Below are 120,203 nucleotides of genomic sequence, written 5' to 3' on the forward strand. Positions count from 1 at the left end.
ATAAACTTTAGGCCACTTACACGATAGGCTACGGCGAAAGCTCTGCGAGGAGCTGCTGCAGAACCGTGAATCAGCATGAATTATGGTGATCAATAGTTCTGCGGAGAAGGAGCTCTTAACTGGAAGGAGGGACCTATACGATAATACTGCCCCCAGCTGTTCCCTTCGCCTTTAGAAGGAGAAGACCTAAAAGCCTGACAGACTGAGCCTGCAGCCGTCCTTCAGAAGCATTCATTCTAGGTAAGAAAAGCTTCATTAATTGAGATAAATATTGAGAAGACTTCTTACTTTGTCAATTTCTTATGTACCAGAGTTTCCGACGACTTCGGCAACCCCTGGTAACTGCAGTTTTTTGGGTGTTTCATTGAAATGCATTTTCCATAAATACACGCAATTTATTAATATTTTCCCACTGTTCCTAGTGTATACATGGAGAGTGGTGTCTGCGCTGAACCTCTGCCACCGCTGATGGACTCAAATTCAACCGGCAGTGCACTGTTCACCAAGACTCCCCACGCTGCTAGAGGAGCTGTTGGCGTCTTCACTTACGACCTCATCAAAAAATCTACAAAAAACACCCCTGGGAAAATTGCTGTCATGTTCTCCGTGCCCTACGACTATAACCTGTACTTTATCTGGTATGCAGTGGGAATCTTTGTTGAGAGCCAAGCGTGTAATCAGGATCTTTATCGACTGATGTACTATGACTCAAACGACAACTTTGTCAGAGGTAAAGCAAGTGGTCCCAGTCTCACTCATACGGATGGTCATGTCACCATCAAGGCAACAATGTCAGACTCATACCAGCCTGTCATGAAGGTGGTAGTGAAAGACAACTGAAATAAGAGAATTGGGAAATGTAAAATGTAGATTACCCTGCAGCACATTCTGCTTTTATAGCTAATTCTGTGCCAGTGGCTAATAGATAGTTCATGTATAGTCATTTTGCTTAATTTTGTTCTGAGCAAAAATAATTAGGAATACATGCTTAAGATGTTTTCATTGCTTTACAATATTACTCCACTGTTTTGTGTAATATGTAGAAACTGTAGTAGAGCTGTTGAGTTTCCTTCAAAAGAAAAGATGATGGATTAGTTACATGTGAGAGTAACAAGTAAATATGTCATGCCAAACAGTTTAGTAAAGCTTTCAAAAGTATTTAAATGTTGTGGACAGTCCGTTTTCTTTTAAAGATACAACATACAACATTTGGAAAGAGAATAAATCAGGAGACTTACTATATATTAATTAAAAAATATATAATAGGTGTAAAAACTAGGAAAAGCTATACATAAAAAGGTTCACAAGAGCATTGAAAGGTAAGTACAAAAATAAGAAGAAACATGTTTAAGTAGGTGAGTTAACCTCTTAACAGACACTAAGAGAATCAGAAAAAAATAAAAAGACACACATTATGTACTTAAAGGTCCCATGGCATGACAATTTCACTTTATGAGTTTTTTTAACAATATGAGTTCTCCCAGCCTGCCTATGGTCCCCCAGTGGCTAGAAATGGTGATAGGTGTAAACCGAGCCCTGGGTATCCTGCTCTGCCTTTGAGAAAATGAAAGCTCAGATGGGCTGATCTGGACTCTTCCCCTTATGACGTCATAAGGGGAAAGGTTACCTCCCCTTTCTCTGCTTTGCCCGCCCAGAGAATTTGGCCCGCCCATGAGAGAGAGAGAGACATCATGGCTTGCAAACAAGCGAAGCATGGCAGTTGGTTAAGGCCACACCCCCACCCTCCACCTTCCCCCCCTCTCTCCTCCTCAATAGCATTTAAAGCTACAGACACAGAAATGGCACGTCTTAAGTAAAGCTCATTGTGGGAATGGCTCTAGTGGCTGTAATTCTGCACCAAGGCTGAATTTCGGGAAAGAGACTTCAGATACAGTATTAGGGGACCACTAAGGTCTATATAAAAGAGACTTCAGATACAGTATTAGGGGACCACTAAGGTCTATATAAAAGAGACTTCAGATACAGTATTAGGGGACCACTAAGGTCTATATAAAAGAGACTTCAGATACAGTATTAGGGGACCACTAAGGTCTATATAAAAGAGACTTCAGATACAGTATTAGGGGACCACTAAGGCCCCCCGAATGTTTTCCAAATCTTTGCTTTTTAAAAAAAAATAATTAAAACTTTTTGTCATTTCCCTACAGTCTCTCTGACTGGACTGGCAAATCAATGGAGCAAAGGTTCTATACATGCCATTAATTCGCTATTCATACCCTGTCTTTCCCGATTATGAACTTCTGCCATCAGGGAGAAGATTCCATGTGCCGAGATGTAAAACAAACAGACTTTAGTTATCGTTTATCCAAACCTCTATCAAGCTGCTAATCTCCAATAGTAAATCTTAGCACAACAGATCAAAGTGCAATTAATACACCAGCACTTATTTGCACTTTGCACTGAAATTATTACAGTCACTTTTTAAGATGTTGTATTGTTTGTACAGTCATATGTGTCCTTTCTTCATGTCCTAAGATGTTTTGTCAATCTTATGTTGATTTTGTGTGGATTTTAGAATGGTTTCTCTGGTACATGTTTGTGTTGTGAAGTAACAGATTGTAGCACTACGACCAAGATAAATTTCCCCTTGGGGACAATAACGTGTATTCTATTCTATTCTGCGAACTCTACCTCTAACTAAAAAAGCCTGAAGAACTCCGACTTAGCCTATATGTAATTCCCTCCGCTTAAAAATCTAAATCTTTCATAAAGATACCCATCAGTGAATGTTAACGGGGTTGTCGGTCTCTAAAGGTTATAACTTTCACGAGCGTAGGCCAGATGTTAAGATGAATTCTGCTGAACTGGAGGATTTTTTTTTATGTAACTTTATTTTTCGTCTTTATTAGTAGACAACGTATAGCAAACATACAGATAGCACATAGCTACATATTGAACAACAATAACAGTTACATAACCGAGGAGGACAGGGAGGATTAAAAAAACATGACGGGGGCGCCCGGATAGCTCAGTTGGTAGAGCGGGAGCCCATATATCGAGGTTTACTCCTCGATGCAGCGGGTTCGACTCCGACCTGTGGCCCTTTGCTGCATGTCATTCCCCCTCTCTCTCCCCTTACATGTCTTCAGCTGTCCTATCAAAAATAAAGGCTGAAAATTCCCCAAAAACAAAACATAATGGAGTCTTCAGAAGAGGTAATTATCTTCACAAGAGCATTCAAGTAAGTTTTTCTCAGAATTGTTTTGTGTCTTTCTAGTTACATAACTCAGTGTTTCCCCTACCACGATGGTCCAAAATGACGTTAATATGCACAGTTAGCACAGTAGAATGACATGTAGAACCCCAAAGCTCTAATCCTAGAATCCTAGAAACTGAAATGCTGAATGGCACGTTTTTTTCACTTTCATTTTTACTGTCATAAGACTAAGAAGGGGCTTTTGATTGGAAGGAGGGACCTACACAATAAGATGCAGCCCACAACTGTTCCCTTCACATTTATAAGGAGAAAACCTAAAATCCTGACAGACTGAGCCTGCAGCCGTCCTTCAGAAGCATTCATTCTAGGTAAGCATAGCTTTATAAATTGAGATAAATATTGAGATGACTTATTACTCTGTCATTTTTTGCATCCAATAGCAGAAACTTTTATGAACACAAATGAAGGGTTTGTTTTTTTGTCTTTCTGTCCGAACAGGTCGTCTTGTTGCACACTGCACAGCCATCATGTCTGATTCAGAAGAGAGGCTGGCCCATGTGGAGACAGCCTCTACTGATGCAGTGATTTCAGTTGGCGATGACACCATTGGAAGCAGTACCTGGCGTCAGTGTTATATTACCGTTATAAATTACAGCTCTGAATACACCCTCTGTAACCCCTGGTAAATGCAATTTGCTATTTTATTTTTTGACCATTTCATTAATACGTTTTCAATAAATACACCCAACTCTTTAATATTTATTCTGCTGTTTCTAGTCAATACACGCAGAGTGGTTGCTGCACTCGGACTCCACCACCGCAGATTGGCCCGCAGTCATCTGGCAGTGCACTGTTCACCAAGACTCCCTTCACTGCTCGAGGATCTGTTGGCGTCTTCACTTATGACCTCCAGGACTCCACTGACAAAATAGCTGTCATGTTCTCTGTGCCCTACGACTATAACCTGTTCTCTAACGTGTATGCAGTGGGAATCTTTGACAAGAGCCAAGAGTGTAATTATGATCTTTATTATCAGATGTACTACGATACACCAACCACCTTTGTCAGAGGTTTGTCAGCTCAGTGCTCCAGTCTCACTTATAAGGGGGATCGAGTCACCATCGTGGCAACAATGACAGACCTTTTTGAAGCTGTCATAAACGTGGAAGTGAAAGACGACTGAAATAAGTGTCGGGAAGAAAGTAGTTTCTCCTGCAGCCTATTCTGCTTGGTTTTTTTGTTGAATTTATAAGTCATTCTGTGCCAATGGCTAATACATAATTAATCTTAATGTATGGTAATTTCTTTCCCAAGCATTAATAATTAGAAATACATGCTTAAGATGTCTATATTGCTTTACAATATAACACAATCCACTGCTTTTGTGTTATAGAAACTGTAATACGTAATAGCTGTAGTAGAGCAGATGATGCATTTGATGGATTACTTACTGTACGTGTGTTGTGATTTCATTTCGTTTGATTTTAGATTTAGATTTTGTTTTTGGATAGACCTTTGTTACCAGCCTGTTTTTTTGGACTGTAAGTTATTTACAGACTGGTTACTTATAGACTTGCAACGGGGACACAGCCAGCTACCCTGGCTCTGTCCAAGGTAATAAATTCCACTTACTAGCACCTCTAAAGCTCGCTAATTAACATGTTGAATCTAGAGTGTAAAATAATAGAAATAAAAATAAAATATGCTTTATTAATACGCGAGGGAAATTACAATTCACTCTTCACTCTGTTGTTAGAACACACTACACAGAGGCCTGAAATACACACACGTGCTCAGTACCTATACATGCACAAATGGAGAGATGTCAGAGTGAGGGGGGCTGCATCGGTTGATGGACAGGCGCTCAGAGCAGTTGGGAGTTTCGGTGCCTTGCTCAAGACCACCTTGGCAGTGTAGGTGAGGTGGTGAACTGGCACCTTTGCAGCTACCAGTCCACCAACCTAACTTCGGTCCGTACGGGGAATTGAACCAGCATCCCTCCGGCTCCCAACCCAACTCCAAATTTACTATGTCAAACTAAATATTAAAGGCTTTTACACCACATTTAATTGGGGCCAGAAAACATCATCTCATATGCTATCAGTTAACGTTCCCTGTTTTACATAATGCTTTGAAATGTTTTTCAATCCACTACTTAAAGATTTAAGCAGTTTGGAGCAGCAAGGTGTATTTGTCGAAGCACTTGATTCACATTTGAGGGGAACAACCTGCTGAGTGTGCTGATAATCTTGGGGTTAACGCTCTAGCTGGCTTCAAAGACAGCTTTCAAGTTCAATTGTATTGCCGGTTTTGCTTAGCCAGCAAAGGGGACATAGATTGCAGCCATTTTGGGTCGAGAACTGTTGAACAACACAACTATTGTAGCCGAGTTATGAGAGACTGAGTCAAAGTGTACCTGATGTTTAAAGCGAATGTGTCCGGCATACTTTCATCCTATAACTGGGTTCTCGTCGGATCTTCTTCATGACGTATTTGAAGGAATTATCCCATTTGAGCTTTTAGTTAGCATTGAAGAAACAGTACATAGTAAAAGATATACCCAACAGTGTGTGGTTGGTTAGACAAAAATCTGGAAATATGAATGAAGTGTGTGCCATTTGGTGCAAAAGTTTGATTTTGATAATGCTATAGGTAGTTTTGGTTGCAGTACTTCATTTTGCAGCATATACAGTATGAGGTATTTAGCAGTTTGGGTGTGTGGTTTTGTGAATTGTGTTAAGTATTTTGATAAAACCAGCCTAGTTTGCAAAATTGTGTTTTAGCAATTGGAAAAAAACAGTAAAAGACGCTGGGCGCCATTTAGAGAATGTTATAGCTAAATGGCAGAGTACATACATATGAAAATACAAAGATATTGAACAACATTGCTGAATTGTGATAATCACATAGCGACAGTAATCATAACTAGGAAGGTACCATGTTTCACTTACTTCAATCTCAAACATGCAAGAACTTTCCTCCTGCTCACAACAAGTGTCATATAATATACAACAAGTGGAGCAGTGTGATTGATGGTTAACCTTACTTTATTTTGGGGATTGTTATTGATTGATATAGCAATTTTTGCCTTAAAACTTTTATATTTATTTGCTGTGATTTTTCCTTATGGTTTGCTGTGGATTAACTTTTATTTTGTTTGCTGTGATGTTGTTGTGGACAATTGATTGTACCGTTTCCCTCTTTCACGAACTGCAACAACAAACACTAATTGACACACCTGTAGAACCCCGTTCACATCAGCGATCTAATTTGCCAGCTGATCAGACCACTCCCAATAAACGGAGGCTAGGTCCCTTACCGAGGGAGAGAGACAACGCTCTGGACGGATGGACGTGCCGTGTGTTGCAGCTGACTGGTTTGCTGATCTTCTTTCCCCTCGGTGTTGCTGCTGACTGGATCTCCTGTGCCCTGGTGAAGCCGACTCCCAGACTCTGCAGTGTCAACGCTCACAAACTCCGACTAAGGGCGCACAAAGCACTTCACTGAGAAAATAGCTGTCATGTTCTCTGTGTCCTTTGACTTCAACCTCTTCTGTAACCGGTATGCAGTGGGAATATTTAATAAGAGCAAAGAGTGTAATCATAATCTTTATCATCTGATGTACTACGACACACAAACCACCTTCGTCAGAGGTGAAGCAAAGGATCCCAAACTCACTTATAAGGGTGATCAAGTCACCAGCATGGTCGTGATCTGGCTGTATGCCTTCTGACGTTTAGTTGAGACTGTCCTTTTTTTTGATCGGATTTCTGTTACTTAACGCTTCCTTTGTGTTGGTGTTCTAAACTCTAAACTGGATTTGTGAGGACTAAGGTTAACTGCTCCTCAGATCTCTGCAGGGTAAATCCAGACAGCTAGCTAGACTATCTGTCCAATCGGAGTTTTCTCTCGGCACGACTAAAACAACTTTTGAACGTACACGTTGTGATTGGTTTAAAGAAATGCCAATTAACCAGAGCACGTTCTTCTCCCATCCCGGAATGCTGTGTGGACTAGCCAGACCCTCCTCCGCAGCGCTGTGGCGGAAGGTCTGGCAAAGCGAGACTAAGACTGCTATAACCAGCGTTTGAAGCCAGCAAACGCACCATTACGTATAGTGGCACCTACATTTTAAATGATATCATTAGCATAGTGGTGAACAAGGTCAACACGAGAGCTGGTAAACATTAGCATTAGCTCTATAGCTTGCATGTTCTGACATAATATGTGACATGAGTTACCGAGAGATATAGATAGAGATAGGGACTAAGCTAATACTTAAAAAGTAGAGCAACAGAAAGAGAAGTTGATTAAGGGGGTCAAGATGGTGGTGCATTATTTTGACCTACTTTCTTCTTCTTTGTACTACAACTTATTGATCTATTTGTTTTTTTTTCTGTGAAGTTGTGTTGGCATTTTTATGGTTTATTTGTGAGGAATAAAGACTGACATAAAAAGTGTCTGACTGATGTTCATTGATGTTGCAAAAGGTTCAGTTCCTCCGTGAAACTTTCCTCTATAGTGTAAAAAAAAAAGGAAGCAGTTATTTAAAGAAATGAAAAAGAAGGGAAAGGGGGTTTCAGTCTGAGAACGGAGTCTGCTGACTACATGTGACGATTATAATAGTGAAACAGAAGTAAAGAAACCTATTATAATTATACTTTTTTCATGCCTTGTTTTAATGATTTAGCCAAGAAATAAAATAAAGGCTTTTTAAACTGTACCCTCCTGAGTGCCTCAGTGTCCTCGAACCCTTAAAAACCACTTTTGTTTGATGCATTCATATTGACCCAAAAACGTACAGCTTGTTGAATGGATGAATTCTGACCTCTACTGTTTGCATTTATGTATTTTAGTTACTGCCCAATCCTCTGATTAGGGTTAGGGTACCGTTTGGATTTTTACGATTCCGATGCCGAACCGGTACTTTTAAAATGATCCCGATTCCTAAACCGATTCTTGAAAAATAAAAAATGACATAAAAGAAAAGCTTTTTTTATGGAGTTTTTTTTAACAATATATTAACATTTTAAAGTACTTAATATATAAAGTAAATCTTAGTCACCTAACACATAACAACAATAATTATTTTCTAACGCTTTTCTTCGTTTCCACAAACAAATAATGAACTGTTCTTACCTGATGGCGTACAAGGGTTGATATCAGATTAGAAAAGCAAAATATGTTTTAAAAAAAACTTAAATTCACAGTCATGTAGCTGTAAGCTACACATCGGCAAAAAAATTAAACATGTGGCTACTAAGCAAAGAACAAAGACTGAATGACAGTTTAGCTCTTATATACAAGCCGATACAAAAATGATTGTTAAAAGGTTGTGACTGTACTCCATGTACCAAGAACAATTAACAATAGAACCCCAATATTTTATAATAAGTCTAGCTCAACCTTCAACCTTGAACACATCACAGTCTGTTTACAGGTGTTGGGGAGTACTACTGGTATGTGAAAAAAGTTGTACAATACATACTACATTAGCATAACACTGGTTGGTCCGAATCTGTTTCTCTCTTTTCCTTCTTTGTCTTTTTTTCTGGACATCTGGAGTCAGCTGCTACGTCATCTTTTGCGTCTTCTGATTGGTCTGTTTTTTGATGCGGCTCTTCAGGGCTAGAAGGTCAATGTAGAGGATCTGATCAAGGACGGCCGAGGCGCAGAGCAGGCCGCCATGCAGCGCCCCAGCCATGCCGTTACAGAATACGTCCTGACCTGCAACGCACACACACACACACACACACACACACACACACACACACACACACACACACACACACACACACACAGAAACATTAAAGGTGCAGTAGGTAAGCCTTATAAAAGCTTTTATAGAAAAGTTATAAAAACTATTGAGAAGTGGTTGATGTTAACATTTTTTGGCTAAGTCCTGGATATTTGCAATCTTACTTACGGCACCTTTAAGCAGACATGTCACTGTGGAATCTAGACCAAAAGAGACTGTCCGTCAGTCAGCTCACCTGTTAGGTAGAGTCCGTTGATTGGTGTCTGTGGTCGTGTCCTAGCAACCGTGTCTGGGGTGAAGCGCTCCAAGTTGTGTTCAGCTCCGTACATCTCACCTCTCAGAGCGCCCAAATAGTGGACATTAGTTAGAGGAGTGGCAGCTTCCACCATCACCACCTGAACAGAAACACACATGCTGTTAGTAGTTATAGTAGATATACAGTACATAGAATAGTTGCCAATTCAACGTCTTTGCAAAATCTTTTGGAGACAGCAATATTTTGGACTGACAGTGTGTAAATACAATACAGGCTTAGATTAGAGTCAGGGACGAAAGAAATAAACAGTAATATTTGTATTATTAATGTGATGAAATACTAACAAAACCAAATCCTGTTGCCTTCTACAGTAAATGAAATGGTGACCCCCATAGAAATAAAATGGATAGAAAGGCCATTCCAATTCAAATCAATGTAGAAGAATGGCCAGAACGGCAGCCATTCTTATGTGGACCTTTGCCATGGTAATGGACTAACTTCTGTATAAACCGACATGCAGCAAGTCGGCAGGTGAGGCCAAACGAGACGTGGATGTGGAGTCGTAAGATTTTCAAGGAAGCCAGCCGTTAAATGAGTCACATTTGTCATTTTAATGCTTCATCCACACAAATCCCTTTGCTATTGCCAGATGAGTAAAAACTTTGTTCGGCACGTTTTCTGTGACCGGTGTGGCGTGGGGGCATGGTTGAGTTAGCAAGCTAACTAAGTAGCAAGTTGTCCACTGGCTTGCTGGTTCCTGGAGCTTGGTCAAATGCTGTTTTTTGAGTTGACCTTGAGTTTGGAATATATTACCTTGTCTCGCAGTTGAGGGAAGGTTATTAGTGCCCAGTCCAGCATCTCTTGGGCCATGCTATTTTTCAAATCCAGGTAGTCCTGTCCCCTCTTGCCAAGCTTTGTCTCCTCCCACTCTTCAAACCACTCATAGCGGGCCATGGTTAGCAACGTCATACAGGACTTACCTACGGAAAGATCACAAGGGGGATATACAGGGTGCATATTTGTAAAAAAAAAAAAGCAGAGGGGGGGGGGGAATGTTTTTTTGATCATGCACGACAAAACAAAACATGCAAGAATTAGTCACCTATTGGCAGCTAAACAACTGCCGCTGGTAGCTGGCGTCCCGGAACTCTGTAGCGGCTAAATAAAATGTTTGGCCCAGAGGGCATACCGTGACGGACTGGGAGTTGCAATTTCGCTGTTTGGCCGCTATGTTCAATTTGCTTCAAAGCCCAGCGCACTTCCTGGGGACCCGAAAGAGTGATACAATTTTTTCACTTCATTTAACTTTCGATCTTCTTGAATGAATGACCTACGCTGAAAAGTAGGTGATTGTTGGTACAGCAAACTTTGCACCGTACTGGTAACACACTGCATTACATACCAGGTGAAATATGCCTGGGACATCCAGCTTTATTCTTACACTTTATAGTATTGTATCATGTATGTAGCCAACATTTAAGACCCCTTTTCAGAGTTCTTTTAAATAAGTTGGACGGTTGCCAGCTAGGAATGAACTTGTGTGAGTTATGACCCAACGATTAAGAAAAGACTGAATTTCAAGTGGTAAATCTGCCAAAGCTACCATTGTGAACTGTACATATGCCGTGCTAATGGCCCATTGTAGGCAGTTAGCAGATGGCAGGAAACCATGTTTAACAAATATAACATCCCACCGAACAACTTGGAATTCACTGATAGCGAACACATGATTGGATTACTGCCAGGAATAAGTACATAGGGTTGAGGATGTGAAGACAGACATCAAAAGAAGTGGCAGGCGGTGTCAGATTTAATGGCCAATTAGCACACATTTGTGCACAAGTGAATGTGTGTTACCTGGTTGTCTGATGTTGGATGTAGGATCTTTAGCGGATGGGAAGGTGATGAACATCATGGGAATGTTTCCCAATACCTGATCTCTGCTCAGAGAAGTGTAATGCTTCATACTGCACACACACACACACACACACACACACACACACACACACACACACACACACACACACACACACACACACACACACACACACGTGACAGGAATGGGTTAAAAAATGGGATGTGTTAACTAAAATTTAAGCAAAATAGCAAATAGCAAAAATTATTTTTTTATAAAAAAAATACGTAAAAACCTACAGTGAGTCCAAGTCATTGTCTTTATACATCCAGAAGTTGGTGGAAACAATGCCCAGCTCCTCTTTGGTTCCATCCAGACCAGCAAAGACCAAGAAGGAACTCATACCGTGACGCACCAAACCCAACAGTGACTGGATCTCTACACACACATTACAGGAAATATGCAGTGCAAAAGATAGCAAATGAGAAACAAGTGCAACGTACAATTTAATGGCTACAGTCAAGTGATCAAGTCTGCATACTGTGTTACCTGGTTTGTCCTGTATGCGCTGAGGCAGAAACTTCTGGAAGGTGTTGAAGATTCCAGCGTTAGAAATGACAACAGGGGCATGGACCTCAAACTCTTCGTGTCCTTTAAGTACTGTCACACCTGACACACACACACACACACACACACACACACACACACACACACACACACACACACACACACACACACACACACACACACACACACACAGTGTTAATCCCAATAGAAATATTCGGGATTGCATGTTGTAGCCTTTTGGTAGCTTAGTGGTAGTTGATTCCCCTAGACTTAGTCTGAATCAACAGAAGTACATTTCCAGGATAATTGCCTGACGTCCGGCGCATGTCCCTCACCTTCTGCTCTCTGTGTGTTGGCAATCTCAAACTGTTCGCTTCAGGAAACAACCTTCGAGCTAGCAAGCTACACGCTGATAATGGCAAGTTTTGAAGAACATTTGTGCAACAAGGCAGGCCTGCTTGGTTCTTTTGGGGAATGATTGTACAGATTTATGAAGAATATGTTTACACCATTTACTCTCTAACTGGGACTGATTGGAGGGATTGCTGTGGACAAAGTACACACAGCGATACACTGGTAAGATGAAATTATGTTTAACCGTGTATTCATCTAATTTAAATAGCTCACGTAACTGTGTTGTGTGGACAGTTAACTTCATGTTCCACCAAAACAAGTTCCTTCCCGAGACTATTTTGCAGAGCCACCGTCGCTGCATCCAGAGCTTAGCTCTGCCCAAACAATTGTGATTGTGTGATATATGTGCCGTCACAAAGGTTTGAAAGGGAAATGTTCAAATTCTGTGTCCTTTTATTGGTCACTTTTTAGAGACCTGGAAGTCATGCAACTGTCTTGCAATGTGCTTATGAAGGCTTCTGACTTGGACCCCAAAAGACTCAAGGAATATCTCTGTTTGAAAAGCTAGATAGGGACCTCAATGAACAGAGCGAGCTGTGCACACTTGAAGCTGAAACTGAAAAAAGGCCACAGCAACACAGAATCTGTCTCCCCTCTCCCTTTCTCACCATAGGCCTTCCCTTGCTGGTTGAGCAGGATGCGCTGTACAGGAGCCCTGACCAGCACAGCACCGCCAGCCTGCTGAATGACAGGGATGATGTGAAAGGCAAACTCACTGGCACCCCCCCGTGGGTAGTACGCACCACGCTTGTAGTGGTGAAGAAGGAGAGCGTTGATGAGAAAGCTGGACTCTTTAGGAGGGACACCTAAAGTGATGTAAAACACAACATTTAGAGGGATGTACAGCATGTGTGTGATCTGTGATGCATGTGAATGCGTAGGTCCATCACCATAGAACAGGTAGGCAGACAGTGCCTGCAGGTCTTTGTTCTGTGTGATGCCGGACATTATTTCGGAATGGCTGGTTGCTGCTAGGCGGAACACTGAAGATATGCGATCTAATAGACCGGTTCGAGCCAGGAAGTTCGCCAGCCAATAAGGTATGATTTTCAAGATGGCGATAAGTGGCGTCCGCCGTGAGGCTAACTATGAGAGGAAGACATACAAGCCCATTAATCAATCAGAATCAACAATACACTCAATGTGAGAAATGCAATTTAAGTGTTTTGCACATAAACTGCAACTAAGGTCCTTTTAGACAGCAAGCTGCCTTTACTGTTTTCAATGTGAACACTTGGGAGAAATGGTACTGGAGCTGACTTTACTGGTATCTGAGTTCCCTAAATTAGTAGTTCTCAAACTTTTGTCAATAAAGTAATGTACTTTGTAATGTAGCCCCGTAGAATTTCTTTCCAGCCAAATACCCCCTGACCAGCAAAAACAAAAGGCCTAGCTATATAAAGAAGCACAACGCCATGTGTCTGATTTACTTATTTAATATTGTAACTGAAAAACACTTAAATGCTACATTTCAAATTTTTAGACTCACTAAATAAATGTATCATTATAGTGTATTATAGTGTATAAACATGTACACCCTGCAGTACCCCAAACTACCCCTAGGGTAGTATGCATACCCCCATTTGAGAATCACTGTCCTAAATGACACACCTCTTCACCAGAATTACTTCAGCTTTAAAATCTGATTATCCGATAAGGGACAACAAATGTTTATTATACAAGTTTGCAAAACCTGTCATATTGCTAAGCTACGATTTGCTCTTTTTAGCTGCTTGATGGGATTATACTAGGTGAATAGTCAAGCCCATTCACGCACAGAACATGAACATTGCCAGGCGGTAGCCATGTCTGAAAGCACTTTAAGGGGAAACAACTTCTAAATTCACTAAAAAAGTTCAAAATTGTATATGTACATGACCCTGTAGAGTTAAACAAAGAGAAAGATGGGTGCTAAAAGTTGTCTTCCCAGTAAAATGCAGAAGATGACCACTAGTGGTAGCATAAAAAGACAGAAAAGTAGCGGTCTCAAGCTTGAGCCTTGTGGCACACCAAATGTTCATTGTGTCAAAGAAAAGTTTGCCAACGAATAATCTTGTTTACACAAACTCTGCCTACTTCCTCCTTTCATCCCTTCTTGACTTTCTCATCCATCATTCCATCATGATCACCATTACCACCCTACCTTCATCAATCTCATGAACTCATCAATGGCCCCCTCCTCTCCTGGGAACTGCTGCTTCAGGCTATCTGCCATCTCAGTCTTCCCAGCATGGATATGGTACTCCCTGAGAAAGACATAAAAGTTAGGTAGGGCGGGCCAGAGATGGCTGGAAATGTTTTGATTAGTTTGAAGCTGGGTAGGATTCATAGCCCCGTGAAGATACTCTCAAAAGTCTGGATATATAAAAAAAAACATTTAAACATGGAGGACATAGGAGCCTTGAGAAGTATTAGTAAGAAATATAATTAATGTCATGGTCAGATTTTGTTTGTTGTAGTTGATTACGCCTGGTGAAGGGAGCAAATTAAGACCGCCATTGAAAGAAACATAATTTAACTGTACAAGAATCATGTCATTATGCAGCCTACCTGCGCTGGTCAAGCTGACCTAGGACCAGTGTGTCAAAGTGCTGCTCCAGCCGTATGAACTGCAACTGTCCCTCTGTAATCTGATCCAGAGCAACCCTCAGCAGGCTGTTCTCGTGAAGCTGGCCCAGGTAATGGATACCTGGCGGTGGAGGTGGGGTTAAATCCACTTCATTTATACAAGGCTTTAGAATAGATAGTTTTCTTACACGGTCTTCATTCAGTCATTGCAAACTTAATTGAGTATTTAAAGTTACAGTATTTAAGTAACATTAAATACTTTGTTTGTTGTCCATTTTTACTAACATTCCTAAATCATTTTAGCAGAAATATTAGAATTTTAGAAATAGAACACAAAAAAAATATGACTGTTTTTTTAGACCAAAGAAAAAAACACAGCTGGATAACATAAATAGCGCTGACTAGCACTTCAGATAAATGAAGCAGAACTCCATATACTTACTAGATATGGTGCTGTAATAAATAAAAGAAGTATTGATAGAACAGGGTGCTTATACTGTATATCTGAGGTAGGTGGATATAACAGTATATCCACTGTATATTTGACAGATATTTACATGTTTGAATTATGTGTTTAACACTATAAAATATATAATTAACTTGAAAGGTGGATGCTTGATACCGGTGTTGGCTAATAACTTTAATACAAGCTAATAAAAGTGCAAAATAGTGATGGCCAGTGTAATAATCTAAGTGAGCCGCTTGGAAATAATGCCGTGTTGTTATTAGTCATCTACGTATGCAAAATTGCATAGTTTGCTTACTAAACAATGCATCTTTGACATGTCTTTAACGTGAAATTTCATCATCTTGTGTTAATTTGTGAAGATGTATGATGTACTTTAAGAGCACACATTCGTAATTTGTCTGATATGTTATCTGATATGATATCTGATATGTATTAATGTAGATCAATGAATTGTATATATATCCACACCTAATCAACTCAAAGCTGTGCTCATGTTTCAACAAACGCGGCTGTGTATTGCTGTTGCAGTGCAGTGGGATTTGGTTCAGACAGGAACAGGGCGGCATTAGTTTTGGCATTACAAATAGATGAATGAACATGGAATCATAGGACATGATTATAGTGTGAGCACATTTGTGGCACAATCTTTGTATTAACAACGGTGCTGTGGTCCATTATGCTCGGCTATAACTCACCACAATGATGTATGTGTTCAAGTCCAGTTTCTCTTAGTTAATTATGCTTAAAGAAAATAGGCTAAATGCAAATGTATTAGAATGACTGGATTGTTCACCATACCATATACTGTATGTAAGTTAATCATCAATCAATTTATTTAGCTGTATTCTTTTCCAATACAAAGCTACACGTGCAGAGAAAAAACTTGTGCTGGTGTGTGTGTGTGTGTGTGTGTGTGTGTGTGTGTGTGTGTGTGTGTGTGGCGAGAATTTATTACAGTGCTGTAGTGTATTGATGTAGGTCATTTCTCTCTGTTTCTCTCTCCATATACAAATTACTTGACATTCTTACCAACGTCAAACTCAAATCCCTTATTCTGAAAAGTGTGTGTGCAGCCTCCAGCCTGATCATGTTGCTCCAGAACTACAACCCTCTTCCCGGCTTTAGACAAAAGCGCTGCTGCTGTCAAACCTCCGATCCCGCTGCCTATCACCACCGCATCCAGAGCAGGGGGAACACGGTCCGCAAGAAACCCTGCAGGGGAGCACAGATTGAATTTTAAAAATCAGCCGGGTGGAAAAGTTGTTAGGCGGGTCTCGAGAGCTTTCTTGACATCTTGAACATCAAGGTTTTGCGATCACAACTTTCATAGACTGCATCTGCAGTAAAATGTATCCACTAGAAAATTTGTGGATACAAATGAGTCCATGTCATATCAGCCTGTAAATCTGTATTCTGAAAGGCACAGACATGTAGAAGCCCTCACAAACAATCCACTCAATAGTTTTTGACTTATAGTGCTAGAGGAAATGTCAGGGGAAAATGGTTGTCGACCTCCTTGATTTCATGTTGTTTATGGAGAAGGAGAACCAGGAAATGAGGAGGGTGGAATGCAACGCTACCAAGCCACGACTGAGCGATGTGCGTCGGCGCGGCGTGTAGTTATATTTTTCGAGAGGTGCACGTCAGGCTACGGCATAGGGTCTTTGTCTCCACGTACCTACGTACGTAGCCACGGCGTAGATTTAACCCAGAAGCATAAATCACGCTTAATACAAAGCTCTGGTACACAGGACAGTACAGTGTCTGCCAATGATCAAGATTCAAGACTCAAGAAACAGGCGGGGGGTTTTTTTTACCTCTCTTCAGCCTGTGGTCCCTCTGCTTGCTGTCGGTGACCAAGGGTCCTGGAGGCCTCACGCACTTCTCGCTGAACACCTTGTAGCGTTTCCCGGTGGTCAGGAAGAAGATGGCGAACGCCGCCAGCACACAGCTCAAAACACCAAGCAGCCACCACCACATAGCAGAGGAGAAATGGGGGCCCACTGTACAGAACTGAGCAGGATGGAGAAGAGGGGAACAAGGAAAGCAGCAAACTAAAGAAAATACTGAGGTAGATTGAAAAGAATAATCCAAAAAGAGAGAGAGAGAGAGAGAGAGAGAGAGAGAGAGAGAGATGAGGTAGGAGTGAAGGATGGAGAGAAAAGTTTGGAAGAGAAGAACGATTAAAAGCTATCCTCCAACAAGGCTTTCCCCTCAATAAGAGCACTAAACTGCAGAAGAGGAGCTGGTTAAAGTGGTATCTGCTGTCTGGTATCAGCCCACCAGACAGCAGACACCACCCATCCTTGCACTCCCATTTGAAGCATTTACATACCAGCCCCTAATGCTGCCACTTAGCTGAGTAATTAAGATAATTAAGGTTATTAAGATAGTACACTGACAGAGTCAAAAAAAGGCTGACTGCCTCTTCATGGCAAGATGGCTAAAGGCTGAGCATGGGTGTCACCAAGATCCCTTGACTAGGCATGTTAAACAATAGGGCTGGGACAATATGCTTTTGTCTTGATTGGATTGTTTCACAATACATGGGTGCCGATTTGTTTTGTATTGCGATTTCCATTAACTGCCATTCTAGAAGTATTGCGATTTTGATAGTACTGAGTATTGCCATTTTCTTTTCCTTCTTTAACAAAACAAAATTTGAATAATACTATTACTATACTTCTAGAGACAATATGTCATGAGACATTTCTAAAAAGTAATTGTTTTCTAAAAAGAATGCACACCACTGTCACATACCAGTCAGACACTTATGATATTTGTTTAGAAGAACATAAGATGGATTTTCTGCATTTTTCTGCTTTTAGTCTGTTTTGCTGGAAACGGATATGATGTAGTTCCCGTCTGCGGTACCGTATAAACAGAAAATATTTAGGTAAATCATTAATAAAAAAAAAAAAAAAGAAAGAAAAAGTGTTGATTATGGGGATAAGAATCAATTTTTAAAAACCTTAACCCTAACCCCACGATCCATAAGTGAATCGCTTTTTTCCCCCACCCCTAGTAAACAAGTAATAAGTTTGTAAGTTAAGCTAAACCTGCATTTTGTGCACAGTATGCAACTTGTGTTAAAGTGGAATGTAAAAAAGAAAAGCTATAGTATTATGTTTGCAAGTGCCTTAGCTTGCTAACACATAACTAATAAGCTTACTAACAGCGAGCTGCTGAATAATCCTTTGACGTGCTCAGGCTAAATGTCATGTTTTTAAATAGCTACAGGCACTTTGTTGCCTTTTCAGGAACAAGTTAGCTGTTAGCAGAGCTAAACTGGGGTAAAAAAATATCAGCCCTGGACTTTTGAGACCCAGACCAGCCCTTGCACCTGCCTTTAACCCATGTACATACCAGCCCCTAATAATGCCCCTTAGCTGAGTGGTAATTAAGGTAGTATGATAGTGTACTTGCAGAGACAAAAAGGCTGCCTGGCTCTTGATGGCTAAAGGTTGAGGGTGGAGTATCGGTATCAACAAGATGCCTTGTATTGTAAACAAGTTACAAGTCTGTAAGTGACGCTTAAGCTGCATTTTGTACACAGTGTGCAACATTTGTCGTTGTGGAATGTGGATAAATCAGAAAGCTTTATGTTTGCAAGTGCCTTAGCTTGCTAACACATAACTAACATTAGCTTACTAAAAGCATGCTGCTGAATAATCCTTTGACATGCTTAAATCTCATGTTTTTAGCTAGCTAAAGGCACTCTATTGGCGTTTCAGAGGACAAGCTAGCTGTTAGCAGAGCTAGACCAGGGTAAAAAAAAAAAAAAATCAGACACCGCCCGCCCTTTCACTCGCCTTCGACACATAGGTGTCATCAAGATGTCTTGTATTATAAACAAGTTACAAGTCTGTAAGTTAAGCTAAAGGTTGTGTTTGCAAGTGCCTTGGCTTGCTAACACATAACTAACATAAGCTTGCTAACAGCGAGCTGCTCAACAATCCTTGGACTTGCTATTGTTTTTAGCTAGCTACAGGCACTTTGATGGCGTTTCAGCCTGCACACATAACATAAGGCATGTAGTTAGGGGTTGCCATGTCATTTCTCCGACGCTCCATTGTTCCAACCTCTCAATAACCCGAAAAATTCCCTTTGGTCCTACAGCCCATTAGTCCGTCGTCCACCAGCGATATCAGATAGATAGATAGATAGATAGATTGTACTGATCCCACTATAACCACGCCAAGACCCGCCCTTCAATAGCATTTATTGGCCAGGCGTCCATGCTTACGCAAGGTAACGTAACCCCATTTGTACAGGTCCTATCCCCTGACCAATCGGCTATCCTAACCTTAACCACTCAAGGTCAAATGCCTAAACCGAACCAATCGAGCTGCTTCGTGGGGCGGGTCTTGGCGTGGCCATAGTGGGATTCGTAATTTTGCCACCAGCGGGATGTCGGACTAGTGGGCTGTAGGACCAAAGGGAATTTTTGGGGTTATTGAGAGGTCGGAACCATGGAGCGTCGGAGAAATGGGCAGTCCCCGTAGTTAGGTCAATGTCAGGATCCTACTGTCTTCCCATTCTTCCACTGTGGAGGACTTGTAACACATGACATTTTGGAAATTCTGATTCCACAAAGAGCAGAGCAGATACATTTTCCATGCCATGACATGAGACTAGCAGAGAAGAGAGAGCTGCTTGTTCATAACCTCCACAGACTCCCCTCTGACTCTTGTACAGCCCCCAGCACCAATTTGTTGCATCCTTCCGAATTGCCTTAGGATACCATTTTTGGAATCGCACTGTATAGCTGAAATCATCGTAATTTCCAATGCATGATTGTGAACAAAGATGCTTTCAAAGCTGAGATGCTGTGAATGGGATATGTTTGGCCCACTTGGCTTTCTGGGTAATTTGGCCAAGGTCTGTGCAGTGAGATACAGTGTGCATAGCCTAGTCATGCTGAGCTAAAAAGGTCAGTCTGCAATAAAGAATAATAATTACCATAAGAGTTAGATTAAGGAAGAGGATTAGGACCACATGCGAAATCTGATGTTGCCACCATTCTACAGGCGATACAGTGTCTCAGGGAAGATCTGCTCAGAGAAATAGATGACAACGCCATAACGCAGTCAGGCTGCGAAAGACTAGAAATAAACTAGTTAGTTAGTAGAGATGAACTGAAATGTGCTATCAACCAGGTTAGCGGCCGAACCAAGGCCTTGGAGGACCGGGTGGAGGGCCTGCACACAGCTGCTAGCTCCCACTCGGACGCCAGTACAAACCTGGAGCGCGACGAATGATGTTTTACAAGTGCTATAGCAGAAATTATTCATGACATCGTACTAACTTATCAAATAGATGGAGTGTCCACTGTCCAAGACCCGTTCCTGATGTCAGGCCGGATCCTGTACTCAATTTCTCGAAGCGGAACTTTCCGGTAGTTCAGTCAGACCTTCAGTCTGGGCCCAGGTGTCAATCAGCTGAACAGAATAATTTCTTCAGAAAAGACTACAGCGTCGATGGTGTGACCAAGCAGGTTTCTGCATGCAGAACAGAAAGAAAAGTCTAAAATGAAGTTCTCTCCAGTTCATTTGAAGTGCCTCGCCCTATATGCAGTATGGTTAAAAGTACAACAGTTGCTGTCGTCATGACAAAAATAACGTTCTGCTGAATAATGAATCTTTGTAATGTAGGTGCAAAATGCAAGTGTTTGTAGACTTGATGTAAGTACTTACATCAATGTGAGAGCTTGTAGAACGGCAATCTGAACGTCTATGTTGATATTTGCACTCAGAAAATATCACACACTTGTGTTCTGAATGTGAAGTCACAGGACATATGTTCACACAAATGGGGGACCTACTAGTTTAAAAAGGTTGAAGGAATCTGAGGGACACTCATGCGTAATGGTTAAAAATCCTTTAATATCTTCTTGGCTTTTAAGGGAAGACACTGCAGGTGAATAGGGAAAACGTTTGAACTAATAGATATCACCATAAAACTTCCCCAGTTGATTACTTACATTAAGACAATATTGCTCTGTATTACAAGTTTTCTGAAATTGTTATGTACTAATGCGCTAATTTGTCAATTCCAGAACAGAAGGAAAGCCAGGTTCAAAATTCTTGTCTTGTTTGTTCAAGGTTTTTACAAAGGGAGTTTTAGATATCTCTTTTCATCACTCCATAAAAATAAAATAATAATAATAAATCATTTTTCGCCATGTTTTTAGGAATACAATGTCCCATAAATCAGGCTATGAATGACATATGAACAAAGCCCCCCGTAAAAATCAGAGGTCAAGTCTCAGATCTCAGGTTTCCAGCAGCCTTCAGTCTGAACAGGAAGTCACAGAAACACTCACATCCTGTTAGGTCTGATTCCGATGTAATACAGTTATACCAGACCCATCTCAACATTTTGATATGAAACACACGGGGTTCAGTTATATGCAAATACCCTTAAAAGGTGAATTTAAAAAGATGTGTAGAAGTGCCCTTTGACCTCACAGGCTTAACAAATTCCCCCTGTACCAGTCTGACTGTATCACGTCAATCCTTGATAAAAACATTCCCCACTTCCTGGGGGCTAAAGAGGGAAGTGGAAACATGTGAGCAGGTGGAGAAGGAGGTCAGGTGACTGCAGCAGGTGGGGAAATCTAAAGGGCATCTGGTGGACAGAAAGAGAATGGCAATGTACGGGTTTGGGGAACTGGGAATGTGGCTGGAGTGTATGGAATGCCATTTTATTCAATATTGAACAACTAAACAAGTATGCCTATGAAATACATCCAGAAAAAAAAGTGAGAAAACTGGTATAGCCTACCTGCTACATCAACAAATAGGATTAGCCCACAACATTAATGCCTTGCGTGGCCTGAAATTTTCGGCCTGAATTATTGTTTCAGTCCGCCCAATGTGAGGTCTGGAGGTTTGACTGCCCACCAGCGGTGGAATGTAACTAAGTACATTTACTCAAGTACTGTACTGACGTACAAATGTTGAGGTACTTGTACTTTACTTGAGTCTTTTCTTTTCATGCCACTTTCTCCTTCTACTCCGCTACATTTCAGAGAGAAATATTGTACTTTTTACTCCACTACATTCATCTGAAAGTTTTAGTTACTAGAAATTAAGATTTTTGTACACAAAACACATGTAGTTTAGAAAATATGTTTTATTATAGATAAAACTACCCAACAATATAACGGCCTACAAGTCCAGCTGAAATGATTCGACCATTAAACACTGATTTTTTCTTTTTTTTATCGTTTCCAGTTTCTAAAACGTGAGGATTTTTCTGCATTGAGTACTTTATTTTTAACACTTATATACTTACATACTTTTACTTAAGCAAACACTTTCAATGCAGGACTTTTACTTGTAACAGAGCATTTTTACAGTGTTGTATTAGTACTTTTACTTGAAGGTGTAGTAAGTGATTCTGCCCAAAGATTATTTGAACTCAACTGCCAAATAAATAATAACCCCCCCCCTTCAGAAGCTCCGCCACCCAGATTCACAGACAGATAACTACTGGCTGGCACATTCAAATGCCGCCTGCCCCCCTCCCGCTCCCTCCATCAACTGACACTGCCTGTTGCTGATTGGCTGGAATAGTTTTTTGTGGCTGGTGCACTCCTTTGTTTGTTTTCCATTTACACAGAGCCAGGGCTGTGTATTTACAACGGATGTTCATTCCAGCACACACAGAAAATATAGAGCTAGGTGACCGTGACGAGAAATCCTCTAGATTTGACAAAAAGTGTATTGGATTAACATCATTTACTATTCTAAGTAAAGGATCTGAATACTTTTTCCACCTGTGCTGCCCACCCTGACCACCTGAGTTCTGCCATAGCGTGTTTAACAACGCATTCTTATATTGCATAGTGTCTGAAAATTGTAAGCACAATGAGAAAAGAAAGACGCAATTGCAAATCAACTATTTATTCAGTATAGACAGAAGCATGAACAATCATCAGTCCGACATCAAAATGACAAGGTTCAAGCTCGAGTCACTGTCCGTTTTTAGAGCCATGTGTAAGGATTTTATTTGAAATGCAGACTATTGAACTTAAAGGAGCACTCCACTGATTTACACATCAACATCATGGGGAGTATTTCTTGGCCTGATTTTTGACCATTGCTTTTTTTTTTTTTTTCTCCTCTTATGAGTTCCCCAACTATTAACTAAATCACTGGAGCATCCCTTTAAGGTCCCTTTTTTAATCTTCGATGCTCTTGATATGTAGCATTTTGGAATGAACCCCTTCAAAAGTACATTTGGCACATATAAAGTCTACACGTGCACAGTAAACCTATACTTCAAGCCACTTCATATTTCATTTATTCAAACAGATAATTGTCAGTGACAATTGTTTTTAAGAAACTGAATAAAAATCGGTAAACCCAAATGACTTACGGCTGTACTTAAATGTGTACATTTAATGAAGATGTATCATTCAAGCTATAGTGCGTAGTTTCTGTCGCATTCTAAGCAATGACAACAACATTTTCGAATACAAGCCGTCGGTGATCACGCACCCATAGAAAAAGGACAGTGAGGTTTTGGAATGTCGTTGAGAGAGCAACAAACAAATGTGTTTCTCAACACCAAACACTCCAGAGATCCAAATATAGCTGCCAGACAAATATCTGCCATTTTTAAAGCCACTTTTAAAAACTAGAGCATAAATATAAATGTCATTTAAGTCATTTTACAAAGAACGAGCCACTCAAAATGTCTCCTAATACGGCTGAAAACAACTGGTCTGAGGGTCGCTTTTTTTTTTGTCAGTATTTGTACTTGACAAACACATTTTTTCATCTCTCTTGTGCATCAAAAATATTCAGTAGCTGCCACAATAAAAGATCTGAGTACAAACAAGCTGCTCGTGTTCTGTAGTTGGCACTATGGACAGTGTTACATGTACAGTGGCCCACGAGTTCACAACACATTTGAAAAGCTTAAAAGGTCCCATGGCATGAAAATTTCACTTTATGAGGTTTTTTAAACATTAATATGAGTTCCCCAGCCTGCCTATGGTCCCCCAGTGGCTAGAAATGGTGATAGGTGTACACCGAGCCCTGGGTATCCTGCTCTGCCTTTGAGAAAATGAAAGCTCAAATGGGCTTTCATTTGGAATCTTCCCTTTATGAGGTCATAAGGGGAAAGGTTACCTCCCCTTTCTCTGCTTTGCCCTCCCAGAGCATTTGGCCCACCCATGAGAGAGAGAGAGAGACATCAGTCGCGAACCCTTTTGCAATTTTATGTAAACACATAATGTAATCTGAAAACTGCTGCCCTGATTAAAAAAAAAAAGCATTTCAACTGATCTCAGCTGGTTTTCTGTCTGTAATGGAGTGGAAATTTCTAAGTGACCCCAAACTTTTGACTGGTAGTGTATCTTTGTGTCTCTACATGCTATCTACAAACTAAAATACAACCAACAGGTTTTATTTTAAATTATAAATTAAACATACTACAAAATAAAAAAAGTGCAAATTAGGAATGATAGAATGTATGGGGCGCCAAATGTAAAAATTCAGATACAATTTTATAGCTGATATATTTTGATTATTTAGCTCACTTTCTTCACATTTAGCTAATTTTTTTTTCCTTTCATTTAAGACAGAAATTTGTGTAAAACATGTTCTTTGCAATTGTCAACAATATGTTCATAAAAGTAAAATAAAAAGTTAAATATTAAATCTAAATATTAAATCTAAATCTAAATATTAAATCCAAATGTCATATCTAAATCTAAATGTTAAATCTAAATATTAAATCTATAGGTTATATCTAATTATAAATGTTAAATGTTAACTCCGTTAAATCTAAATGGTAAATCTAAATCTAAATGTTAAATCTAAATATTAAATCTAAATGTCATATCTAAATCTAAATGTTAAATCTAAATGTTAAATCTAAATATTAAATCTAAATCTAAATGTTAAATCTAAATGTTAAATCTAAATGTTAAATCTAAATGTCAATTATCTAAATCTAAATGTTAAATCTAAATGTTAAATCTAAATATTATCTAAATCTAAATGTTAAATCTAAATGTTAAATCTAAATGTCATATCTAAATCTAAATGTTAAATCTAAATATTAAATCTATATGTTATATCTAATTATAAATGTTAAATGTTAAGTCTGAATCTTAATGGTAAATCTAAATGTTCAATCTAAATCCAAATTTTAAATGTTTAGAAAATATGCAAATAGACCACACCCTTACAGTGTCCCCACCCACACTACTGACTGTGGATCAGCCAAGGGATCAGCAGGTGGAACAAAGAATAGAATAGGCTATTCCCATATTTTCTAAACATTTAGCCTTACATTTAACATTTAGATTTAGTGTTAACATTTAGATTTAGATTCAACGTTTAGATTTAAATTTAACATTTAGGTTTAGATTTAGATTGAATATTTAAATTTCGATATGACATTTAGATTTACATTTTATTTTACTTTTATAAACATATTGTTGACAACTGCATATAATATGTTGTTTAACGCGAATTTCTGTCTCAAATGTGAGGAAATTGAGCTAAGCAATCAAAATATATCAGCTATAAAATTGTATCTGAATTTTTACATTTAGTGCCCCATAAGAATGAGTGTTGAATTACCCATAATTACGAAATACAATGTTGTAGTAAAGTGGAGCTCATGCACAACGTTTTCGGTGTGTGCGTGTGTGTGTGTGTGTGTATTATGTGGGGTTCAAACTATGTAATGCCTTCTTAATCATACTGGGGGTCTTTATATTTCGGGTTACACTGACTGTGTTCATGATGTGACTGTTTTTATGTTTAGGTATTCTTCAGCTTTTTACGTTGCTACATAACTCAACTGTTTCACATCTGGGGCCTGTTTCACAAAACCAAGATAAGGGATTAAGCCGGGATTTATCAGTTATCCTGGATGAATTTAGCCTTGACTCGGTTTTTACGAAAGCGGAGGCACATAAATCACCATGGAGATTTATTCTGTGCAGCTAGCCTGCTCCCGACCAGGCTAACAGCCAGGCTAACAGCTAGCCTGCTCCCCGACCAGGTTAACAGCCAGGCTAACAGCTAGCCTGCTCCCGACCAGGCTAACAGCTAGCCTGTTCCCCACCAGGCTAACAGCTAGCCTGCTCCCGACCAGGCTAACAGCCAGGATTGATTTAATCCTGGAGCCTTTTCTGATCACCCAGCAGTGGTTTTACCCTATTGTTATTAGCCTGGATTAAAATACAACAGGTGCATATTGCTGTTCCTTTAACTACTGTTATTATTTAAAGTTGTGACCATTATTTTTTTTTTTTATAATTATTCATGTGACATGTTATATTGCTGTATGAAGACTGCTGTTCATATTGAAGTTTGATGAATATATTATGGCAGTTGTTGAGATAATTAGAAAAGGCTGATAACAATTTCAAATGTGTTTTAAATGAAGTCTGTTACTAAGGGCAATACATACAATGCTGTACATTTCTGTTGACCAATGCACCTTGAATTACTTTAGTTGATTCTTTTTTTTTTATTATTCTTTAACAATAACGATCGTGTTTGTTCAGCTTCCATGTGCATTGTATTTGGCATTCTTAGCACACAAATTGTGTTGTCCAGTAAACTGGGACTATCATTTGGGAGGACTGTACAATTTAAAGAACATATCCTAATTGTACAATCCTCCCAAATTATAGTCTTAGTTCACTGGACCAGTAACCATCTAGTGATGTAGGCTACTGTACATTCATGTAACAACAGGGGGAGGACACCCCAATGGTTTTTGACCTTATATTTCACTGGGGGGGGAAATAACTGATGAATATACTCTGTTCCATTCATGTTTACAGTGTGCATGGAATTTATCACTTAATTATCTTTATAGTTTCTAGATTTTAGAGTCCAATGTCTTCAGTGTCTTTATTTTCCATGTCGATATATACGAGGAAGCAAGGCATATAATATGTAGAGAAGGAAACTCATCCTCTATAAAAAATTTAAAATAAACGAGAAAAAGTGTGGCAGAGAATAGCGGACAGACTGAATGATAGTCTAAAAATATACATTTATGAACTACTGCTCTTAACTGAAACCATTCAATCAGTCACTGTCATTTGCAAAAACGAACAGTTGTACACTTTGCATTAAAAGCGAGCAGTGGAAGTTTATATGACTTTAGAACATTTATAATTTAGCCCATGAGAGAGAAGGAGGAACAGAGTGAAAGAGATATTAACGCATCATACTCTAGCGTTGTAGAAAATTGATCTTCATGGTAAATTTCCTGAGTAACATTATCTTCTGCTTACTTTTAAGGCAAAGAGTACAACTGTTAATTTGTGCAAATGATTAGTAGCCTAATCCTTGAATGGAATGATTATGACGGTTTCAATTCAGAGCAGTGGTCAGTTAATGTATATATTTAGGCTGCTTACGCATTCAGTCAGTCCGTTTCTTTTCTTTTTATACAAATAATGTGTTTCACGTCATCATACTTCCACAAGAAGCTGCTGCTCACTCTGTATGAAGTATGTACAATGCGTATTCGCCATTTTGGCATCAGTAAATCTGTGATCGACCTCGCGGTCTTTTGAGGAAAGCCGTGGGCGCATCTATCTGAATTACTTCAGCCTGGCTCGACCTTCGTGAAACGCACTAAGCCAGGCTGTACAGATTAGACTAGGTCAAGCCTCGCTTTATCAGTTATATATCAGATTTATATATTCTGCTTTTGTGAAACAGGCCCCTGTTCCCCCCATGCTAGGTTGTTCACGATTGTACACCATTAAATTCAATAAAAAAGGGGAAATAAAGTTGTCAGAGCCAACAAGCTTGCCAATGGTCAGTTACCAAACTCCTGGTCTAGCTTGTTAGCCTAGCTCGGTCGGTGATGGGACAATAGGTTCACAGTTGTTTTTAGCTAGCTAGCTAACAATGCCAGAAATAGACACTAGTTTAAGTGAGATGCAGTAGACCTTGAGCCCTTCTAGTCTTCTGTTAAAGAAAACTGACAATAAGTCTGGCCATAACTCTGCCTGAGTGGACGTTCACACTGACTTATCAGGTCACCTACTGTGACCTGGTTGTTATGTGCGATGACAGTACAGTACTCACAACCAATTTTCTATGGGACCCTCAAGATGATTCTAGATGTGGCTTTTTTCCTTTCTCTAACTACTAGATGACAACTGACTTTAATATAGTGATGTGTATTGTAGGCCTTTCTGCCTTTTCATTACCTGTATAGTTGTGTGTGTTCTTAGAGTGGAATGAGTGTTTGTGTGACTACATTAAATAAAGAACACGATAAGAAATGTGGCCTATGCTCAGACCAAGGACACAGAATGGATGGGCAGTGAGGTTTTTGTTGTAGTTAAACATAATTTGGCCAGTATAACATTCTCTAAAAAAAAACTAATTTGACATGAGGAACTCTGTGACTTCTGCATCACTGCGCTTTATACAGCAACTGAGGCGTTGCATGTGTTGGTCTTATGATCACTTACAATTTATGGCTGAAAAGATTAGTCAAATAAGCGGTCATAAAAATGTGTTGACCTTTTCTCATTTCATGCTGTTGTATATTGAAGACCTTTGGGTTTCTGGACTGCTGATGAGCAATTTGAAGATATCTTTGTGTTCTGTTCTAAGTTCATGATGGGCGTTAAAACATGATCAATAGATCAGGTTTAGTTTATAACTTTCACTAGCCCTCGTAGCTTGGAGATTAAGTGTAACCCTCAGTAACGATCTCTCCAATCATAAAATATAAACAATGATAATGTCTGCTGATGGTCATCATCAGTAATGGCACAAATCATGTAAAAACATAGAAAAAGTCTCTAAAATCCACACACACACACACACACACACACACACACACACACACACACACACACACACACACACACGCACGGCCGATGTGTTCAGGTAAAATCGGAAATTTGTGACATCCACAATTTCATCTCTCTTTTTCGCCTCATTTTTCCTCCTCATTCTTGTGTCTTTTTATTCCCTCTTTTCTATCCTCCCTACACAGAAAATGATAATCCTGTTTAAATAACGGACGCCTTATTCACACACTTTGAAAAAAAGAAATCCTGTCATTTATCTACAAAGCAGTTACTTTAGCAAGTCAACAGGTTTCCGATGCTAAGCGCCTGCAATGGTCAGATTTGATCTCTGTTGAAACTTTAGATTCATCTAAATAAGAACTACCATTCATTTCACAGTGGCTAATTTCCAGTGCCATTGTTTTCTTCCTAGAAAACCCAGGTGACGGGGACCCACTGGGGGTTTTTAGAAACCGTTTCCAGGGCGACCTTGACGGTGCGGTAGGTCTCATCCAAGTCGTCGTTGATGATGCTGAGGTCAAAGTAGTGGCCGCAGTCCGCCTGGATCTTAGCGCTCTCATCGCACGTCCTCTGCAGCTCTTCATCCTGAAACGGAAGAAACATGTGACTCGGTTTTGCATGTTCTTATTGGATTGTTATTGTAATCACAGGACCTTTTCTCCGATCCATTTCCAGTTTATATTGAGTGCTTCACTGCTTCTTGAGCTTAAAATGTGTTATGTCTCTACATGTGTATGAACAACTCTAAAAATGATGTGCAGCACTATCTTTGGGGGGAGTTTGTAGAATGGTTTGGAGCAGGTGCTAAAACATTATTATTATAAGTTTAAAAAGTTGTATAAAAACACTTTATTGAAAGGATATGAGGATGAAGAGAGATGATTGTGACGGTGGGTTATTATAGTGATTGTACTGGGGCAGGTGATCATAGGGTGACGGCCTGTTCGCTGCAAAATGGAAAATAAATGTTTGGTAGGTAGGGCTGGGCGATATGAAGAAAATCAGATATCACGATATTCTTGACCAAATATATCAATGTCGTTATTGCGGCGATATTGTAAGAATGAAAATTGGTACTTTAACAAAAAAAAAAAAAAAATAAAATGAAAGGAGATTTTAGATAAACAATCATCAATAATGTGGTAAACAGTTTCAAGTGAAATTATAGAGAAAAAATAAATATTTTTTCCAGCTATCTACTGACTATGTTTACATTGCACAAAAATAGTGTGATGTTAAAACAAATCTGCAATTCTTCAAATGACATTCCCTCAAAATGTTTCACAACAGATTTTCTTAAAAAATTGGATTAGTATGTGCTTTTTATTATCAATTTAGACGTATTTGTATATCACAACATCTCAATATATGATTTCATCACGATATTATTCCATTGAAAGACGATAAATTATCATATTGAATTATTGCCCAGCCCTATTGGTAGGTGTTTAAAAATCACTGTATATGTGTTATCTCGCTATGAATATTTAATATAAAATATTTAATGATACATATATGTGTACAAAATATACAGGAACTATTTAGAGTTGAATGAGGGGTGTGAAAAATAACAAGCTTCGGCTTATATTGAACGTATTGTTTATAATCTTTATGGATATTGTTTTTCCTTTCGGTGTGTTGCTACGCACTTATTGTGTTACTGTTATTTTTGGTTCAAAATAAAAAGAAAAAGAAAGAAAGAAAGAAAGAAAGAACATACAAGTGTTCCTTACCGTCAGCGTCTTAGGAACCACCCCTGCCTCAGCGGCCGAGTGGTTCATCGCCTTGAGCACCTCAAACTCTGGAGACTGAAGGAACACCACGTAGGGCAAGAACTCCGAGGTCCTCAGCACTTTGAGGGACTGGAATACAACAGGAACACACAAACACATTTGATTTAGGAACAGTGTCTTAGAGAGTTCAAACAACTGGAGATCCCCAGCTGGTGACACTGAATGACTAACTATGTACTCTCCTACAATGTCAGTTGGTGCTTTTGAGCAGGCACATGACCCTAAACTAATTTTTTTAGAGACTAGCTGGTGACCAAAGTGGAGCATTTAGCAGCTAAAGAGACAAATATTTCCCTCAGGAGCTGGTGGAAACCAAAAACAGAGCTAAAAGAGAGGAATTGATGGACTAAGATTTACTAGGTGAACAGAAATGCTAAATGAATGAATGGTAATGTTGCGCTGTAACTGCTGGATGTGTAAAATGTTTGTCCAGCAAATCCACCATAACAACTAGATGTGCTAATATTATGTCCGTGTTGTGTTTATAGCAGGTTCTGCTGCGCCCAAGTGGTAAAAAACACACACGCCGGTGGTTGTATTCAAAAACAGTGGTGGCAGACACCACTGGAGTTGTTTAAACCAGTCTGACACTTGTTTTTTTGGCCCAAAAAGACAGCATTCATATTCTTTCCAATGACGCCAATGAAGCAAAAACACAGACAACATTTTCTACAAAGCTATATGAAGTTGCAGACTATTTATCCACCCATATCACCATAATAGTGATCCAACATTGGTAAAAGAGTTAGGGCCACGTTCTACTCACCCCCATCAACCCTCACCCCATGACATATACAAACAGAAATCATAAGTGTGGACATTATGGAGTAGTAGTAGAAATGCTACTGTGGTAGTGTGCGGTTGTGGGGTAACAGCAGTGGATAGGGATGTTAAGTCCTGCTTAGAATGCATTTTATTATTGTATACGGGGCATTTCCATGCTAAAGTAAAATGTTAAGTTGCTTCTTAATGTGTTTGTGCTGGTACATATGCATACCTGAGGGTTGACGTCCAGTATGCAGACGCGTCCTGCCTCCACCACCTCATGTATGGAGTCGATCTTGATGCCATACAGGCTGCCGTCGTACTCTCCATGTTCAAGATAGCGCCCGTTCTTGATGTCGGCCTCCATCTTGCTGCGGCTGGTGAAGGCGTACATCCGACTCTCGCGATCTTCCTTTTTGGGCTTTCTGGAGGTGTCTGGACAGAAACCAAAACCCAGTCATGTTATGTATGCAACCAAAGGCATTTCCCCTCATCTTAAGAAGCTTTTAGTTTGTTAAAATCAATTTCTGTCAAAATCACACCTAATATGTGTATCAGCTTGTTCCTGCTCTACGATGTTCACACAGAGATCTTAAGGATTACAACCTTAATGTGCCTAGCAATAGACTACTTTAATATATATTCAATTTCATACATGGAATGGTGGTGCCAAAGAGCAGTGGATCCCTCAGTAGAAGCTTGTTCTTCAGTCTCCGCCGCCCCACACCCTGGGCACCAATCAAAATCAGAGTTTTCCTCTTGAAAGGCGGGACCTTGGCCACCTCCTCGTAGAGCAATATCTCATGTCTGTCGAACTCTGAGAAAGGAAGAAAGAGAGGAAGATTTAAGTTACGGAAAGTAGGGTAGAGGGAAAGACCAATGTGAAAGAAGAGTAGAAGAGTTGGAAAAAAGAGGGGGAAAAGAAGTTTCACTGTTATACAGGGAAACATTAAATAGTAGGACATCATTTACAAACAGGGCCAAACAAATAAAACCACGTTGGCTTTGTTACCTGCATTTTTGGTGGTCACATACATCATTTTCTTCTTCTTTTTCCCTCCGACACCAGTACAAAGATTCCCTGTCACATAAATGGGGCATAGCATTAGTTAACTGAAGTCAGACATTAGCTGATTATCATCATTCATGCCTCCCAATCACTGGCTCATATAGCGGGGATTTGTGCCAAACTATTTCTTGGTCAGGACAATTTGCACGGCAACCAGCGAAGAGGAAGTTACTGGACCTCTCATCTAACTTTCCCTACAAGGGTGGGTGGTTATTATTAGCAGGATGAATTGGAAAAACATGACTCTCACATCTCTGGGGCTTTGCTGTCATCTTCTCCAGCCTACTATCAACTTGATATTCTTTCAAGTCGACAGCTTCTTTCGACATGATATTATTCTTAGACTATACGGCGGATTTTGAAATTTCTATAAACCTTGGGTTTATTAAGGCTACATTTACACTACTACATTTTGGTTTAAAAACAAATATCTTGTGCTACTTTTACGCCTCGCGTTCACACTACTACGGTGTTTCCGAGCCCCTGAAATGGAGAAATTTGGAAACACTGCGGACCCCAATTTGGTTCGAAAACTCTGAGGTTGCTTTGTAAGCTATATGGGCACAAACAGAGACCTTTGGAAATGATGATGCTAGTCAGTCAGTCAGTCAGTCTTAGCAATTAAATAGACTTACATAACTTTCAGTAACAGTTCCACCTCCAAGCTAATCCCTGCTCTTACTTTTCGCCATTGTTGTTCTTTCTCCAAAGTATTTTCTGTATTTTCAACTCATACATCCATGATTTTCAATCACAGAGTAACGTCAGAAAAACTTTCTGTTGACACTGGCACACGGGTGCCCAGTGTATGCGAATGGTCACGTGATATGCGTTGTCAGTCGTGTTAATATGGACAGAGATTAGTTCTGCTACTGGAGCTAAAACTCTTGTGTGGACGGGGATTGTTTTTGTCTCAAAACGCTGCTTAAAAATTAAAACGTAGTCGTGTAGATGTAGCCATAATCTCCCCCGATCATTGGTGCTTGAACTGTAAATAACATTTATATGCAGACATTTCATTGCACCACCAGATGGCAGTGTAAGACAGCAAAAGACCGAAGATGGGAACAATAACACACAAAGTACACGTTATTGATCATCACTATGTTTTTCTTTGTTCTCATTATTCTTTCTTTCCAGTTACCTGCTGGCGCAAGTTCCACGTCTCTCTTGACAAACGCTTTCCTCTTCTCCTCCAGCATCTGACTGGGTATCAGCCCCGTGCTACCACCCTCCACATGACGGCCCTGTAACACACACACACACACACACACACACACACATTAGTAGAACCAACAGAACACAAAAAAGTGAAAAGTGTACACGTTTTTTGTACTCCACCTGCCACCAGTTGACGTCATCCTGGTTGACTATCTGCAGGATGTCTCCTGTCTCAAACTTTAAGCCTGCCTCCTTACAGGGAATCAGGTTGTCGTTGGCCGGGTCGTAGTCATAGTGACACTTAAAGAACACCTGGAGAAACAGATACAGACCTATATGTCCTCAGATGTGCATTTATTTAATGTTATTTCTGGCCATTTCATAATCCACTGTCGCCAGCAATAGGTTATGGTGTATGGTACTATGACCACGTGTGTCCACTCTGTGTGTAGTGTGTTCTATCACCTTTCTAGGCGGTATGGCCTCATGGTAGCTGGGCAGTATCTTCAGAACTACGCTCACACTGGCAGCTTGCAGCTCCTCCTGCAGCACCCTGGCATCCCGGCCCACCTCTCGTCCATTCACCTGCCAACACATTGGATAAAAGAAAGTTGCTGAACTGACACATTAAAAGTAATAACCACATTTGCAGCACTTGTAATGGATGGTGACAGGTTACCAAGGAGTTCACAAATATCACAAGAGTTTGGTGAGCCAAAAACAGTAAACTAGAGGACCTAGGACAGAGCCTTGAGGTACTCCACTGTTAAAATCAGACAAGGATATGCATTTACTAATGTTTTACCTTTTGACACAGCCAGGCTATTTACCCCTGTTTTCCCAAGCCATTTTCACCATTTCCATTGCTTTTGTGCTAGGCTAAGCTAACCAGCTTTTGGCCGTAGCTTCATATTTAGCGTAGGGACATAAAAGTGTTATTAATCTCCTAATTTTCTCCCCCAAATATCTAACAATTTCTTTAAGAGACACTTTAGTTGGGGACTGGGCCAGATTAACCATTAGGGCAACTGATCACTTGCCCAGGGGCACAGGACATCTAAGGGGCCCTGGGCATCATCAAATATTACGTAAGGTCACGTTATAAACGCAGTACTCACTTTCCTAATGATATGCAGATTTTTGCAACCCGTTCGATCAAAATATTATGTTGAATCATGTCAAAAACAGTGTCTGTAGCTTCCTGCGCAGCGAGCGAGGACGAGCTGTCACAGCGAGTCTGCTGCGGTGGGGTGGCCCTGCGTCAAACATGCAGAGCGGCGTTCACACACAGCGAGTCTGCTGCGGTGTGGGGGCCCTGCATCCCGGCAAAGACTGGAGCGACTGAGCTGCCCCCGAGCCTCTGAAGGTTAAGTCAGTTTCCCCAGGTAAAGTTTAAACATTTGTAATAAATGTAATGTATGCTAAAGGCGATTCATCATCAACAACAGCTATTACGTTATTTGACAGCCAAAAGTCAAATTGCCCCCTCGTGATTTGTAAGAGCATTCTGCCCTTTGATTAGTTTTGATTTTAGTAAAGACAAGAACAGCATAATACAAAATATTACAAACTGGCATGTTTGAATTCATAACGTTTACAGAGGGTTGTCATTTCGGTGGCGTTACATTACAACACACTACACAGTGCTTGCTGAGACCGATCATTTGTATTCAAATTCTGAGTAATGCACAGGAGGAAGAGAAGGAGGGAAATGAAGAAGGAGAAGGCAGTAAACTAGAGAGACCAGGCTGGTCAGATCAGGAGAAGACCACAGAAGGAGATGCAGAAATAAGTGAAAGAGAAGAGGGAAATGAAGAATTGACTGTGAGGGATGAAGAGGAGGCTGCAGATTCAGAGAGAGGGACAGACGCAGAGAGTGATCAGGAGGAGTCTTGTTGCCCAGGGCACAGGAAATTGTTAATTTGTTGCTGTTGGGGACAGCTAAACCTCTTTCACACTGCTGACCAGGGTTGGGCTAGGGTTGTCTGATGAGACAAAACCCTTCTTTTGGAAATTTAAACCAAGCCAGTCAACATGGGTATATCCCTGGTCATGATAATTCAGAAATCACCTAGGTCACAACCCGGGAGCAATCATAACAGTTACATTAAGTGCTAGAAATGGGCGGGGCTTTACACGTCATATTCAGTGAACAGCTAACATCACATACTCCAGTCCATCTTTAAACCAGCAGAACTAATATTTTGTAGCTACTTGAATTTGTCATTGTACAGTAGGGAGAGAGAAATAAAGCTTATTTGGGGTTTGTGTTCGCAGTGATTACGTTTTTAAGGACAATTAAATAACCAGCAAACACTTATCAGATGATTTTGTGCAGACTGATTTCTCCTCTGCATATTTAATGCAGCAGCTCGACAAGAAAGTAGGTTACGCTAGTATCGAGTTTTGACTATTTTGATACGAGGGGATAACATTTCTCTTTGTTTGATTCCATTAAAAGTAAAGTTGGCTTTGCTGTCACTTGCCTGTAAAACGCCGCTACCGCTCTGCAAAAGGCAGACTAGTGAACACCCGGGCACCCACTGTCAGCGGACTGTTCGGAAATTGAATTGAACCGCTCTGCTCTGCTGTTGTTGAAGCTGCCTCTGAAAATCCTAATTTTATACAGTCTATGGTGAAAACCCAGTAAATCACAGTGAGACAAAATTGACCTGTGACAACTGTGACAACTGCCCCACTCTCATTTCCAACCAATCACATAATTCATCCTGCCCCGGCTGGTGGCGACCCAGGTCGTGAGCAATTCACATTGAAATCGACCCTCGTCTACCCTGAGCTGACTCGCGAAGCCGAGTAGCTCAAGGAGGGTTAACCCATTCAAACACACAGTCGACCTGGGTATAACCCGGATTGAGCTATTGGTGTGAAAGGGGTAATAGTGTTTCTGGAGAGATCAAAACCAAGGTTTCAAAGTCACGTCAAAAAACAACTACTGGGATTTTAAGGCACCTCCATGAGTGAAAAGACTGGAAGGGGTCTGTAAAGGTCATCCCTAGTTAGTGGTCTTTCTTACCTCTTTGATTATATCTCCCACGTGCAGCAGTCCTTGCTGGTCTATCATCCCTCCATGGAGGATGCGGGCTATGATCAGCTCACCCCCTTCTACTTTAAATGTCACACCCTGAAAAATATTGAATGTAGGCTATTGTTTATATCATCAATAATAACACAATCAGCACCGACAGTACCGTAGGAAGTAAACCCACGCATGACCTACTGTTTACATTCAGGAAAGAGGAACTGGTGCTCAGTTTTTCTTTTTACCATATGAATACTTTTACTGCATCTTTGAATTACTTTTTCAAAGAATTACTTTGATTAAATGCTTTTATAACAAACATTAGGAGTGCTTGGAGCAGAAAAGTGAAAACATACATGGAATGAACTCAGCTGTGTCAACTGTTTATGCTTTAAGGTTACCTACCAGGTTCTCCCCCGCCACTTTGCGTATGCCCACCATGCGGATTGCGTCCGGTGGAACGTTTTGTGTGTGGCCATCCTCCTGCTCATTATCCACAAAATCACATGGGCTGGGGGGTGGGCTATCGCATGCCTGGGACGCCACTGAATCATGAGTTTCCAGTAGAGACTGACAAACCAAAAAGGAAGAAATTCAATGTAAGACATTTCCCAATTTCTTACACTGTTAGGGCTGGGGATGATGTGCATTTGTCTCGATTCGATTCTTTCACGATACATGGGTGCCGATCCGATTTGTATTGCGATTTTCCTTCACTGCGATTCTAGAAGTATTTCGCGATTTGATAGTATTGGTATTAACATTTTCTTTTCCTTCTTTAACAAAAACAAAAGTTGAATAACACACTTCTAGAGACATTTCTAAAAAGTGTTTACTAAAAAGAATGCACATCACGTCTGTCAGTCCGACATTTTTTTCATTTGTAAAGTACTACTACATGTATTTTATGCATGTTTTGCTTTGCTCTTGTTTGCTGGAAACGGATATGATGTAGTCAGCAGTACCGCATCAACAGGAAATATTTAAGTGAATCATTGGTGAAAAAAAATAAAATAATCGTCGCAAAAAAAAAAAATTACAATACATACAATTTTCGTTTTTTTCTCCCACCCCTAAAGACTATTTGCTTTGCTTTTTAACCGTGTGATGAGAAAAGAGTCAGATCTTTAAAAAAAACGATTACTTGTTTTACATGTATATGTGTGTGTTCTACACCTTGAAGTGAGGCTGGGTGAGTATACGGGTGAGCTCTGCTGCAGTGTCGGAGTGGTGTGTGAAGGGGTCTAGGTCACTGAGGATCTCCTGCAGGAGCTCCACGTTGTTCTCCCTCACTGGCGACGGACGCGGCTCCTTAAGGCTCTCTTCTTGCTCCTAACAAACAACGACACACATATGGCACGTAAGGCGCCGTGTCTAAACTCATTACAGGGAGAAACAAGGGCCGGACCACGACAAGAGGAGTAGCTAAACAGAATTGTAGAGTCCCAATGTGCAGAACAAATTTTGGTCAATCCTCGTAGTCAGTAAAAGGTATACACTTATGGAGTTCTTTATCCACGGAACTTAAATCCCAAACAGAAATAAAAGTGTAACACAAAAGCCAAATTATGGCTAAAACAACAACAGAGATGTGAGCACTAATGGTGTCCCTTAGCGACACAATTGTTGTTTTTGTAAAAGCCTGACCGGGGACAGGGACTGCAAATTAGCGGAGGCTAGACGTCCACATCAGGTTGTAATAATGTTATAGGTATTGTCCCTGATAAATAAACAATAACATTAAAATAAAATACATAGACTTGGATACACATAGACACAACAACATAAAAGGGATGTGTCTTTACAATGTATATGCGCAACCACACGCCGGTAAGTCTATTTAAATTAATATTGATGTAATTAACAGTGTACGTATGTGTGTGTGTGTGTGTGTGTGTACCACACCAGAGGGCTCTCCATGATGCCTTTGAGGTAGATGAGGTCCAGGTCATTGGCCGTGGTGGAGCTGGTGGTGGTGTCACTCATAGCGTCCAACACCTGGGGCACTATAACACACACACACACACACACACACACACACACACACACACACACACACACACACACACACACACACACACACACACCTGGTCATTATTGGTAGAATTGTGAAAAGCCATTTTATATTAGATATAGGTATCTATATCCCCTTAAAGTTTAAGTTAAAGCAACGATGTGAAAATGTGTGTGTGATTAAAGCCTATTCTACAGTACCTAATTCTGGTGGCAAAGGCTTTATTTGTGGAAAACTAAAGCAATCCAGGTGTGAAGTTGTCTTGGTTTCAGCCCTTTGTTTACAATGTCCCTAGGTTGAATGTTAGGGGTAATAGGAGGAGGGAATCAGCGTGTAAGGCTGTCTGCCACTGTGTCTTTTTTGAAAACAAAAAGCATTCAGAACAGTTTAGGCCACGGGTTAAGTTGAGTCTATGTATTAAATCTAATAACAGTAACTCGCAGCTTTTTCATAGCCTTGTACAAGATGGAGCGTATTCTGTAGCTAGATACTTTTGAGATGGCAAAAAAAAAGAAAGTATCCTGCTGGGTCAAAGACGAATAAGGATTTAAAATTTGAAAATAAATGAAAGTGTCCAAAAATGCCAACTCAAGCACTTTGTGTTTTTATTAGAGTGTTCTATATACATCTCAACAACAGGAATTTCATTTAGAAATGCTATTTAAGTTTTTTTTGATGAATCATGTGATTTATTCCATGAAAAATGTCCTTCCTGGGTAACGGGAATGGATTTAAAAAATATTTAAATGTCTACCTTTTTAGCATATAAATGTTTAGGCATATCCACAGTTACAGCTAACCAAACACGCAATGCTCAAAAAAAACCACATTTTTAACACAATTAATATGATATATTTGGCTATTTATAATTAAATAGGCTCATCGTTTGGTTTTGGTCACACAATATTCCATGCCAAAAACAGAAAGAAAATTATGAACGATGGTTTAAAATGCTTTACAGTAAAGGTTATCAGGTTTTTATTGTATACTCAACTGAGGAAAACATGACTGTGTAATATACCATGAAAATCTGAGTTCAATTACTTGACTGTGTCATTGTTACTCGGGATGACATCGCATTAGCCAGCAATGACATAATGCAAAAATGCCATAACAGATTAAAGAAATACATTTTATTAATATAATCTAACATTATCAACACAATGCTTGAAAAGTGACAAATAAAAAAAAATGTTTCATTAACATGTCCAATCTGCATAACAGAGGACATGTCCTGGGTAACAGAAGATCTTCGTTATCCAGGAAGGACAAAAACATGACTTTCCCACCAAAACTCTGTCAAACATGGCATACTCAGCTAAAATAGATCTTAGCCTTTAAAACATTGATGCCATATTTCACATGAAATAGGCATTTTTTTAAATATCAAAACATCAAATATGTTTCATTAGCGTTATCCAGAAAGACACATGGTTTTGGGACATAGTACACCAGTGACCGAAAAAGTAAAATAAAAACTTTAAGGAGAGAATTACTAAACTCTCCAGATGTTTTGGGGTCCTCCAAAATCTTCTTTATGATGTAAAAATCATATTTCATGACTATGCAATTGCATTATGGGTAATTTATGGATTTCTGTTACCCAGGAAGGACATTAGGGAAATCCAAAAGTAAGGACAAAAGTATTTCTTGAGTAACATTTTAAATAAGGGTAGGATTGTTACTATATTTGTAGGTATCGCTGCAAACATCGACACAGTTATGCCAAAGTAGATAATTAATGCTCTTATTATTATTTTTGAGATTTGTGTCACATTTGTATACTTAGATTATAAGCCCGGACGTTACCCAGGATGGACAGTTTGGTACTTCTGAGCTCAATAGCTCTTTGAATTTTTTGTTGTTGTTGCAATAAATACATATAAAAGTGAGTGACGGGAGAGTTGAGTAATATAATGTAGTTTTTTTTAAATTTATATTTATCTTTTGCATTATGAATATGCTTTGGACACCATAATTGACATGCCACGTCTTTAATATTATTTGGACTGTAATAACAGCATTTCAGCACTGAAATGCTGTTATTACAGTCCAAATAATATTAAGTGTTACATCTGCAGCTACTATTACATGGGTAGTTTTCAACAGAAACCCTACTTTACTTACAGTAACATTTCTGACTTTTACTTAGGTCAGAGATTCTTATACTTGCTTTTACACTAGGGCTGCTCGATTTTGGAAAAAAAAATACTCACGATCGCGATTATTTGGGTCAATATTGAAATCACGATTATTTAACACGATTACTCATTGACGTCTGGAAAGATGTTGCAATTATTGAACTTAAAGAGTTAAACAACTGAATAGTGAAAACACCTAGAACTGTGAAATTACCCTTAATACTACAATACATAATACATTTGTTTTCCCCCATTCAGAACACAGGACAAAATAAGAGTTCACTTGCAAAAGGTAATGTGCAAAATTTCTCAATTATTCTGTTTTTGTGATCGGTGGGAGCCGAAATCGTAATCGCGATTACAATTTTGAATAATTGCACAGCACTATTTTACACATTGAAGAATCCTTTTGTAAATTAGATGTGAAGGTGGTGGTGGTGGTGTTGGTGGGGGGGGCATGAAGAAAGAAAACATAGTCAAATGGTTTTAGGCGCCAATGAGGAGGAAGGTGTCTGGTCTCACCAGGCTCTGTCCTGGTTGAGGCCACAGGCATGGTAGAGCTTCAGTCAATCTGAGAGAGAGAGAGAGAGAGAGAGAGAGACACAGAGAGAGAGAGAGAGAGAGAGAGAGAGAGAGAGAGAGAGAGAGAGAGAGCGAGAGAGAGAGAGAGAGAGAGAGAGACAGAGAGAGAGAGAGAGAGAGAGAGAGAGAGAGAGAGAGAGAGAGAGAGAGAGAGAGAGAGAGAGAGAGAGAGAGAGAGAGAGAGAGAGAGAGACACAGAGAGAGAGCGAGAGAGAGAGAGAGACACAGACAGACAGACAGACAGCGAGAGAGAGAGAGAGAGAGAGAGAGAGAGAGAGACAGACAGACAGCGAGAGAGAGAGAGACACACAGACAGACAGACAGACAGAGAGAGAGAGAGAGAGAGAGAGAGAGAGAGAGAGAGAGAGAGAGAGAGAGAGAGAGAGAGAGAGAGACAGAGAGAGAGAGAGAGAGACAGAGAGAGAGAGTGTGGATAAAATTGTGAGAATAGTCAAATACTTCCTCTCTCTGTGTGTTGCTCAAAATCCTTTTCCTTTGGGTAAACACAACAAAGTTCAAGCTAGCGAGCTACACGCTGAAAATGGCAAGGTTTGAAGCAAATTTGGATGGTTTAACAAGGCAGGCCTGCTTGGTTCTTTCGCAGAGTGATTGTGAAGATTTACAAAGAATATGTTTACGGCGTTTCCTCTCTAACTGGGACGTCTTGGGACCGGTTGGTGGGATTTGCTGTGGACGAAGTACACACGGAGATAACACTGGTAAGAGGAAATGAGGTTTAACCACGTATCCAGCTAATTTAAATAGCTCACGTTACTGTTCACAGTTAACTTCGTTTCATATTGTATGTGCCGTTTTCTTTTTCGGGGTGCAAATGTTCCAGTTCCTGACTAAAAACCAAGTACGAAACACAAAAACAAGTTCCTTCCTGAGACTATTTTTCAGAGCCACCGTGGCCGAGTCCAGAGTTTAGATTCGATTAGCTTAATTAGACTTTATTGATCCCAAATAGGGAAATTCCCAATGCTACAGCAGCAAAATATCAGCCCATACAAGAAATAATAAATAGGACATAATACTAGAACAAATATTCAAAAACTACAGATAAAAAAAAATACAAAGGAAAGAATGTACTTAGCGCAAGCCAAGACGACTGTGATTGGTTTAAAGAAATGCAAACAACCCAGAATTAGATTACAGTGGTGGCTGCTGGGTAGGATTGTTTCAGACCTGTGTGATCCAAACTAGAGCCTGACTACATTATCATATTATTAGTGAGGACTCATAAATATCTACAAATAACTAATGTTAGGGAAATCTGTTTTGTTACGCGTTTCTAGATAAAAATACTGTATATCGGCCGATATATCGGATTTTTAAAATCACCACATATTTGTATCGATATCGGCCTTAAAAATCCTTTATCGGTCAGGCTCTAATCCAAACTAATCCAAGTAACTCCAGAGTGTTGTTAATGTCGTAGCTTCATGTTGCTATAAGCCTGAGCGTGCGGCTTCTTCATTCATTCATGCCCTTATTGGATAAGCCTGCTGCCTATATGAATTTATGCTGGCGAAACTGACGATTTATATGCATTAAAGAAAGTAGAAAAGACTAAGTCGTTTAATCGGATGAAGCCCTTTATTGAAATTGAGGATTTCTTTTCTTTTATTAGGGCGATGACATCATGAAATGTGAAGACAGACATTTAAAGCGTGATTCGAACACCTCAATAGAAGCTTCGAGAAAGGAGAGGGAAATGTGGGCGTAACTAATACTATACATTTCCATGACAACAGAAAACACAATGGCAATTTTGGGTAGAGAGAGGAAAACAAAGAGGCACACACACACACCATTTAACTACATATAAAATCCCTTCTACAGCTTTAACACTATCTATCTATCTGGCAATGCTGCTGCTACAGCTCGTGGCTGCCATGGAAACCATTGGCTTTGCTTACACACACACACACACACACACACACCTCACCCTAACCATAACCTAATTCTAACCCTAATCCTAAAACCAAGTCTTAACCCTCAAACAGCCCTTTAAAGTTGTGGGCTCCAGCATTTTGGCCCCACAAAGCTGTCCGTACCCCACAAGTATACTGTATTCACGGTTCTTGGACCCCACGAATATAGTTAAATAAGAACACACACACACACACACACAGCTGCGTATGCTAGAGTAGGCATTATGAAACACCTCAGGCAAGAGCAGGAGACTGGAAGAGAAGATGAGGTAAAAAGAAAATCTTTAAAGACGTCAAAATGTAAACGTGTGAAGAGGAGAAGAGGATGGAGGGATGACTGCACGTAAATCATGTTATCTGAAAAATGGGATTTACATATATCACCCACTATTATCAATCTTTTTCACTGATTACATGCAAGTGGATGACAGCAAGTGGGATGGGAAACACTACGAGACAGTAAATCTAGGTGAAAGTCCGATCCAGTTGTAGACGGATGCGGTTCATTTTTATTTTTCCCCTCCAGTTTTCAAAGAGATACAGAGGCAGGAGGAGGCAGCTGGACTGAAAATGAGATCCGGCAAAAACTGGATCCATCAAGCCGTTACTAAACATCAATACGAGAGTTCAACAGTTTCATGGATGAAAAATATACTTGTCAGTGCTTTCTGGTTAACACTTCTGCGGGGGGTGCGGGGCGGTCACGCAAGGCTTGTATCACGTGGACGGCGACAGTTTTGTAGTCATTACTTAGAATTCCTCATGGTGGCGGCAGAAACTACGCACTATAGCTTTAAGAGAAAACTTCATTTGTTTTATAACTAGGTAATTAGTCAGTAGGGCTGAACGATTAATCGTTTTCTAATCAAAATTGATTCGAAAGAATGAGATTAGCCAATCGTTTGGTTGAATGTTTGGTGTAACATTTGGTTTAACATTTTTTATTCCTCTTATTATTATATTTACTGTTTTTTCACATGGTAAATGCTGGAATAATGTTACATATCACAGATTGTTTACAGAAATGTCCTTTCTTCTGTGGATCTTTCATTTATTTTGTATTACTCTATTCAACAGGACGGTAGAAGGTGCAATATGTAGATGCTGCTGTTGAACTGAGGCACATCAGACATTTCAGTTTACAGGAAAGTACTGATGTTTTTTATTTCATTATTATAACTTTAGCTTTTGTGATAAATGTTCTGTGTTTGACTGTTCAATGTTCCACGCTTATTGAAAGAAAACCCCCGATTGCTGGCAGGACATATCTATGTTCTCATCACTGCATAAGAATGAAGAGCAGTTTGGAAGGTGTCTCGTGTCATAATGCTCCATGACATGGTCTATCTGTTACACAGAGGCTATTGAATCCCAATATTTGATTTAGATCCCCCCCCCCAAATCGTTTATTTCCCCCCCCGAACCCTATTAGTTAGAATATTAAAGCAGTTTGGACAATGCGCGGTTTTACAGTTGCAAAGATGAAACGATTAGTTGTCAACTGTTAAATTAATCGCCATATATTTTGATAACGGATTAATCGGTTTGAGTCATTTCTTATGAAAAATTGTTCTCCGATTCCAGCTAGTTAAATGTGAATTTTTCCGATGTTTCTTCACTCCTCTGTGACAGTAAACTGAATATCTTTGAGTTGTGGACAAAACAAGACATTTGAGGACGTCATTTTGGGCTTTTTGGGAAACACTGATCCACATTTTTCACCATGTTCTGACATTGTATAGACCAAACCCATCGATTAAATCGAGAAAATGACCGACTATGAAGGCAATCGTTAGTTGCAGCCCTACTTGGTTTTGGTACAAAGTGATACGGCCCAGAAAAGGAAGGATCTGCAGTAGCTTCAGATAGTTCAGACTGGAGAAGCCACGTCTGGTCCTGACCTGTTCATTCATGTTCTTCTGTGGTACACAGTGTGTGCTCTATAAACAGACTCAAGAATCATTTTACTAAGCACTATTACAACCCAGCGGGGGTTGTAACGATACATCGATCTGGATCGATATATCGATTCAATCCTCAACGATCCAATATTATCGATAAAGTGAAAATATCGATGCATGTCGTCATCTTTACGATGCGTCTTTATTTTGAAATTCCCCGCTTTTTTTTTCTTCTTTTCATTAAAAAGAGCAGTTTGTTTTGAACTTAAATGTCTGTAAGAGCTTAGTAATGAAACTGTTAAATCACTTTGCTTTCAGTAAATAAATATAAATGTAACTGACTGTGTTAAATGTTCTTTTGTATCGTCTCGTATGGGTGGCAGGGCCCTGAAATGAATCCAATCGAAATAGTATCGTGGCAGACTTTGTGATATCAGTAAATATTGTATCGTTGTCTGTAAGAATCACTGTAATATATTGTGATAAAACATGTGATTTACACCCCTACAAACTAGTACTAAAACTTAACAGAAAACTGTTCTGTACAGGGCGGCTTTTCCGTTCTTTATTGTGTGTCCTAATTGCACATTTGTGATTGTAGTGCTGATTATAATAAAAAAAATATATAAATGATATACATAACAGTAGGAGAGCAATGGATAAGAGGAACAAAAGCTTGCTCAGCTACTGTTTACCTGAACTATAAAAACAGCCAAACACGCACAAACTAGTAACTGACTACTACTGCTGTGAACTCCATCTGCTACCCTCTCCCTCGTCATCTTGCTTCTCCTCCGCTCATACCTTTCTCCCTCCATTCTCTTTCCCTCCTTCTCCTCTCTCCTCACTGGTTTTTTCCACTTGCCTGTGTCCTTCTCTTTTTCTCATCCTCGAGATCAACAACTCTCCCGTTGCCCCATCCTCTCCCTTTCTCTTTTCCCCACGCACGTGTGTCCCCCAGTGTTCCCTCCTTCCTCTCCTTCTCCCTCCATTACTCCCTTATTTATTCCCCCCCTCCTCAATCACCTACCCTCCTCCCTCCGTCCCCCACATCATCCATCTGCTCAGCTGCTCCAGTATGTAAAGAAACTAATCATGCCAGGTGCACGCACGCACGCACGCACGCACGCACACACACACACACACACACACACACACACACACACACACACACACAAAAGGACTTCTTGCAATGTCTCGAAAACATAACTTAACTGTGCTGTTGTCTTTCATGTCATAAAACTGTTTCTTTTAAATGATTTATGTAGGCCTGGAAGTTGCCTTGATTTGAAAATGCAGTGCTATTCTCCCCCCCCATAGGCTATTTTCTGACATTTTCACATGATAATCTGTATGCCTATATGAGTGCAGGGTGTGTGTTTGTGTCGAAATGGGCAGTGGGTGTCAAGTGCGTGGTCACGTTTTTTTTGACGCCACATGAACCCCATCAGTACGGTTTGTGCGGCTGTGTTTCAAATCCTCTTCTCTTTTTTTTTTAACCTTTATTAATGTCAGATTTTGTATTATTAGCATTACTCACAGTGTACCCCCATCACCTTGTACACATACGCACACAATACCGCGCGCGCGCACACACACACACACACACACACACACACACACACACACACACACACACACACACACACAGAAGGGTCATCTAATTAGCCTCACGGGTCACATAAAACAAAGCACGACACGCCCCCCCCCCGCCATACACACAGACAGGCTGCCCAAAAAACAAATGCTAGCACAACACATAGGCTACTAAATATTATCGGGATTGTGTGCGCTGTATTGTATTACAAACATTCACGCGCGCACTCAGACGCACCATTGTCAAGCCAGTCCAGTGTAACGTTAACGTTAGCTGCTATCTTACAATAAACGAGCCTCAGTGGCCGGAGAAAGAGAAAAAAAGAAGCACAATGCGCTCATTGCTAAACAATAACTGTAATAGATATCAATAAAGCCGCCATGTTTGTGTGAAATAAAATGCCGTTCACCTACCTTTCAACACAATGAGGGTGTCTGTGATGTCTCGTGCGCTTCTTGTTGTCGTCTGGCTTCTTGTAGCCGTCAAGACAGAGGATGGTGTCAAAAGTAGCAGGAAAATGCATATTAACTTCCGACAGACTTTCAAAATAAAACGCTTCTGGCAGATCGATTTTTGCAGCATATATGAAGTTTCAATAACAAAACTAATGTCAAAATATTGTTGTTTCCATGCCATACACTGGAATGAACGTTTATTGCATAAACTATGTAGTATGTAGTAGGTGTTTATTAATTTAAACTTTATTTTTGCAGGCACCTATTTCCGGTTAAGTTCTACATATTCCTGAGAATTTGGCATCGATGCGATACCTTCTTTTTACCGTCACTGTGCGATACGTATTTATCAAAGATTCTCTTACCATCTGATAGTATTAGGAGTATTAAAGGGGCAGTGCGTTATTTTTTGTTTGTTGTATTATGTCTTTATTTAAAAAAAAACAAAAAAAAACACACCTTAAAGTAACCAAAGCTGAAACATGGCATATAACACAGAATCACAGATTTGACTGGAGGGAATGACAGCAGAGGGCAAATCACAACCCCGTAAAGCTGAGTTTTAAAACAATAACATGACAAATTGAGACTGGCCTGTTCAAAAACAAACAGACCCAGACCCAGGCTCTTGGTGGGCGGTTGTCTGCCGGTGCCGGTTGAGGGTGTGATGAACAGTGGCAGTTATAGTCACAATAAAAATAATGGAACTATGACTAGAAATAGTAGTTGTAGTAGTTCATGGGCATGGAGTAGCAGGGCACTGCAGGGTGTAGCAGGATGTAGCAGGACATAGCATGACGTAGCAGGACTTAGCAGGGCTCTGCAGGGCATAGCAGGGCATAGCAGGGTACCTAACAGGACCACGGCGACAGTATGCATGTTCCAACTGAAAACAAAATGTTGTTAGTGAATATTAAAAAAAAAGACCATAAGAATCTAAAATTCCATGCAGCTCTGTTGTTTGCAGGATGCCATAGCAGTAGAAACAGCCTGCCCATATGTGAAACCAGTGCAACAGCAGCATGCAGTGGAGAGATTTCATTATTACACATCAACTGGTGTGTCAGCTGTGGTGATTTGATGGGTTGAACAGTGATGTCTATTATTACAGCTCAGTAAAAACGAGGTATAATTGGAGTAATAATATCTTGGGAACAACAGGCTAATTCTAGGGTAGCAATATGCATATAAACAAATGGGGCAACATATGATGATAATAATGTGTAAATACATCTCAAGGTAATAATGGCGCAGAACTCATACCATGTTAATATGGGGTAATATTGGCCTTTTCTTTGAAATGATTGAGATTTTCCCCTGATATTTGGGTATATATTGGGGATATTTAGAGTATTACTCTAATATAGAAAATAAATCCAAACCAAAGAAAAAGGTCATGTTTTATAAATTATATTGAAAAATATATATGAAAAAACAGGCCTACATTTATTTTGTTTGCTGTCAACGTGCTGTCCTATAGTGATGTTACTATTTATGAACAACAACTGTGGCACAGTAAATCCTTAAGCTTAACTGTATCTGTGGATGGCTACCATGCCTATAGGCCAGTAAGCCTATCATCAATGAGGCGACAGTACTAACCACTGCAACACCGTTCCGCCCTCTGAAACATGTCATCTGTTCAAAATCATGTTTATAGGGAATTTGCATAAAACAATAAGTATGTTTTTGAGCTGAGAGGGCCCGGGGTCTCCAGAACTCTATTTATGTTAATCATTGGAAGAAACCATGGTCTAATTGGCCATGAGGTTGGCCGTTTCTCTCTCCCACTAGTAGCAAACACTAGTGTTTCTGATTTCTCATTACCGCCAAATGTCTCTTCCTCTCTGAAGAGGCTCAACGTACTGGAACTGATCTTTCCATCGGGCCTTTCCTTCTACTGGCTGTCCTGACCCTAAACCCTCACAGTTTGCTCTGGCAGAAGAGTGGCCCTTTTCGTTTATGTGCCAGAAAATAACCCAGCAGATGTTCCTGTAGATGCAACCCAATGGGGCACGATGTGAAATGCAAGTTACATGCCCGTGGAGGCTGCCAGTCCTTTCAAGGGACCCTAATGTGGTGATCAATTCTTAACAAAGAGGAATGCCATTTACTTTCTTTGCACTGTAAAGCAACAACTCTGGATGCCATAAAGCAATCCTGAGAAAGTTATAAGAGTTTTTCTTCTCAACAAAACCCATGAAAAGGATCATATATATATATATACTGTATATATAAACTAAAGAACATGGGACTTGCAGATCCAGACTGATAAAATGATAGCTAACCAACCAGACATCGTGGTTCAACATCTAGAAGAAGGAACACGAGAAGTTTGGAAAATACCAAGGGCTTAGAGAGGAGCTAGAAAAGATGTGGAAAGTGAAGGCAACAGTGGTTACAGTGAGCACTACAGGCTTTAACCCCCAAAACTGGGACAATGGCTCCAGTAAATTCCAGGAACAACATCTGAGATCTCTGTCCAGAAGAGGGCAGTCCTAGGAACAGCTAAGATACTGCAAATAACCCTCAGGCTGTAACATGTGTGTGTGTGTGTGTGTGTGTGTGTGTGTGTGTGTGTGTGTGGCCTGTTGGGTAGCTGAAAAGTCTGTGTGATCTATAAAATCAGTGTTGATATAAGTATCAGTGTTCCTTGAATTGCTTAATTAGTTAATGTTATTCAGTAGCATTACAAAGCCAAAGTGCTCTTTTCCAGGGCATATACTACTCTCAGCTTTATTGTAGCTTTTGGGAAGGGTTATGGTTATTGTATTTCATGGTTATTGACACTTTTGTCCAAAGCGACAACATATGAATAGTTGAAATGAACAGTAAACTGTTTTAAAAAGTTGCTAAGCCAATATTAAGCAAAATAGTAATAACAATAATGACAATACAATACCAAATATCAATAATAAAAAAATAAACGAATACCATAAATACACAAATCATAACTCTAAGAATGAATTAATTATTTATATAAAATGCCAGGGCTGATTTCTTTGTCCCAGTCCAGCCCTGGTATGGGGCAAGTGTTGTGTTTTTTATATTAAGAAGGATAATACCAAGGGCAGTATAGGGCGAGTGGGGGATTTTTATATATATATACAGTGGTGTGAAAAAGTGTTTGCCCCCTTCCTCATTTCCTGTTCCTTTGCATGTTTGTCACACTTAAGTGTTTCGGAACATCAAACCAATTTAAACAATAGTCAAGGACAACACAAGTAAACACAAAATGCAATTTGTAAATGAAGGTGTTAATTATTAAAGGTGAAAAAAAATCCAAACCATCATGGCCCTGTGTGAAAAAGTGATTGCCCCCTAAACCTAATAACTGGTTGGGCCACCCTTAGCAGCAACAACTGCAACCAAGCGTTTGCGATAACGTGCAATGAGGCTTTTACAGCGTCCCTGGAGGAATTTTGGCCCACTCATCTTTGCAGAATTGTCCTAATTCAGTTACATTAGAGGGTTTTCGAGCATGAACGGCCTTTTTAAGGTCATACCACAACATCTCAATAGGATTCAGGTCAGGACTTTGGCTAGGCCACTCCAAAGTCTTCATTTAGTTTTTTCTTCAGCCATTCGGTGGTGGACTTGCTGGTGTGTTTAGGATCATTGTCCTGCTGCAGAACCCAAGTTCGCTTTCAGCTTGAGTACACGAACAGATGGTCGGACATTCTCCTTCAGGATCTCTTGGTAGACAGCAGAATTCATAGTTCCTTTTATCACGGCAAGTCTTCCAGGTCCTGAAGCAGCAAAACAGCCCCCAGACCATCACACTACCACCACCATATTTTACAGTTGGTATAATGTTCTTTTATGAAATGCAGTGTTCCTTCTACGCCAGATATACTTGGACACACACCTTCCAAAGAGTTCCACTTTTGTCTCATCGGTCCACAGAATGTTGTCCCAAAAGTCTTGGGGATCATCAAGATGTGTTCTGGAGAAATTGAGACAAGCTTTGATGTTCTTTTGCTCAGCAGTGGTTTTCTCCTTGGAACTCTGCCATGCAGGCCATTTTTGCCCAGTCTTTTCCTGATGGTGGAGGCATGAACGCTGACCTTAACTGAGGCAAGTGAGGCCTGCAGTTCTTTGGACGTTGTTGTGGGGTCTTTTGTGACCTCTTGATGAGTCGTCGCTGCGCTCTTGGGGTAATTTTTGGGCGGCCGGCCACTCCTGGGAAGGTTCACCACTGTTCCATGTCTTCGCCATTTGTGGATAATGGCTCTCACTGTGGTTCGCTGGATTCCCAAAGCTTTGGAAATGGCTTTATAACCCTTTCCAGACTGATAGATCTCAATTACTTTCTTTCTCAATTGTTCCTGAATTTCTTTGGGTCTCGGCATGATGTGTAGCTTTTAAGGATCTTCTGGTGGACCTTACTGTGTCAAGCAGCTCCTATTTAAGTGATGCCTTGATTGTGAACAGGTGTGGCAATAATCAGGCCTGGGTGTGGCTAGAGAAATTGAACTCAGGTGTGGACAACCACAGTTATAGTATGTTTTAACAAGGGGGGCAATCACTTTTTCACACAGGGCCATGATGGTTTGGATTTTTTTTCTCCTTTAATAATAAACACCTTCATTTACAAATTGCATTTTGTGTTTACTTGTGTTGTCCTTGACTTTTGTTTAAATTGGTTTGATGTTCCGAAACACTTAAGTGTGACAAACATGCAAAGGAACAGGAAATGAGGAAGGGGGCAAACACTTTTTCACACCACTGTATATAAATGACACTATATATTTGAGAGCCATTTTCAAAGATATATGACTTCAGTAGGTTCCAGTGGGCTTTTATCTGAGTGACAGACGGGTAGGAAGATCAGAGACACGGACTAACACTTTGTTGGTTTTGGTCTTTGTTGACAATAAGATAATAATAATAAAAATAACACCAGCCTTATCATCGTTTAATACAAATGTAAAGTAAGTGTGCCCACAACTTGTAGCAACAGAAAACGCTGAGTCATAACTAAAAGCAATGCTAACTATCAATTTAGTGATTTGACATTAGAAAACTCCAATAAACCAGAGATATGGCGAAGAAATAAATCCTTTTAACATTTTGTTGTAATATATACAGACTACGGTACTTACGGACTAATAGTGTCCAAGGCAACAATGTAGGAAGAAAATAGGCAGCAGGTGAAAACAGCACTGGCACTCTGCTCTCAGTCCCTCCAGAAAAACGTGACTCAATGCATAATCAGCCAAAGTCTGCATATTTATGCCATGGGAACGTTATGAAGTGACGTAATTACGCGACGTGAACGTCATCGAAAAGCTGCAAACCCCGCGATGAAGCCACGACGGAACCGCAGTTTTTGCAAGTTCCCACAATTTCATCGCATAAAATTGCATAAATATCCCGCATATTCCATCGCATTTTTTAAGAAAACGAGGATTTTTGCCCGCAACAATCACAAAAAAACTCCGCATTTTTCTGGAAGGACTGTGCTCTGCAGCACAATCAATAGACCTTTTTCACAGCAGACATGTTGACATGACATAGTAGGAAAAGCACAGGTGTAGAAAACTCAAAAACGTAGGTATTGTGCATGCTGCCTCACTGAAATAGCTCACTGGGACACTTGATGGAACTGAGCCATCGTTACTGTTATCAATCTCAGCTGTGCTTTTCCTACCATGACAAGTCAAAAAATGTCTGCTGTGAAAAAGGTCCATTGACTTCTGATGGAAATTTACAACTGAGAGTGAAACTTAAACTAAAAGCTACTGCTGCTGGTTAGCCTAAAGGGGCCACAAAAAACAAACTCTTTCTTAATTTACTTCAGAGAGGTCAGAACAGTCTTTGTTTTTAATTATTCTCTACATGAGTGTTTCTCAAATGGGGGTAGGCGTACCCTAGGGGTACCTTCGAGTACTGCAGGGGGTGCGTGAGACTTTTACAAAATGCCAGTTGAAAATATGTCATGCATAATTCCTAAAATAATTATACTATAGAATGAATTTAGTGATGGATTTGAAACATTTGAAATTGAGCATTTAAATGTTTTTTAGTTACAAGGTTGTTGTTTAGTTGCCAGCGCTGTATTGTACCGCTTTATATAGACTGTGTTTTGCGCTGGTCAGGGGGTAAAACAATTAGTTTTGAGAACCACTGCTCTACATTGTAGTCTAAAAACTACTGCGTTAAAGGGTAACTCATTTTTTTCAACCTGGACCATATTCTCCTGGGTTTTTGTGTCTAAGTGACTGATGGGAACAACAATCTTTGACATTGGTCCAGTATTAAGAGCGATCGCTGCAATCGGCAGCGGTGAAACAAGCTACAATGTAAGCTAATGGGGCAATTGTCCAGCTTGTATTTACCTTCGTTTTGCCACTGACAAGCTCAGATTAATATTCTAAGTGTCTGACAACATTATGGAAAGGATTCCAAAGGAGGTCGACCTTTCTGTTAAAGAGTAAGATCCTTTTTATGAACATAAAAACATCTGCGAAATTGCGTTCGCTAAAGCCACCAGACTCCATGTAAATAATCTGTCATTTTAGCATCGTAAAACACACTTCATTCAAAGTCGACAGAAGCTAAATAAAACTATGAAAAGCTGTTTTGGGTCGTCTTTCTACTTTTCCAACCATCACAACTCTAGTTTTGGTTGAAATAAACAAATTATTTACCGATTTACATGGGAAAATATGTTGGCTCTATTCTCGCTAAAAGTATTGTTTTTTTCAATGGAGTCTGGTGGGTTTAGCCCTAACGGTCTTAGAGCTGTTTCTGGTTAAACAGAAAGTTCTTAAAGAGGTTTTAAAAAGGCCTATCTCTGTAAGGATCCTTTCCATAATGTTGTCAGACACTTAATTAATTAATCTGAGCCTTTCAGTGGCAAAATAGAAAAATGTTAGTGGACCAAATTCACAATGCACATTTGCCCAATAGGGTTACATCGCAGTAGAGTCTGTGGCTGCCGGTTACAGCGTTCACGCTTAATACTGGACCAATTTCAAAGATTTTTGTTACTATCAGTCATTTACACACTAAAACATAGGAAAATAGGATCCAGGTTGAAAAGAACAGTGGTTACCCTTTAATAATCAGCTGATATTGAAGAGTGGCGTGCTGTAAATTTATTGCACTATTATCCAGAGGGGTTCAGACTAGGATATGAGATGAGTACACTCTACACACTTACAGTATCATTACATCAATTCCCAAAGAAAACCATTCCGATTCATTGACACATTTTAATCACACAGAGCAATTTTTTATTCATTTATTCTGATGTTACTTCTTACAGTAGCAACAGTAAAACACAAATTTCCTCCTCTATACAGTGTTGGACGGTAGAGGGACGTTAATGCTCACGCACACACACGGACACAGTTCCACCTTCTGATTAGTAGCTCTGATCTCATATATATATATTTTTTAATTTCAAATAATAAATTATGTACAGTTGTGTTGTAATGAGAGAGATGAGAGACAGTTACAAGAGAGACAGAGAGAGCTTGTGTTCGGCTGGGGTCGGGTTCAGAGGTCAGGAGGTGAGAGGCACATGTCGGCCCCTCCAGGTGCATTGTGGGACGCACCCAGAGGGAATGCCCGATGACGAGATGGGAGAGGGGTGGCGAAGTCACCACATGTAGGAGTCATCATATCTGTGGAAGAACACAAGGAAGAATGTGTAATTCATATAGGTTCATTGCAGGCCCATGCAGTGGTGGAATGTAACTAAGTACATTCACTCTCAAATACTTAAGTACAAACTTGAGTACTTGAGTGAGTTCTTGTAATTTACTCCAGTCTTTCCTTTAATGCCACTTTCTACTTCTACTCCGTTACATTTCATAGAGAAATATTGTACTTCTAACTCCACTACGTTCATCTGACAGTTTTAGTTACTGTTTACTTTACAAATTAAGATGTTTGAACACAAAACACATATTTATAAAATACCATGTTTTATTATAAATTACACTACCCAACAACATACAGGTCTTCAAGTCCAGCTGAAATGATTAGCCGATCAAACGCAACGTTTGGATCGTTGCCACTTTCTAAAATGTGAGGATTTTTCAGCATTGAGTACTTTTACTTTTAATACTTTAAGTACATTTTCCTGATTATGCTTACATACTTTTACTTTAGTGACATTATCAATGCAGGACTTTTACTTGTAACATTTGTTACAGTGTCGTATTATTACTTTTACTTAATAGGCAAATTACGCCTGTGTGTGTGTGTGTGTGTGTGTGTGTGTGTGTGTGCATGTGTTTACCTTGATCTCTGGTCTCTGGTGCTGTCGCCACCAAACAGCAGCTCTGCAACCACATCCTCCTGGGTCGAACGCTTTCCATACCTGGGAGAGAGGTAAGGAGAGCAGTTTTTAGCCGTGCCAGCGGCACATTTCTTGACAACTATTGGGTGGATTCAAGTATGTAACACAAGCCAACCCCAGCCACCAGTGGTGTTATGCAACAAAGTACCACTACTTTTTTGGGTGGGGCTTTTTGGCCTTTAATGAATAGGACAACTGAGGACAGAAAAGGGGGTAGATGACATGCAGCAAAGGACAGCGGGTTGGAATTTAACTTGGGCCGCTGCAGTACGGACTGAGCCTTAGTACATGGGGCGCACACAGAATTTTCACATACGTATCTGTACTTTACTTAATTATTGATATTTCCGCGGCAAAATAGCCTTGGGGAAGGTGGGACCTGTGTACGTTCAAAGGTTGTTTTCGTCGTGCAACAGAAAACTCAGATTGGACAGATAGTCTAGCTAGCTGTCTGGATGTGTCTGGATCTGGCGGAATTTCCGGCAACAACGGAGCAATCCCGAAAGTGGAACGTAGTGAATATAGATTACTCATGTCATAATTACTACGGCCACTAGAGGGCACCGCCACTATGAATGTTACGGTAACATGAGTCACAATTGCTGCTTGAAAAAACGACTTATGTGATTGTTTTTCAGGGGAGAACAGCCTCCCTTTGTCTGCTGTTTAATATTGGTTAGTTAATGTTATTCAGTAGCATTACAAATATTGGTTCAATTTCATTCCTGTTGTTCCCAATGCTCCAATTTGACAGTCAGAATCAGACTGTGCTTGTAGGAGTGTGTGTGTGTGTGTGTGTGTGTGTGTGTGTGTGTGTGTACGAGGGTGCCATTTCCAGGTCTGGATGAGTCTCATCATCCCCATGATAAGGAAAGCAGGGGTCCAAGCGAGCCGGGAACGTAAAACCACAGAGCCGTTTAACAGAGAGCTTACTTCCTAATGTGTGTGTTCATGTGTGTGTTTGTGTGCGAAACAGCGCCATTTAATCCAACCCCTGCCAGCGCGACCTGCAATTCCTCTGTTTTCCCATCAACCACCTGTTCCACCTCCCACTATGCCCGCAGCGCCCAATCTTACGCTTGGTTACACACATAGGGAGTTGTGTGAGTGTCTTGCCCCGTAGGAAGGCACTCAAACTACTCCGTCTCAGCTGTCTCGCACTGCTACACATCAGAATATAAAATGCTACCCCCTCTGATAATGGTCCGTCCGCAACAATACATCTTCCTGAGTCTCCATGGTTGGTCCTGCTTTTAATTTCTATCTGTCTGTCTGTCTGTCTGTCTTTTCCCCCGTGTTTCTGTTCATCAGCAATTTCATCTGACTTTGTCGAAGGTAAATAGCTCAATTTAATGTTTTCAAATTAGCTTTTTTTTCATTTCCTGTAAGAGTTGAAACCAGGGGTTGGTGCATAGATATTCTATATCTACAACGTTTCACTTCCATTTCATTGTTTAGGTGCCGCTGAAAAGTCCGCCGGATGTCCCTCATTTCGGCTGGATGTCTGTTACCTTCTCCTTTCTTTGTGTTGGCGTTCTAAACTCCGGTGGATTTGTGAGGACTATGGTTAACTGCTCCTCAGATCTCTGCAGGGTAAATCCAGACAGCTAGCTAGACTATCTGTCCAATCGGAGTTTTCTGTTGCACGACTAAAACTACTTTTGAAAGTACACGTATTCCACCAAAACAAGTTCCTTCCCGAGGCTATTTTGCAGAGTCACTGTGGCTCCGTCCGGCGCTTAGCACCGCCCAAGACGATTGTGATTGGTTTAAAGGAATGCTGTGCGGACTGGCCAGACACTCCTCCGCAGCACTGTGGAGGTAGGTCTGGCAATGCAAGACTAGTGCATAGAAATAGACTGTATGTATAAGTGAAGCCAAAACATCTGGATTGCCCCTGGTGGCTGGCTGCAGTATAGGTCATAAACCCAGCCCCCTCCATGTGAGTAGATGGGACATTTGGTTTTTATTAGTTATTTGATGCTATAAAACTGGGTGAAACATCATGATTGACAGCTGTGATTGACTCGTGATTGGTCGGGTGGGTGTATGGGCGGGATTTTGATACCGCGGCTCCATCCCCCGATCACTACTGCGCAGACTCTGGTTCCAAAATTTACAAAATAAAAATACTACAATCAGCTTATAAATGTACAAATCAAAAACTTGTAGAATATATAGTAAACTCCCCCAGTTTTCGGACTTTTAGGAGAAATACAGAGGATGGCTCAATGGCAGCCACAGCTCTGATTCTCCTGTCTTTAGTAAAGACATTGTTTGTTATATTTGTCCAGTTCTACAATGCTATGAACTGCAGTATCTAGTTATGCACCAAAGGCACCTGACTGCCCAGATCCATCCGTTTTAATAGAGTGCACAGCCTAAAGCTGACAGCCATCACATTCCCCGGCATTTGATTTGATAGAGCCAAACCTTCGTAAAACCATTAGTTACTTTTATCGCATGTGATATGTCTTCATCTGCAACTCCTCAGGGAAATGTAAAAACCTTCTACTCTGAACCAATTGACTACCCATGGCATTCTGAGACTTCTTTAAACCAAGGATCTAAATACCAACGACCTATTTGGCTTCTTACTCATGAAAGCCAAATAGGTCGTTGGTCCAGACTGCTTCAAATAAAAAAATATTCCACTCCAATTTACGTTCCAGCGACTTTTATACCTGAGAGCAGCAGGCCTCGGCTCAGGCCCCCGCTAACTGGATTTGTGATTCTTTCTTGGGTCCGTCTGTACCGGTTTTATTGCTCTGGTCCCGTTTGATTTGGAGGCCTGGAGGTTTTGGAGAGTGGCGTGTAATCTAATCTACTGAGCTGCCGTGTGAGGAGTTTGGGGAGGGGGGGGGTGTGGGGGACCAGGGGGGCGGGAGGACGGAGCTTTGGTCTTCAGTACGAGCGGGATACTCATAGAGCTCAGTCGCTTTAATGACTCCAGTCAAACAAAATGAAAATGATCATGAAATGAAATCTGGACTAAAGGAGCATACAAGGCTAACTCAGTTCAGCTGCTGTTACACGTTTATTAGCTTTTAAAGGAATTTTGCTATGTTTGTCATGAATTCTGCAATTTCTAATTTCACTTGTAATGTGTGATGATTCAGTTTAGATACTGAGATCTAAAATGGGGTACACTATCTTAAATTCATGGTCATTTTTTTTTAGATATATATAGTCAAAACATTTGGAGGATCAGAAGAAACATCTGTGCAGGGCCTTGCTTTATCAGAAATATCATAGCATAATGATATTATAAAAAGATCTCAAATATAACATTAAATAGGATTCAGCCCTTCCCCCATAGCCTCATTAGTTTTGTACAGTCCCTAAACCTAACCCGAGAGCTACACCGTTTTAACGGCCATTTTCTCATTTTGGATGAATTGCTCCTGTCCCTATTTTCATTTATGCCGATCTTTCACCAAAACGCTTTTCCGCTGCAGACAAATTCTCAATATCGGAATGAAATCCTGAGAGTCTTGCTGGAGTTAGGGAGCGCTCCCGTCGTCTCAATCGTTTGGTGTAAGGTCATAAAACTCAGTCCCAGTCTCAGTCTTTTTCCCGTCTTGACGTTCTGACAAAATCAAATGTGTCTGATATTATTGTTTTGAGTCTTGGTAGTGAATTTAAATAGTAGTCTTGCAAATAGTGACCCTGCAAGATCCCCAGTCTTTGCAAAAACGTCTTATCTGTGCCTAAAAACTTAGTGACATTACGACGGATTGTCTTTAGAAGCGAGATGGTGTCAGACTTTCAGTCTGAAAAAGTCTTTTCCAGTGTACGGTAGGCATTAGCTGTCCAAACTACAGAAATACAAGACTTAACAGAAAACCTGTGCCATCTGTGTGTGTGTGTGTGTGTGTGTGTGTGTGTGCGTGTGTGTGTGTGTGCGTGCGTGCGTGTGTGTGTGTGTGTGTGTGTCTATACCTCTGCCTGGTGATTAGATTGATGTAGTGTCTCAGGGCGGTGTAGTACTTGGCCAGCTCTTCGGGGGGGGCGTCCTCCCCGGGGTTCTCGGGTTTGGGGGGGTAGGCGTCTGCGAGCATTCCCAGACACACCAGCACACACAGCACTACGGCCACCAGCACGGTCCACGGCTTCAGCATCACGGCCATCTGGAGCCCAGGAATGGAAGATAGAGATCCAAAGTTTAGAATGAACGCCAATACAACAATTAGCACGCCCATTTAGGATTTGTGGTAATTGTAGTGTGCCAAGGGCTTAGTGATAAATCGTGAATCAGTTAAAAATCAATATAAATGTGTAAAGATCACATCCGGTTGAGATAATAAAATGAATCGCAGTGCAATTTCTTTTAAACGACCTCGGTGTAATCTACTTTTGATTTCACCTGTTTGACTTCAGACGTCACTACGTCTTCTATTTTGTTATTTAAGATAAAATACAATTTCAGTTGCACTTTTGATAAGTGGACACATCGGTTTTATATAAATAAAGGAATGTTTTTCACTCATTTGTCTGCAGCTCATTCTGTTCAAGAAATGGTTGAATTGTATGGAATGGTGGGTTGAGTGGATCGTTACATCCCTATTTCCCATGTGTATCGTTGATCAAGACGACGGAAAAGTTGTGACAAAGTGTTGTTGAAAAACCAATACCTACAAGAAAAGATCACCTCGTCACGCAGACGTTTGCTTGAATGAATCCATTACACCTTTAGAAAACGCAAAATGGAAATTGAGAGTGATGGAGGCACAAAGGGCGGATGAAGACATTTTCTCTTTCTTTTCTAATGAAAGAAACATCGGTGCGTATCGAACGTCTCCTGAGGGGCACGGGGGGCGGCGGCGGCGGGGGGGGGGGGGGGATTTGTTAGTAGGAAATGTCTGCTCAGGCTTACGTTGACGACTGACGACTGAATAAAGGTGTGTGAAGCAGCTAAACAAGTCGATATGTATCGTATCATCCTCTACAGGCTGCAGACTGACGTATGGCCAGACTGCCCTGGCTGAGTGCTGATTGGTTCCTGAGGAGGATGGAGGAAATGGATCGACTCCGGCGGAGGAAACTCATTTCACACATCATCAGGGAGTTGGGAGGTTGTCACGAAACACACATAAATTACGGCAGTATGCTGCACACGCCAGCTGTGTTGACAATACGCTGTCTCCTGCTGCTGCAGCTGGATTTACATTCTAGTGTACTATTACTTTATTACTAAAACATTTAGTAATAAACACACTATTATTATTATTATTATTATTATTATTATTATTATTATTAGTGTACTTTGTGTATCTGGCAGTTTATATTTTCTTTAACGTGAGCCTTAATGGTAATCACCACCAGCATTACTTAATAATAATGACCATAATAATAACAAAATAATACAAATTTAAAAATTAAAAAAAAGCCAAATAATGAAAAAAATTTAAACATTTAAAAAATGAAAAGAATATATATTTTTATTATAAATTCATATTTATAATAAAAAAAACAATAATATGAATAAATAGAACATGAAATTAAAAATTTAAATAAACAAAATAATAAATTAATTAAAAATAATAATAATCAAAAGAATAATATAAATAATGAAAGACATTATATTAATAATAGAAATAATAGCAAAATTAAACAACAAAATAATAAAAATATAAATAATAGGCCTTCATAATACTATTATTTTGGAAATAATAATAGAAAATTAAAACATATCAAAAATAAAAATAAAAATAAAAATATGAATGATAATGTTTGGGATTAAAACTTTGTTGTCTGCTAAAATCTTAGTGCAGGAGGCAATAAAACCCATAATTTGAGGCTTTTTCCAAATCAATAAGAAAACATGACACCCAATAATAAAAGTCAACTGAAAGATAATCTCAGAATCACTGGGCTGACTGCGCTGCGGTTGCAAAAACATCAAATTAGGGTTTTCATGCTCTAGCCAATTATAAGGTTTTCTATATTTCTTCCATAACATGTCTTCTTTGAGACTAGTGGAAAGAAAACATTCTTTTCCTCAAATGTGTCTCTTTGCGTCTGTAGATTTCAATGACAATACAAAATCTTAACTGCCGTTATCTCCAAATAAGTTTTTTCTCATACTCTGAGCCAGAAATCTCTACTTCAGCAGCACCTACACCAAACCTTCCAATTTCATTCCTATCTATCTTCCGCAGGTTTTTACAGGGGGTTTCGTCATCATTCCCAGCCCTCAATTTATAGGACATTATGTCCACATTATGTCCAAAAACATGGCAGAATTAGATTTTCTTTTATATGCCTGTAGACATTATTTTCTGACATGTGTAGTAATCAAACAACTGTAATCTCTGGGGAAAAAAAAACAACGTATGGTTTAACAAAGTCAACAAAAAGAAACGAGTAGAGAGAGAACCCGGCTTTATCTGATGTTGGCATTTCTGTTCCGGAAGTCAATGCAAATGAGTGCGTTTTTAACAACATAATGCATCTTTGCATATTTAAACATACCATTTAAGAAAACTTGTATTTACAAAAGAATTGGCCTAATGTCAGTAATACACTGGGGAAGTTTCATGGTGATATCTGCATGTGTCTTAAGTAGAATATCTGAATACTTCTACTGCTGCGTAGATAAAGCTCCTCATTTTATTCATCAAACCCTCAGGCAATAACAAAAACTGCTGCACGCGTTTTTAATTTCAAATGATTATAATGAGCAACAGGTGTAGGCCTACGTCATTGTTTGGCTGCATCGCTATCTGCTCCAATAAACTCTTACAATAACGACCTTTCTCCTAATGCAGAGCTATTAAAAAGAGGAGCAGCTACTGTACATGTCTGCAATAATGTAGCCTAATGGCAATATAAAACAAGGAGGAGCGACTATCAAGACTTGCTAAATATCAATGCTGGAATATAACTACTTTACCCAAGTAACCTACTGTACTTAAGTACAAATGTTGAGGTACTTGTACTTTACTTGATTCTTTTCTTTTCATGCCACTTTCTACTTCTACTCCGCTACATTTCAGAGAGAAATATTGTACTTTTTTACTCCACTGCATTCATCTGACAGCTTTAGTTACTTTACACATTAAGATTTTTGCACACAAAACACATGTAGTTTATAAAATATGATGTTTTATCATAAATTAAACCACCCAACAATATAACGGCTGGCATGTCCAACTGAAATGATTAGCAGATTAAACACTTAGTTGATTGACAGAACTGTTTGGATCGTTTCCAGTTTCTAAAATGAGGATTCTTCTTCATTGAGTTACTTTGAATACTTTAAGTACATTTCCTTGAGGATACTTATACTCATTTTCAATAAAGTTCTTTTACTTGTAACAGAGTATATTTTTTTTATTTTTTTTTACAGTGTGGTTCTAGTACTTCTTCTTAAAATAAAGGATCTGAATACGTCTTCCACCGCTGCTCTTCTATCAGCCATGTGTGGGCGGATGCGGTGCGCGGCGCTGTCCGCGGTGCTGAACGCAGCCCAGCTGCGCCTCGCGGAGACGGAGGGATCTTACTTTTGGAACGGAACGCACAAACACGACCTCTGCTGCTATGAACCAATGGCCATTTGGCACCGGCGTAAAGCCAGAATTAAGAAACACGAGGCCGAGCATAACATTGGGAGTGGTAGTTTTTAAAGTGCTATTTTTTTTTTTTGCTTCAGTTTTAAATGACAAACTGCGCATCCTGACACAAGAAGGTTGAAAAAGTCATTAGTCTGTCTGCAAAGATGTGGACTTTTTGAAGTCGGTACTAAAACAGTAGAGCGGGCTGCATTTTATTGTGTGCAAAAGTTGAAAGAATGAAGACATTTGTTTGGTTTTTTTTGGCAAAGGAAAACACGTCGACATAGCAGGAGGGCCTTTATTTAGAAAGTAGCCTACTGATCATATAAGTTAAAACGCGTCTTACGTTATTCGGTCTACATGTGCGTTACCTACACATACAGTACAGAAAGCGTTGCGTCGTCCTCACCCTTAGTGAATACATTGTTAAAATGGGTCCGTGAATAAGAGTGAGAAGTGTGCAGACTTACTTTGAGAAGACCTTGGAGGCAACAGGTGGGAGTCGGGACCACGAGTGTTTCTCTCACAGCAGCAGAGGTCGACGGTGGTTTTTCTTCTCTGTTCTCGGATCACTTGTTTCTCTGCAGGTCGCTGCACCTTTTGCTTTCGAACTCCAACACAGCTGATTTATATAGTTTAGCAGCACCGGAGGAGGGAGGGGGGTCACACCATAGCGCGCGCGTGCGTGCGTGCGTGCGTGTGTGTGTGTGTGTGTGTGTGTGAAGCAAAAGGGTGGGTGAAGAGGCCGAATGCGTCAGACGGTGATGCTGATGGAGATATTACGCACCAAACAGTCAGTCCTGTGTGTTTGATAGAGTTAACAGATGACATTTCGAGCCATGACGCTCAAAAGATGCATCAGCGGTGAGAAAAAAAAAGAAAAAAAAAAGTAGTTTAGTGTGGATTTCAATCTGCTTCCTCCTGAACACCCAAAGTGGGTCCCGACTGTCATGCCCACTTGCTGAATTGTCCTTTTACAGCAAGACTGCAAAAATCCCTACCACCTCTTGCAGCACGATGGCCTATGACCTCCCTAATAAGAAAGGAGGGAAAAAAAAACAGTAGCCTATCTACATGGAAAAGAACAATGTGAAATATCCTGTGGCGTAAGGTTGTTATGACACGGGCCCCAGACAGTTTACACTAGTTCAGGCTGTTCTCATGAAAAAGTAATGCACTGTAATTCGTAGTATTCCACGTATTTATTGCTGGGTGTACCACAGGGACTGGTGATGCGCAGTATAAGAGCGCGAAACGCCGCGTAACAGCGCTTTCATGCGGGGGAGCGGAGTTCGTGTCCCGTTGAAAACGCAGGACTTTCGCCCAGTAAAAATGCGCGTTTGTGTTTAAATTTTTACTAATCTTAACTAGTCGTTTTGGTAACTTATGTGGTGTCATATAAGCCCTATGTATGCTCTCCAGTCGTATAACTTTATACTTGCACAATGGGACATTGATGTTGAACGTTTCAATATGGAGAAAGAAAATGCTCTCAAATGCATCGGAACTCTGCTGGCATGGCTGTGGTATAGGCGTGGTGCCTTCATGCATTTATTGTGGGCCTGTCCATTGGTAAAGAGATTTTGGACTGAGGTATTAGATGTTTTAAACATATTTCTGTTATGTTCATATTGCTAAATGCCCTATTGTATTTATATTGGGAAGCAGATTGGAAAATATACAAGCAAGACCTGTATAACTTATAGCTGCGCTAGCTTTTCTCTCCGTCAAGAGGACTATACTCTACTCTACTACTTTGGAAAACACGCACATTATACTGCTAACACATATGACTGGTTGAAAGTGTTTCTAGACTTGCTTTCTATGTAGAATGCAGCTTCAACCCTTGCAGACTATCGTTATTGTTTAGGCGCCCCTTGGACTCTCATTAGAGAAAATATAGATACAACAATAGAGGAACAACTTGACTGTGTAGTGTTTGTGTTACATGAATATGAGTATTTCATGAGTATCTGTTCATTTAACTTTCATTGGATTAGATGTGGAGACTTTAGCCTCTGTACTTAAAGTGCCTGAATTTGAATATTTGATTTAAAATAATGGCACATAACCATATAGAAGTTGAATGTACTTTCTCTGCCATGCTCACACTTCATTTGGCAGAGACGATTTGCAGGTTGTTGAACCGAAGTGGTCTGGGTCCCGCCACCAGGCGGAGCTCCGGTGTTTACTCGGCAACAGAGAGGCTCGATGACTACAGCTGTGACGATTCCAAATGTTGCTCTACAATTAACAATATAATTGTCTCTTTTAGTCAAATTAAAAAAATATTTATTCTTTTTTTTAAACAAATGTAACGTTTTGAATGAATTACAGCATACATCTTTTGGTTATATCACTGTCATGTGACCCAGATAAACACAAACACACAGCCTATGAAGTAAACAAGGCTATATATACATATATATATATATACATATATATATATATATACATATATATATATATGTGTGTATATATATATATATATATATATACATATATATATATGTATATGTGTGTATATATATATATATATATATATATATATATATATATATATATATATATATATATATATAGGCAGACAGGCAGGCAAGCAGGCAGGCAAACAGGCAGGCAGGCAGACAGGCAGGCAGACAGGCAGGCAGACAGGCAGACAGGCAGACAGGCAGGCAGACAGGCAGGCAGACAGGCAGACAGGCAGACAGGCAGGCAGACAGGCAGACAGGCAGGCAGGCAGACAGGCAGACAGGCAGGCAGACAGGCAGACAGGCAGGCAGGCAGACAGGCAGACAGGCAGGCAGGCAGGCAGACAGGCAGGCAGGCAGGCAGGCAGGCAGGCAGGCAGGCAGGCAGGCAGACAGACAGACATAAAGGCATTTCATTTGAAAGTAGTTGTGGTGATTCAAAGCCTCAGCTCTCCGAAGCTTTGACGCACAAACACAGGTGTACTGTGTGGCTTTACGCATCATTTGACTTTTGTCACTTTCAGAATAAACACTTCACACCATTCAGCTCAAACTCCAGGGTGCTATGGAGATTGGCTGGGTTTCCTTGAGAGCATGGGGTCGGGAAGGAAGGCTATATAAATAAAAGTAAAGTTAATATATCTGATTTGGGTTACATGGCATCCCTCCCGAATGGCCAGCCATCCCCAGAGGGTCTGGGTGTAGACACAGGGGCACCCATGTGTAAAGCAGCCCACACATCATCAGCGGTAAAACAGCTCTGTGCTGGTAGTGCCACTGTTTTCCTTTAGGGGGGAAAGAGCAGTGATGCCAGGCCCCCAGGAACTGTGCCAAGCTTTGAAGCAAAATTCGACATAGTGGCCAAACTGTGGAATTACAACTTCCGTGTCCGTCATATGAAGCCCTCTGACCCAAAAAGACTTTTTCCCATTAACTTACATGGCATGGCGAAAGTGACTTAAGTACTTGCTGAATCTGTCTTCATTTTAGATCCACAACGGTCAGTTTTAAAGATTTCCCTGAGTTTTTGAGAGACAGCGAGTTAAGCTGGAAGCCTCTGATTTGCATAAAGCAGCCTGGATTCAACTTTTTGCAAATGTGGAGCGGGCATCTCGACACCCTCGAAAGTTGCTGCAACGTTAGCAGAATGCATTACACGGCCGCTTACATAGACATTGAATAGGAAGCGTGGAAATGACGATTGCCAGTGGACACCATCACAGTTGCTAAGCTGTTATTGGTTATCAGTTGTTCATGGGAGGGGTTTAGCGAACAGTCAACCCTACCATGGATAGAACATTTTCATTGATCCCAAATGTCTCCTTTTCTTCATTTGGGATCCCATAGCAATCTGGTTTACAAAAGGTTTTCAACAGAAATATGATAGATTTATCCATATGTATCTTCATGCCAGAAACACTAGCACATCCATTTATACAGTCCTCTGATTTCTGTCTTATTGACAACACACAACACATCAAAATCAACCATTTCAGTCTAAAACAGCCTGCTCAGCTGCTCCAAGAAATATGGGTGAGAATGTAAAGATGAATCCTGTTACATGTACAGCCAAATGTACACAGTCTAATGTCCACGATGTTGCCTTTCTTTAAATAATTGTTAATTTCTATACTGCACTGTAAGTATTTTATCTGTTTTTTTAATCTTTTAATCGTTTTTAAAGGTGCTGTAGGTAGGAGCTGTGGATTTTTGAGCTGTGGATTTTTGCAAATCACACTACAGGCTGTAGGTGGTGCCAGAGGAGCCAGATTCTTTTCAGAATGACCTGCTTCATGTAGTTCTACTGGAACATAGGGTCAGTTTCAGCAAATATGACAGAACGTTCATTTTATAAGTCTTACCTACTGCACCTTTAAATGCTCTTTAATGTTTTATGTAAAGCACTTTGAATTGCCCTGTTGCTGAAACGTGCTATACAAATAAAGCTGCCTTGCCTTGCCTAATGAAAAAAGGGCAAATCAGATAAACATGCTCGAGCTGAACATAGATCAATAAGACATTGATTCTCATCTCTGCAGAAAAGCTAGTGGGGAGTAATTATTGTACCAATTAAGTTGATCCTAAATCTTAACAGAAACAATGCACATGGGAGTGAGGTATATAAATAGAATAAAGTCAAAAGTGTTTAGAGAGCTATACACAGAGAAAGGCTCATTGCTGTATGCCTGTGTGATGGTTTTCAAACATCGTGGACATACTGGACTGTATGGGTTTTCACTCTAAACATTACCAAGAGGCTCTAATCCAGGCCTAAAACATTACCCAGAGGCTCTAATCCAGGCCTAAAATATTACCCAGAGGCTCTAATCCAGGCCTAAAACATTACCCAGAGGCTCTAATCCAGGCCTAAAACATTACCCAGAGGCTCTAATCCAGGCCTAAAACATTACCAAGAGGCTCTAATCCAGGCCTAAAATATTACCCAGAGGCTCTAATCCAGGCCTAAAACATTACCAAGAGGCTCTAATCCAGGCCTAAAACATTACCAAGAGGCTCTAATCCAGGCCTAAAATATTACCAAGAGGCTCTAATCCAGGCCTAAAAAATTACCAAGAGGCTCTAATCCAGGCCTAAAACATTACCAAGAGGCTCTAATCCAGGCCTAAAACATTACCAAGAGGCTCTAATCCAGGCCTAACCAATGTCGCTGGTTTCATCTCAGATAAGGACAAAGAAGAACATGTGTGAGGAAGTACAATGTGAAAAAAGCCCCTGAGTGTGATTAAAGCCCTAAACAAAACTAGAATTGCCACCTTGCAATTTATATCCATATCTGTCTCAAATAGTAAACTGTAGCGAAGACTTTGAAGGAATTTAATGAAAGGTATGAAGTGCATTTTTTGGTGAAATATATTAATATGTATGATTCCAGTGAACCATTTCCAGTGAGAAACATTCTGTCTTCACTTAGAGACAGTTTTTACAGAGGACTGCTAGAGAGCCTCGTCATATGGTGCAACGTCAATCACTTGAAGCCCAATACCAGCAAAGCCAATGGGCTCGTGGTGGAGGAACAGCAAGCCCCTGGGTTTAAATGGGCCGGAACAATTGAGAACGGTGTTCCGGCCAAGAAGTTCTCCAAACCATATGGCATTATCTGTCTCGCATTGCCAGACCTTCCGCCACAGCGCTGCGGTGGAGGGTCTGGCTAGTCCACACAGCATTACTGGATGGGAGAAAACGTGCTCTGGTTTATTGGAATTTCTTTATACAAATCACAATCGTCTTGGGCGGAGCTAAGCGTTGGACGGAGCCACGGTGCCTCTGCAAAATAGCCTCGGGAAGGAACTTGTTTTGGTGGAACGTGTGTACGTTCAAAAGTTGTTTTAGTCGTGCAACAGAAAACTCAGATTGGACAGATAGTCTAGCTAGCTGTCTGGATTTACCCTGCAGAGATCTGAGGAGCAGTTAACCATAGTCCTCAGAAATCCACCGGAGTTTAGAATGCCAACACAATGAAAGCGGAAGGTGACGGACATCCGGTCGAAAATGAGGGACATCCGGCGGACTTTCGGGCGGCATCGGAACAATCCTGGAAATGAAACGTCGTCGTAATAGACTATTCCTACTCTAATACAATCCACAGGAGCGTTTCATAAATTAGCGGCCCTAGCGATGGCAGGAAATACAACCTCATATGTATATACCAGAGAACACAACTGTTGTGGTTTTAAACAGTTGTAAACATTGTGAAATGGCCGCAGTTTGGTTAAGTTTATGCACAAAAACTATAGTTATGTTTAGAAAAAGACTGTGGTTTGGGTCAGGGTTGGGGTGGCTCTTGGTTGCTAATTATCACCACTCTCGATTTAAGCATGTTAGCATGCTGAGATTAGCATTTAGCTCAAAGCACTGCTGTTACAGCCTCACAGAGCTGCTGCATTTGGACATTTTCCTGGGTATGGTGGTTAATGAAGTCCTCCATCTGTATGCAGTTGCATTCTTTGGGTAGTTGAAGCTGGCGTTGCTGATTCGACAAATCCTTTCACTTCCATTTAACTCGTAGTCAGTGTGACTTATGGTACACAGACAGAACATGAATATACACCTGCTGTAAGGGCTGGTACAGTTAGCATAGTTTTATATCGGGACGCTATATAATATGATAATGATGTGATAATAGGAAGAGGCATCACATATCTGCATAATATAACTAATATGAAGGGTATTAATAATCATCATTGTCATATGACTCTCATTACTTTGGGGATAACATAAAACCTTGGGCTATTTAAGCAAGCACACACACACACACACACACACACACACACACACACACACACACACACACACACACACACACACACACACACACACACACTCAAGGTAGATGTGCAAAGCTTGACATAATACAAAACCATTCCAAAAGTAGTAGAGAAAAACTCAATCAGATATTAGATATCAGTTTCCACTGCAAAGTGTGAAATCCAATCACATAAATGTAATTATTTTTGATGGATTATGATTACCTTTGAAGGAAATTAATAAAAAAATAAAAAAATAAAGGAGATGTTTTGCTCACTGTGATGAATAACCTATTCACAATTTTAAAGTACCTGCATGCAATTAGATTTCCATGCTGTGTTTGTATGAAGTGAAACCAGGCTGCCTGGAAGGGGAGAACTTGTTGAATATTTAGCAGGTGTAGATGTAGAAAATGCACACTTTGTAGTAGTTCCAGTAAATGGAAAGCACAGTATGCTACTTCATAGAAAAGATTTTTTTTCTTTTCGGTATAATACACCATGTTAGTGAACCAGATCGGAGTGAAAGGTGCTACACTTCAACAGTCTTTCTCTCTCTTTCCGCTCCTCTCTCACACATTTTCTCTTTCTCTGAGACACACAAACATGAGAGTTCACTATTTACTTTACCTTACCCTGAGAACTGTAGGTTTTAATTATTTCATTATTATATTTTTTCTTCTCTGTCTCAGTCTCATATGTATAAACACATTGGATAAAAAAGGGGGGAAAATAGAAAACGTTATTCTTTATTTTTCCAGACAGATCAATTCATCCATAGTAATCACTCTCCCTCATTGTCTGTTTCTGTCGGCGTATGATCCACTCAGAAAGTCAATAAAAGCAGTACAAACATGACAGAGATGAGCTCTCTATAGTGTTTTCCCTGCGTAAACACAGGAGCCAACCGCCCTACTGTGTGTGTGTGTGTGTGTGTGTGTGTGTGTGTGTGTGTGTGTGTGTACTTGGTAGAAAATGTAGAATGTGTGTTTAGAGAAGCCAGCACACCATAGTTCCTTCCACAAATACTTTTACCTGTGATAATGCTTTACTAAAAGGGCAATTACTGACTATGGTGCGTGTGTGTGTGTGTGTGTGTGTGTGTGTGTGTGTGTGTGTGTGTGTGTGTGTGTGTGTGTGTGTGTGTGTGTGTGTGTGTGTGTGTGTGTGTGTGTGTGTGTGTGTGTGTGTGTGTGTGACTGTCTACCCAAGAGACGTGGCATTTAAACTGCCACTCACCCTTTTTAGGATCCAGCTTAAACTACGACATAAGACAACAGAAAACAAGATGGAAACAGATTTCAGTGGCTTTAAAAAGGAGAGAGTGGAATAAAACAAAAATGACACTGAAAACTATCTCGAGATGAAAACATACTGAAGTACCACCTTACATTAGGCTGGAAGATATTGACAAAAAACAAGAAGAACTCATTATATGGTGAGTGTAATGTTGAGCCTGACAAACCTGCTGATCAATTATCTGAGTTCACTGTCTTGATAGGTGTTCGTATGAGTTTTGATCGGGTCATATGGATATTTCCCTCCAGTCTCTGTCCATTTCCCTTTCCCCCTGTATGTTCATGAAGAGAAGTCATAAAGCCTCTGCATAAGCATGATTTTTTTGCTCAAGTTGACCCATCGCTAAACCCATCAATTTGAGCCACCTACATCAGCTTTCCTCACTGGATCATCACCACTGTATCATTCCAGTGACTTCGTATGCAATAGTAGCACCCTTTAAAAGACATTTTGCAGTCAGTCTGAACACGGTCAAACCACAATGTTCCTCAGGGATATTTCTTCTGCTGTCCTAGCGAAATGTGTGGTACTGGAAGTTTGGTGATGAAGTGTTTACTTCCGCTCTAATAGGACAGTAAGTTACCATTGTCGTTTGGTTTTAGAATGACCGTTAACAAAGTTCAAGTTTTTGAAAACTCACACATTTGGATTTACTTGGAGGTTGATTGTGGCAATTCAATTGAAACGACTCTATTCCAGTCAAAAATGTTGCTGTTCTAAGGACTGTAACCTTAAGCGTGTGTGTGTGTGTGTGTGTGTGTGTGTGTGTGTGTTTTCTCACAGCAGAGGATGAGTCAGAGTGCAGTCCTTAGTGGGTCTGGATGCAGATTAAAGGTGACAGCTCTTTCTTCTCTTTCTTCATCTCTCTTCTCTCACTGCCCTGGGCTGTCTGTTTGTCTGTTGAGGCAGCACCTGCTGCAGGTCTGCCCCATGATCCTGACACATGTGGACACACACACACACACACACACACACACACACACACACACACACACACACACACGTTTCAAAAACGTCACAGACCTACAATTATTCCTTGATGACTAAACATTATCTAATCAAAAAACTGTTCAGAGTTGCTCATGATGAATCTACTAGTGCGAGAGAAAAAAGCATGAACATTTACCAGGCGAGGTGAATACACCTTTACTCTGAATGAGTGCATGGATGATTTTGTTCTTTGTGTCACTTTAAAACTAAGTTGACCCATTTTCTTAACCTCGGAGTAATTGTTAAAAATCATGAAAGAATTAAAATAATTCAAACTCATTCGTCAGAAAGTTCGGCCTCCACCCTTAATATAATGGAGGTGAATAGAGTGTAGTTTGTTGAGCTCACGCCACTGAAACGATACATTTGAACAAGACTAAAGCCCAGTTCAGACCCAAGATTTGCGATAAGATGAAACCGTTTTAGAAATTGTATTTAGTTGCTGTGAGCTGTAAATTTACATCTTCCAAGCAGAAGGAAGAAGATAACATTATCTCGGAGCCTGACTGGGCAAAGCCTCGCTTTCTCGGGCAGCTGCCTCCGTCCCTTTCAGACTCACGCTGGGTCCAGGTCCACAGCTGCCAGCACGGAGAGCAGCATGAAAGCGAGGAGCGCTCACTCTGTAGCTTCTTCTGGGGACTGACATGTCCCCAGAAGTACACTGCACACTGACTGACCAAAATATTTGAACTGATCAAGTTTTTTTTAGCCACTCACAAACCAGGGCAAACAAATCTGGTTGACATGCATGAAGAACAGCAGGTTGGCTGGTTGTGAGTAAGCTGCCTACTGGGTCTCCTGCAGAAGCAGACTATGGTCGTACCAGGGAGCTCCTGTCAGCTGTGAATGTGAACTCAATAATAGTAAGAATAAAACATAGCTCAGAAAGAGCATGTCAGTGCGTCTGCATCATTATCTTTTCGAAGTTGTGTGTTTGTGATTGTATTAACAGCAGCCTTGTAAAGGTTAAAGTAGTTGAAAGCGGGGAGGAAGAGTGGCAGGAAACATTTAACCAGCGCTGATAAAAAACACAGTGCTATCGCTGTCACTACATGTCACTCAGCATTGCCACACACACACACACACACACACACACACACACACACACACACACACACACACACACACACACACACACACACACACACACACACACACACACACACACACACACTTTAAAAGTCCATCTCCGGGCTTGTAGCTCAGTCTTTCAGTGTTTATTTAGTCTGTGATTCTTCTATCTGTATCTCCGTGCTGTCAGGGCAATATGATAGCCAGACTTCGCTGATAACCAGCCGTATCAGCCGCATCAGTGCACAACAACACATCAGTCTAATGTACCCTGCTGTGTGTGTGTGTGTGTGTGTGTGTGTGTGTGTGTGTGTGTGTGTGTGTGTGCGCGTTGGTGTGTGTGTACTCGCGTTTTGCTTGCTATTGTAAATTTTTTTGCAATGCGTTTGCCTGGTGTGTGTATCTGTGTTACGCTCAGTTCCTGCTCTGCATGTGTCTGTTCCTACTGCAGTGATGTGAGCATATTCTAAGTCAAAGTCACAATAATCTGTCAAATAAAGCATGCCTCAAACCCTTTATTAAATATTACTACAGGTTATATAATGGCTAAGATTAATGAGCTCAAATTTCATAGCCATATTATTACACTTTTGATTCCCTTTCCACTAGCACGCAGTCAATTCAATTTTATCTGGCTGCTAATGACATTATCTGTTGCTGTTGATTAACAATGCAATGCCATCATAGTCTCCTATAGACTCTTTTATTATTAGCTTCTCAAAAATTAGCAACACATGCCCATAATGAAAAGTACCAAGGAAAGGAAAAATCGAGGCAAAACATTTGTCATGTACATTAATGCACATGCAAGTGAAATGTGAGCTTGAAAAGAGAGTTTTCATTACACATTCAAAAAAGAACTGGTTATTATCTTACTAAAGTAACTATTTTAAAGACCTGTTAGTGGACTTATTTTGAACCAAAACACATCCTGATCTGAAGATCAGGCAAAGGATTTTTTTTAATCTTAACGGTTATGACTGGTGTTGTCTTTTTGTTTTTGTTTTATCAAGTCAAATCTAATTTATTTGTATTTATATAGCGCCAGAACAACAGGACAACAGAAGTTCTCATGACACATTTCATATAGAGCAGGTCTTGAACATTACTCTTTAATTTACAGGGACCCAACATTCCAGCAACCGTGACAAGATATATGACTAATGGAGCTCAAGTTCTTTCAGGAAGACTTCAATAACGTTTTCACATCACACTTAGTTGTCAGCTGTTTCTAGGCATTCACTTTCAGTAACCAATCAGATTCAGCCATGTGTTTCACAAGCCAATCACAGCATGACATCCCTGTTTTAAATCTGGTCTCTCCTCTGCGGTTGTCAGTTGTCATTTCAGGACTAGAGTGCGACCCGCCTCCTCCCCTTCAACCACCGATCGTCTCACCCATGGTACCCTGGGTTTTCGTCAGCTGACCGCCCCCTTGGCACTTTCGATTTGGTCTCCTGTGCTCCTTCATCACCACCACCAGTGTCTAGACTCCATCGGGGGATATGTCTGGGTTTCGCTACCCCTTTAAAACATATTGTTACGATGGAGTCTAATCTCCAAAGACTTTGTACATTTCATATTTGGGTTATGTAATTTACAATAAATCTTTTCATATTTGCAAGGAAGTCTCTCCTAATTGAAAAAGTAATACAGTGGGCATTGAGTGGGACCACAGTAGCAGGCACAACCACAATCCAGGTGCAACCACAATCCAAGGAAACCTGCGAGATGAGAAAATACAAGGACTCCGGGGAAGATGCTACGTTAGTAACATGCATTAATGGGACAAGAGTGCATACAGGTAAGGCAAACCTGAGCTAGCCCTAACTATAAGCTTTATCAAAAAGAAAGTCTTAAGCCTACTTTTTAATGTGGAGAGGCTGCCTGCCTCCTTGACCGAAACTGGAAGATGGCTCCACAGGAGAGGAGCCTGATAGATGAAGGCTCTGCCTTCCATTCTAATTTTAAAAACTATAGGAACACAAGTACGCCAAGTTTAGACTGGGCTGTAGCAGTTTACACCAGTGTAGTCTTGCATTGCCAGACCTATCTCCATAGTGTTGTGTCAGTGCTGCTAAGTATGGCCTAGCTACACCCCTTATCTATTCTGGAATAGGGGAAAAATACGCTATGGCTTGTTTGCATTTATTTAAACCAATTCCATCCTTCATGTGCTAAGCCCTGGATGCAGCAACAGTGCCCTTGCAGAAGAGACAGAAGAAGGGGAGAGACATGTCATCTCCTTTTCTTCCTGTCGAGGTCGGGTAGAAGGTACCGGATACACCAGGCCAGCACTGAGATGCTCAGGAGGAGCTTCTACCCTCAGGCCACTAGGATCCTTGATTTATTGATGTGAGGCTTCAGCAATGCACATTCGTTGAGCCAGACTACCACCAATGCGACTATAGGAGAGGGAGTGTATCATGGTGTATCATGGTAGCCTGGGTAAACCTTGACGAACTTCCGGCAAATTTGAGATTTGCTCTGCAAGACAGTCTGGCGAAGAGCCCATTCAAACCCATTTCCAATGTCCCCAAAATCGAGGCACCAATCACAACCGCTGAGGCGGGCTTTACGCGACGACGATAGCGCAGCGACGGCGAGCAGCTTTTTGTTTATATTCAACATGACGGCTACCGAAGCGCAGCGTCACCCGGACCGTTGGTCTGATTGGTTGAAGGACTATCCAGTTGCGCCCAGAGGCATTAAAGCGGCGTCCGTTGGTGATGCCCCTTTGGAAATGAACTGTCAATGAACCTTTCCCAGACCCACTCTCAGTTACAACTGAGAAGGGTCTGGTGTCAGCCAGGCTAGTGTCATGGTGGATCAAGGAAATTCTCAAAATAAAAAACAGAAACCAGCGAGAAAGGAAAAAAGGGTAAAGAAGTGGACGAGGAGCCCCAGGGCTTTTCCGTTTGGTAGCCTTTTTTTCCGATCAATAAAGCTCATTTCAACCATCAATCTTCCCACATCCAGCAACACGCCTGTTTGCCTCTTTGCAAATGGAAGCAGAAAAAATAAAAAGGCAGACAACAGCAAGAACAACTACAGTACACCTTAAGACAATGAAAGAAGCACAACTAAATAGACCAAAGTGAAGTAAAATACAGGAAGGGGAAGAGAGAAAGGAAAGAAGTGGTGGTGTTGAGATAGTATGAAGTGATACAAAAAATGAGAAATTTGCCCTGAAATTTGTTCAGAAATGATCAACTCCTAATCCTCAACTAGATAGAAGTCACACACATGTTAATCACCATTCTTTCTGTAAATGGAACCACGATGCAGGTTGGCAATGAAATGGACTGCGTGGAATTTAATGGGTATTTTGATTGTTTGACTTAAGTTTTAATTTAAGACTTATATCCTAAAGCGTGTATTTCTTCACCCAGTACAAAGAAATTCAAATAAAACGTATACATTTTGCCTAATGTAAATTGAAAGTCAACTGCAAAGCCTCAACATCCGCACATCCCGTCTTCTGTATTCCAATCATGTAGAAAGAGAGAGCGATGGAGTGTTAGCAGCCATCCTATGTTTTAGGGATTTTGTGACTATAAACACCTAGCTTAGCACAGTTCCTGGCGACAGTGAAGCTTGCACACCCTGCAACTAAACAAAACATGTGGATTCCTGATTGTAGGCCAACCTGATCTCACAGAAATATGTTAAATGTCCACAACCTCTTAACACCGCATTATGTAGTGATGGCCAGTGTTGTAATACTTGAGATCGGTCTCAAGACCACTTTTTGAAGGTGTCCGTCTCGTCTCGGAATCGACCGCATGTTTACTTGGTCTTGTCTCTGTCTCAGATAAAGAGGACTCAGGATTTTATTTCAAGGCGGGGCAACGCCACAACTGCTTTTTGATTGTTTTATCAAGGCATTTCTCAGGTACACTTCTGGCAATAAAAGTAAATGAAAAAGAATATTAATTTGTGTTTCGTGTTTTCTATTTAATGAGAATGTGGATCTTTCAGATCAATTTGAGGAGTGCCTGTGGCTTGCATTTTCCACATTTTATCGTGTCATGCAGTGTCGGATTCGCACCGTTCTGGTCTTGGTCTTGACTCGGTCTTGCCCTGCCTTGGTCTTGGTCTTGATTCGGTCTCAACCACTCAAAGTCTTGGTCTTGTCTCAGTCTTGATACACTCTGGTCTCAGTTTATGTGGTCTTGACTACAACAGTGGTGATGGCACATCATTATCATCATCATTATTACTGTATGCACCACAGTGACTGCTGCGGCGTAAGAATGCTGAACACCACAAGTAAAATGCGTCCTCAAAGCTGTAGAAGCAGACTTGCTTGTTTACATTTGTAAAGTGGTAAAAGTGACAGTGCATGACAATTTGTCCCCTTTGATGAATCAGTTGCCAGCATCGTAACTCTGATGCCATTTGGTGGGACATCTTGATCCAAAATGACTCACAATAGCTGACAAAATCCCATCCACTTTGTTCATGGGTGGCCCAGTGGGAATCAAATACCTAACCCTGATAGTGTTAGCATCTTACGCTTCCCACACAGTACTGCAAATGAAGCAGCGTCAAACCAGACCAGCTGTCAAAACTAAGATTAATATTAGTTGTCTGTTTGATTGATTGATCAGGGTACAAAATGATTCTTTAATAAGTTGTTTCACATCCAGCATGCCATTATGTCTTTACTCCAGGGTTAGGTACACAGATGGTTATTTAAGTCATCAATTACATGTTGGCAGTTTGTAGTAGAGCAACACACACTGATGTAAGAATGAGAGTGATGGCCTGCCTGTCTTATTGTGATACGTGAAAAGAGAGGAAGAGATTACAAAATGAAGCCTGAAGGATGAATTGCTCACCACCAATGCTGTAGTGACATTAGTGCATTAGTCAGGTGGGATGCAGCTGTAGGCGAGGTTGTGGCATTTTTAACAGTCCCGAGCTACGCAAGTTATTGTGCCATCCCTCTCTCTCTGTGTGCTTACATAGCGTGTTCTTATTCCGGCGGGTCTCAGAGAAAAAAAAAAGGTAATCAAGTCAAGGAATGTATGCATGGAACACATCAAAACCACAGTGCCTGGCACACAGACACAACACATTCTCATGATCAGGTTGGTATGATGTTGCATGAAAAATGTATGCACAACAATTTGTTCACGGTCACGCGTCAACCAGTCACAAGTCACACTTTTCAATTCAATTTAGTTGAGAAAAGTGTACTGTGAACCGGGTACAGGGCACTGGGAGGTTACGGTCATTTCAATGGCCATTGCAGTGAACTTTAGCCGACAAAAGGTGATCGTCATGCGGCTACAGTTAAGTTTAGACAAAAGATAATGCTTTGGATTTAAACAGCGGTCCCCTTATTTAGTACTCCTGGGACACTGACAAGTGTTTCCTGGGTGAAACTCTTGTGTTTTCCATGGGACACGAAACACCAATCCACCCCGACCTCCTGCCTAAGCGGACAACAAAGTCTCTTATACAGCAGCAGTTAATGTAATGCATAGCCTACAGAAATGATTACATTGAATACACATGAATTACAGTGCATTATGTTTCGTAGCGATATGTAGGAATGGTTCATGAGAACAGCCTGACAGGCAACAGATGCTGCTGTGCTGAACCAAGAATGACATAATAAACAATACTATGTGCAGCACACCGATAAAACCCAAACTAGAGGCCTGCAAGTTAGGCAGAGTAGATACGGGCAGGCTTTTTTCAGCCTATAGACCAGGCTCGGGTCGGCCTATAATAAATTGGGGCCCTAATTTTAGTAGCGTGTATGTGTCGATGTGTGTGTGTTTGGTTTTGCGCATCAGAGAAAGCATGCTTCAGAGAGAGCTTAAAGCTATTTTTGTCTGTCTTGGGTCGGGCACAGACTGAAAAATTGAAGACTTTGTTGGGCTAGGGCTGGAGTTTTGGCCCGTGTAGGGCTCTAGAAACAACCACTGGCTGTGGGGGCTTACAGCAATATGCCAAACTATTACATGCAAACATTACATGTAGGCCTATCCTAATTCAAATCGCAGTAACGTTGGCTGACATGCACAAAACTTACACACTTCAGGCATCACTGCATGACCTGAGATTGACGTCTCTCTCTCTCTCTCTCTCTCTCTCTAAAAATAATCTGATTTAAAATGTATCTAAAATAGGCAAACAAGCAATTTACAAGTAACTTCGATGGGAAATAAAAGAATGACAGAACAGATAACATTAAATATTACACAACATGTATTTACAGATTTTGATAGTGACAATAGGAGGTGCCAGGTCCAATCAAATAGGTCCCGGTCCCAATCTGACAGTATTCAGCTCAAATTAAATCCTGGTTTTTGAATATGTATGTAGTGCCGTGCTAAATTTGTTTATTTTATTTATTAGGCTATATGTTGTTTCTCTGATATTTATTTCTTATTTCTTAACGTTGTTATTCTTAACAACGTTTGCATTAGCATGGAGAAATATATAGTTTTGTAAGATATTGTAAAATGTCCTCTGTTCTAAGTAGCCTTTGACCCTCTCAGGTGCTCTGTATTGGGTGGGGCCAGGTGTCAATTTTGTTATTAGCCAATCAGAGAGGTGTGGAACAGAAAGATAATCTCTAAGTGCTGACGCTGATGAAGTTCAGTACATTGGTTGAATTACTGTTAATTAAAGTTAAGAACCGGGGGATTTATGTAAGTGTGTAACCCTGCTGAAACGGGAGAGTAAACTGTGTTTTGGTGCTGTTTCAATCGGCAGTATTTCTACTGAAGTGGAGTGAACGCCATAGCCACGTGTGACGGTTGCTAATTAGCTAACGTTAGCTAGCTAGTTAACTATCACTCTCAGGAGCTGGGAGAAGAGACTGCGTGCGTGCGGAAAACCTACGTTGTCACTGAGTTTCTGAGTGAGTGTCTCAATGTCCGATAATGATATGAACATTGATAGTAAAGCTTTAGTAAGCTAAATAGTGATTGTGAATTTTAGGATAGTGTACATCGAATGCTGCCACCCAGGCTGCTGCAGTAGCCTAGAGGTGCTCAGGACTTTCCGCTGCATGGCAGAGGAGCCTGTGTTTTGCACACGGACAGAGACCCAGGACAGGTTTCTTCATCGTACAGCTTTGAGTTACCGAGGAACAGTGAGTACTAATTATTTTCTGTGAGGATTTCAAATGAGCTCTATCAAGCACGCCAACGTTGTGGTACCACAAACTTGAGTATTAAAAAACCTGGGTATTTTATTTCTTTTGAGCCATGAGGACATTTAAAGGGTAAAATGACCTGATTCTGGAACAGATATTTTCGTGTAGGCTAATGACATTCAATCATCGTGGTTCAATGTTTATTCATGTGTGATAGTAATTTGATTTAGGTGTTAAATTAGAGTTAGTGGCTAGGAATGACTGTATGGGAGTTTTAAGCTCACAGTAACGCTATATAATAAGCTAACTAGGCACCCTAGTCAGAGTCACAGGCCCAAATGTGTTGGCTACTGTAAACACATTCTAGTTTAGCATTTTGGTAACCCCTCACCAATCGATCTCTCATGCAAAGGATCGGATCTAAACGGGCACATGATAATCCTGTAAGAAATTAGTATTGAGTGGGTGGGTTGCATGCACATGATGGCTACATACACAATATAATGCTGAAAGATTGCGGCTTAAGCATGGACTGTTAAAAATATGGACAGCCTCTCCGTGTCGTCACCCATTAGTTTCTGATGAGCCCAAATGAGGTTCAAAGTATGTCAGAAGGCGGAGAGTGGGTGGGGCTGAGGCGTACCAGGCGGGCTCAATGAAGCCTGGTTGCAAAAACCACACCCGCCTAGCTCGAAGCTTCCATGCTAGCAATGGCTAAGAAGCTAGGCTAGGATAAGCTACTCTGTTGCTAGCTACTGCAGACAAGTTCCTCCCGGTTGGTAATTTACTCGTTTGTCCCAGCTTGTTTGAGGTAAGTTAACCCGAATTTGTAAAATGAAACGTAATATAATTATTTGTTATTGAGATAAGACTTAAATTAAGTTACAAAAACTTACATGTATTAACACTAAAGATCCAAGTCCTATAACGTTAGCTAACTTAGCTCACCTGCAGGCCCTCATTCTGCCTGCTATCAGGAGGTTGAGAGGGCTCGGCCGTCGCTATTGTAAACTGTGCATGTTAATGATTTTGACATTGGTAGAAGTCCGCAGGGGACTAAAGCTTTGTGTTACATAACTGCGATCGACAGCGATGTGTAAGATTATTATATGACTGTTTAGAAAAGAAAAAAAACTTTTATATTTGTTACAATATGTTTAGTCATAGCCACCTGTGATATCTTCACCACACAGCATAAACTAAGTACCAGTCTTGGTGACTTTAGACAGCTGTCTTTAAAAAGACAACAAGACAACCAAAAGTATTTACTGTCATCTATATGTTGAGATATTTAGGCTCCCTTGCTCCACTTTATCCTGCAGATGTGACATAATAGTGAATATATTTATTTTCCAAACTCACACAAACTCCCTTTGCCTAAAAGTTTCTTTCACTGTAAATTTAAGTGTGAGTGTCTTGCTACGCGGCTTTGGTCCATGGCTAATTGGCTAGTTGACGTGCTAATAATGCTCACGAACGTTAAAAGAACTGGAGCGTAGACTTCTTGGGAGGGTCCATTAGTACAACTAAAGTACAGCAAACCATATTCTGCATCGGAAATTTGCTTAAATTGTCCAAAAGACAAAAACACGTAGGGAGGGCAAGTAGCAGTGACTCGGATTAGCGTTAGCTGTAGTGTCAGAGAGCAGAGCTGCAGGGTTAGCCTCGTCTCACTACAGGCACCTGTCAAAGTGACCATGCCCTTAACTATGCAGAACTTTAAGCCTAAATATGATTTTAATCTGATGAGTTATAAAAACTTCACCCCCCCCCAGAGTTGTTATGAGGGGTAAACTGAGCTATAAGGACAAACGTTTTTTGAACCAGGCTGTAAACATGTTTAATTTTGCTGTAAAGTTGGGCATTTATAACATGGGGGTCTTTGGATATTGACTAACTTCTGGAGCCAGACTCAGGTGGCCACTCGATGAACTGCAGTTTTTGGCACTTCCGCATGTGTTTCATTGCTCAGCATGGGAGGTTGCCCCTTGGGCTAAAGCTACATGTCCCTGGTAAAAGATTGTTACTTTAACTCAGACTCCAATTACAAAATTAGTGTTCCTGGCCTATTGTACATGTAATGTACAAATAGTCCACTCCTTCTTTATTTCAATCAGGAGAGACTTAGTTGAAAGTTCGTAGAATAAGTTTATTCATTGTATGATACACAAGGGTAGAATGTACAGTCTTTGGTGATTAGACTCCATTGCTATGTAATTTGTTTTATAAGGGGTAGAGAGGCCATGAATAGGCAGGAATATCCCCCCGATGGAGTCTAGACACTGGTGGTGGATCAAAAACAAGCAGACAGGGTCCACAATTAACTATTTTGTCCACCAACCAAATGGCTAGTCAATGTCAAATTGTACCAGCATCAATAGCTTACCATTGTTGAATGGTGAGTGGAGAATATGATGTAGTCGCCGTTAGCGGTACTGTATAAACAGAAAATATTTAGGTGAATCATCAGTAAAAATCACGATACATACGATACATTGTTGTTACACAGTGCCCAATGACTTTGTCCCACCACTGCTACTACCCATTTTAGATGTCAACAGAAATAAAATAAAAGGAATCAATTGAGTAGGGAAATCAACTGGACTGGAGCACACACCAGCTCAAACCAGCTCAAACCAGCTCAAATCAGATTATTGAGATGCCAGTCTAAACAGCGTCCTCCTCTGAGGAAGTCTGTCTCCAGGAGAAACAAAGTTTACCACCTCACAGGGCTGGAGAATCCATCATCATTATGACCTCATAACTGTCACCATGGAAAATAGACAGTTTTCCTGTGTGTGTGTGTGTGTGTGTGTGTGTGTGTGTGTGTGTGTGTGTGTGTGTGTGTGTATGCGCTGAAGGGTTGGTGATGGTGTCTGTGGGGCCCAAATAATCACAGTGATGCTAGGGATCATCATCTGCAAGTCATGCACACTTTTCTCAACACCTTACCACACACACACACACACACACACACACACACACACACACACACACACACACACACACACACACACACACACAGGAAAACTATTTTCCATAGTTCTTATTCGCCAGCAAAAAAACTCAATCTGAAGGACGTCATTGCGAAAGAACTTATGCACATGCAGACACTCAAACACAAATAACACAAATACATGCACAGTCAATCACAAACTTACACACAACACACCCCTGCAGAGCCTGTGAAGACATGTCATTCTGGGAGGACAAAAACAAAAGATTCAAGGGGAGACAGACAGTATGAGTGAGAGGGGAACAGATAGGTTATCAAAAAGAGACAGACGGAAAACTAAAGGGTTTTAAAATCATGGATTCCCAGGTGTTTAGATATCGGCCTTTAAGATGTATGCAATGTGATAAGGGTCGATGGAATTTTGTTTGTGGTGCTCACATCATTGAAAATGTTTTAATGAATAAAAAATCATTGTTGCAGTGGCAACTCACTCGCAATTCACATAATACTTTTAAACAGTTTTCAGAAGGATTACTTACTGAAGCAATAAGTCCTTATTAAAACAATCGGGGACACTCTTGAAAGAATCACTGTATTTTTTAAATACCATTTTCTGTTTCTGTTCAGCATCACAAACATAATTCCTCCATTGGGTATGCCAGCATATGCCCCAAATTACCTGCAAGGCCAGATATCCCCAAGACATAGGAATATGGTTTTTTTTCTAGGTTCTCTTCTCCTCTCCTCCCCCCTCTTTTCTCCAAAGCCTTCATTTTTTCTTGCCTCTGTTGTAATACCTTCAGGGCAGGGCTCATACAACATTTAACTGCTGCTTTTGTTTGTCACCTGCTTCGACATGCCAACAAATAACTTCTCCCCAGGAAAGCACATGTCACTGGAAACCTTTAAAGTTACTACTTTAGTCTACTGAGGGGAAGTAAACGTGATGCTAGCATTAAAGACTCTTCTCTTTTCTTCCTACTACTTTCAGTCTCCCCCTCTCTCTCTCTCTCTCTCTCTCTCTCTCTCTCTCTCGTCTCCTCCATTCTTTCTCTACGTTGGTTGCTGGCACCATCTGTTGGTCACAAAAGTCCATCACGTAAGTTAATTAACCCCTTCCCCATGCAGTGACCACTGTACAAAGAGAATAGTTTTTTGAAAATCATACACTTTATTTCATTTCAACAGGTCATACAAATTGCAAATAATTATAAAATAAATATTCTCTTCATTTTGTAATGGTAAACTTTACTCGTTATAGACATCTTTAAGTGGAAGTGTGTATGTGTGAGCATAAAAACAGGACTCTTTATTCATTTATTTAAAAATGTGTTTTCACACTGACAGTATGTGTGGAGTGTGTATCATGGGTGCATTAGTCTGTGTTCCTCCTTTGTCTTGTCCTTGGTAAGAGGAAATTCCAGCGATGTCCTGAACCGAACGGGCACCTCCTGCTCCTCACCGATTGGCTGCTTGGTCACGGGGGCGTGGATACGCAGCTGTCCATCATTCATCAGGGAACAGGAGAGGCCGGACAGATCCAGGTGCGCGGGAATGTCGATCCTCTGGACGAATCCCATCTGAGACGAGGCCGAGGAGCACAAGGAGGCGCAGGAGGAGGAGGAGGAGCAGGACTGGCTCTCTTCTGCTCCGGCCTGCTTCTTGGCCACCACCGCCAGGCTACGCCCCACTAGTTTGACAGTGATGTCATTGGGGGCGTAACCGCGAGCGTCTAGGGTCACCAGGAGGTCGCCGTTCTCTGTGGCCTGTTGAGGTTCCTGGTGCAGCTCTCCGCTCGCTGTCTCTCTCAGCTGCTCTTTACCATCACTGAGCCTGAAAGAGAATCAGAAACTAGATCAGAAGCAGCTTCATGACTCCACTGGTGTCTGAGGGCATTTTTCAAACCAGCGTTTTTCAGCGCGGGTGAATCAGACTGGTTTGTTGGTGTGATTTTTTTGGGCAGATGTGCGGACCAAAACAACTACACTAAGACCTCACTAAGGTGACTTTCACACCTGCCTCATTTAGTTCGGTTGAATTGCACTAGAGTTCATCTTTCCCCTTGGTGCGGTTCGTTTTGGGCAGGTGTGAATGCAGCAATCACCCCCGGATGCGCACCAAAAGTGTACTTAGTGTACTTAGACCTAGGGAGGTCTCGGTACGCTTTCAAGCGGACTCTGGAGCGGTTTATCGTGAGAAAGTGATCTGATACCCGAAACTGTGTACTCCGCAAGTCTCAGGTAAATGGCTCTTTTAGTCAGGTGTGCTTTGCAATCTGTGATGTGGCAGAGCATGTAAACTGTACTTCATGTATTTACTTTCTTTCAGACACATCTGACAAATAAGAAGAGTGAACGTTCTTGCGTGGTTTGTAGTGTAATGCATTTTTGTTCGCTTGGATTTTCGTAAAAAGAACCTGAACCAAGGGGAAAACACAGAGAATACAAACTTGACTGCGGCACTGTAAAATGACGTATGGAGAGCAGTAGTAGTATCGAAAGGTTGGAACTCCTGTGTGAAACCTGATGTCACTTTGACTTTTCTGGCGTCTTTTTGAACATTAACTATCATACGTTCCTTATGTAATGTTCCTAACTTAACCACAAATGTAAATATTTTAACCAAAACCACATTCTTTTACTAAAACCAACTAAAGTAAGTTAGTTGCCTAAACCTAACCAAGAAGGTTGAATTCACAACAAGACTCTCAGAGTTGTGAAATGTGACGCCAAGGGGTCCAGGAAAACACTAATAGCGATCGTTACATATAACGGTCTTTTGAACCTACTAGTAGGTGTAACAGTCCCTTCTGACAAATAGCTATGAGGCTGTTAACCACTGACAAAGCCCATTCAATGGAATGATAACATTCAAAATGGGTGACAAACTTTAGGTGTGAAAACGGCCTAAAACAAAGCCAATCAGGAGTAACCACTACTGAGTTACACATTTACTGTACATACCTCGCCAAAGTGGAGGAAATGAGAGGCAACTTGTTAAGTTTGAGGAGGGGCCCATCGTGAAGCTCCCTCAGAAGGCTGTCGGCCAGTTTGGATCTCTGGTTGAAGAAGTCTTGCTGCAGTGAGGAGAGGGCCTCGTGACGCAGCGGCCACAGCAGCTGCTCTTGGCTGAAGAAAGGGTCATCGCCGAACAGGCTGCTCAAAGCTGCATGCTGGGCCATTAAGTCAGCGTCAAAGGACAGTTCTTGGTAAACTTGACTTCAGCAACCTGCAAATCCTTCTTTTTGTTTCTTTGGGGGCAGATTCCCTCTCTCAGACTTGATATCTTTAGGCTCCAGTGAAGAGTTTCTTCTTCTTGTTAGTCTGCTTTCTGGTAGTTTGAGACATTACACAGTACTTCTCTCTCTTATATACCCCAGCTGTCCTGCTCTGTCCCTCCCACTGAGCTATTTACACCCCATGAGCTCACTGCTGTTTGTTAGTGTGTGCCAGTGAGGTCAGGAATACCCTGAAACTAATCACAAGGCTAAAGACAGCTCATGGTCTTAACCTGTTTGTGTTTGTGTGCCTATGGCCGTGTTACCACTGCAGTCTGAGTTTTACTTTCTACGATATAATGCAGATACAGATTTCTAAAGTGTGTTAAAAGCAAAGATATTTGCTCGTAACACATTTTTCATGTAGCAGTATGAGAATATCTGGGGTGATAGTGAAAAGAAGTGATGGTGTGTGAAGTGGCTGTTCTTGGCACTTTATTCAACAAATGTCTTTTATTTATTACTTTCATTACACAGACTATTTATTATTAAAGTAAAAGTAAAAACTAGACAGAAGGGAAAGAAATGTATCATAATCCCCTGAGGCTTTGCACTGTAAAGGACATCAGTTTGAGACAATAAAATGACACTGACTTCTGTGAGTAACTATACTCTTACTGATCATTTCATCTCAAGTTTGATTGTTTTTAAAATGAAAAATACATCCACGCAGCAGAGTGAATTCATTAACTGATAATGGACACCTCGAAGGGCATTAACCTGCTTATACCATATTCACTTGCAAATATATTTTTTTAAGACCAATAATTTATGTTTACATGTGTTTTGCAATCAAAATCGAATAAGTCTATTACGTCTGTTTTCTTGGTAACACCTAAGGGAAGTTTGGGATCCCCTGCTGGAGCTGCTACCCCCGCGACCCGATACCAAAATAAGCGGACGAAGATGGATGGACCTAAGGGTTTGACTAATACCTAGACAAATCATTGCCATCCCATTAAGGTTCTTATGCAGTGCCAACGTTGTTCACAGCTCCAGTAAATAGGACGGACCTTAGATACGACTTGGCAACGGGTGATATTTCTAATCCGCTCAGCTCATAGAACCCTTTGGCTCAGTTATCAGCCAGACATCAGAAAAGCTAACGTAAGCTAGCAAGATTCAAAGTCAATAACATATGTATGGTTGACAATCAGTAAATATAATTTGACAGTATGTTTAACAAGACAAGTTAGCTATCCAGCCATGTCATTGTCCCCAAATCAATATCCAGACTTTCACGAACAAATGATATGCCATGTGTAATGTTACTGTCGGTCGCAGCCTGAAGTAGCGAGTTGAACGGCATACAGGATCGCCGTATTCCATTAATACTTGACAATGGACACCTATGGCATTAACCCTTACTTAATGGACACCCTGCGGCCAATCGGAATAGAGTATTTACCCAGACCATGGTATATGCTAACTAACCGGCTGTATTGAATTGTTTATTTTCGTGTCTGGCCGCTTACACGGCCCATCCATTATAGGATTATTTAGACACATTTTAAATAAACACTTTCCTAGTGCTGACACTGACACAATATAGACATAAAGGTTACAAGTATGAAATAAAACCAACAAACAAACAAACAGATAAATAGTTAATACAGGTAGGGTACTAACATAAAAGTTAACATTTCAACATAAAACCCTTTCAGACCAAAATAAATTATAGTAGAAGTTAGCTGTATATTTAACATACATACAGAAGTGTGGTATCAACTCATTTAACTTTAAGAGAAGAAGAATAAGCTTTAATTGCAAAATGTCAACTACAATTTGTCAAGCTGTCAGAAAGTCTGTCAGGAAGATTAAATGACACAAAATAACTTGCAATCACTTCATTTCTACTTGATAAGAGGCTACTTTTAATTGAAAATGGACATACATCAAACTTAAATGTGTTTAAATAAAGTGGGAAAAGTGTAGGTATCAGATCAGATGGGCAAGCTTTTGTTATTGTTATGGCTCACAGACATGTCTTTTACATTGTATGTGTGCCAAATGGCAAACTTCTTCTTAAAATCTTACTTTTTTTCTTCCTTAAACAGATATTTACTGACAACCTAGACTCAGACTTCAGCAGCTGTTCAGAACTAAGCATGTCGATCAGCAGTGTGAACAAAGCCCGTCTTGTCTCAGGTTACAGTGCTTCTTCCAGGAATGAGCTCAGAGCGCGAACATTTACCAGAGTCTTTCTGCATGTGTGTATGTGTGTGTGTGTGTGTGTGTGTGTGTGTGTGTGTGTGTGTGTGTGTGTGAAACCAGAGTCCTAACATTACAAGAAGCCTGTGTCATATCTATTTGTGGCTGTCTAAACTTCCTTCACATTATTGGCTCACACAGTGAAATGGCATGCATGTGATTGGCTGGAAACAGCTTCTTCAGTGGGGCATTTCTCACTTCTGCTTTTCACTGTATGCTGAGACAAAATAACATCTATTATTCTGATATTTTTTTTAAGTTAATCAACAGTATTACTGCTGATGAATTTAATGTAATCAATACTCCGAGCATTTAATACTACTGTAGTTCCGTTTTTGTGTCACATAGGTGTTGATTCGACTGTGGTTTTTAGGCTTTGTGCTTTGTTGTATTGGATTACTTTTTGTGTTCATGGTGATTTGGATACTGTTGGATTACCCCTGCAAGCATTAGGCTGCTTATTTTAATAAAAAAAATGTATTTGTTGTTAAATACTGCTCAGTGTCATCTGCATAGAGTAAGAAATTATCTGACTAAAAGTGTCCTTTAAGTCAGCGGGAGGACTACTGCAAAAATAAAGAAGTGTGTCAGTGAACCAGGGGATGCCAGGGACAGAAATAGAAAGGGAGATTCAAGATGGCTGCCAAATCCTCATCTTTAAATGACTGGGTTATTATTACCCACCCAGCTCAGTCTGGTCATTATTTATGGTAGTGCATCCAGCTTTAAACTCCTTATGGTCATATCTGGGTTATGTGTGCATGTGCAAAAAGATAAGCAAGAATACCTTTAATAAGATACCATTTAATAAGAAATGTATTTGAAGAACATGTAAAATATATAAGTACTAATATAATATGATATAAAAGTAAGATATATTTAACATAAAACATTTGAATTTAACATTTGGCCTTTATACCAATTTATGAACAATGTATTTCTATAAATTTGAGAAATAGTTCATTTTAGGAAATGCACGTAATCTACTATTGAAGTAAAACTATTTTAGTACAATATGAGATCGTATTCTGAATGAGTCTCCATTAATGGCCGGTTGAAAAATCCAAAATCCGGAAGCAGCAGCCAGACCCACGTGACGCGTTTTAATTTTTTGGACGACAATACAGATTACCGTCACCTGCTGTTATGGAGACGTATTACGTGTCGTCGCTTTGGTGTGCTCCGAGGCACTTTTTTGACTTTTCACAGTAGATAAATCACTCAATAGACTTCTTCACTTACATTAAGGTTTACTTTCTGATGTATTAGCAACATTTCACACTTGTTGTTCTGCTTTACAATTTAAAAAAAGCCTGCTGTGGTGACCAGCTCTTTATCATCGCTGCATCTACAGCTGCTAAACACGTCACAAGTCACAAAGACTAAGAGACAGAGCTGTCTATAGAAAAGGATACATTTGTTCAAAACGCTTTAACAAGACACTACTGTAATAGATTTCAACTGTTGGAGAGCACCGCTTAGACCAGCTAATCTGATCTGACAATCTGTCACTCTGACACATAAGACATAACATACAATATTTAAGTATTTTGCACAGAATGTAAACTGAAAACTTAAAGGATTTTATGCATCGCAGCGTAGAATTGACTGACCTGCAGCAGGTGAAGTTGAGGTTAAGAGAAAGCAGACTATAGAGGGAAGAGAAAGAAATGGCTTGGCTCATAAAATTCAACAAGCTAAAAAGTACAGAAAAAAATTTGCTTATCTGGCAAGGAGTCAGGACGGTGCGGGATAGCTGCTGTTACACATGGTTAGACACAGTGTAAGGGGTTGGGTTTCTGCCACTTTGGATTTCATCCAACAAACAAACTGTCTAAACAAGTCAAGGCTGCTCATTTTAATGTATATTTATGTAATGTTAAATACTGCTGAGAATCATCTGCATAGATTAAAGGGCTGTCTACACCAAGAACGATAACTATAAAGATACCTATGAAAAGTGTTTGGAATAACGCCGTTTTCAGTAACGGGGTAATCTAACTAAATTACTTTTCCCGTCGTTACAACGCCGTTAACGTTACTGGACGTTAAATGCGGTGCGTTACTATGCATTGTTTGAATAAACTGTGTAATCCGAACGCACCCCTGGCTCACAGCTAGTGAAGAGGTGGGTTAATAACGAGGTAAGCGATTATGATTGGCTAAGGCAGAGTCATGTTTCATGGTAGCCAATCAGAGCCAGTGTTTTTACACACATGCCAGCACACGCGCCACACACACACACACACACACAACAGCTACACAGAGATTCGATGAAGCAGCAGAGATGGCGAGTCAGGAGCAATCCGATGAAAAGTTGGCATTTTCAAGGTGGAGATATAAGCGCTACTTCAAATTCATTGTGGTCAAAGGCAAGAACGTGCATGTAATGTGTACATTATGTCCAGGAGCGAAGACTTTGTCGACATCCGTTGTAAGCAACTCTAATTTATTAAAGTATCTCACAACGACACACGCATTTACAAAGCTAGTGGCCAAAAACACCGATACCTCCACCACAGATGATAGCTCGCCATCCACTAGCAAAGAAGGACTCGGAGCAAAGTCCTCCAAGCAGCAAAAGCTAGATCTTTCTGCCTCACAACTTCTTTGACATACTTTTTTTTAACATTAACGCAAATAGTTACTTTCCCTGGTAACGAGTTACTTTTATTATAGAGTAATTCAGTTACTAACTCAGTTACTTTTTGGAACAAGTAGTGAGTAACTATAACTAATTACTTTTTAAAGTAACGTTCCCAACACTGCCTATGAACATTTTAAAAATCGTTCTTACTCAAGTGAATATTGCCCACTCCACAACTACGACAATGACATAAAACGATATCGTTGGGATCAGTTTCAGAGCAATTTGATGAACGATAGAAACACTGACGGCTATTCAGCAGATAACATTGCGGAAAAACTCATTGAGGTTCAAAGAAACCCACCCTTGTTTGGTAAAACAAGCAGTCTTTATAAAGTCGCCAATAAATAGGACATCTGGGAAACAATCGGGCTCCCCCTGGAATCAGTGGTCAGAGTTTTGATATTAACAGAGATGAGGAGACCATTAAAAATAGCTAGCTAGCTAGCTAACATACCGCAGGTAACATTAGTCTTTTACGTTATGTACGCTAAACGGGGAAAATTATTAAAATTCTGTATGCTAAACGGGGAAACAGCTGGCCTAACGAGATTGTTATTTAGTGCGTTTTGAAGGTGTTGATTGGTCAATTTTGTTCCCTTTGGCCAGAGCTATGCTAAGCTAACATGCTGCTGGCAGTTACATACTAACCGTGCAGACATGGTATAGTGGTATCATTCACTTCGCTGCTGGTTTGGATTAGCAGATTACATGTTTTTCCTGAAATGTTGAACTATTTCTTTCACATTTCTAGAAATACATTGTTCATATTTAAAATATATAAACTCAGCAAAAAAAGAAACGCACCTTTTTCAGGACACTGTATTTTAAAGATACTTTTGTAAAAATCAAAATAACTTTAGAGATCTTCATTGTAAAGGGTTTAAACAATGTTTTCCATGCTTGTTCAATGAACCATAAACCTGCACCTGTTGAACGGTCGAAAAGACAATAACAGTTTGCAGGCAGCAGGCAATTAAGGTCACAGTTATAAGAAAATTAGGAAGTAAAGAGACACTTCTTCTGACTCTGAAAAACACCAAAACAAAAACGTCCAGGGTGATTTTGACCCCCCTTTTGCTCAGGGACACATTATTCCATTTCTGTTAGTCACATGTCTGTGAAAATTGTTCAGTTTATGTCTTAGTTGTTAAATCTTTTAATGTTCATACAAATATTTGCATGTTAAGTTTGCTTAAAATATAAAAGCAGTTGAAAGTGACAGGACGTTTCTTTTTTTTGCTGAGTATCTATCTATCTATATATATATAGAAAAGCCTTTCCTGGTAATGACAGCTTTAAGACGCCTCCTGTATGAACAAACTAGTCGCGCACATTGCTCAGCTGTGATTTTTGCCCATTCTTCCACACAAACTGTCTTCAAATCTTGAAGGTTCCGGGGGCATCTTCTATGAACCTCTTCTTTCCAGAGGTTTTCAACTGGATTCAAGCCAGGTGATTGACTGGGCCATTCTAACAGCTTGCTTTTCTTTCTCTGAAACCAATTGGGAGTTTCCTTGGCTATGTGTTTGGGATCACTGTCTTGCTGAAATGTCCACCCTTGTTTCATCTTCAGCATCCAGATTCTTATCAAGAATGTCATTGTACATTTCTCCATTCATCCTTCCTTCAATTATATGAAGTCTGCCAGTGCCAGATGCTAAAAAACAGCCCCACACCATGATGCTCCCACCTCCAAACTTCACTGTTGGTATGGTGTTTTTAGGGTGATGTGCAGTGCCATTTCTCCTCCAAACATGGTGTATGCTATGACAGCCAAAGTGTTCAATTTTGGTCTCATCTGACCAGATTATATTCTCCCAGTATGTCATGGGATTGTCCAGATGTTGTGCAGCAAACTTTAAGCGAGCTTCCACATGCCTTTTCTTGAGCAGTGGTGTGTTGCGTGGTGTGCGTGTATAGAGGCCATGGCGGTTGAGTGCATTACTAATTGTTTTCTTTGAAACAACTGTACCTGCTTCTTCCAGGTCTTCCTGAAGATCTCCACGAGTGGTCCTTGGTTCTTCGACAACTCACAAAAGTATTGTATGGACTCCTCTGTCAGAAATCTTGCGAGGAGCACCTGGTCGTGGCCGGTTAATGGTGAAATGATGTTCTTTCCACTTTCGGATAATGGCCCCAACAGCGTTCACTGGGACTTTCAGAAGTTTAGATATTCGTCTGGGGACAGCTCTTTGCTTTTACCCATCATGACATGCTTCTTGAGTGACAAAGTGAAATCTTTTTATAGGCCATCAATTAGGACTAATCCAGCTGATATTAATTTGCACTAATAGGGGGCAGGATTGCTTCCTAAATACTGACAGATTTCAGATGGTTTATTGGTTTCCCATGCCTTTTTACACCCCTTTTTCTTCATGTGTTCAATATTTATTCCCATTATCATACCACTTTATTACACATAACTTTTGTCATGGACATACATGTTTTGATTTCTTTGTATGTGTGGATGACTTGGGTTATTACTGATATCTGGTCCAAATTTTCCCCGCTGTATATATTCTGATTAAATATTGTGTAAAGATGTGTGTTTCACTAATCACAGGTAAGTTAGGTAAGCAAGATGATACACACCTTTGTACGAATGACGTGTTTTCACAACTCAGGCTTCCAAGTCAACGTGGGCTTCCATAGATTTCAAATTACGAAACTAAAACCTTGGTATAAGCACTCACACCACAGACTAAATATCCAAAAATATCTGGAAATGTCAGAGTAGGTAAATCGTCGGGGTCTCGAGTACATTCTCTTGCAGGCACCTCATACGGATCCAGATTTCCGATCAATGCCATCTTTTCCAGGCACCGTTTTCTTGCGTCGGGTAGAAGTTTGTCTCTGTATAGTACATTTCGTTATTTTAATCGACTTTTCAACATTGTTTTCGACACTATTATTTTCGTGTAACTGGTTCTTTTAAGTCTCGCCCGATGTGGCCTCACAATATGGTATTTCATTTTTTAAATTAAAGTTGTTTCACCTCCATGTTTTGAGTTTTCTTTTTAGTAGAAGTCTTATGGTCATGTTGGTCCTGTGACTGACTTTGGATTGAAGGGAGTTGTGAAGTTTGCAAAAGCAGCACACCATGGCTTAATCAAGGAATCCTTGTCTGTAGGGCTCTGACTATGTCATAGCTCTCATAATGCAGTTACAAAGTATTACTTCAGCAAGGCGGCTTCCTGCTGCAGTCCTCCCATTGTTAAATAGTTCCACCTGTTTGCTCTGATCGTTTGAATCAATGCGGTTGCGACACAGAATTTTACTGATGGTGAAAAATGTTACATTGTTATTTGCTGAAAAACTAAGAACTGCAGAAAACTGAAAAGACACAAAAGTCTAAAGCCAAAAATAGTTGCAAGTAAAATCTAGATCATGTGTTTAAATGTCCCATTATCAACAAATACATCATGACAAAATTCATGACAAATATATAGGCTTTATCAAAATACACCTCATCTGTAAAGACTTATAAGAAACAAAAAACATAAGTAAGCACATGTAGCAGTTTGGGACAGCAGTGGTTTTCTTTACTTATCATTCTAATGTAGTTTTCCAAAAAACAGCACTAATGCATGGTACTGAATGGGGTTTTTACGTTTAGGTTTTTGTTGAATGATTGATCTGACATGATTGTCAGATCAAAAACATTATAGATCTTAAAAGGTGAAGTAGGGGTGGAGTGTTAGATTGGGGTCAATACCAGGGTTGCAAAGGGGCGAAAATCTTCCGGTAAATTTCTGGAAACTGTCCATGGAAAGTTAAGCAGGGGAATTTTGGAAACATTCCAATTTGGAAACTTTCATGGGAATTATCCATGTCTCCCCTATCTCCCCAAAGGTCCCATTCAAGCAAATGTTGAATTATTCGTCAGCAGAACTTTAACATGAAGGTAGCCAGCATGCTGCCTTTGATTTACTATGGTTATGGTTATATGCGGGCTAAGGTAACCATCAGAGCTGTCTATTGTTTCCAGACTATCAAGAACAAGTGGGCTATACAATTAACACACATAGGTTAATAGCAATGGGTTAGGTATTACCCCCCCCTCCAAAAAAAAACCCAAAAAACTCCCGTATTTGAAAAACTAAATGTCGGCAAGTATGTAGTAGTCTATGCTGATTACTGCGTGTGTGCATGTCATTGACAAATATAGGGAGGACATTCAACTGAAGTTGCATTAAATCAGGTTGTTTTAACCAAGATTATGCTGCAAGATGTTTTTTTTCCCAACTACATTTAAGTTCCCTGTTATAGACTAACAGTATTATAACAAGCAATATTAAAAATATCCAGTTTATTCCCATTAATTCCCGTTTATTCCCGTTAAATCCCATATATTCCCGTTAATTCCCATGGAAAGTTTCCAACGTTGAAAATTCACGGAATTTTGCAACCCTAGTCAATACACGTCTGTCACTTTTTGAGTTAGTGGTCATTTCTTGTTAGTTTAGCAAAGGGTGGGTGACATCTTTGTTTCGGATTGAGTGTCATCTTTGGGGCCAACATGGGACTGCTTCAGTTCTGTCAGTAAATGAGGAGCCAGAGAAAAAGAAATTAAGCATCTGACTGTGAAAAAAAAGAAGTTATTTTCACAAAGCAGATTTTTGTGTGTGAGATCCTTATTTCATTGCATGGTGGCCTTTTTCCCTTCAGTGACTCATTAAGAGCCTCTCTATAATAATGTGTCCTCTGCTGATATCTACTGTCATTCTTAACAGAACAACCCCAGATGTTCCCCCCTATACTGTATTAGCCTATACTGTAACCCATTCAAATCAACCCAGATTACTTTTAGCCAACTGTCCTGATATTCTGATTGCTCTTATTAATGTGGCAAGGTGTAATTGCTTTAGATGGGATAATACTGGCATGCCCTGATGCGGTAGGGCCACTGTGTGCGGAACGTTCCCCTTGTTGTGAAACGACTTATAGCAACGACAGAGTGAAATGACGCATTGCAACGACAGAGTGAAACGATGCATAGCAACGACACAACAGAGTGAAACAACACAAAGCAAGAGAGTGAAGACGACACAGCAATGACACTGCCAGCATTGACACAGCAAGACGACGCAGTCAAATGACAAGGAGGGCAACAGATGACAGGAGTAAGTTGAGTTGACACAGACAAAAGTTGAGTCATGTGAGCAATCGACATAGACAGACAGACAGACAGACAGACATAGACATTAAGCAGACACATAGACATGGACGACGACACATAGACAGACAGCATGTCGACTTAATTTGGGCACAAACGGAACCCCATACTGAAGAGACCAGCGGCAACAAATGCACTAGGAGAGACAAATATTCAACAGTTAATCCTAAATTTTGTCCATTTTTTTTTTTTACATTGGGATTAACAATCTGATATATCTACACACTAACTGCTAGCGTGTCAGAGAAGACCCTTTTTTCTCTCTTTGTGTTATGCCGACCCTACACCAAACAACTTTTCAAGCGTTTCCACCATTGAGACTAATTTCCAATATCGGAATGAAATTCTGAGAGTCTTGCTAGAGTTGGGGCACTCCCGTCGTCTCAATCGTTTGGTGTAAGGTGGTCAAAAAACTCAGTCTGAGTCACTATTTTTCCCGTCTTGACTTTCTGACAAAATCAATGTAAGTTTTAAGTCTTGGTAGTGAAGTTAAATTACATGAACATAGTCAACAACCAATGGGTGCGCACTGTGCGCTCCCTCCAGCACCAAACAGGAATCAACAAACAGCTAGAGCCAGTGTTGTTTATGGTTGCTATGGCGCTAAGCTAATCGCTAAAGAGGGAAAGTTGCCAATTTTACAACCTTTCTGAAGCGAGTCATCCAACAGGAGTTTTAACGTTGGATAAACGTGAACCTCAGGGTACCGCCGCCATTCATCTGCATGTACGGCAGAACCGAAAATCTGCAAACTTTCCCTAAAGTCACCAGCTAACGCTAGCAGTAGCCAAAATGTTTTTCCTAAACCTACTAAATAGTTTTTGGTGCCGAAACATAACCAAACTGTGACCATCCTTAAAACCGTGACCATTACGTTCTCTGTTTTAGATATGAGGATGGAAAATGCTCTTGTGGGTCGTATTTGAGGGTAGAAATAAACTACCTATTTCATCATATGGTTTGAAGGACTTGTTGCAAATTTGGATTTGTCCATGAATGCATCTTAGTGCATTGGCCTAGCCTCGCATTGCCAGGCCTATCTCCACAGCGCTGTGGAGTAAGGTCTGGCTACACCACACATACATTCTGGTATAGAAGAAAAAAACAACGACATTTCTTCAAAACTTGCCATTTTCAGCATGTAGTTTGCTAACTCGAGATTTGTTGTTTCCCGGAGCGAAGGGAGTTTGAGAATGGCAACACACAAAGAGTGGAAAGCAAGGGACATCTGGCGCAATGTCAGGCAGTTATCCCGGAAATGTACTTCCATTGATCCAGACTACTATAACAGTTAACATGGCTTGTACAATCATGCAGCTCATTATTTCTCTATCTGCTCTGGCTTTACTGGAAATCAGCCATGTACAGGAAGTAGTCTATGTATCATTCAAATGTTTTTGATAAAACATTGCAAAATTTAGTTCAATTATTTTTTGTTCATTCTACTTACTTTTAATGACGACACTAATCGGTGCTGTCTGCGTAGAAGTGAATCTTCTAGAGGACAGTGTGACTTCATACACACAGCTGTAGCTGCCCCTGGTGTTCATACTCAGCCACCGGGAAGGAAAAGGAGGCTGACTGGTTGACCACTGGCTCTGTGTTGGTGAGGTTTGAACCAGAGAAGATAAGATGGAAAACACCTCCAGGATAATGGGAGGAAGTGGAGCAGGTGAAGACAAAGCTGAAACCCCTGGTGATCTGTGCACCTTCAGGGCCCCAGACCAGCCCTCTGTTAGGAGATGTTAGGGAGATGTTGGGCTGCTGCAGCGGCACTAAAGTAAGTGCAAAAGTACAAAAGGGACAAGAGTATTAGGAGAATATCAAATGAATGAATCAACATAGATCAAGATAGCAAAGGTGGGCAAAAGTTTTGCAATGTTGACCCTTTATTACACAAAATAGTTTTTTATGAGAACGGACTGCACACATTTTTTCTCATTTTAATGCTCTCATCAACATGGAAAAGTGGATCGGCTTGCTTTGTGCTTTTGTCGCCTGGCTTTGACGACGGGGGGGAGAATTCACATCAGCTGTGTGCTTGGCCATCAAGTGGTATTTCAGACTGGACGTCAACAGGAAACAATCAATGATTGGGGGAGTTGCATGGGGGAGTTCAGTTTTAGTTTATTTGCATCAAACCATCTCTTCATCTTTATTAATTCATTTTCCACTGTATCCAAGAGTTGTTCCAGCTTTTCCACAAAACAGATTACATTAGTTCCCTTAACAAACATAGATTCATTAATATTTACATTCTTGCTTAGCACATCATTTATACCGTCAGCCTTTGCAAGCTCCTCAGCTAAACCTGGACCAAATCATGAAATTAATTTGCAGCTAAGGTCATATCCTTAACCGCTGAATTGTTTTTAGTCAGAAAATAGTTAGTCTCTTGTTTTGCCTTTTTTATTCAACCCCTTCCAGGTGTTTCTTATATTGCTTCTGTTGTCCTCCAGTAGTTTACTGTAATAATTCTTTTTGATTGCTTCTCGTGATTCTGGTCCGTTTGTTTTTGTATATCTTACATTTGTTTTCTGCTTCTTTTGTTCTGTTCTTTAAAAATGATTTATATATATATAAAAAAAAATTCTTACATGCATTTTATATACTGTTAGTTATCCACTTATCATCCAATTTCTGTTTTACTTTTTTCTTTACCAGAGAAAACAGTTTTTTTTTCATAAAGTGATGTTACAACAGTGAAAAATGAATCATAGGCTTCATTGACATTTTCTACGTACACTTTGCCCCAGTCTTGTTTCATTAAATCCTCTTTGAATGTATTGATGTTTTTTTGGGTTCTGTGTCTGGTCATTGTGTATATTCTGTTTTCTTTCCTGGTCTTAGTGTAGCTATGTATGTTTGCAAAAATTGGCAGATGATCAATGACGTCATTTATGATTAGTCCACTTTCAACTTTATAGTCAGTGACGTTGGTAAATATATTATCAATTAGTGTTGCACTATTGGTTGTAATTCTGGTTGGTCGAGTGATTGAGGGATATAAACCGGTAATGTACATCAAATTAATGAACTCTGTATTTTTGTAGTGTTATTGTGGGTTGAGCAAGTCATAAATGCAACTAATGAGAATGTTTTTAGAGTTTTCCCTTTCAATTTGTACTGTGATGTGATGATTCCATAATTGTATCTAGAACAAAAGACATTTTATTTACTATTTTACATTAATATCCTTTGTAAATATATAATGCAACTCCCCCAATCATTGATTGTTTCCTGTTGATAAAAAACAGTTTGTATCCCTCAATCTCAACCAAATCATGATGTTCTACCTTGAGCCAAGTCTCTGTTATTGCAATTGCTGTGATTTCTTTCCCAGTTGTTGTAGGAACTGAGTGGTTTCAATTTTCAACTCAGCAAGAAAGTGAAAAGTTTATTTACAATAATACAAGACAGTTAATATAGGTGTAAATAAAGAGGTCTTAATTGAAAGTTACTGAAATGGGTTTTAAAGACCCATGCTGGACTTGAATGGTTTAATAAAAACAATTAATAATGGTTGCATAAACATCAAAAATACATATTTGAATATTTAAGAAGTTAATACATTATGTGCATGAGAAAACAATTGTTATTTTTGGATACTCTGTACATGGGGGCCATGTAATGTCATTTTATTCAGACAGGGATAGTGTACAATTAAACATTAACCTTCTAATAAAAAACAGGAGAGATGCACTGTATCAGGTTTTAGCACAATTGCTATTTTCCGCCCCAGTGGTTACTGGTAGATAGAACAATAAATCATTTATATAATCCAATGCAAATGAAATACAAAACACCAGATTATAGAATTCTACAAACATTAACAATTCATGAACTAATCACGATAAATCACAAATATGTGCAAAGGAGCAGCAATACAATTATCATGGGCTACTGTCCATAGGACTTAGCCTGGGTAAACCTTGACGAACTTCCAGCAAATTTGAGATTTGCTCTGCAAGACAGTCTGGCGAAGAGCCCATTCAAACCCATTTCCAATGTCCCCAAAATCGAGGCACCAATCACAACTGCTGAGGCGGGCTTTACGCCAATTACAACCGCTGAGGCGGGCTTTACGCGACGACGATAGCGCAGCGACGGCGAGCAGCTTTTTGTTTACATTCAACATGACGGCTACCGAAGCGCAGCGTCACCCGGACCGTTGGTCTGATTGGTTGAAGGACTATCCAGTTGCGCCCAGAGGCATTAAAGCGGCGTCCGTTGGTGATGCCCCTTTGGAAATGAACTGTCAATGAACCTTAGCTAAAAACTAGCTAAAACTATCTAAATTAATATATTAATTATAATAATATGATAATATTGTTTCATCGGTATAAATTACAATATTCAAATATGTAAATAGGGCAGCCTACAAGAATTTGGAACTATAGGAATACAGTTGGACATATCAAAAACCAATTTAGTTTTTTTTTCTGGCTTTGCAGGTTTATTAAAACCTAGATCTACAACAATGCATTCAAGAGTTTTGGTAATTTATCTAGATATATGCAATTCTAAATAATTGAATGACTAGCCGATTCCCCTGAGGCCGGAAGACACCATGCTGCAGTTTCTTCAGCATCATGTTAACATTGATCTACTCCATCTATTTGAATAGTCACTTTAAGGGGACTTTCACACCTGCCTAATTTAGTTCGGTTGAATCTATGAATATGTTTGTGGTGAGAACGTGATCCGACCTGGAACAGACCCAACTATTGGAAGAACTATGCATGTTTGGACCAAACCAGCTGCCGTAGTCAGCTGTGCTGTGCTATGATGGCCAGGGCTACAATAAACCCTTGCAGTTGTCTCTCCATAAAACTTAGTAGGCAAAAACTACGGTGGCCGACAGGGGCAAACGCCCTGCAACTTAAGAAAACACACACAAATAGACAAAACACAAGCATATTAAGAAAACAACACACGTGCAGCATTCAGTATCACGTTGCAAATACACACAACACAACCAAATACATAAACGCGCTGCAAATAAAAAACGATGCAAAAAGAAAAGCACGCAAACCCAGAAAACAAATGCAACAAAAAAACGCAGCATCCAGATTACACAACGGAAGTTCTCCAGACCTCTAGAGGGAGCAGCTAGTGGAACAGCTGGATTTTCGACCCCACGGGGAGAGAGGGAGAGAGAGAGAGAGAGAGAGAGAGAGAGAGAGAGAGAGAGAGAGAGAGCAACTGCATAGACTGTAAATATTAAGTCTATGTTTGAGATATGTTTTCTCTCGTTTGGTGGGTGTGTCTCGGCTCAGGTCACAGGTGATACTCAATCAGCAGAGACGTCTGTAAACTCGTGGTAATAAAAAATGTAAAGCTGCATCAGTGTTTAACGTTGACGTTTGTTTAAGCCATATTACTTACTTACCTATTATGTATTTGGTTGTGTTGTGTGTATTTGCAGGGCGTTTGCCGAATGCTGCGCATGTGTTGTCAAATTAATGAAGATGTTTTCTTAATTTGCTTGTGTTTGGTCTATTTGGGTGCGTTTGCCCCTGTCGGCCACCGTAAAAAACACATGTTGTCTGCTGGCTTTTCCTCCTCTCTTTGTTTACGACCGGGAGTTCCGATGGAATTTTCCTGCATGTTAGTTCTGACCAATCGAAGATCAGTTTAGGAAATGTCAGTCCCTCCAGGATGCCTTTTTTTGAGATTGTTGCGGCCCAAAATGGCTGTGACTTGTGTTGCTGCATTTTGCTTCATTTCACCAACTCATCAGCTGATTCGGACCAGAGCAAACTGTGTGGTGTGAAAAGGAACTGAAACAGCTGAAAAATGCTACAATGTATAATTTTTTGCCCTTGGTCTGGACCAAATTAGCCAAACTACAGAAGCGAAAGCACCCTAAAATTTAAATTCTTTGCAGTGGGTCAAAAAAACAGTGCTTCATCCACGTTAACCACTGTGACACTGTGACATATCCTGTTCTCCATAAATGTCCAAAGTTTCTTCACAAAATGGTTAGGTTACATTTTCATAGTCATCTTCATCATCTTCTTCTTCTTCTTCTTCTTCTTCTTCTTCTTCTTCTTCTTCTTCGCTGAAATAGACCTCGTTGGTCTTTAGAATACTTGCACTTGGGCCTGCTTCCTCATAATCATGATCTTCGTCGCTCTCTGGCTCCACATGATCATTGGTCTCCTCTTCCTCCCCTTTCCCTGCTTCCTCTTTGAGTTTCTTCGTGGTGTCCATTGGATCAACATTTACATAGTCATCTTCATTATCTTCTTCTTCTTCTTCCTCTACGCTGAAATAGATCTCGTTGGTCTTTAGAATACTTGCACTTGGGCCTGCTTCCTCATAATCATGATCTTCGTCGCTCTCTGGCTCCACATGATCATTGGTCTCCTCTTCCTCCCCTTTCCCTGCTTCCTCTTTGAGTTTCTTCGTGGTGTCCATTGGATCAACATTTACATAGTCATCTTCATTATCTTCTTCTTCTTCTTCCTCTACGCTGAAATAGACCTCGTTGGTCTTTAGAATACTTGCACTTGGGCCTGCTTCCTCATAATCATGATCTTCGTCACTCTCTGGCTCCACATAATCACTGGTCTCCTCTTCCTCCCCTTTCCCTGCTTCCTCTTTGAGTTTCTTCGTGGTGTCCATTGGATCAACATTCTCATAGTCCGCCTCGTCGTCCTCATACTCGTTATCTTCATAATCATTCCTGACTCCGACAGCCACTGAAACACAAGCATCATGAACATCAGAAGAAATTCTTAACAAGCATTTGAACTCAGTGGATGAATGTGTATTGTGTGAGCACAGACATTGAGTTTGGATGAGGGCTCCAGTGTGCTTGGCTCGTCGTCTTCTCTTGCAGACCAGACAGACCACCACCAAGACTAGCAGGAGCAGCAGCAGACCCCCAGCAGCTACTGAAGAGACCAGCAGCAACAAATGCACTAGGAGAGACAAACATTCAACAGTTAATCCTAAATTTTGTCAATTTTTTTTTTTACATTGGGATTAACAATCTGATATATCTACACACTAACTGCTAGCTTGTCAAGGAAGACCCTTTTTTCTTTCTGTGTGTGTTATGCCGACCCTACACCAAACGACTTTTGAAGCGTTTCCACCGTTGGGACTAATTTCCAATATCCTGAGAGTCTTGCTAGAGTTGGGGCGCTCCCGTCGTCTCAATCGTTTGGTGTAAGGTGGTCAAAAAACTCAGTCCGAGTCACAAAAAACGTAAGTAAGCACATGTAGCAGTTTGGGACAGCAGTGGTTTTCTTTACTTATCATTCTAATGTAGTTTTCCAAAAAACAGCACTAATGCATGGTACTGAATGGGGTTTTTACGTTTAGGTTTTTGTTGAATGTTTTAATGATTGTCAGATCAAAAACATTGTAGATCTTAAAAGGTGAAGTAGGGGTGGAGTGTTAGATTGGGGTCAATACCAGGGTTGCAAAGGGGCGAAAATCTTCCGGTAAATTTCGGAAACTTTCCATGGAAAGTTAAGCAGGGGAATTTTGGAAACATTCCAATTTGGAAACTTTCATGGGAATTAATTAATTTAATTATTTAATTTATTATTAATTAATAAATGTTGGGTAATTCATACAAAAGTCCATCTTATACAAACATAAATATAAACATTTTGTTTTGTAATAAGCAGACAGGCATATACAGTGAATACAAATGTTGAGTTATTCGTCAGTAGAACTTTAATAGATTCTTTCATTGAACAGCCATAAGCAGATAGGCATGCAAGTGAATACTTTGAGTTATTTGTCGGTAGAACTTTGATATTCTTTCATTGAACAACAAAAAAACATGAATGTTGAATAAAATAAACATATTCCCTATGCCTCCCTCCCTCTCCCCAAAGGTCCCATTCAAGCAAATGTTGAATTATTCGTCAGCAGAACTTTAACATGAAGGTAGCTAGCATGCTGCCTTTGATTTACTATGGTTATGGTTATATGCGTGCTAAGGTAACCATCAGCGCTGTCTACTGTTTAATATGAATATGTTTAGCAATGGGTTATGGACCATTACGTTCTCCGTTTTAGATATGAGGATGGAAAATGCTCTTGTGGGTCGTATTTGAGGGTAGAAATAAACTACCTATTTCATCATATGGTTTGAAGGACTTGTTGCAAATTTGGATTTGTCCATGAATGCATCTTAGTGCATTGGCCTAGCCTCGCATTGCCAGGCCTATCTCCACAGCACTGTGGAGTAAGGTCTGGCTACACCACACATACATTCTGGTATAGAAGAAAAAAACAACGACATTTCTTCAAAACTTGCCATTTTCAGCATGTAGTTTGCTAACTCGAGATTTGTTGTTTCCCGGAGCGAAGGGAGTTTGAGAATGGCAACACACAAAGAGTGGAAAGCAAGGGACATCTGGCGCAATGTCAGGCAGTTATCCCGGAAATGTACTTCCATTGATCCAGACTACTATAACAGTAACATGGCTGGTACAATCATGCAGCTCATTATTTCTCTATCTGCTCTGGCTTTACTGGAAATCAGCCATGTACAGGAAGTAGTCTATGTATCATTCAAATGTTTTTGATAAAACATTGCAAAATTTAGTTCAATTATTTTTTGTTCATTCTACTTACTTTTAATGACGACACTAATCGGTGCTGTCTGCGTAGAAGTGAATCTTCTAGAGGACAGTGTGACTTCATACACACAGCTGTAGCTGCCCTGGTGTTCATACTCAGCCACCGGGAAGGAAAAGGAGGCTGACTGGTTGACCACTGGCTCTGTGTTGGTGAGGTTTGAACCAGAGAAGATAAGATGGAAAACACCTCCAGGATAATGGGAGGAAGTGGAGCAGGTGAAGACAAAGCTGAAACCCCTGGTGATCTGTGCACCTTCAGGGCCCCAGACCAGCCCTCTGTTAGGAGATGTTAGGGAGATGTTGGGCTGCTGCAGCGGCACTAAAGTAAGTGCAAAAGTACAAAAGGGACAAGAGTATTAGGAGAATATCAAATGAATGAATCAACATAGATCAAGATGGAAAAGGTGGGCAAATGTTTTGGCATGATGCCACTTTATTATACAAAAATGTTTTTTTATGAGAATGGACTGCACACCCTGCATGCTGTTATTGGCTGGGGTTACATACCCACGTGTGTGTGTATGTATATATATATGTATATATATATATATATACAGGTTGTGTGAAAGGGAGAGGGATGAGGGAATTTTTTTGCAGCTTGCTGAGAGGTTGCCCTTTTGTTTGTTTAATGTTTTTTGCCTCGGTGTAATTGTTTTTGTTGTTGTATTTCTCATATTAATTAATCTCCAATTAATTTGATATCCTACGAAATTAGGTGACTGCGGGTCATCTGTGAGCTGTCGCTCGTATCAGCGGCAGTTGGTAGTTAAGTTTATCCAACAATAGGTTACTGGTAGCCAGCTACAGAGCTCCGTGAGCTGTCGGTCTTATGAGCAGACATTACATTTAAGTTTAGCCAACCATAAGGGGGCATATAGATAGTCTACTATACTACTCCTTTTCAGCGTCATATTTGTACTCTTGGGGTCTACTAGAATAGGTTTACATGCTTTGATGTTAAAAAAACATATTATGTTTGTCATACTGCCCATTTCTGCAGCGCCTTTGCCTGAAACACTCTGTCTGAGATCAGTCTGACCAAATTCAAACAAGTCACTGGGCAGGTGTCACACCACCACCTCATTCAATGGCCGATGAAACGATGTTTTGAGGAAGCTGGACAGAAAACTTGATAAGTGCAAAACCGGTGGTGATTATGACCAAAACAACAAATACATCCTCAAACAAATGGCACAAACTGAACCCTGAGAAATACAACAACAAAAACAATTACACCGAGGCAAAAAACATTAAACAAACAAAAGGGCAACCTCTCAGCAAGCTGCAAAAAAATTCCCTCATCCCTCTCACACAACATGGATATATATATATATATATATATATATATACATACATACAGTGGGGGCAAAAAAAGTATTTAGTCAGCCACCAATTGTGCAAGTTCTCCCACTTAAAAAGATGAGAGAGGCCTGTAATTTTCATCATAGGTACACTTCAACTATGAGAGACAAAATGAGAAAAAAAAAAAATCTTGAAAATCACATTGTAGGATTTTTAATGAATTTATTTGCAAATTCCTCGGGAAAATAAGTATTTGGTCACCTACAAACAAGCAAGATTTCTGGCTCTCACAGACCTGTAACTTCTTTAAGAGGCTCCTCTGTCCTCCACTCGTTACCTGTATTAATGGCACCTGTTTGAACTTGTTATCAGTATAAAAGACACCTGTCCACAACCTCAAACAGTCACACTCCAAACTCCACTATGGCCAAGACCAAAGAGCTGTCACCAGAAACAAAATTGTAGACCTGCATCTGGCTGGGAAGACTGAATCTGCAATAGGTAAGCAGCTTGGTGTGAAGAAATCAACTGTGGGAGAAACTATAAGAAACTGGAAGACATACAAGACCACTAATAATCTCCCTCGATCCGGGGCTCCACGCAACATCTCACCTCGTGGGGTCAAAATGATCACAAGAACGGTGAGCAAAAATCCCAGAACCACACTTGGGGACCTAGTGAATGACCTGCAGAGAGCTGGGACCAAAGTAACAAAAGCTACCATCAGTCACACACTACGCCGCCAGGGACTCAAATCCTGCAGTGCCAGACGTGTCCCCCTGCTTAAGCCAGTACATGTCCAGGCCCGTCTGGAGTTTGCTAGAGAGCATTTGGATGATCCAGAAGAGGATTGGGAGAATGTCATATGGTCAGATGAAACCAAAATAGAACGTTTTGGTAAAAACTCAACTCGTCGTGTTTGCAGGGGAAAGAATGCTGAGTTGCATCCAAAGAACACCATACCTACTGTGAAGCATGGGGGTGGAAACATCATGCTTTGGGGCTGTTTTTCTGCAAAGGGACCAGGGCGACTGATTCGTGTAAAGGAAAGAATGAATGGAGCCATGTATCGTGAGATCCAGGGTACAAGCGGCCGAAATGGGTTTCCTCAGGAGGGTAGCTGGCGTCTCCCTTAGAGATAGGGTGAGAAGCTCAGTTATCCGTGAGGAGCTCGGAGTAGAGCCGCTGCTCCTTCGCGTCGAAAGGAGCCAGTTGAGGTGGTTCGGGCATCTGGTAAGGATGCCCCCCTGGGCGCCTCCCTAGGGAGGTGTTCCAGGCACGTCCAGCTGGGAGGAGGCCCCGGGGAAGACCAAGGACTAGGTGGAGGGATTATATCTCCAACCTGGCCTGCGAACGCCTCGGGATCCCCCAGTCGGAGCTGGTTAATGTGGCTCGGGAAAGGGAAGTTTGGGGTCCCCTGCTGGAGCTGCTACTCCCGCGACCCGACCCCGGATAAGCGGACGAAGATGGATGGATGGATGTATCATGAGATTTTGAGTGAAAACCTCCTTCCATCAGCAAGGGCATTGAAGATGAAACGTGGCTGGGTCTTTTAGCATGACAATGATCCCAAACACACCGCCAGGGCAATGAAGGAGTGGCTTCGTAAGAACCAGTTCAAGGTCCTGGAGTGGCCTAGCCAGTCTCCAGATCTCAACCCCATAGAAAATCTTTGGAGGGAGTTGAAAGTCCGTGTTGCCCAGCGACAGCCCCAAAACATCACTGGTCTAGAGGACATCTGCATGGAGGAATGGGCCAAAATACCAGCAACAGTGTGTGAAAACCTTGTGAAGACTTGCAGAAAACGTTTGACCTCTGTCATTGCCAACAAAGGGTATATAACAATGTATTTAGATGAACTTTTGTTATTGACCAAATACTTATTTTCCACCATAATTTGCAAATAAATTCATTAGAAATCCTACAATGTGATTTTCTGGATTTTTTTTCTCATTTTGTCTCTCATAGTTGAAGTGTACCTATGATGAAAATTACAGGCCTCTTTCATCTTTTTAAGTGGGAGAACTTGCACAATTGGTGGCTGACTAAATACTTTTTTGCCCCACTGTATATCATTGCCTTTTCCTAAGGCACTGTACATTAACAAACTCCTGGCTATATTCCTGTACTGTTTCTTTATGTTTGGTTATTCTTGGTAATGATATTCTGTGTTACTTGTTGTGTTGTCTTATTAGATTATTTATCCATTAATCTTACCAGAAACAGAGAGTCTGACAAAGTCACTTTGGGGTGAGATGATAAAGTCTTGACTTGAATTCCTTGACTGATACTGACACTGGTAAGATCCTTCGTTGTCAATGTCCACTTGGTGAATGTTGAAGGTAGCAGAGTTGGTATGCGTTTCTGTCTTTCTGGATGAGCCTGAGGAGTGCTGCAGGATGAATGTCCCACCTAAAACCTGAGTTGAGATCAAACAAGTGATGCCAACGTCTTGACCCCAGGTAACCTCACCAACAGGATTCATGGATATGCTAGGTTTCGGGAGGCTCACTGAAAAAAATAAAATGTTAGAGTGAAAAATGTTTTACCTTAAAGCTGAGAAATATTTTTCAGTTTTAAGATGTGATAGACTTTATTAATCCCACACTGGGGAAATTCCCTTGTTTTATAAGTTGGCTGAATTGTTGAATTAATGTATTTTTTTGTTTCTTGCAGAAGTTAGATGAGAAAATTGATACCACTCACAGGTCACACCTCATATAACTCAACAGGAAAGCCACTAACTTTGCATATAAAATGTTTAAACATCAATTTTCGGGGAACTGATTGATTTCATTACCAGAGAGGCTGACAGAGTCACTTGAGGAGGTGAAGTCTTGACCTGCAACTGTTATCTTATACTGACACTGGTACGATCCTTCGTTGTCAAAGTTGACTTCAGGCATGTTGAAGGTAGCAGAGTTGGTACTTGATGTTTGGGTCTTTCCAGCTGAACTTGCAGCCTTTTTTCAAAATAAATGTTGGACTTAAAATCTGTTGAGTTTGAGTTGAGACAGAACAAGTGATGCCGACGTTCTGACCCCAGGTAACCTCAGCAGCAGGATTCATGGAGATGCTGGGCTTTGGGAGGAGTGCTGAAACGTAACACAACAATATAATGAGGAGGTATAATGGGAACTCTGACTGATGGAACATCCAAGAAATAGTACAGATTTAAAAGCCTTTCATGGTGCTTAATAAAAAGTTTAAAGATTTGAGAATTTACTGGTCTTTTTTTCCTGTAAAGAGGCAGTGTTTATGGTTTATAGGCCCTTCTAGAATTGCACAACTTTTTCAGGTTCACATGCTTGTTTTTCAAATCTAATTTCTCTTCTACTGATATTTGAAAAAGACAACCAGAGTTTAAGCTGTGATAGCTGTCTCATGTGAAAGGGTGCAACACAAGCTGAACACTTTCATTACAACTTGATTATATGCTTGTCTCCCTGCATATGGTGTGCAGTTTAGTCCCATTTAAGTCAAGAGTGGGACCTCAAATGGTAAATTACTTGTATGATGTACATAAAATGTTTCAAAATGAAAAGAATTTACAACAGGAGTGGAAGAGTCACATATGCATGTTTTGTATTTAAGCATTTGCGTCTCTTTCTTATTTTGAGAACATTTCTCTTGATGTTTTAATTTACTCATGTATAGACTTTGATATTTTAAGCATTTTGAATTTGGAGTGTTTTCTCCTAATGTTTGTGTTTTCGCTTTTGTATGTGATGTATTTTTAGCCACAGCATTGCTCTATGGATGGCAATAGGCCCTTATCTCACAGCAACAATGTTGACATTTTCATTGAAGGGCAAGTAGGTGTAATTAATAACATTAAATATGGCCCTACCATTTAAGTGGGCCACGGCCGGGGAATGAGCTAGCATGCAGCAGGCCCTGCTCACTCGATTAGCAGGGACACACTAAATAGAACTTTCTCACCTGAACAGACCACACCAGCATCCTCTCCATGTCCACAGTTGTGTGTCCCAAATCCTCCGTGCTGACACAGAGTTACAGACCTCTCACTTCCTGAACAGGCCACATCATCAAGCCAGATTTCTCCGGTTCCTTCACCAAAGCGAGCTGATTGAGGGGCACTCAGTGCCGTACCACAGCCCAACTGTCTGCAAACAACCTCAGCATCGTTTAAGTCCCAACTATCATCACAGACTGTTCCCCAGATGTTGTTGTAATATATTTCAACTCGCCCAGAGCACAGAGTAGACCCAGCCAATTTGACACCTAGGCAGAGAAGACAGAAGACAAACCATTGCTGGGGGTGGGGGTGGGGGTGGGGGAGGTGGTCTTCATTTAGTCATGACAGAAACCGTCTTTGTTAAACACATTTGCCAAAAGTTATGACTCGTTTACATGCTTTACATTCCTTACAAGACTGTGAGTATGATATAACACTTTTCCCAGTTGATCAAAGCACTTGATACACTGCTTCACTTACATTACACTTTAAGTAACAGTTTCTGGTGTGTTAGCAACATTTCACACTTGTTCTGCTTTCTAATTCTAAAAGTATGCTGTGGTTACCAGCTCTTTTCCATCGCTGCATCTGACTGACAGAGCTGTCTATAGAAAAGGATATAGTTATTCAAAACACTTTATCCAAAATCTTTCTTACCTGAACAGATAACACCAGCATCCTCTCCATGTCCACAGTTGTGTGTCCCAAATCCACTGTGCTTACACTGAGTTAGAGACCTCTCATTTCCTGAACAGGCCACATCATCAAGCCAAATTTGTCCGGTTCCTTCACCAAAGTAGGCTGATGAATGAGGGGCACTCAGTGCCGTATCACAGCCCAACTGTCTGCAAACCACCTTAGCATCATCTGAGTCCCAACTATCATCACAGACTGTTCCCCAGATGTTGTTGTGATAGATTTCAACTCTTCCAGAGCACCGAGTAGACCCAGACCCAGTTAATCTGATCTGACCATCTGTCAGACACATAAGAAATAACATACAATATTTAAGTATTTTGCAAAAGAATGTAAACTGAAAACTAAAAGGATTGTATGCATTACACCATAGACTTGACTGACCTGCAGCAGGTGAAGTTGAACTCAAGAGAAAATAGACTATAGAGAGAAAGAGAAAAAAAAATGGTAAGGCTGATAAATTCATAAAGCTTTAAGACAAATAAAGTTTGCGGAAGGTTGGGTTTCTGCCACTTTGGATTTAATCCAATAAACAAAGTATCCAAACATACACGGACCGAAGTTGTGTGAAAGTGCCCTTCATTTCCCTTCATCAACAACCGGATGTGTGTCTCAGTAAACTGAATGTGAAAGTATAGAGAGTAACATTCTCTATTATTCAATTTTATGGAATTCAATTTTATAATATTACATTCTTAAACTTAAAGTTTATTGGACTTCACTTCCAAACAAATTCAATTTGAAATTGTGCTACTGAGGTTCAGTTTATCAAAGCAACCATGCATTTTTGCCCATTCAACTGTTTCAAAGGGAGGGACTCACATGCACTAGCAAGTACGCATGACTGAACAAGCTATCAAATCGTGATTATGATATGAAAGGATATATTTATCAAAGAGCAGAGAAGCTCTGATAACAACAGACACAGAAGGAATGTGAATTCATTCTCTGCTCAGGACGCCTTTATATCTTCACATAGCAAATAACCGTTTACTGCTATATTAACGTTCTGAAGGTCATTTACAGCACCTTTAAGTAAAAGAGAAGGACCTTTATACTGAAAAACTGAAGTTGAAAGTTAGTCTCAAGATACTTCATGTCTATACTATACAATACAGCTGCTAGACTTTACAAAAGCTGCTTTCCAAATACAATTTGTAATATTGGTCTTACCCATGGCCAAATGGCAAATGTTTCTCTGTTGTTTGCTCCCCATGCCCGACACTAAGGCTGCTCTATATCATTTATCAGTGACAGAAAACTGAACTTAACACTGCGGCGCAAAGAAGACTTCACACTGCTAGTCCTTCCTGGAACACTTCCTCTTTCTTGCATTTTCTTTTTCAGCCAAAACTACAGAACCTCTGTAGTTCTGAACCATGGAGTGTAAAGTACAAAAGCTGCAACACCAAAGCAACTCATCAATGGCTAATTCTTAAAATTGTTGTTGATCAAAGAATGTTCAATAGAGGTGTGTACCAGGAAGCGAGATTAGTGGGTTAGCGAGGTAGCTCTCTAATCACTCCTTTTTCTTTATTGACTTCCACATCTCAACCTGACCTCTCAGCCACCGGCCATAGCTCCTCGCTCCTCCCCTTTCCTTCCTTCCATCTGCAAGCTCTTGGCTCCCAGTGTCACAGTTTGAAGAAAGCTGGTATGGACTCAAGTGCAAGAGACCAGGCATGCAGGTTTGATGGAACAAAAGGCGAGCTTTAATAAAATACAGCTTAATCCAAAGAAATCCAAAAGTGCTAGTAATACAAAATACTGGAAGATAACACTAGGAGCCAGGAACAAAAGCAGTAAATCCAAATGACTGGGAAAAACCAGGAACACTAGGAAAGTGAACACTAGAAACAGGCAAAACATCTAAACACAAGGTACGACACCAGAAATAACACCAGACAAAGGCAGCACACAGACTAAATACACGGTGCAGCGGCGGTTGTAACGAGAGACGGGTGACATGAGTGCAAAAAAAAACCAGGTAAAACACATCTGGGTGGGGCAGACAATCACAAATGTGGGAATACACACAAGGCAGGAAGACAAACAAGACATGACACATGGGAAGTACAACCATATCCAAGCAAAGTGCTTTCATCAAAGTGTAATCATTTATTTTCTAAATTCAGCAAACCAAGACGTTTATACTTATGTTATATCTACAGACATAAGACTGCCTTGATGCTTTGTTATGTGACCTCATCCTTCATAATGTGATGTGTTTCATGGTTTGATGTTCACAGTATTTGATTTTCTGCTAAATAATGTCTTAAAGCTAGCTAATCCAAACAGCAGATAATCTCATTCTAGACACGCTAGAATAAATGAAGAAGTGCTGATTGAAAAGTTGTCATTTAATATTTATTTACCCTGGGTAACTTCCTGAAAGACAATGTTGATTGTGCATGTGTTATCAGTGTTTAGGCCGTGTCCACACGTACACGAACCCCTGGTCTATTTACTGAAATGAACAGTAGACTGTGGAGACGTTCATTCTGTTTCTGTCTGTGAGAATATGGTTCACGGCGTTAAATCCCCTTTTACACTCGGCTGTTGACACTGGGAGTGTGGAGACAGTGGTGAGCACTATGACTCCATGACGCTCTGTAAATGGCTTACCTCTGTACTGTGTTTCACAGCATGATGAACCACAAGTTCCTTTCACAGCATTATGAACCACAAGTTCCTTCCTTACAGTTAATGATGGCTGTCAGGCTTTGGAGCAGGCAGTGACGGCTTGGTAATAAAGGACACTTCCAGAAAAATAAATGTATATTTAAATACAAAGATTATATAAAAATGAAATAAAAATAAAAAATAAAATTAGAATAGTTTACTCATACGATGTGCCGGCTGGTAGTAAGAGCCTCAGTGGTTAACTATTTTCTATGTTTTAATATGTTTCATGCAGTTTCATAGGCAGGGACGCTGGACAAATGAATGTCTATGTAAGTCCTTAAACTTTCGGCAAGCATGTGACCTGAAGCTGGTCTCTAATTGGTTTCTTAAAGATTCTCTTCCGGGCGCAGCTCGCTATACTGGGTAAACCCAGCTCGATCTGCCGGCGATTTGATTTCGCCCTGCAGCTACAGCAAGGAAGAGTTCAAAGCCTGCCGTGGTGCTGTGGAGCTATATATATATTATTGCATCAGTACCCTATCAGGTATTGCACATCCTATAACCATAATGGTAAGCACCACAAATATTATTTAGTAGTATTAGTTACACATCCATCACTGCAGCCAATACACACACACACACACACACACATCGTATCTCTTATTATTCATTAATTTGATTGAAATGAGAATGTATAACTGTTAAGCTTGCAGTTTGGTAACCTGTACCTTCTGCCTGAAGGCATCAGCTCATACTCACTATACAGGATATGATTTGGGTCGTGGGTGATTTTGAGACCCTGTTTCCTCACCGCCTCCTCATGGCATTTGGCCAATTACTTTTCCAGCCCTTTTTATCAAGTTTTGGAGGTGTGATTTTAATTTAATGGACAGGTTACCGAACAAAGCCATAATGCAATAACAAACAGTAAAACATTGTAAAACAGTAGCATGATATCTTTGTCCACTCCATGAACTCTAAGTCATCTTAAAAAATATAGATGCTGACTTATCTTTGAGCAAACATACTCCACTTGATGGGACCACTGCAACTTATATGTTTTACCTGCTCAACAAGTACACCTTCAATTTGGAGTGTGCATTGTTCTCCTATAGACCTGGGGTCAAAAATAATTTCTTTAGTTTTATTTACATTAAGCGACAGGTTATGCCTGTTGCACCACTTCACTACCTCCTCTATCTCCTGTTTATAGATAGCAATGTCTGAATCTTTTGTAAGTAGACTAAGTATGGCAGTATCATCTGAAAATGTAATAATGTGGTTATTTTTATAGATGTTTCTGCAATAATTTGTGTATATTATAAAAAATGAGGGAGAGCTTACACAACCTTGAGGGGCACCTGTACTTATGTTCAGAAAGAGTAGAGTTGACTCTTACCTGCTGCTTCCTGTCTGTCAGAAAAGAACCATACCATCTAATAATGAAGGGGTTCACCTCCATCTGTTGTAATTTACATAACAGTGTCTGAGGGAGAATACAATTGAATGCAGAGCTGAAGTCCATAAATAATAATCAAACATAAGCTGATGAATTTTCAAGGTGCTTTAAGATAGTGTACAGTTGTGATTAAGGCATCGTCAGTACCCCTGCCATTATTATAGGCAAATTGGTAAGGGTCAAAGAGATGCTCTACCTCGCTCTTTAAATTACCAACCATTAAACGTTCTAATGATTTCATCACTATTGATGTCAGCGTTACTGGTCTATAATCATTATTATGCTGTAGGCAGGGTTTTTTAGGCACAGGAATGACAACAGATGTCTTCCAAATAGTAGGGATGGTACATGTATCGACAGAGAGTTGGAATAGAGGGCTCCAAGCCGGAGTCAGCTAATCTGAAAATGTTTTCAGAATAAAAGGACCATCAGTCCCACTGTCCTTATTTCAGTTCAGCTTTTTAAAAACTGTGGTGACAGCATTAGGGATAATTATTATTCTGTCCTGTATTGGGTCACATGGTAATGACATAGACAGGTCTCTGCAGCGGGTCACATTACTTTCATAATCCAGGTTAAAACGTTTGTAAAAAATGTTGAGATCATTAGCCTTGTCCAAATCATTCCACACATTCAATTCCTTCTTTCCAGAGTTCATGTTAGTCATTTCTTTCACAGTGTCCCAAAGTTCTTTTTGAATTATTCCTTGAAAAGGCTTCCCTAACACGTGTGCTGTATTCCTCCCGAGCCTTCTTAAGTTTCCCCCTCAGGTCTTTTTGAATTGATCTCAGCACCATTTTGAGACAGGTTTGCTTTTTTTAATGGCACACTTAAAGGTGTAGATCAGGTGGATGGTATTATGATCCGAGTTTGAGAGGGGGGGGGGGTTTAATTCTGGCAGCATATGCATCTTTAATGTTGCCATAGCATTTATCCATTAGCATGTGTCCTATTCTTCCGTGTGCTTTTTTTAACATGTTGCTGAAATCCTGGAAGAGCCTGCTCCAGTTTGCAATGGTTGAAGTCTCCGAGAACAAATATAGGGGAATCAGGCTTGTCTTTTAACTGCTGGTGGACGCAGTCTGCTACACGTGAGGCTGATTTGGATGCATTCCCGCTGGGCAGGATGTATACCGAACATATAAAGATGTTCCCGTAGTCTCTAGGTAGATAAAAAGGTCTTAAGCTAATGCAAATGAGTTCAAGATCATGTTTTCACTGTGACTGACAGATCCGAAATTGGAATGAAAGAAAGAAAACATTGACCAAACCAAACGTGACTCGCACCAAACGTGCTGCTCAGAGCTCAGAGATGTTCTAGAATGCCCATATTTTACGATGCTAAAATGACTGATTATTTACAGTCTGATCAGAGTCTGGTGGGTTTAGTGAATGCAATTTCGAGCACTTTTATGAACGTAAATACAAGCTGGACAATTGACGTCCATTAACTTACATTGTAGCTTGTTTCGCCGTTGCCGACTGCAGCGATCTCGTTTAATACTGGACCAATGTCAAAAATATATCCTCAATAGTTTTAATTGTATTCGATACTAATGACCGGTTGCAGAAACAAGCCCAGCCTGAAGCAATAAAGCAAAAGCTGTCAGATAAATGTAGTGCAGTAAACATTACATTTCCCTCTGAGGTGTAGTAGGAGTACAAGTATGAAGTAGCAGCAGGGGTGATTCTAGGATCAGACCTTTAGGGGGGCTCAGCCCCTTGCAAAAGTGTTAATCTGCACAATCACCTCAACCAGAATCTAAGCTTTCCAATGATATTAGCGCCAGCTGCTGTGACAAATGGTTTGCGAGAAAAGTAATATTGAATTTACATAAAATTTTATCATATTTGCAATCACTCTGCACACCCATTACTCTCTGTGAAATATCTCACAAACTCTTCACTCAACACATGCATCGGTACAACAAGCGGTTCCCGGGTAATCAGGTTTTGAAATTGCAACAAAATTTCTACATGGTCTCCAACTTTGGTCCAAAATTGAAATGTATTCTCATGTAAACTATTTATGTCAGCACAGACATTTTTGTAAATTGCTTAGTCAGTGTATCCCACCATAATTGTTATTATATTGCCAGATTCCAGACAATCCCACTTACTTATATATATCCCACTTCCAAATATGAATATACAGTGGGTACGGAAAGTATTCAGACCCCTTTACATTTTTCACTCCGTTTCATTGCAGCCATTTGCTAAAATCAAAAAAGTTCATTTTATTTCTCATTACTCAGCACCCCATCTTGACAGAAAAAAACAGAAATGTAGAAATATTTGCAAATTTATTAAAAAAGAAAAACTGAAATATCACATGGTCATAAGTATTCAGACCCTTTGCTCAGTATTGAGTAGAAGCACCCTTTTGAGCTAGTACAGCCATGAGTCTTCTTGGGAATGATGCAACAAGTTTTTCACACCTGGATTTGGGGATCCTCCAAGATGCCATTCTTCCTTGCAGATCCTCTCCAGTTCCATCAGGTTGGATGGTGAATGTTGGTGGACAGCCATTTTCAGGTCTCTCCAGAGATGCTCAATTGGGTTTAGGTCAGGGCTCTGGCTGGGCCAGTCAAGAATGGTCACAGAGTTGTTCCGAAGCCACTCCTTTGTTATTTTAGCTGTGTGCTTAGGGTCATTGTCTTGTTGGAAGGTGAACCTTCGGCCCAGTCTGAGGTCCTGAGCACTCTGGATGAGGTTTTCTTCCAGGATATCTCTGTACTTGGCCGCATTCATCTTTCCTTCAATTGCAACCAGTCGTCCTGTCCCTGCAGCTGACAAACACCCCCATAGCATGATGCCGCCACCACCACCATGTTTCACTGGGATTGTATTGGGCAGGTGATGAGCAATGCCTGGTTTTCTCCACACATACCGCTTAGAATTAACACCAAAAAGTTCAATCTTGGTCTCATCAGACCAGAGAATCTTATTTCTCATAGTCTGGGAGTCCTTCATGTGTTTTTTGGCAAACTTCTGGTCATCCCAAACTTCTTCCATTTAAGGATTATTGAGGCCACTGTGTTCTTAGGAACCTTGAGTGCTGCAGAAATTCTTTTGTAACCTTGGCCAGATATGTGCCTTGCCACAATTCTGTCTCTGAGCTCCTTGGGTAGTTCCTTCAACCTCATGATTCTCATTTGCTCTGTCATGCACTGTGAGCTGTAAGGTCTTATATAGACAGGTGTGTGCCTTTCCTAATCAAGTCCAATCAGTTTAATTAAACACAGCAGGACTCCAATGAAGGAGTAGAACCATCTCAAGGAGGATTAGAAGAAATGGCCAGCATGTGAGTTAAATATGAGTGTCACAGCAAAGGGTCTGAATACTTATGACCATGTGATATTTCAGTTTTTCTTTTTTAATAACTTTGCAAACATTTCTACGTTTCTGTTTTTTTCTGTCAAGATGGGGTGCTGAGTGTACATTAATGAGAAATAAAATGAACTTTTTTGATTTTAGCAAATGGCTGCAATGAAACAAAGAGTGAAAAATTTAAAGGGGTCTGAATACTTTCCGTACCCACTGTATATTTCTACTGGTATGCTTCCTAGTGACATTAATGCAAAAATATGAAGAAAAAACTTTTCAACCTGTGTGCATAGTTAAACTTCTGAAGTGCAAAATAGTTCAGGCTACAGCACAAATATTTCCATCCATAGATAAGAATAATCAAGTCTAACCTCTAAATTTATTTTCAAAATGAACCAGATTGATATATTTGAACCGAAAAAATAGACAACATTTTCTTACAGGGGAGCATGCCCATGGACCTAGCCGGCTAGCCGAGGTAGGTCGTTTTTTTGGCCTTTTTGAAGCTAGTTTCCGTGCCATGTCATTTTTAATTTAAAGGGGTGGTTCAGAATTTTGGACATATGACCTCATTTCCAAGTTAGCCAGTGTGTTATTTATCAGTGGAGACAGTTTTCAACACTTTTCATCCAGTCCTTCCTGTTGCAGAGTTCGCTGGTGCTAGGCTAATGCAGGTCAACAGTATCTGCTAGCCTGCCATTAAAAGCAGTATTACACACTCCACAGTACACCGGAGGCAAATAAATTATAACGCCAGACTATCGATGTAAATGTCTGTTGAGAAAATAATGTTAGAAATAAAACTACGCTTGTAGTTGTGTAGTCGTGTGTCCCCCACACTGGCTAACTTGGAAATGAGGTCCTATGTCCAAAATTCTGAACCACCCCTTTAACCAATATATTTTGTATGTGTGTTAAGTTGAATGATCAAGGGAATGGCTTTCTTTTGGGGATATGTAGGTCAGTGAATAACCGATGATAGTTATGTGGGTTATCACCGGATTGACCTGTTAGCAGGAACAGCTGGTTAGCACAGCAGCTAGCTGGTTGAGGATAATTTTATTATCAATCATTTAAAACTGGCTTCTGTCCGAGCCCGGCCCGCGTCCGACAGAGCCGTGACCGAACCCGGCCCGAGCCCAACAGGCATTAAGAAATTTGTGTCCAAGCCCGACCCTGACACAGTTAAAATCTCATTTTTTTTCTCATACTAATGACACATGTACATTTGTTTGTGTGGAAAGCTTTTATTAAGCAACTATAGGAAGGCATTCGGAAATGTCAACAGATGAGCGCATCAGCACACACGGAGCAACAAGCGCACGTTAATAAGCTGTTTAATTTAAAATGGAGCAGCTTTCCTCCTCAAGGACAGCAGCCAGTCCCTGCCATACACCCGCAACGTCTGCTCATTACCTTCGGTAAGTGTGGTGGCATCGTATTGCAAGCAGGTGCAAAAGGTGGATGTAATTAGCAGCAGCAGCCACACTCTGGTGATTCTCTTT

The 120,203-nt window shown here is 40.4% G+C and overlaps 5 protein-coding genes and 1 long non-coding RNA gene across 7 annotated transcripts; all 6 read right to left on the reverse strand.

Annotated features, from left to right (window-relative positions):
* Window positions 1-8,678: 8,678 nt before the first annotated feature.
* LOC144530530 (all-trans-retinol 13,14-reductase-like) lies at window positions 8,679-17,123 on the reverse strand. The gene is made up of 12 exons (XM_078270128.1): window positions 16,883-17,123; window positions 16,095-16,277; window positions 14,579-14,717; window positions 14,172-14,274; window positions 12,919-13,114; window positions 12,637-12,834; window positions 11,597-11,716; window positions 11,347-11,485; window positions 11,050-11,159; window positions 10,006-10,172; window positions 9,172-9,331; window positions 8,679-8,905 (listed from the first exon to the last, which is right to left on the reverse strand). The coding sequence occupies exons 1-12, from the start codon at window positions 17,043-17,045 to the stop codon at window positions 8,751-8,753; spliced, it is 1,833 nt and encodes a 610-aa protein (XP_078126254.1). The 5' UTR covers window positions 17,046-17,123; the 3' UTR covers window positions 8,679-8,750.
* Window positions 17,124-27,750: 10,627 nt separating this feature from the next.
* Window positions 27,751-47,372, reverse strand: mpp2a (MAGUK p55 scaffold protein 2a). The gene is made up of 14 exons (XM_078270288.1): window positions 47,304-47,372; window positions 41,396-41,444; window positions 38,624-38,724; window positions 37,895-38,050; window positions 37,124-37,288; window positions 36,713-36,820; window positions 34,144-34,263; window positions 33,859-33,990; window positions 33,662-33,764; window positions 32,461-32,529; window positions 32,104-32,265; window positions 31,681-31,883; window positions 30,624-30,752; window positions 27,751-29,475 (listed from the first exon to the last, which is right to left on the reverse strand). Exons 2-14 carry the CDS (start codon window positions 41,424-41,426, stop codon window positions 29,299-29,301), a joined length of 1,656 nt encoding a protein of 551 aa, XP_078126414.1. The 5' UTR covers window positions 41,427-41,444; window positions 47,304-47,372; the 3' UTR covers window positions 27,751-29,298.
* A 7,582-nt stretch (window positions 47,373-54,954) lies between these two features.
* pyya (peptide YYa) lies at window positions 54,955-59,789 on the reverse strand. Its single transcript, XM_078269407.1, has 3 exons — window positions 59,602-59,789; window positions 55,600-55,680; window positions 54,955-54,979 (listed from the first exon to the last, which is right to left on the reverse strand). Exons 1-3 carry the CDS (start codon window positions 59,787-59,789, stop codon window positions 54,955-54,957), a joined length of 294 nt encoding a protein of 97 aa, XP_078125533.1.
* Window positions 59,790-84,535: 24,746 nt separating this feature from the next.
* On the reverse strand, window positions 84,536-86,776 carry hspb9 (heat shock protein, alpha-crystallin-related, 9). Its single transcript, XM_078269616.1, has 2 exons — window positions 86,351-86,776; window positions 84,536-85,220 (listed from the first exon to the last, which is right to left on the reverse strand). Exons 1-2 carry the CDS (start codon window positions 86,566-86,568, stop codon window positions 84,752-84,754), a joined length of 687 nt encoding a protein of 228 aa, XP_078125742.1. The 5' UTR covers window positions 86,569-86,776; the 3' UTR covers window positions 84,536-84,751.
* Window positions 86,777-100,085: 13,309 nt separating this feature from the next.
* On the reverse strand, window positions 100,086-109,616 carry LOC144529819 (uncharacterized). Its single transcript, XM_078269132.1, has 5 exons — window positions 109,413-109,616; window positions 108,830-109,123; window positions 105,306-105,629; window positions 103,496-103,630; window positions 100,086-103,408 (listed from the first exon to the last, which is right to left on the reverse strand). The coding sequence occupies exons 1-5, from the start codon at window positions 109,516-109,518 to the stop codon at window positions 102,687-102,689; spliced, it is 1,581 nt and encodes a 526-aa protein (XP_078125258.1). The 5' UTR covers window positions 109,519-109,616; the 3' UTR covers window positions 100,086-102,686.
* Window positions 109,617-111,510: 1,894 nt separating this feature from the next.
* Window positions 111,511-111,993, reverse strand: LOC144529820 (uncharacterized). Of its 2 annotated transcripts, none has more exons than XR_013503053.1 (3): window positions 111,839-111,993; window positions 111,672-111,707; window positions 111,511-111,566 (listed from the first exon to the last, which is right to left on the reverse strand). It is a non-coding gene; the product is annotated as an uncharacterized LOC144529820 (long non-coding RNA). The 2 variants fall into 2 exon arrangements; XR_013503054.1 differs by having other exon boundaries at window positions 111,512-111,566; window positions 111,845-111,993.
* Window positions 111,994-120,203: the final 8,210 nt, after the last annotated feature.

The sequence above is a fragment of the Sander vitreus genome, chromosome 15 (assembly GCF_031162955.1).
Source record: "Sander vitreus isolate 19-12246 chromosome 15, sanVit1, whole genome shotgun sequence".
NCBI classification, from domain to species: domain Eukaryota; kingdom Metazoa; phylum Chordata; class Actinopteri; order Perciformes; family Percidae; genus Sander; species Sander vitreus.

Excerpts from the sequence above, each read along its gene's own strand:
- LOC144530530 (XM_078270128.1), bottom strand. The coding sequence starts at position 17,045 with ATGTGGTGGTGGCTGCTTGGTGTTTTGAGCTGTGTGCTGGCGGCGTTC. Across the intron at positions 12,835-12,918 it reads GTCTGCCTACCTGTTCTATG|GTGTCCCTCCTAAAGAGTCC; the intron begins GTGATGGACCTA and ends ACATCACTTTAG. Across the intron at positions 8,906-9,171 it reads CAACGGACTCTACCTAACAG|GTCAGGACGTATTCTGTAAC; the intron begins GTGAGCTGACTG and ends TGTGCGTTGCAG.
- mpp2a (XM_078270288.1), bottom strand. The coding sequence starts at position 41,426 with ATGCCTGTGGCCTCAACCAGGACAGAGCCTG. Across the intron at positions 32,266-32,460 it reads TGTGACCACCAAAAATGCAG|AGTTCGACAGACATGAGATA; the intron begins GTAACAAAGCCA and ends TTCCTTTCTCAG. Across the intron at positions 30,753-31,680 it reads TACTGGACGTCAACCCTCAG|TCCCTCAAAGTGCTGAGGAC; the intron begins GTATGCATATGT and ends GTTGTATTCCAG.
- pyya (XM_078269407.1), bottom strand. The coding sequence starts at position 59,789 with ATGGCCGTGATGCTGAAGCCGTGGACCGTGCTGGTGGCCGTAGTGCTG. Across the intron at positions 55,681-59,601 it reads AATCTAATCACCAGGCAGAG|GTATGGAAAGCGTTCGACCC; the intron begins GTATAGACACAC and ends CCTCTCTCCCAG. Across the intron at positions 54,980-55,599 it reads ACCAGAGACCAGAGATCAAG|ATATGATGACTCCTACATGT; the intron begins GTAAACACATGC and ends GTTCTTCCACAG.
- hspb9 (XM_078269616.1), bottom strand. The coding sequence starts at position 86,568 with ATGGCCCAGCATGCAGCTTTGAGCAGCCTGTTCGGCGATGACCCTTTC. Across the intron at positions 85,221-86,350 it reads ATTTCCTCCACTTTGGCGAG|GCTCAGTGATGGTAAAGAGC; the intron begins GTATGTACAGTA and ends ATTCTCTTTCAG.
- LOC144529819 (XM_078269132.1), bottom strand. The coding sequence starts at position 109,518 with ATGCCTGAAGTCAACTTTGACAACGAAGGATCGTACCAGTGTCAGTAT. Across the intron at positions 103,631-105,305 it reads GATTAGTGTCGTCATTAAAA|TGCATTTGTTGCTGCTGGTC; the intron begins GTAAGTAGAATG and ends TGTCTCTCCTAG. Across the intron at positions 103,409-103,495 it reads AGCCCTCATCCAAACTCAAT|TGGCTGTCGGAGTCAGGAAT; the intron begins GTCTGTGCTCAC and ends CTTGTGTTTCAG.